Source organism: Lacerta agilis, chromosome 5 (genome assembly GCF_009819535.1).
Source record: "Lacerta agilis isolate rLacAgi1 chromosome 5, rLacAgi1.pri, whole genome shotgun sequence".
NCBI classification, from domain to species: domain Eukaryota; kingdom Metazoa; phylum Chordata; class Lepidosauria; order Squamata; family Lacertidae; genus Lacerta; species Lacerta agilis.
In genome coordinates, this window is record NC_046316.1 from 17,980,197 (window position 1) to 18,083,239 (window position 103,043).

A 103,043-nucleotide genomic window follows, 5' to 3' on the forward strand; every position below is an offset into this window, starting at 1 on the left:
ATTCTGCCAGCAACAGCAGCCAGCTATAAATGACCCCAGAAAGCTTGCAAAGACAGGCCAGTGAGAGGCCTCAAAATCCAATGGGGCCTCAAATTTAGACACTTGTTAATTTTTTGGCATTTGATAAGTCTCACAACTTCTTTTTATGATTATTCAGATTTAGGGCAGTGCGAATGACTCCCCCCCTCTGAGGTGCTGAGCTGAGGGGGAACAAAATAACAGCAGCAGCAACAACATTAATAATACAACACACACACACACACACACACACACACACACAAACATATATATATATATATACACACACATATACAGGTACCTTCTGATAAAAAAGCAACTGTACCAAAATGAATTACAGTATTCCAAAATAAGAAGTATTTGGGGTGCGGCACCAAAGGTTGTCCTCGCTCAGGGTGCCATACCGTATTACCCAAGTCCCCACCCGGGTTATCAGAGCAAAATGTGACACACTCTCAGTTTAGAGCACAAGTTAAAGCAAATGAGGAACTGATTTGGTAAAAGCAGCGCTCCCCCCCAAAAAAAAACCGTTTAGGGGTACTCTCATTTTGACTCAAGAAAAATCACCATTTTACAGTTCAAATCGGGGAAAATAAATACAGTAAATGGACAAAAGTACAAAGATTCACAAAATGTTTAGGGGTATGCGGACCCCTGCGTTCCCCCAGAAAAAAAGCACTGGGTAAAAGACGTGGTTTTTTGTTAACCAGTATAGATTTTGTCATATCAGACTTAAAAACTTTAATAATAACTGCCACCCCTGCTTGTGTCGCTCACGAATCCACCACTTGCCAACCCGCACCACTCCCCCCAACCCCTATCCACTCACAGCCCCTTCAAGCTCCCCATATTATCACAGCTGTTCTCTGCCCCCCCCCCCGTTTATTCAAACCCCTGCTCTTGTTTAAAAACCACCATTTTGAAACTTGCCTTCTCTTTTGCTTCTCTTGCCCATGCTGACCATGAAAATCCAAAATTGCGCTGAAGCAAACTTTCCAATGGAGGAATGCATGGTGACAGCCGTAACTTTTTATTGTATATAGGAGGAAATGTAGCTATTAGACCACGTTGAAGATAGGCTCTCAGATCAGCTGATTTTATCATAAACAAACCACTCGCTCTTTTTTCGGCAACTTATTTTGCTTCCGTGTGCTGTCATTTTTAAATTTAAATCATGGCTGGGCATGCAAAAGATGGAAGTGGCCTGGGCTCTTCTGGACCCTTGAGAAGGGCAAACAGGGAATTAATGCTCTCTCCCCTGTTCTCTGCCCTTAATACCAGGTATTCAGTGATATGCTGCCTCTGGGCTTGTGAGTTCCCACGGCTCATAGCTATGGATTGAGTTATTCTATGGGAATGTCTTTAATAGCATCCATATACAATACCCACTTGACATTCCCAGTCTCACCTAAAGTTGCTGGGGAATGAATCTGGGACCTCCTGCCTCGCTGGGTTGTTGTGAGGTTAAAAAGAAGGGGAGAATAATGAGTGGCATCCTGAGCTCTTTTGAGGATGGGGTAGAAATGCATTAAGGCAGAGTCCACCACCTTCAAAGGGAATCTGTTCCACTGCTGAACAGCTCTTACAGCCAGAAAGTTCTTCCTGAAGCTTAGTCAGAATCTCCTTTCTTGTAACTAGGATCCATTGGTTTGGGTGCTGCTCTCCAGAGCAGGAGAAAACAAGGCTGTGCCATCTTCCACGTGACAGGCCTTTAGATATTTGAAGATAGCTGTCATATCTTCCTCTCAGCCACTCTTTTACAGGTCAAACACACCCAGCTCCTTCAACCGTTCCTCATAAGGCTTTGTTTCCAGATCCTTGATAATCTTGGTCACTCTCCTCTGCACATATCCCAACTAGTCAATATCCTTATTATATTGTGCCACCAAGAACTGGACACAGAGAGGACTTAGAAATCTCTGACCCTGCCAGATGATGATACTCTTAGCTCAACCTTTGTCAACCACAACTCTCATCAACCCTAGCAAGCAGGGGAACCAGTGGTCAGGGATGAACGGAGTTGTAGTCTTACAAAACCTGCCCCCCAAGGTTGAGCTAATAATGCCTAGCCATGCATTTTTTTATACACCCCCGCCATAGGAACTAACTCCTAGGGGTCGAGGGGTCTTTGCCCTCCCCAATAAAATATTTAACGGGGTTCCCCCCTCCCCAGTTGACGAACATTGCCATTAAAATAGTGTGAGCACGCAGCATCATGTGATCGATTATGCTGGGCGGGGCTTACCTGCCCCCTCAATATTTTATTCAAATTGGCACCCCTGACCCCCTACCCTGCAGAACGAGGGACCCGCGACGCCTTGCTCTCCGCGCGCTTCTCCGCGCAAGGCTGCGACCAGGCTCCCCAAAACGCAGCGCGGCGCGGCTCGACGGATGTTATGCCGCGCGCAGGAAGGGAGAGGGAGCTCGCTGTCCCCAGCCTCGCACTTCCCTTTTACTAGGGAAGGGAGGGAAAGAGAGAGAAAGAAAGGAAAGAAACGCCGGTGGGGGAGGGCGCGCCGGGTTGTAAAGCAGGCGTGGCCAGGCGAGCTTTGCGCATGAGATTTCCTGTCCTGCCCAAGAACAGAGCCAGCGCGCAACGAGGGCAGCCCCGACGCCCACCTCGCTCCTCTCCAAGCTCGCTTTCCTTGGGTGGCGTTTAGGCGGACTCATGGAACGCTTAAAGCACGAAAGGAGCTGAATTTCTCTCTTCCTCGAAGGCACTTCGGGGTTCTCCCCCCACAACTTGGTGGAAACTTGCCAGGCTCCCTGCTACTTGGTAAGTTTGGTTTCCTGTGCGCTCCTCAGCTTCGCGCTCGCCTCTCTGCTGCCCGACCCGGTTGTTGTTGTTAGAACTTTAACTGCTGGTTTTCTCTCTCGATCCTGTTGTCTTTCGCTTTGTTGTTCTCCGCTCCAAGCCTCCTCTTGCGCGAGCCTTGCCCACTGGGATCGAGTTGCTCACAGAACATGGACAAATATATATCTATTTATTTACATATGTGTGTCCTCCCCACCTTTGGTGAACTGCAGGGCCTTTCAGGAAACGGGGAGGGCTTTCAGAAGGCCCATAGCAAGTTCAACTTGGGCAGAGAGTTTTCCGCTTTCGAGTTCCGAAAGCAACCAAAATCAGAATTTTGTGTCTTGTTGTGTTACCGGTTTTGGGAGCTGGGTCGTTTCTCTTCCCCACCTTTATTTCACTATCTAAGCATCTAAACACTATCTGCCCCTTAGTTTCACATGGCTGCTCCTGTTATTAAAAATAAGATTGAAACTCAAGGGTTGATGAACTTAAAGTGCTTTTCCTGTTGAACGTACACATCTTTTTCCTGACATTAGTAAACAATCCTATTTATCAGAGGTTTGTTTCTTTCATTTTCCATTGGGGAAGGCAGATGAGTGTGTGTGTGTTTTTAAAAGTTTCCCTCCTTTGAAATATTTAAATCTGCAGACTCAGGGAAGAGTAGCTTTAACTTGTACAGTATTGAGAGGTATTCCCCCCTCCTCCCATGAAAACTGAATTCAATTCTGCCAAACCTTTTCCTGAGAGCAATTTCCTGGCTCCCCATTGAGTGTTTGCGTAGCTCATTTGACAGGAAAATTATGACTTATTTGCCACACCCTGTCTCATCCCTTTGGCTTTATGAACTACTTAGTCGCTTGTTTTCAGGTGAAAAGTTTAGATAAGCGACACTCGACATTTTTTCTGATAAAACTACTAGTAAACTAACAGTATACTAGTGGTGAGACATTTTGCATCCCATAAATGGGGGTTCATAGAATCATATCATTGTAGACTTGGAAAGGGTCATTTAGTCTAACCCCCTGGAAAGCAGGAATCTCCAAATGTGATCCTCCACTCAATTTGAAACCATACTGCTTAGCTTTGCAAATGTGCTAACATTTTTTGTTGTTGTTCATAGGATGATGGCAACTTAGTAGGCTCAAAACTAAACCATCCAGCTGAATAACTCCTACTGCTGAATTTATTATCTGTCTGCAGCTAACTGCATGCCAGCCCTACTGTTAGGCAGAGTGGTGTACATTGGCAGGATGGGGGGAAATGGTGTGCGTTTCGTGTGGCCTACCCTCGTGTGCTGTAGAGGATGCTGCCCTGTTGTGTGTGGTGAAGGAAGAATTGGCTAGCTTCTTGAGCCCCGTCTGAACATTTAAAGCAGGATCATATCACTTTAACAGACATGTGTTCACCCAAAGAATGGGGGGGGGAGTGAAGTGTAGTTTGTTAAAGGTGCTGAGAGTTGCCCCATTCCCTTTGTTGTTGTTGTTCAGTCGTTCAGTCGTGTCCGACTCTTCGTGACCCCATGGACCAGAGCACGCCAGGCACGCCTATCCATTACTGCCTCTCGCAGTTTGGCCAAACTCATGTTAGTAGCTTCGAGAACACTGTCCAAGCATCTCATCCTCTGTCGTCCCCTTCTCCTTGTGCCCTCCATCTTTCCCAACATCAGGGTCTTTTCTAGGGAGTCTTCTCTTCTCATGAGGTGGCCAAAGTACTGGAGCCTCAACTTCAGGATCTGTCCTTCTAGTGAGCACTCAGGGCTGATTTCTTTGAGAATGGATAGGTTTGATCTTCTTGCAGTCCATGGGACTCTCAAGTGTCTCCTCCAGCACCATAATTCAAAAGCATCAATTCTTCGGCGATCAGCCTTCTTTATGGTCCAGCTCTCACTTCCGTACATTACTACTGGGAAAACCATAGCTTTAACTATACGGACCTTTGTCGGCAAGGTGATGTCTTTGCTTTTTAAGATGCTGTCTAGGTTTGTTTAAAGAGCTACAATTTGCAGAGTTCCCCCAGGAAGAGGGATTCAGTGTTAAACCACTCTTTGAGTTCTAACTCTTTTGAGGGGATTAGGGACTTATAAAGGAAAACTTGCAGACTTACAGAGAATAACTTCTTGCACATAGGAAGCTAGCTTCTTCCACATTGTGCTCACTGATGTTCTTCTATTCATGTGAATGCAGGCTCAGTTCGGTTGTTTATGGGGAAACGCTGAGCCCTTGGGCGGCGTATCCTTGGGAGGCCGGAAAATGGGGCTGTGGCTAACCTGAATTTCTTGGGTGCTCTGTGCAAAGTGAGAAAGGTGGCACTGCCCAGAAAAGTTTTGCCTGGACACAAAATGTTATAACCTCGAAACTCTTGGGAGTGGCCCTGCCTTTGGATTTGCTAGGCAAGGCAAAGTCTCATCTGGTACTGATATGCTGATGCTTCAGACAGGACCACTCCCTGCCTTGTACTTCCCATTGAGTCACCAAGCATTCCAGTTACTTCACAGTTAGCAGCTCTGATTTTAATGCCTCTTGTTAGTTGGCAGACTAAATTTATTTCTGAATAAAAACAGAGCCTGTTTCCTTGAACAGGGGTGAAACATTGTAGGTGTGGAGTGGTACTATCAGAGACATAGAATCACAGAGTTGGAAGGGAGCCTGAGGATCATCTAGTCCAACCTGAATATGCAGCTGTCCCGTACAGGGATCAAACCTGCAGTCTGTGGTGGCTTGGAAGGAGGACCTGTTGTAGTTCTAGACTAGAAGCTAGCCAAGGGCCAAATCCTGTGTTGCTGTAATGACAGGAGCACCACGGAAGATGGGTTCCCTGCAGCAATCCTCAGTTTCTTCACTCACACTGAATATTTACATCCATGCGCCAAGCTCCTAGCAGTCGATGTGGAGAGGACATTGAGACCTGAAGCCAAGCAAATGACTGCACATTTGTGGCGTCCCAGTGCCATAGGATGGTCACACAATGACCACTGCTTTTTGTGCAGTAACCACTTCCTCGCAGATAGTGCCATAGGCGAATGTTGGCTTTCAGTTGGGTGACAAAAGTTCAAGGCTGTGCCTCTTAGCTTTGTTTCCACAGTGCGATGGGATTGTGTGGATAGTATTTGTAAATTTTGCCCACATGCACATTTTTTAGTCTGCTGGCTATTATGTTTATGGTCTATACGGTCTGGAACCTGCATACTTTTGGGATTTTCTTCTCTCACGTAGGCCTTTCTGCTTTTAAGACAATCAGAGGAGGCCTTGTTGAGAGTGTGTCACATGGAGAACACGGGGGGGGGGGGCTATTGAGTTGCAACTAAATCTAGGAATTCTTTGATTAACCATTGTTTGTTGTTACATCCCAACCAGGTAACTGTGGTTACTAGGATCACAACAAGTCAGGATCTTAAACAAACTCCAAATAGTTCGAGGGTTAGTCAGCCAAAATATGCGCATCTGAACCAAGCCAATGAGTATTGACTTCCTCTCACCAAGAGTCTGCTTCTTGATGACTTTGGGATCAAAATGTGTGGGTCATTCAAATGTGTGAGACAGAGTGAGCATTTGATAGCGGTCTCATTGAAGGGTCAAGAATGTTTCTGCCCCCAGCTTTTGTTTTGTGTTTCTCAGCGCTGCAAAATGACTGCAGACAAGGGGCACAAAATCGGCTTAAAAATATGTCCATTGATTATTACCTTATAAGAAATGGTTTTAAATGGAGAGTGAATTGAATGGAGGGGGGGGGGTTGGAGGAGAGGCGGAAAGAATATCTAATTTGTCCATGGTTAGGGGGTGCAATCTGGATGGTTCTGCCAGGGGCACAAGATCACCTAGCTATGGTTCTGGCCTTGAGAATAGTAATAATAATAATAATAATAATAATAATAATAATAAAGAAGAAGAAGAAGAAGAAGAAGAAGAAGAAGAAGAAGAATTTATTATTTATACCCCGCCCATCTGGCTGGGCCTCCCCAGCCACTCTGGGTGGCTTCCAACACAATATTAAAATACAATAATTCATCAGACATTAAAAGCTTCCCTAAACAAGGCTGCCTTAGGATGTCTTCTAAAAGTCTTAAAATTCTAAAAATTCTGAAGAAGTGTGCATGCACACAAAAGCTCATACCAAGAACAAACTTAGTTGGTCTCTAAGGTGCTACTGGAAAGAATTTTTTAATTTTATTTTGTTTTGACTATGGCAGACCAACACGGCTACCTACCTCTAACTGTTTCTAAAAGTTTGGTAGTTGCTGTTCTCTGTTACCCTTTGGAGGGTATTCCAAAGGGTGGCTGCCACTACTGAGAAGGCCCTCTGTCTTGTTCCCTGTAGCTTGGCTTCTCGTAATGAGGGAACCGCCAGAAGGCCCTCGGCGCTGGACCTCAGTGTCCGGGATATTATTTGGATAGGCAGTGTGTAGTGGGGAAGGGTATGATCTAAAGGTCTGGTACAGAAGCTGCTACCTTGAAAGCGTATAATATTAAAATCATAATGATAATTCTTCAGAACTTTTAAATATGATCCCACTTAAGATCTCTTAGTGAACTGTTTGCTCATGATTCCTCTCCAAATTCTCACCTTCACCATCAGTGGCTTTTAAATGTGGCTTAGCATTGGATCTGCAATGACACTAACCATTGTTCATGCTAAGCTGGGTTTGCAAACCCAGATTTAACACCAAGAGTTTAAATGGGTTAAGAGGCTAATGCTAACTAAGATTCCCCCTGGTTAGTGCAGATGCAGAGTAACACTAAACAGTGGCTTAAAGTGGACAAAAAGAGAGAGATCTGTGCCTAGTTGAAGGGGTGTGTGCTCCTTATTTCATAACCAGTGTTAAGTGGTTGGTAGCATCAGTTCTTTTCCTGGCCAGAGAGATGGTAACCAGTTCTAGTAAGATGACAAAAAGTTGTCTAAATGGAAACAACCTTTACAAATTGTTTGTTTCTTCAGGTGATTGAGTGGTAGTGCAATATTTACATTTACATATATTTACATTTGCCCACTACCTAGCCTTTGAGGTTCAGTTTCAAACAAATATGGCGGGTTGGGTGGGAGAAGCCTTTTTTAAAACCACACCACCACCACAAAAGTTGTTGAAATGTCTGCAAGATGTGTTAACATCTTGATCTCCTGGTGGAGCTTTGCCATTGCTTCCAGAGGAAACAAAAAGGCTAACAGCTTCCTTAAAAGACTAGCACATTTATTAAAAGCACGAATTACTTCTGGAGATTGGACTGAAGATGGTGACCCAGAACTGCTCTGTCTTTGTCATGGCAACATTCTCGTGAAACAGCTTCCTGAAGGGAGTCTGCCAAACATTGTCTTTGGGGATGCTTATGAAAACAACCAGGGTGGGTTTGTTTTGTTTTGTTTTGTTTTGTTACAGTTCTGCATGCAAAACACTTCTTGAAATTCTCTAGCCTTTTTTTTTTTTGCGGCCAGAGAATTTGTACTGCTGTTACACTGAATTTCATCAGGGAGAAGTAGTTGAATCCAACAGTTCCTCAGCAGTATCAATATTGAAGCTCCTCCTTTTTTTCTTGGGGGGGGCAGCAGCAAGTTTGGGCAACAGAACCTCCATTTTGCATTCTTCAGCAGTAGCAATGCACAGCGTTGTAGATGTAAAATAGGCGCTGCCACCAAAAATGGTGAAGAATCTTCAGCAAAATTTTTTTGCAAAGTGGACTTTTTCTGGAGTGAGGGGGTGGGATCTCTCTTGTCTTCTGAGAAATTTTTGGTTTGGATCTAGTTCTTTGTAATGGGCTGACTCCCCCTACCCCACCCACTGTTTCATGGATATTTTATTTGATTATAGAATGGCTGTTTTTGAGAGTTCTTGTTTGAGCTATCTCCCATTTCTTTTTCTTCAGAGTTAAGGATCAATAATGAATTTGTAAGCTTAGTTTAAAGAAGGTGACCAGATGGTCACCTTATTTATTGGGAGACGCTAGCAAAGGAAGGGACAGAGGAAGCTGGATATACTTCTGCTGACTATAATGAAAAGATACAAGAATGAGGAAATAGGAGAATAGCTTCCACAAAGAATGCTCTCCTCTTTCCCTCAGCAACCTCAAAAAACTGTGTTTATACTTCATTTCTTTCTGCTATTTATAAGCTTTCCTTTTCTGTCGAGCCTTCAGAGCATCTGTCACATTTGTATCCTGTCCTTTGCGCTGGACAATAGAAAAAGTACTAAAAAGACACAAACAACTAAAATCCTCAAGTAAAATCCCACGCAAAGACACTGCTAAATAAAAATGTGGGTTTTCTAGAAAAATTTGGATCGTTTAATGAATCTGGAAGAATTCTCAGTGCCCTAAATCAGTGTTTTTCAACCACTGTTCCGCGGCACACTAGTGTGCCGCGAGATGTTGCCTGGTGTGCCGTGGGAAAAATTTGTTTATTTGATTCCTATTCAAGAGAATTACTTTATATATAGTCAATATAGGCACAGAGTTAAATTTTTTAACATTTTCTAATGGTGGTGTGCCTCGTGATTTTTTTTCATGAAACAAGTGTGCCTTTGCCCAAAAAAGGTTGAAAAACACTGCCCTAAATCACTAGAAATCTGATTTAGCGCATTTAAGTGACATCACATTTAATAAATAAAATGAATAATAATAATGTAGGTTTTTAAATTTAAAAAAATTGTATAAATTTCTGAAATGATTTTCAAGAAGGCAAAAGTAGCTGGAATGAATTATATGATTGCAGGGGAGGAAAGTCAATAAAGTGCATACAGGCAGTGTTAGAAATTAGCCAGGCACGTTTTGCAACTAACGCGGGTCCAATTGCGACCATGTGGAGATCTCTGGATGCCAGCTTAGTGCCTGAGGAAAACAAAATGAGAAGGATATGAAATATTTTCCTTGAAGCTTGCTTTATTCTGGATTGGCTGGCTTGATGTTTTGATATGTTGTAAACCACTTTGAGATTTGTTCTTTAAAACATAAAGCAGTATATAAATGAAAATGAGGATGATGATAAAAAAACTCACTTACAAAAAAAAGCCACACAAACGGCACCTAGACATCCCACTGTGGCGATCACAACATAGGTTTAAGGTGCCATTTGGCAATTAGATTATATATATCTGAGTTTCTAACTCTGGGTGCAGTCCTAAAGCTATCTTAAGGGCAGATGGGAAGCCATAGAATGCAGGTATAGGGACCACCAGGCAGGAAAGCCCATCAGTCAGAGAGCACTTACGCCACCAGAGGCCACCTGAAAACTTGGTTGGCATAGGTAGGCTGCCGCCACTACATTTTGCCAGTAGCATATGGGGTGGGAAAAGGGTGTGTCAGAGGCAGCCAAGGATCTACAGGATCTTAACTCGCCTCATTTCCCCCAGACGCCCCCAAAAGGAGTCCTCAAGCTACGCCACCCCCAGAGGTGATATAGTGGATCTCCTGTTTGCTGCAGTGGAAGGAGAAGGAAATGCGGCAGGCAGAAAGAAAGGAGCTTCCAACCTCCACTGTGGTTGCAGTAAGTGGGAAGGGCATTGATAGCTTTGCCATGGCTTTCACCTCCCCAACCACCCACCAAAACAACAAAAAAAGAATTGCTCTGGCTTTGATGTTTAAATCCTTAAAGATATTCAAACTTTACTTGAAAATATTTTCAAGTTAGACATTTGAAATTGAAATCAGAGGACATTTTAGGCGATAGTAATAAAATGTTAGGTGAAAATAGGATGTAAGAAGTTAGAATTGTGCTATGTTTATTTTGTTAGGAATAAGTTCATAGATATATGATAGTTAAGGATTGAGAATATTTGAAGAGGAATTTAAAAATGTTATAAAGTTACTACAGTATATTTGAAATGAACGCAGAAGAGAGGACGAGAGGAAGTCCCAAAATAAGGTTATAAATAAGATAAGTATAGTTCAATAAATGTTTGTTTGTTAGGTTAGGTTTTTTGTATTTTGGTTTTGTTGTGTATTGTGGTAGTGTTTTGTTTTGTATTTTGTATGTTTATTCTTTTTTGTACTTTTTAGAAAAAAAACTAATAAATTCTTATTAAAAAAGAAGGAAAATATTTTTATTGAAATACTTGTAAATATTTCAAATGACTAATAGTAGTAGTAGTAGTAGTAGTAGTAGTAATTTGTAGTAGTAGTAGTAGTAGTAATTTGTAGTAGTAGTAGTAGTATTACCCCACCCTTTTCTTTAACATGACTTTTTATATGACTTACATATAAAAATGAGAATTGCTGAAAACACACATTACATTGTTTAGATTTCAAGACAAAAGAAGAAGAAAAGCTCTTAAAGCTATCAGTGTGTTCATTTTCACACGCTTGAAGAACTGTACATGTAAATACATATCTGCTTCCTGGGGATAGGTTAAGTACAGCTTGGCTTTCAGCTTTGACTAGTCACCATTCCAGTTGCCCAGTTTATTTGTACTTTGTTCATCCACCATGTTACTAATTAATTTTACGAAACAACGCATTTCTAAAAGTGGAAAAATTAACACCAGCCGTCGGTTGCAAGCAGCACTTTCCAGATTTCTGGCAGAAGAAATGTGCTTTTACTGGTTTCTGTAACTATAGTGCCATTGTCCACCTCTCTTTAGCTTACAAAAGGACCACTTGTGCTCGTTGTTTTTTTTTGCATCAGGACAGACAAGAGACGGAGATGGTTGGTAGCAGACTTGAAGTCAGCTGCTGTTCAGGTTTCTGTGTCCGGCGCATGAGACTGGAATCTTCTCCCCTTCCTTGAGTAGACCCTGTTGCCTGACTCTGCTTTTCCGTAAAATCAGCCCTCCATCCTTCCTTTGCTCTCAGTTGATCGTGAGCAGAAAGGTTGCGCCTGTCAAGCCAGAACTAGAATGAGAAAATTTCTTCTGTTGTCGTCGTCGGCTGCAGCAGGGTTTAACCAAAGTGATGTCCTTTGGATCTAACTAACTGCTTGAGGTTGCTTCGTGGTGGAACTGGTCCTGTTTGAAAAACGCCTTAGCTTGGCAGTCGTAAATAATAAAGCATCTTGGTTTATGTGCTTGGTGCTAGGGGATCCTGAACTTTAGCCTTCTCTGTGGTAGCATCAGTGACTGATTGCCTTGCCGCAGCAATGCTCCTAGCTATAATCCCAAGCATTCTCGGGGCATTCTACTCAGTACAATAGAGTTCAGATAGGTCACGGCTGAGACATAGGCGAATGAAAGGAACGGGGGGGGGGGATGCACAATGGGGAGAAAAGGTTCCCAACTAGCCTGACTTTCAACTGCTGCTCCTGTTGGTCACATGATGGACGTGATGTAAGGGGTGGAGGGTTGGATTTGGAACAGGCAGACCTGGGTTCAAACCTTTGTTTTGACCTTGAAGCTCTCTGGGAGGTCCAGGGGCAATTCACTATTCCTCAGCCTAATCTCTCCCACAGGTAACTGTGATAATAAAATAGCACAGTCCCCAACCTTCTTGCAGAAAGTATGTAAAAGTGATGCATAATTTATAGTAGTAGTGTGTCTATCTGTTTTTGGTTTATCATTACTGGAAACTGGCCGCAGGGTACAGGTTTTTTTAAATAAAGAATTGTAGAATTGGAAGGGACTCTGAGGGTCATCTAGCCAACCCTCTGCAATGCAGGAATCTTGACACATGGTCTCCCATATTTAGAGGCACAACAACAACATCCATCCAATTTGAAACCATCCCAGACCCTGCTTAGTTTTGCAAATGTGACAGCAGCTTTTGATTGCTGTACACTAGAAGCCATTCAGGATTTAGAACAGAGGTCGGCAACCTCCGGCCCATGGTCCGGATGGGGCCCATGAAGACCGTTTTACCGGCCCACGAGCCACCCGGTCGGCAAGCCCCCCGTGCACGGTGCTGGAAATGGCATCTGCGCACGCACAGATACTAGAAACCGCATCTGCGCATGTCCAGACGCCGAAAATCACTTCTGTGCAGGTGCGATTTTCGGCGTCTGGGCATGTGCAGAAGCAATTTCCGGTGCTGCGGACATGTGCAGACGCGATTTCTGGCATCACACTGCGCCAGTCTGGCCCACGGATAATCTCCGTGGGATTGATCCGGCCCATGGCCGGTAGGCCTAAACCTTGCCGAAGCCTGATTTAGAAATACAGATGGTTTGTTGTAGTGGAATCTCTTATGGGATGCTTTTGCATGAGCATAGAATTGTAGAGTTGGAAGGGGACCCAAGGGTCATCTAGTCCAACCCCCTGTTGGGGAAGACTGGTTTAAGAGTCAAGACTGGGCTGACTGCAAAAAGCTGAACTGATTCACGCAGCAGATTTGGGGCATCTTTCAGAACTGGAAGATATTTTTTTTACTCGTACATAAGCCAAACGAAAGTGAGCTTGCTGATGCCCCACCACAGTATCGCTGCTGTTCTGCTTCGTTACTCTTCCTCTTCTTCCTTCTCTCCAATTCAAAACTAAATATGAGGTGTGGACTTCTCTGGGCTGCCTCTCCTTCCCCATCAGTTGGAGGGGAGCCAAGGTGTGCGCTTGTGGCTATTGGAAATGGAAGGGTGATGGGGCACGATGTCTTTTGGCCAGCTGTGTTTGCTCACCTGCAAGACTGTGCGGCTGATGAGGAGCAGCTGCCATAGCAACAGCACATGGAAGAGGTAGGCCTCAGGGGACCAATCCTGGTTTTGCCAGGTGAGGGTGGGAACGCAGGAAAAAAAGTGTGTGTTGTGGGGATATGTGGTGTGGTTATATGCAGGCCTACACAGGAAGTAAGTACCAGAGTTCAGCAGCACTTACTGGCAGGTAAGCATGCATAGGACTGTGGCTTTATGAAGTAGAAGGAAGGAAGGGTTAGATGAAGATGCAAATCTGTGTTTTGGTCTTTCAGTGTGTGTGTGTGGGGGGGTGCTTTTGAGCAGCAAAATGTCTTTCCACAGCATTAAACCCTATGATGAGATTTTTGCAGGTCTGCATAGTAACATCTAGGCCCTTAGCAAAGTGGGCAGTATTATTCTAGGCCACTGTAACTGGTCAGAATCAAACCTGCCTTTCCGCCACATCTGTTCTCCCAGGCTTAGTTTCTCTTCCTCTGTCAACAGGTGTGGGGCATCCCCTGGTTGAGCCAGAGGCTGCTTTATTTGTGCCTCAGAAGAGTGGCTGCGTCTTTGAATATTTGAAGGTTTTTTGTTTTGTTTTGTTCCGAGCACATTCTTGCCATGTCACTTCGGGGGTAACTTTTGTAAGGTCTTTCAAAGGGCTCCCAAGAACTGCCAAACAATTCATTATTATTTTTTAGATGAGGCCTGCGACACAAAAGCGTTTTGAGAGAAGTTGTCTACATTCTCAGTGAAGGAGTCACCTCACAATGGGTGAAACTTTCTCATGACCCCCATCCTAGTTGAGTGTGTATATGTGTGTTTGTGTGTGTGTGTGTTTGTTAGAAAGCCTTTTTTTCTAAATAACACAGTGAAGAACAGTAACTTTTCATACATCTTGAATTCTTTTCTGCATTTTTGGCCGAAAATTGCAGTATGCGTGTCGTCACTGTTCTTCAGTTCCGATGTAGGTTCCTATGCACACTATTGAAGTTTCTCTAAAGTGTGTCTCGTTTTCTGAGACTAGCTCAGATTTAAGTTGGAATAAAGGCATCTAGAAACCCTAAGCTGCCTCGCTGGCCAGTAAATTACTTCCAATCTTTGCCAGTCATATGCAAAGCAGGGTCTTTTCATAGGCATTTTTATTATTATTAATGAAGCTTTAGAGGTGGCTGCAAAGTGAATTCTTGAGAAACATAGTGTGATCCATCCAGAGGGGAAGGGAGAAACTGCCACACTGAGAAAATATGGGCTTGGTAAGAAGCACCCCCACTCCAGTAAGAAAGAAGTGTCCCTTTTATGAATGTCGCCCACGCACACAACTAGACCAGCGTGCGAGTTGGAATTGACATTTGGAATGTACATTAATGGAACAAATAGACGAAACAAACGGTTGCCTTTGAAACTCTACTAAACGCCACCAGCATGCATGGTAATATGCAAACAATAATGAGTTATGTGCATACGAAGAAAGTCTTTATTCGAAAGGACGCTGAATAGTCTGTTGGTTTCTGGAAATCTGGAATGTAGCTGGGGAAGCACGACACAAACAAGCTAAAGGTTGGAGGGTGATTACAGATCCCTCCCCTTTTTTCTTTTTTCTTTTTACCAAATTGCCAAACTTCAGTGTGCATTCCACCACATGGTAAATTGTTCACCCACATTACCCTGCCAAGTGGTGATGGTGGTTTTTTAAAAAAATACAGTGAGATGTCCTGACAATCGGGAAGAATTGCTCTTTTCCTGCCTAAATAAATTTGCTTCATCCACTCCCAGCCCCTAGCCAAAATGCTTAGAACAAATTTCCAACAACTTCTTTTCCTTGTTTTTGTAAACTCAAGCTCATGGGTAGGCAAACTAGGCGCCGGATCCGGCCCAATCGCCTTCTAAATCTGGCCCACGGACGGTCCGGGAATCAGTGTGTTTTTACATGAGTAGAATGTGTGCTTTTATTTAAAATGCATCTCTGGGTTTTTTGTGGGGCATAGGAATTCATTCATTCCCACCCCCAATATAGTCCGGGGCCCCCACAAGTTCTGAGGGACAGTGGATCGGTCCCCTGCTGAAAAAGTTTGCTGACCCCTGCTCAAGCTGCTTTCGAAAAGGGGTGAATGTGAACAGAGAAGTCGTTTAGAGGGGTTGCTTAACCATTTCCTGGCAAGCTTAGTTTTCAACTTCAAATGCTGCCCCACCCCTCCAACTTTTTGTCCTCCTCCCAGGATTTAAACTTGTACTCTCCCAAACATTTGTCTGGAGCCTCTCGGGTTGTGTTAGGAAAATTTGCGGAGGCCAAACAGCAACCAAGAAATGGATTTTAAGCACCCCCCCCCCATCACTTCTCCCCTCAGATCTGCCCTGTCCAAAGCTGCTTTTGTTTGCCAAAAGTTGTCGGTAGTGCTTTGTAAGTTGGCACATGTGTGTGCAATTTTTTGTGCATAGAAATGTATCTTTTAGTTCAGGAAGGCAGGAGTGGGGGATGGTGAGAAACAACACTGATTTCCCAAGTCCTCCTGTAGGAATACAGATTCACTCTAGCATAAGCATTTTAACTGTTTGGGATCCAACAAGGAAGTTTGGGTCGGTTCAGGATATGAAAAGCCCTAAGGGGAGTTGTCAGGAAAAAGGCCATACTGTACCAGGCAAGCAAGACAAAGCTTGTTGAAAGGGTCCGATTGTAGGAAGAAGGCATATCAAGTAGAATAAGAAAGTTAACAGGCAATGCTAAGCTAGAGTGGCCTGGAAGTTGGCTGCTATAACCTACTAAGCAGCCTGTTCCATATACCGGGGCCTCACAAGAATACTCTAATAATCACAGCTCCATTTGCTTTTCAATGCATTGAAACTGGGCAAAGGAGCCTAACTGGTTCACTAACTACCAGAAAAGCTTATCTTAACTCAGTAATCCTTTGGAGAAGCTTTCACGGCATCCATGAAAGCTTCACAGCAAGGCCGATGGGCAGATGCCCCAGACTCTGAGATTTCAGCGTTTGTTTGTTTAAGTAAGTTTCTGGCCTTCCTAGGGGAAAAGAGACATTATGGGGCAAAATGTGCTGGTACCTTCTAATCTAAACAAATTCTGTGAAATGAGGGTGGTGTGGCTGCCTTGTACATTTTTATTGGTAATAAGAAATGCTCTTTGTTACTAGACAGTAACAACACCAGTGTCTGTCTGTGTGAAATCTCCACAACTAGGACCAGCAAGACCCAACTGATTTCCCATGGTAATCATAAGGTCGTCGGGGGTGGTTGTCTCTCAGATGTTGTGTTCTGTCACTCTCCCCATGGCAGCCATTTTGATTACGCCACACACCCTGAACTCGGCCATCTTGTGACTGGCGCTCCCGGAACTCTGTAAAAAGTAAAATTTGCCCACTAGTCCAAAAAAAGGTTGGCAACCCCTGCTTTGGAGTGTGCTTTCCACACTTGGCATCTGATTCCTTCTGACGCTGTGCTTTTCTAAAGCAGTTCCTCAGTAGGGGAGGTACTGGAGTGTCCAAGTTACAGGAAGACCATATTCTTCAACGGCGTCCTGCAAATCTCTCGGGAAAAGGAGCTGCCTTGGGACAAGAAGAGTTGCACTTTACATTTTATACAAGCCTACGTAGGGTATACATTTAGATTCTTTTTAAAGCAGGGTTTAGAGCCCATAATTATTGTTGTTATTGTTTTGGCTGACATGCAGCTTGCCCAAAGTTTGCCTGTTTTTAATGTTAGCTTTTCTACCCTTGTGGGTCGGGTGCTGGGTGGAGAAAGTTGGAACACGGCATAGGTCCTGTTTGAAATACGGATTTGGTAAACATAGTGTACGTGTCGGGTACAGCGGACAAGTCATGCGTCACATTTTCTTTGATTTTGCTAAAGTGAGCATTTTTTGTTCTTCAGAATAAATCCGCTAAACCGTTCAAGATTACCAAAAAAGATATTATTGGGGGGGGGGGATAAATTATGTCCTTGTAAAGCCCTAGCAGCTGAATATCATTATGTGATGCTCCTCACATCTACCGTGTTTCTCCTAAAATAAGACATAGCCATAAAATAAGCCATAGCAGGATTTCTATGCAGTTGCGAAATATAAGCCGTTCCCCGAAAATAAGCCATACCCCGAAAATAAGCCATACTGTGTTTTGTTGAGGGAAAAAAATATAAGACGGTGTCTTATTTTAGGAGAAACACGGGGTAGTTCTTGTCCCACCTTCTCCAAAAAAATTCCTCCTTGCACACACCCACATCTTACCTTCCAAGGGTCTGCCAACCCATCTCCTACCTTAAAGATTGTGACAAAGTGGCCCATTCAGGGCCAAATAGTAAATCTGCTAGAAAAACCCTTAACTGTTTTTATTCAATAACTTTTGAACTCCCTTCTATAGCATGGGAATTAAGGCGAAAAGGATTTGTCTGAGGCTAGATATTAAGTCTATGGCTGACCGGAAGGACTCTCGTGCCATAAATAGTTGCGCAGAAGGGAGCGTTTTGGCAAGAGCCAAACAACATGGTAGACAGTATTGCTTAAGGGCTCTGCTTTTTAAATATGAATACAACAAAGTATTTGTCTCGGTATGTGTACCACGCAGATCCTTCACGACTAAGTAACCACAATTGACATCTGTTCAACTGAGATCTGAGAGATTTATCATCCAGTCTGATATGTATGCTTTCCAATTTCCTAAGAGTAGAATCTGAGGGCTAAATGGGGGGTCCTAGGCAATAGGTGGCAAGGACTCCGTGTTCGAAATTAGCCACATGCCAGGCGCATTTTACACCTGGCTTTCAACCACTTGCGACCAAGTGAAGATGCCTTGGTGCCAGGCTGGCGCCTGACATCTCCATCATCTGGAGGTGCATGCCAGGGTATCACTGGATCTGGACTGTTTTCACACAATATTACCACACCCTATAGAATTCTATCAGTTAATATTTTATCTGTACAAATGGAATGAATTTCAGGAACCAAAATGCTTTTTCTGTGCTACCTGAGCAGGAGCAGTGAGCAATGTTATAGTTAATTGTTGTAGCTTGTCTTCACTTACCCCACCTGCACTGTCCTGCTCACAGTCCTGAAAAATATCACTATGTTATGAATGGTCCGTGTCACCATTAAGAAAAAGAGATACGAATAGGCCAATTTCTATGTGGACTGTCCCTGGATCAAGTAACTTTTCTTCTTTAAGTTCTCAAAGTTCTGAACCCAGCTCAAGGTTGTCATCTGAACTAGCCAGATGTTTAACTGATAATCAGTCACAGTCCATCATTTGAAAAATAAGACTTTGGAGCCCTCTCTCTCCCAACTGGCAACTAGACATTCTGTTTTGGCGACTGCAACCTTGGTTTCAGGAGCCATTTGGCACCTAGCTTATATATCTGAGTTTCTAAGGAGTCATTTAGAGATGGTGGAGGAGGAGGAGAGTGGAAGAGTAGAAGTACTGCTGGGGTCAGGGAGTTTCAGAATGGGGAGGACCACGACTGCCTTGCTGGCTATTCTCCAGTCAGCGGTAGCCAAGCAAATGTGCCCTCTGCAGATAAGGTCAGATGTCTCGTTGCCCTTCTGTGAGACTGAAGGGAGAATAAAGGGCTACAGGGAACAATTCCCTTCTCCATGAACCACAACTCTGTTGTCCTCTGTGCTCTCTGATCATGTGTCAGTTTCTATCAAGCACAAAAATGGCCTACTCCCTTTCTGGAAATCAATTTCCACTTGGTTTGGAAACAGAACATTGCTGCATGTGTGGCTTTTACAGATACACAAAATGAAGAAGGGTGGGGTGGTTGTGGTAGAAGTTTCCTTCTTTTTTTATGGTCCTGGGGTTCAATGAACCCATGTGAACTGTGATGGGAAGCTCTACTGCCTGGATTAATAGTGCTCACAACAGGCTGACCCCCCCCCCGAGCTTTCTAGATGCAGTTGTATAAAACCTACGCGAAACCTTAATTAACAAAATTGGACATTTGAGGCGAGTGGCTGATAGCACAGATGCCTTCAGAGAACATAGCATTCCATCACTTGAGCGTTGTTTCCACTTGGCGGCCAAGGGCATTTCTAGAATATGTAAAAGGTTTATTCTGATTATGGCCTGGCTTTTGTTGCTTCAGCAGTTGAGAAACTAAGGGCAGGGGATAATTTCTGTTCATTAACTCCGGTGCAGAAATTCTCGGTCACCTAATGAGCTAGGATTTATTCTATTTACGTTTAAACTAGGCTTGTGGAGAAAACTTTGTTTACAGTCCTCCAGTGTCCATCACTGGACACAAGAAACTGGAAAAGAATACAATAGCAGGAGAAATTGCAGTTGTTTGAAATTCTTTGCAGAAACCAAATTTCTTGCAGAAACCTTTGTTGATGGAACGGTTGCTGACAATGTTTCAAGGGAAACTTGGTAGCACCTGATGGATAAGTAGAAAGGGGCAGTGTGTGTCTCCCCGTGTGTCCCCCCTCTGAATGGAAGATGGATTCTAGAAGGAATGGGAGGAATTAATTGATGTGGATCTGTTAAAAAGAAAGCACATAGAGCCTGAATTTTTAAAGGTGACAGCTAGTGTGATGGTTTCAGAGAGTCGGACAAGGACTAGGGAGCTCTAGGTTTGAAGCCCCACTCAGACGAAAAGCTCACTGGGTGAAGGGACAATTCATTGTCTCTTGGCCCAGCCTACCTTGCTGTGAGGATAAAATGCAGGAGCGGAGGAACCACATATGCCCCCTTTTGGTGGTAACTTTTGAAATGGTGGTAGAATACCAGGTTCCACACCAAGGATGTTGATCAATTCAGGGCTGTTCAAATGATTAGTTTCGTGCTGATGTTCAGAGAATCTGTAATGAGCAGAGAATATCAGAACACATTTTTGCACTGTCTTAATACTGTTCCTCTTGTCTTTTGCCATTATCCTTCTCTGCTGTTGCTGAAAGTGTCAACTCTTGCCTACCTCATTCAGTGCAGAGGAAAGGAAGACTTCTGTCTCTGGTTTTGAGGCTCTCACTGCTGATCTGTTCAATGTTAGACAGTTGCAGTAGTGTAAACAAATCTGAGTCTGGAGGAGGTTGGAGAGGATGTGCTAGCTGTTTGTCTTTTTATATGATGAAAGTACTTTGAAGCAATTGGTTGACTAATCTGCAAACTTTGAAGAGAATTGAAAGTCTGTTCCTTGACTATTTACAGCCTGGAAGCTACGGCGTTTTGAGTTCAGTGAAGAAAGTAAGTTAAGCCGTGTTATTTGGGACAGAGCCAAGGCCATGCAAGATAGTTCTTTGCAGGCGTGGGAAGGAGAACACGATTCTCAGGGCTGGTTCACAAATGCATGCTCATCATTTGTCGCATACAGTATTGGGTTGTTTTTGCATGTCTTCGTCTACAGGTGTATTGTGATACTTGTTTATACCTGGATGAAACCTTTTGGGGATCATTGGGCTGAAGTCAAGGTTCATTGTAGTATTTTTATTTATTTATTTATTTATTTGCAGAGGTGGGAAATAAGCAGTGAGACAGAAAGCCAGAGCTGAAAGCAGTAGTGGAGGAATATCTGATCTATGGGCTTACTTAGCCCCACTCCCAACTAGGGCTGGGCGATATATTGATATATTGTCCAAAAGTGGTTTGAAGTCCATATTGCGATATTGGTTTCATAATTTTTGACCTGGCAATATATCATGAATCATGATGTGTGTGTGTGTGTGTGTGTGTGTGTGTGTGTGCCATGCAAAAATCACGATGTGGGGAAAACTGTGAAGCCAGCTAATGCTCTCTTGATTCTTGCTATCCCTGTTAATTCTGCTGGCTCGGCTCTCCCCTGTTTCATGCAGGGGGCAGTGAATCACAAGAGCAGACGCCGATAGAAACCACGCAGGAAAAATCATGAAGCCAGCCAATCGCTCTACATCGTTCCATCCTTATTCCACACATTGTGATATATCAGCATATCACAGTGTTGAGCTGGTGATATATCACAATGTTGAAAACCAGATATCACCCAGCATGGGAGGTTGATAGGTGCTAGGCAGACTTGCAGAGAACTGAGTCAGTGGTTGTGGTGCATGTTGGCGCCAGTGATAAGGGGAAATGTAGTTGTGAGGCCCTGGAAGCCAAATTTTGGTTGCTAGGCAGGATGCTGAAAGCCAGGAACTCAAAGCTAGCTTTCTCTAAAATATTACCAGTTGCACTTTCAGGGGTGGCTAGGCAGGCTCATCTTTGTGTTCTCTGTGCATGGAGGAGATGCTGGTTTGGATTTGTTGAAAAGAAACAACGTACTAAAATGTTGCTACAGTCAATTTCTTTTGGGCTTTACAACTTACCACATGGACTTCCTGCTGAACTGAAATTTGTGAATGCACAGTAAAGTGTTGTTGTTGTTCAGTCGTTCTGTCGTGTCCGACCCTTCGTCACCCCATGGACCAGAGCACGCCAGGCACTCCTGTCTTCCACTGCCTCCCGCAGTTTGGTCAGACTCATGTTGGTAGCCTCAAGAACACCATCCAACCATCTCATCTTCTGTCGTCCCCTTCTCCTTGTGCCCTCCATCTTTCCCAACACCAGGGTCTTTTCCAGGGAGTCTTCTCTTCTCATGAGGTGGCCAAAGTATTGGAGCCTCAGCTTCAGGATCGGTCCTTCCAGTGAGCACTCAGGGCTGATTTCCTTCAGAATGGATAGGTTTGATCTTCTTGCAGTCCATGGGACTCTCAAGAGTCTCCTCCAGCAGCATAAACATAATTGTTGCTTTGGAAGCATTTATTTGTGTATGCCAATGAATCGCTATGTTGCTCACACATACATACTTTGCAGAAAACCTTCCCCAGTTTCTAATAAACGTTAGCAGAAGTTTGGCACTTGCCCGTAAAACATTAGCTGCTTATGTGTATTATTACAGATGGGGGAGTAGAATTGTCCAAGTTGCAGATAAATTCTTGTGGTTGACAAACTGTTATGTTGGCCACACCTTTTAAAACACAATTAAAAGGAAGCATATGAACTATCTGTGGCCTACTTCTTGATCATTTGTGTAGGGAAGATCAATGTAGGTAACACCCAAATAGCTTGATGTTAATTGGCGTTCAAATAATATTAGCTAACACAAAAAGATTACATGCCCAAATGCCATGTTAGTCAATATGGAATTACGCTACTTAACCAATGATTATCGACTATTGGAGTGGCTTGGGTAAGCTGAATACCACTGCATTTCTCCTTCTTAATGATCTTTTTTTCTGGTTCTATATAGCCACAGCTGTATAAAAGATGCACTATTACCGGTATTCTTCTGCTGAAGTCAGCTGTTGGTACAAATACCTGCTTTTCAGCTACAACATAATCTTCTGGGTAAGTATCCAGTCTTCTTTCTTTTCTGTTTTCGTAGAGAAGGGTCATCTTGCCAAATATGCCATGTTTCCATTGCTCAGGTGCTATGTACCTTAGATTGGACAGATTTTATGTTGACATCAAATGCGTTGACCATGGGATGGAGCAAGATATGACAAACTGAGAAATAGCATGTGGGTGACTTCCACTGTCTTCTCCCTACAAGCCTTAGTTTTTTGGATTTTTAGAACCTGATAGCTGGTGTTGCGACTTTCTTGATATATTTTTGAGAGTAGCCAGCTAACACATCCAGAGGTAGCCATGGAGGTTTTCCCCACCATTTAATCTCCAGATTTGGAAACATTTCACTTGCTTGGTTTTTATATTGAGCTGTTGTTTTAAAAACACATGGGAAGAGACAGAACAGCAGCAAAATAGCAACCTGGAGTAACCAGAGAGAGAGACACCTCTTGTTCACACATGCTGTATAGAGCAGCACTTTGATGCCATTTGAATAGTGGCTCTCTTAAAAAGGTAAAGGTAAAGGACCCCTGAGAGTTAAAGTCCAGTCACAAACGTCTCTGGGGTTGCAGTGCTCTTCTCGCTTTACTGGCCAAGGGAGCCGACGTTTGTCCGCAGACAGATTTTCTGGGTCATGTGGCCAGCATGTCTAAGCTGCTTCTGGTGAGACCAGAGCAGCGCACGGAAATGGCGTTTACCTTCCCACCGGAGTGGTACCTATTTATCTACTTGCACTTTGACGTACTTTCGAACTGCTAGGTGGCAGGAGCTGGGACCGAGCAATGGGAGCTCACTCTATTGCGGGGATTCAAACCGCTGACCTTCTGATTGGCAAGCCCTAGGCTCAGTGGTTTAGACTACAGCGCCACCCGCATCCCTAGTGGCTCTCTTAACAATGTATAAATGTTGGTAACTTGGAATCTTTCAGTTTCTTGGTTCCTCCTTCGAAAAAGGTCACCTCGTAAACCTTCGTTCATTATGAACATCTTGCTGTCTGCCAGGAACACCATCTTGTCTGCATTGATATATTTCTGTTCCTGTGAAGCTTGAACCCAAACAGGGTTTGGTTGGGAGCTTCTAACCCACTTGGTGGAAGGTGACCAGCTACTAACACATTCCGTAGACAGATCATGGCATGTTGATCCTAAAGAAATGAGGGCTGGAAGCTCACATCCAGTCTCTGGGCGCAAGGAAATGTTGTTTGAAAGCTTCTTCATGCAGTTAAGGAGATTCTACCACACCAACATAACCACTGTCTTCCTAGGGGTTGGCATGATGTGGTTAAATTGGCCTCCAAACTTACCTTTTTGGAGTGGCACTGTCTTCTTTTTCTCCCTCCCTCCACCACCAAAGGGATTTGATTTAATTTTTTATTTCATTTCACTTATGAATTGCTCCCCAATGAAAGTGGTTAATGATAAAAGCACCAGCAATACAAACACAGTTTTTAGCCATGTATGGGGCTTGCCACGTGCTTGAAAACCTCCCTGATTTTGCAGAACCAAGCAGACAGCAAAGCCAGGGAATTCTATCAACTAATGGCCGGTCACAAGCTGCACAGATCTGACTTAAGAAGTCCAGCTTTCTGCTCTCTGCAAATAACACTTTGAGCAAGGCCCAGCCATGTACAACTTTGTGAACGTCCCCCCCCCCCCCCATTTCATTTTCTCAGCACAGCAAGACTTGGTCCTGTGGGCATTAACTTGACTCCCATAACAGTTCAATTCTTTATGGCATTGTAATCAGTTCTTTGATCCATTAAAGGATATTGTTTCTGTTGCTCTTTAACTGCTCAATAATGGAATCCGGAAGCCCAGCTTCCTAGTAACTACCTTTTGTTTACCAACAGAAACAAGTAACACTGTGACAAATCTTCCGAACAAAGGTTGTTTAAGCCTCTGCAAGTATGTGTGTGTAATATAAATGTAGAAAAAGTCCATTGCTGAGAATAGAGTTTTTCCTCTGTTTGAAGGATTTGGGGTGAGGTGGGTTGGAGGTGGGGGGAGAGATTCCAGTTTTGGGGGAAAGTTGCACCGTTCTGCCCCCACCCTCTTTCAGTTTCAGAGCGAACAATGCACCTGTTCATATGACACTTCAAGGGCCCAATCCTGCTCTTCAAATGAAGTCTGATGCTGCTTCCACCATCCACGCAGTTGTACCTATGCCTGTACAACCCCTATATGTAGCCAAAATCACATGGTTGATTCCAAGATTTTATATGGGGAATTAACCCCATAATGTCGTCCTCCATGATATGGTTCCATGTAAGTAGGCCACATTTGGACATATCCATTTGCCTGGATGGTGGAGGTGAGGCTGGCACACCATCTCCACATTTGGATGATGATGATGATGATGATGATGATGATGATACCCCACCCATCTGGCTGGGTTTCCCCAGCCACTCTGGGCGGCTTCCAACAAAATATTAAAAACACAATAAAACACATCAAACATCAAAAACTTCAAACCTCTGGAGTATTGTCCAAACCAGTGCTGTAACTTACGATTTATAGTTCGCTGATGCCACAGTTTGTAAGCCTTCTAACAGCCAGGATAGCTCAGTTGGTTAGAACATGGTGTCGATAATGCCAGGGTATTTCAAATTTGATCCCCATATGGGAAAGCTGCATATTCCTGCATTGCAGGGGGTTGGACGAGATAATCCTCAGGAACTCTCCCAACTCTATGATTCTTTGAACATGGGTTGTGGAGAAGTGGTTTGGCACAACAAAAGTGCCTGTGCCCATGTAAGGCTGCCTGTAGTTAAAACTCTGAATGGAATCCCTCCCTCAAAGGGAAATCCTTATGGTAGGAGAAGTAGGAGAGGCTGCAAGATTTCTCTTGACAGCGGTTATATAATGAGGTGACAGCTTTGGATAAGTTCTGCTCCCTCCTTTGTAATGCTATCCGATGTAGTTAATTGGCAGCTCCTTCAGGGCAGCCTAGAGGAAGCAGTTGAGCCCATAATGTTGAATTTCTCACAAATCCATTGCCACCTGCTCAAATGGCTTTTCAGAAGATCAGATAAATTCCTGGAGCATAGGTCTGTTGATGGCTAGTTGAGATATCAAAATGGAACCTTCCCTTTCAGAGCAGTATTTGGGGGTGGTAGCCAATGTGATGCTATCCAGAGGTTGTTGGAGTCCAACTCCTATCATCAGCACCAGCCAGCCAAACATTTTTTTTTGGGGGGAGAACCACATGGTTACCCCTGCTTTGTATCTTGAGTACTAGCTGATGGCTGTTGCCTTTGTGAGCTGCTTGTGAGCTTCCTCAGGCACTTCCCCGGCTGCAGTTGGGAAGAGAATGCTGGACCAGGTGATCTTATTTTTTTTTTTAAACATATTTATTGATTTTCCAACATATATTTCCAATTACCAAACAAATTACAATGCCAAATTAATTATACAATTCCAATTATAACAATTCCAATTATGCCAAATTTTTAACTTGTGAATTCCCCATGTCTCGGACTCCTGAGCGCTTTCTTATGATCTTTTCCAGTTGCTTCATAAAGTCAATATTTTCACAGCCTCTGATAAATGCCAGCAAGCAGACACTCTTATAGTAAATAATGTCTCTGTGTGGAAAAAGCCATCCTCTCCCAATATCGCATTTCGGCTGACGCCATCTTGAAAGTCTCTCATAAATCAAACTTGTAAATCAAACTGCGACACACCAATTTCTTCCCCTGTGAGCCGTCCCCACTCCTTTCCGGGAGGGCCAGACCCTCGTAAATTCCACTATCAATCGTCCATCAAATCCGGCTTCTCCCTTTGAAGTGGTGTACAGCTCCACAGGCTATCATCAGCACTCGGCAGTTAATTCTAGCTGCGTCACAGCCAGCCGAGGATCCTCCATTTCTGTTGAGTCAAGTCCAGATCAAGTTTCACCTCCACACAGTTTATTTTTGTAATTTCCATTCTAATTTCCATTCTGTCTTTAAAGTCCACTTGCCATTTGCCTGTGAAAGTGGATTTTCTAGGGGGAGGTTTCGCCCGTGTTAAGTAGATATTGAGGCAAAACAAACGGAGATTCCAGAGCTTACCCCCCCTTCTTTTCCCTCCTTCACATACCAATGTAAAGTCCACGTCTTCTTCCAATCTTCATTCTTAATCACTCAGGGCTGCAGTTAGCAACATTCTTCCCACTCCTTTGTCCGAGACATGCCCAAAATCTTTAAACAAATTTATATATCCAATTAAAGGGAGCGTGCACGAACGGGGCCGGCTCCAGGAGCTGCATCTGAAAACGAGCCCTATGTGCCCAGACTCCCCCACCGGTCCCGAAGGACCCAAAGCGGGTTAAGGAGTACCGCGGGCAAAGGCAGCCCTCCCCGTCGTCCCGGGGAGGTGGGAGGCTGCTTACTCCCATCGCAGCCGCCAAATTAACTCGTGATAGATAGCAAAGATGTTAAAGTCCGCCATCCTCCCGCTGTGCACGCCGGGAACTCTGGACCAGGTGATCTTAGTCTGATCTTCCAGGTCAACTCTTGCAAGCTGAAGATGGGGAAGCCTTGTGTCTATCAGCTAAAGGGAAAGTTGATGGGTTACAGGGGTTGTCTTCGCTGCAGGGGGGAAGCAACAAGCTTTAAGGAAATATTGTAAGGGGCGCTCCTTTTGCCGCTTGTCTTTTCTTGTATATTGTTTACTACAAAGGTTGATGACTAAGCTCTTCTTCAACGAAACGTCTGATTGCCAAAACAACATCCGAGCACTGAACCACTAGTATATCACAAGTGGACTGGTATATCACAAGTATTTACTGTGTTTTCAGTTGTTCAAGATAAACATCTATTTTGGAAAGAAAAGAAATGAGCACTGAACCACTGATTTATTACAAGCGAACTCTTTTTTTTTTTTTTTACTGCATTTTCAATTGTTTAAGATTCAACCTATTTGGTTTTTTTTTTTAATAAAGAATTTATTGGTATTTTTCATAACAAAGAATACCCTCACTCACCCACATTTATACAAAACAAAAACACACATAACCACGATTCTTCTTCTTGTTTACACATATAGGAAAAAAAAATCTAGTTTCGAATCTTTACAGTTGACTTCCCCTGCCTCCTCTCCTTCGGTTCCAAATCCAAATTCTACTTTAATAACTTCATCTCTCTAAAAAATTGAATTCATTTAAAGAAAATTCAAATCTAAACAATCATCTTGATCCATAATAGTTAATAACATAACTTTATATCTTAACGAATTATTTTTATATCAAATCTAAGCTAACTTCTTCTATCCCTTATACTGCTGCTAATAACAAAAAAATTCAAAATATCCCTTTTCTTGTTAGAAAATAAAATAAAACCTAATGTCTTAACCCTCCGATTTCAGATTACCATAACAAACCATTTATATTCTGCACTTAATACACTTCACCCTATCCCCCCTCTATCCATTGTCCTTCTCCATCTTGCACCGGAACCACTCCTCAAATTGTCCTCTTTTCTTGTGCGTCCACAGAGCCAGACACAGTCCCCAACAGTCCTTGCATCGAACATCAGGGTACGCTGTTCATCTTCTTTCGGCTTCTCCCATTCAATGCTGCATTCTTCTTCTATTTGTAGATATCTTAATTTCTTGCCCTTCGCTCCCGAGCTCTCACCTCGGGGGCTGGATATAACATTCTTCACCGTCCCAGGGCTGCCACCACCGAAGGACGTTTCTTTTTCCGGGAGTCGCCAAGCCGTCTCTCTCAGTTCTTCAATCATCCCCTTCAGCTCTTTGCCAAGGCTCTCTTCCATAGTGTCGAATACCTGAAAGGTCTCCTCTGTGGGAAGTAAATTTTTCTTCATATCCCCACTCAAAACCTTCAATTTCTGATTAAGCAGTTCCAGTTTCAAAATAATAATCCTTTGTTCATCAGTTAGTCCAGAGTTCAAAACAAGTTCAAAAACAAAGCCCAACATGGTGAGAACGGGCATAGGTGTCAAATTTCAGTTTCTATTTCCATGTTTTCCATCTTATACCAGTAGTTTTCCACTTCGGCTCAGACCAACCTATAGATTCAACCTATTTGGGAAAGAAACTACTTTTGCCATGTTTAAGGATGTAAATGATTTTCAGAAGAACCTGTTCAGAAAATTAGCTTCCAGTCATTAAGAGAAGAGAAATTTTTGAGAATTCATGAATGTGTAAACCAGCCTATATAACAGGAGTGGCAAATTATTATTATTATTATTATTAGTGCTTTTTTTTAAAGTTCCATTTTATAGTTCAAATCAGGAAAAATAAATACAGTAAATGGACAAAAGTACGAAGATTCACAAAATGTTTAGGAGAATGTGTCCCCCCAGAAAAACACTGATTTTTTATTATTATTATTATTATTATTATTATTATTATTATTAACCTGAGAACTGTAGTCACCTGTGGCCACCTCCCTGGGGTATATATGCTAGAAGTGAGTGTTGCCACCCACAGTCTCTCTCTCTCTCTCTCACACACACACACACACATAACACGTGTGTATACACAAATATCCCTCACTGCCCAGCTCTGTGTCTATGGTCCCCTCCCATTTTTCTGCAACCATCAAAATTGGAGATTTACAGAGGGATGGGGGGGTGGCAGAAGAATGGCTTGATGGGCTGGATCAGGCCCCTGGACTGGGGGTTAGCCACTGCTCTTTGAGAAATAAGAATGAGAACAAAAAGCTTCTGTGAATTGCACACCCACCCACACCGAAAGCTCAGTCCTCTGGCTAGTCTTTTAATATCAGATTTGAAAATCTGTGAGCTGAGCTGTTTGAGCGAGTTAAAAGAGTTTCCTCTCTGTGTGAGTTCCCCTCACCTCCCTTTGCTACTTACTTATCAGCCTTTGTGAAGTTCTAACACATGCATTCACCAGGAGATGGGGTCTCCTGGTTTAATGCAAACAGATGTGTTTTGTGTTTACTTTTCCCCTTTTCCTTTCATCCTTATCAGAGATGCCACACTTGTCAGCCATTTCCTGCTGTGCTTCTGGTTTTTAGGTTGTGATCACAGAGACCATGGATAGTTCTGGCTTTCAGAAAGGTTTAGGACACAGTTGTATCAATTGTCCTTGGTAAAAATAATAATAATAATCAAAGATCTGGAAATGAAAATAAGAAATCCTAAAGCAGGCTAGGAAATTTAGCTTTTGCTTTAAAAAGTTCATGTCACAATACCTGTGGTGTTTTTTGAGGTGTTACGTAGGGTGTGTTGAATTTTCCATTTTTCAGATTCCCAAAATGAGGAGTGCTAAAAAGGGTTGTAACATAACTTGGGAATTCAATATATATTTGGGTTAAATCAATATAATTTAGTTTTGCCTGGTAAGTAAAATGTGTGTAAAATTGTGTAGAAAAAAATGATTGTCAAGTACTTGTGTTTAGTATTCTTAATTTTATTTAGCATTTTCAGAAGGTAAAAATAAAAATTCTCCGAAAGCAGTTTATGTGCTTCTTCATCAAATACAGACTTAGCAAGCTAAGTGTTGTCCAGTCACAAAAGTAATGGCAGATTTGAATTACATCCCAAAATTTAAGACCCTCCCTCACTGAAGAAATTGCAATAATAATAATAATAATAATAATAATAATAATAATAATAATAATAATAATAATAATAAATTGAGTCCAGGGGTCAGCAAAATTTTTCCAATTCTCCCTAAGACCTTGTGTGTGGGGGCGGGGGGGGGAACTATATTTTGAAAAAAATAAATGAACAAATTCCTATGCCCCACAAATAACCCAGAGATGCATTTTAAATAAAAGCACACATTCTACTCATGTAAAAACACGCTGATTCCTGGACCATCTGTGGGCCGGATTTAGAAAGTGATTGGGCCAGATCTGGCTCCCGGGCCTTAGTTTGCCTACCCATGGTTTAACCCCTAAAATGACACGCCCCACAGGATAGTTGGCTGGTTTAATCTAAAGATTAAACTGACAGAATACCCCTGGAAAATGTAACTGGGTTGGATACAGAGGCTTGCATAATGCATATGCTTTTTGTCAGGCTTGGGAAGTTGAAGGGGTTGGTGTTCAGCTGAACTCTCACAAAAGGCCTGTTGGTTATCTGTGGACAGAGGAGATCTGAAGATGCTGCATTGCTGGGGTTTGGGGGCTGCACTCCTTTTTGTGTGTGTGTGTTTTGGGTGTGCACATTGTGCTTGGTGCAGGATCCATATCAGCGAGGGCCAGGCAGTGCTAGAAAATTTGGCGGGGGGAGGGGGAGAGCGGAGATGGGACACAACATTTTATCTCATTGCAGCAAAATTCAAGAGTGCAGCACTTCACTTTCTCCAAGAGAAGTGGATGGCTGCTGTTCATTCTGATGCGGCAAAGTGGGTGGGAACTGTCCACGTGGACAGTATAGATAATGGGACCAAGTTCTCAGGACCTCCGTCATTGCTGATCAAGCTTGCTCCTGTCTGGTTAGTCTCTTAGGTTTGTGTGTTTGCCACAAAGTTATAGAAAAGTAAGCAGCTTTTAGAAGTTTAGGGTAGCTGTTTGGGCTTCCTCCTTGGCAACGCCAAGCTGTTGGATTCCAACATACACATGGAACCAACCCCAGGCGATGTTCTAAGAAGGTGGAGGGTGCAGAGAGAATTCTCAAGAATTCAGAAGCTGCAACAGGAATCCCCGAGAATTCTCTCTGCTTGTCAGTGCTCACCTTGGCTCCCAGGGTCAGTTTTAAGATCCAGCAGCGGTTCTGTATTCCCATAGAGAGCGGAAGTTGAAACAGCTGTCTAAATCTTGGTAAGCTTCCATCTGTTTTTACAGGTGCTTTTAAAGCTACATTGTAGATGCACATTCTGCTATGTAAATGGAGATGACTGTTGTGCTTCTGCCCATGATACTGTGTACTGGGATGAGGTTAATGCCAGCAATCTCCATGTGGTGATGGTTTATGGTGGCAGAGAAAACAATGTGTTCATGGATTGTAGTTCTAATGCAATAGTTCTCTCTTTTTTTCCTCCAGGCCACACTTTCAGAATAAAAATCTGCTCAGGTCACACCAATTTCTTTTATTAATAAGAAATACATTGGAAAACAAAAAGAAACAACTCCTAACTGTGCTTGATTTATAAAATGGAACACAACTACTTGATATTATGATCATGGGACACCCGGAAAGTATAAAACAATGGAGCTGCAAAGGAATGTGAATCATTCCCAAAATAGAATTATAAACTAGCCCAGGGGTCAGCAACCTTCGGCTCTCCAGATGTTTCGGACTACAATTCCCATCATCCCTGACCACTGGTCCTGTTAGCTAGGGATCATGGGAGTTGTAGGCCAAAACATCTGGAGAGCCGAAGGTTGCCTATGCCTGAACTAGCCTCTTACATATGTACTGATATAAGTAAAAAAAACTGCTCCTTTTCCCTTATGAGGTACCCAAGAGCCCATATAGAGTCCTTTTGTAGGTTCTCTATCGGTAGGAGAAAATAACAGCGGCCAACCAGAGAATATTGAGAAACAAAGCAACTAGTAAGCCTGATCTTTATTAACTGTTGGAGGAGGACCCAGAGCCATGCGTGCAAGCCCTTATATAGACATTTTAAATTGCTCGCCCTGGAGTCACCGCCAGAAACATCATACATACATCACAGCAGGGGTGCAGCCCAAGACCACCCCCCAGATACATCATACCTACATCACAGAAAGGGGGTCTACAACAGAAATCTGAGTGTGTTGTTTTTACCCTGTCTGCCAGGTTACCTGTTAATGGTCACTTGTCTGGATTACCTGGGGAGCCTGGCCATTCTTTTGTAATGATAATACTTAACCAGGTCACATGCTCACCCTATTCACACCTTAAATGTGCCCTTAAGGCAGGATTTGGGAGGACAGAGACAAGGGGGGGGGAGGTTTCTGCATTTCCTTCGACCTTGTAGAGAAATATTTGAGGTGACTGAAAGAATCAAAATGGCTTTAGGACTTTTCTGGTGGGTTTTGGACATGTGGTTTATATATTTATATATGTGTTTGCTTGGTACATTTATGAACATTTATTATATATATATATGTAAGACCTAAAAATTATTATAACAGTACCTTACGTATGTATACAAGCTCAATGAGAGGCGTGAGCTTGCTTTGGCCGGGTAATCTTATTTACGGTATATGGTGAGTTTGTCCTCAGTATCTAATTTTGAAAAGGCATCTATTCATATTCAGCAAACAAAAAAAATTGGACTTGTTACTATAGTATACACTATAGTATACTGTATAATACGACAGTGAAATGTTCAAATGCTCAGTTGCCCTTCAATCTTCCCACCATCCTTGCCATCCACTCCTGCCACACAAGTGTGGTGTGCCACAACCTTTGAGAACCACTGCTCTAATGGGTGAGCTCCATGCATGGGTTTCTTTTGGGGGGTGGCATCTTCTGTGGCCTGAATAATGTTACAGTGGACCCTCCGGATATGAACTTAATTCGTTCCAGGGGTCCGCGCGCATTCCAAAAAGTCCACAACAAGAGGTGCCGCTTCTTACACTTCTGGGTTTGCCGCATTTGCAACCCAAAAGTTACGTTACCCGCAGGTAGCGTAACCCAAGGTACCACTGTACTTCAGAATGAAAGGAGAGCCCTGCAGGATCAGACCAAAGGCCCATCTAGCCTGGCGTCCTGTTTCCCACCAGATTGTCTATTAATGGGAAGACCACAAGCAGGACATAAAGACAATAGCCCTCTCCACTTGTTATTCCCCAGAGGCTGGTGTCCAGAGACATGCAGTCTGTGATCCTGGAGGTAGCTTTTAACTCTCCTGACTAGTAGCCATTCACAGCCTTGTTTTCGTATGGCCCAGTCACACATTACAGTTCCACAATGAAACTTCAGTTGCACTGGAATATTGCACCTTGGTTTCCCACCTCGAGCTTTTGAGATCACTAGAGCATTTTTCCCTCTGAAAAAAAATGGCGCTCACTTCGGCCTCATGCTGTGCTGCAGTAAATAAGCTGAACGGGCACCCAGCTGTTTTGCTTGTTGGGAGCTCAAAAATAAACAACCTTTGCTTGGGGCAGCGGGGTAAAACGCATACTTGCGTGGCGGAAATTGCGATGAAATCTATAGCTGCTTTTGCTAGAGGGGAAACAAAACTGATCAGACCTAGCACACTGTGTAAACAAGTTCGGAAATTCATCACGATGATAACAGTTGCCTCTCGCTCGCTCACTCATGACTTCCTTCCTGTTTCATCACCTTCTCAGCTTCATCTCTGTAGAAACGCTCCTGTTTAGGCTGTCGACGGGTTCGGCATATCTGTTCCAGAGAGCGCTTTCTTGTGTGTTGCGGTTTTAATATCATTACAGATGGGTGATTGATTTACCCCCCCCCCCCACCCTCTGACTGAGAAGTGGGGCAGGGCAGTTAGCACAATTCCATCTTTGTGCACCTGGGGATTCAGTGTATCATATATGTGTAGGGGGGGGGGAACTGGGCTCAGAGGATGCTAATTTCCTCCTGTTTGGGGGTGTTTCTGTTCAGGCTTACAGCCTCTGCTATGTTGTCAGCTGGCATACAGAGCCCTGTTCCACATGGATTTTGAGTTTGTTTGGTGGTGGTAGTTTTTAAAACCATAGTCCCGTCCCCCCCACATAATTTTGGCTCCACCTGGCTACCTCATTTTTCCATCCCCAGGCAGGGGACTCATTTTGAAAAGAGGGAGACTGCTAACATCAATACTCGTCAGATATGAAGGTGCTGTAGCCCCTCTGATAATTTTCATTGTTTTTCTCTCTTTTCGGCACCTTCTATTTGGGGGGAGACTCAATGCGAAACATATGCCACATTCAGCCGTACCATAGATTTATATGAACTGTCTACCTCAGCATGTCTTCCCCAGATAGTCGCAGCCAATTCAGACCTCGTCATGTGGTATGGGTTCCTTGGGCAATATCCCAGACTCTATGCTTGCCTTGAGGCTTTCGACACCTGAAAAACAGCAGCAGTTGTAAAACTGTCACCCGACGCAGAATTTCAACACACCTGTGTGACAGATGTCCTGTACCTGGTGTTCATGATGTTGTCCCTTACTCCATCCCATGGGGGGGGGGAATTTGATGTACATATTGCCTCATAATGATTGTGTCTGGGTGAGGTGTGTGACCAAACAATGCTTTCCAGCAAATAATAAGCATGTTACTTTTTCCTCCCTAGCTAGCCGGAGTTGCCTTTCTTGGGGCTGGTCTTTGGGCCTGGAGCGAAAAGGTAAGAAAAGTGTGATTCTTTGCTATGGAGAATTGAGCCGCTTCTCATTGAGGAGGTGCAAGAGGTCCCACACAGCACATGCGCTCATCCTCAACTCATTGGCCTTTCATATTGAAGGACAAAAATCCCAACTAGCACCGCTTTTCTGCCTCCAGGCTTATTTTCATGAGTGTGCTTCAAAATCAGCTACTTATCTTGGGGGATGCAAAGAGCCTTGCAGCATAATCCTGCATATATCTACTCAGAAAGTCCAACAGGGTTCCCTGGGGCTTGGTTCTAGGGAAGAAGCCTTAGGTTGGAACCCTCTATACCAGGGGTGGCCAACTTCCAAGAGACTGAGATCTACCTGCAGAGTTAAAAACTGGCAGTGATCTACCCCCCCCCCCTTTTGGGGGGTTCAGGTCAAAGTTGATAAGCTTATTTTTAGGAAGGAAAGCCCCATTTTTTAGGGGTGCAGGGCAGGACAAAGTTGTTGAGCATTGTTGGGGGGAGTCAGTGATCTACCACAGACGTCCGGAGATCTACCAGTAGCTCGCGATCTACCTGTTGGCCATGCCTGCTCTATACAATTCCTGGGAGCAAGTTCCTTTTGGCTTACGTCTGAGTACGCTGTCAGGCCCCAGCTAGGCATTTAAGTGGGGGAAGCCATGCCATTTCGTCACCTCCACACCCAACCTGGGCTGCTGATTTTGGTGGAGGTAATATCTATATCAGGGGTCAGCAACCTTTTTCAGCCATGGGCCGGTCCACCGTCCCTCAGAGCATGTGGTGGGCCGGACTATATTTTGAAAAGAAAAATGAACTAATTCCTATGCCCCACAAATAACCCAGAGATGCATTTTAAATAAAAGCACACATTCTACTCATGTAAAAACACACTGATTCCTGGACCGTCCGCGGACCGAATTGAGAAGGCTATTGGGCTGCATCCGGCCCACAGGCCTTAGGTTGCCTACCCCTGATCTATATCCTGCCTCCCTCTTGGGTGACTTTGGCTATATGGCTGTTACTGGGGTAGATCTCCCATGTTGCTTTGAATCAAAGCTTGGGTGGGTAGATACCTAGCTTCCTAAATTTATTGTTAGCTTGCATGTCTTGCCTAATTCTGCACCTGGTTTGTCCCCCACCCCACCCTTATGCGATGAGGTGCTGCAGAAGAGATTTTGACACCAGGAAGTCTGATACAGCAAAATCAAGCCAGCAGGGTTGGAAACGTAATCTTGTCTCTGAATACCAGCTGAACACCTTCAGCTTCTAGGGCAGTGGTTCTCAAACACCCCCCTCCTCCCCCCAAGCCACACTTTCAGAATAAACATTTGCTGACATTACACCAAATTTTTTATTGGTAAGAAATTGGGAAACAAAATGAACAACTAGCAGTGCTTGATTTATAAAATGGAACACAACTGCTTTATAATATGATCATGGGACCCCCAGAAAGTATAAAACAATGTATAAACATAGGAACATGAGTCATTAAAAAAAAAACCTAATTATAAACAAGCTTCTTACATATGTACCTTAAGTATGTATGAGAGGTGTGAGCTTACTTTTGCCAGGTAATCTTATTTATATTAGGCCTAATTTGAAGCAAACACACAGAAGCATTTCACTTTTCTGCTCTTTCATATTTGTCAGGGTTGAAAATCCCTGCTCACAATAGCATGTCGTGGACAACTGTATAAGAATAGCCCATGCTCTTGAAGAGAGGCGTGGATACTGTTTCTGGTTGTATATCCGAGAAAAATTATTTGGATACTACATTGTCCACTGTCCTATACTACATTGTTATGTTTCTTTGTTTGTCCTTGAATTTTCCCGCCACACTTTCCATCCTTGCCTGCCGCACCCTTTGAGCACCACTGCTTTAGTCTATATGAAAATTTAAGTTTCAGCAAGGGAAAACCACAAGTTCTGTGTTAGAATGAAAAAGCACGAGATTCCTGCTCCCCCCTCTGCCCTCCTGCTGCCTCTGTGAGGCTTGGTTTGAAGATGATTAAAACACAGCCCTTTTGCTCAACATCCTTTCTGCATTCTGAATTCCTTGTGGGCCCCTTTTTTTACATGATTGTAGGTTCTGAATTTGTTAGACATGCTGGCTGTTCTGCAGTTAACCCTAGGGTGGTGGTGAGATTTGCAGGTCAGGACTGGAAAAGAGGAGGCAAGGGGATATTTGGCGCATTTACATTTAACTTCTAAATGATAGGCTATTTCTGAAGCCTCACGCAAAATGGGCAGAATTCCAGGAAAAAAATAGTTGCTATGGTACCCTTTCTCCTCCGAGGACTGACTTATCACACACACAAGTTCTGTAGGAGGGAAGCATCATATGGCTAGTACCCACACCAAAAATCAGCAGCCCAGATTTGGCCATTTTAATTGGGCAGGCTGTTGATCTTCAGCACCCTGGAACCTGAAATTGTTTTCTTCTGCTTAGTAGTGATGATGTTTTATTGCATTTAATGGGAGTGTTAATCATTTGGGCTTTGGGTTTTCTGGTTTTGCTATTTGTATTCAGCTGCTAAGTTTCATTAGTCAGACTTAGCCCGCTTTATGTTACCCCTCCCAATCCCTCACCCACAAACTGTTCCCAGGTAAATAGTCTCATAGATAAAATACAACTCTGTGAACTGCTGCTCTTGGGATACTTTGCTGCGATTTGTTGCCACTCCAAAGGCACCTTGTGAACCATTGCAACCATAGAAATTGCAGTGGAGTATATTCAGGCAGTGGGTTTATCAATGTATGATTTATTAGGAGAGTGGGGCAGGGATAAAGACAGGAAGAGAAGCAATTCTGAATGAGAAAACGGGGGTGTTCCAAATAGAAACTATGGGCATACTCCTATTTTTACCTGCGATATTGTGACAGGTAGTATGCAAGGATTCTTCAACATCAACTTTGTTGGTCTGGTCGTGTTGTGCGGATGCCTGGTTATTGTCTTCAAAGCAACTACTCTATTTATTCCGAACTTAAAAATGGAAAGCGTAATGCTGGTGGTTAACGAAAGAGGTTTAAAGACTGTCTCAAGGCAAATCTTAAAAAATGTAATTTAAGCACCGACAACTGGGAAACACTTGCCTGCGAGCGCTCCAATTGGAGAACAGCCTTTACCAAAGGTGGGCTTTGAAGACACTCGAACTCAGGACACAAAGGAGAAACGTGCTAAGGGGAAGGCACGCTTGGCAAATCCACACTGTGATCAACTCCCGCCTGGAAACGAATGTCCCCATTGTGGAAGGACGTGTGGATCCAGAATTGGCCTCCACAGGCCATTGTTAAAACCGTGTTTATGGAAGACAATCTTATTTGGTTACGAGTGATCGCCAAAGAAGAAGAAGACTTGAGAACAGACGTGGGCAGGAGGTAGATTGGGACATGCTGTCAGCCCCCTGATCCATCAGGGCTCTTATTCCAAAGAACTCTGGATCAAAAAGTGCCTTTCTGCTTGGGGAAGGTCCCTTTTGCTCACCGAAGGACTCCTGGATGTTGCAAAGAGTTTTGCGTGGTAAAGGCGAACCCCAACCCAAAGTTGCTTTTCCACTTGTGCAAAGAGAATCACAAAAACCGCTATGGAGCAGCCACCCTGGTATTAAAGGTTGCGCAAGGCTTTCCAGGGTGTTTCTTTTTCATTGCCACTTCCTGTTATTTGGATCTGTGTGTGTGTGTGTTTTAAAAAAAACCAAAGCTCTTCGTGTCGGACAAATGAAACACCTGTCCTGTCTCTGCCCACCAAATCTATTCGATGGTACCAGCTTCATTGTGTAACTGCCCCCCTTCTAATGTTTTGTTAGCGGGTGACGTTGGTTTCAGAAGGAAACGCAGTGCTAATTCCAACGGGAATTCCCGTGAAGCAGCTCATATTTGAAGGATGCTACGAATCACTGTTTGAGAGAACTATCTGCTCACATTTCATCTTAAATTCTTTCTGAAACTCCTAGTCATTGTGATGTGTTCCCCACCCCACCCCACCCTGAAGTTTCCAAAAACTTTACTGAGGGCATATACCTGATGGGAGCACCTCAAACACCTATAAATAAAGGCTTATTTGAAATGTAAAGATCCAGATGTCAGAAAGATAATAATAATATACCCCAGAGTTGCAGCAAACAGTTATTACGTTGATAGTTATTTAATCCACCCAGAAATGATGCAGTTTTGTCTCGGGTGCAGGGAAATGACTGCATGGGGGTCTTAGGCTGACAGCGGTGTCCAAATCAGAAAAAAAATCATTTTGTGACTCGTCATTCTGTTAGTGCCACCTAGCGGAAGCCTGTTTGGCTGCAAGGTCCTTAGATTGGTTGGCAGAACCTGATATTTAGGGACATTTCCTGGTGACAAATTCAGGAGTGTGTACCTGACAAAAGAGCTGAGGCCAGCCCAGGCTCCCTTCATGCATGTAGCCATTTGATGCTATTTAAAATATAGTAATTAAAATTATCGTAAGTGAATTATAGTAGGTAATTAGAAATATAGTAAGTGAACAACCTTTAGTCTTACAGTGGTACCTCAGGTTACATACGCTTCAGGTTACAAACTCCACTAACCCAGAAATAACTCTTCAGATTAAGAAATTTACTTCAGGATGAGAACAGAAATCGTGCTCTGGCGGCGCAGCGGTAGCAGGAGGCCCATTAGCTAAAGTGGTGCTTCAGGTTAAGAACAGTTTCAGGTTAAGAACGGACCTCCAGAACAAATTAAGTTCTTAACCTGAGGTACCACTGTATTCAAATATCTTTCCTCGCGGTATGCGGGGTTATTGTAATTAAATACCCTGTGAAGTGACTGACGTAACCCCCACCCCTATTTAATGGAAATTCAATTGCACCGAGCCTTTTATGCATGCAATGCATATCCTTCAATGGTGCAGGCCTGCTTTTGAATTCTCTTTTGAGGTGTATGGTATCCTTGCAGTAGAATGCTAGGAAGCTTTAATTCATTAACGTCATAACTGATGAGTACAAGGAGCAGGTTCTCACTCACTCTCTATCGTTTTTGCTTCGTTTTAGGGGGTGCTCTCTGACATATCCCAAATGACCCGCCTCCACGGCTTTGACCCTGTGATCCTTATCTTGTTTGTTGGCGGGATAATGTTCATTCTGGGATTTGCTGGCTGTGTAGGAGCCCTGCGGGAGAACATCTGCCTCCTGAAATTCGTAAGTAATTGGATTGTTGGGGGGGTGTTTTGCTAGCCAGGAAGTGTCCCCATCAGTCAGGATTTGGGGTTTATTTCTTTGTGTAATTCTTGTAGAACTAGGCTAAGTGAAAGCATCCCAATTACAGCCAGTAGGTTAATCAACACATTTTAGAGAATTTGTCAGTGAAGGACAGCATGACTTGGTGGGTAGTGAATATTAATGTTTTGTTTTGTTTTGTTTGCTTCTGGGGTCTTAGTTTAGCGTAGTGAAAAACATTTCCTAACAGTGAGTATTAGAAGTCTTTAAACAGCTGTTTCCCATAATCTCAAGGATTGTATAAAATTAGATACAACCATATATTTTTTTTAAAAACAACAACAACAACATTTTGAATCACCATTTATTTATTTATTTGTTTTATTTATACCCCACCCTTGCTCCTGGATGATCCCAGGGTGCCAGACACAGCAGTCATAAAACATTTGAAAAGAACCTTAAAAACAGTATAGAAACATTGTCAGCAGGTGATCTCAGGGTTGCCAGGAACACTGTCTTTTAGCCATCAAATGCCTGGGCAAACAGGATTGTTTCTAAATTTCTCTTGAAAGTTAGCAACGAGGGAGACTGACTCCAATTTTGAGAACCACAGCCTGTCAGACTTACCAGTAATTGTTACTGGGGTGTTAGCAAAAAAAGGAGAACTTTTGGGTGTATTTGCTGGGATACATTAACACTACATGACCTCAAACCTAGAGGAGAGCACTAGCATCTCTTAGCTTCCGTGAATGAGCATTCCATTTTCAAAATTATGTAAGTTCCACTTTGAAAGCAGCATCATTTTTATCAGAGCAACTTAAGAAGCCAGAAAGTTTTTGCTGTAAGTATTTAAAATTTCTGCTTTGATAACCACTATTACCTATATTCAGATTCTCTCCTAGCTCAAATAAACCCGATATGTGGGTTATCAAAAAGGGTTACCTCTGTTTTCAAATGCACCTATTTTGGACAGTCTAGTTTCCCCTGCCTTGTTTTTTCCTTGTTTCTTTGTCAAGTATTGTGAATTGCAGCGCATTGTTTTAGTACTTTTCACAGATTGCTACAAGCAAACAGTGTGCAGTTATTTCGTGGGAAGTTTGTGTGTCTGCTCTAGTTGAGTTTTATCGGGCGTAATATTTGGTGAGCTCTAAATGAAAAGCTTTGTTGGCCTCCTTCAGTGATTTTTCAACCTTCAGGAGCCCTTTCTATTTTGCATTACAGAGGGTTAAGGGGTGTATTCTAGGATATACATGGTGAACTTTCCAAATTTATATGATGATATATGATTTAGAGTGTGTATGTGTACACACACACACACACACACACACACAATCATATATATGTTTGTTTCTGTGTGATTATATAAATTTATATGATTTAGATTATTATTACTATTATTATTTCTAAACCACTTTATATTTTTAAGGGGGGAAATCCCAAAGCAGTTTACAATACGTTAAAACATCAAATAAAACAATCCAGAGCAAAACATTATTGAAGAAAATCAAATATAAAGTAATGCATTCAAAGCCACATAATAACCAGGAAACCAAAATATTATCTTAAAAGATTTCAAAATAAAAGAAGTTGTAGATAAACTGTCATTTTAAAACAGCACAATTAACAAAAGAATAAAATATTGCCATAAGCATATAATATGTCTGCGGCTGTTGCAGCCCCTGGCAGTTCATGACAGATGATGACTGTGGAAGCTCAGGCTCAATGACCTGAGTCTGCACTAAGAGACAGCCAAGATGGTTTCTGGCCATAGCTGTCAACTTTTCCCTTTTCTTGCAAGGAATCCTATTCGGAATAAGGGGGAAAGTTGACAGCTATGTTTCTGGCCTCTTCAGCAGCCTTGGTTTTTGTAGCTGGAGTCAGTAAGAGCCCCGCCCTCTGAGGCCAGGTGGGAAATGGCCTGCAGGGTAGGGAGCAGGTCTTCCAGGACTCACAGCCAATATGGTTAATTAAGATAATTTTACAAAATCTGAGCTATAGGATAGCTCAGAACTAAGGTCTTGCGAGCAGATTTTTCAATACATTAGATTAAGGCTATCTAAATGTTGAAACCAACCCCACCCCAACTCCTGTGTAATAGAGAGGAAGATCAGTAGTGGTCTTTTGGTCATGATCACCAATTGTCTTCTTGAGGGATTTCAAGGTCCCCTGGAACATTGTTGGAGAACTACTGGCTTCTGTTTTGAGCAGAATCTTATTCTCTCCCCCCCCCCTCTGTTTTGCAGTTCTGTGGCACAATTGTGCTAATTTTTATCCTGGAGTTGGCAGCAGCTGTCCTGGCTTTCTTGTTCCAAGACTGGGTGAGGGACCGGGTGGAGACGTTTTTCAAGAACAACATTAAGTCTTACCGAGATGACATTGACCTGCAGAACCTCATTGATTCGTTGCAGAAAATGGTAAGCTGCTTTGAGAAATCTGCTTGGCCTTTTAATTGGGAAACAGCAGCGAGTTAGGGTCTTTAAAAAGTTCTTGGGGAAGAAAATGAACTGCTTGTTAACCTGAACCATGTATTGGATTCCCTGAAGAATTTTACTATGAAGGATGAATGGAAGTTGTGATCTTCTAGAACAGGCTTCCTCAACCTTGGCCCTCCAGATTTTTTTTGGCCTACAACTCCCATGATCCCTAGCTAGCAGGACCAGTGGTCAAGGATGATGGGAATTGTAGTCTCAAAACATATGGAGGGCCGAGGTTGAGGAAGCCTGTTCTAGAAGCTTTGCCCTGACATGTGTCGAATATGCTGGAACCAGTTTACATGGAATGGGTATTCAGATATTTGACCACTTCTGTCTGCAGTCTTGAATTCAGCAACACATATGTCACATGTACATACTGATTGTACACTTTATTTCTTGACAAAGGATCTCTCTGTCCAGCAGCTGTGCCATCCCAGTCAAATAAACAGAAACATAGAATGTTTAGTGACAATGGTAATGCTACATAATTCCCCCCCCCAAAAAAACACGCTTCTGTGTATGTTGTTCATAAAACAGGTGTGATAGTTGGGTTTACCACCCCAGGGAGTGGCTATACTAAATAACCCCAAAACAGTCTTTTTGATTTCCTGTATATAAATGATCACCATGATCACTGCAGATGGTGACAGCAGTAATGAAATTAGAAGATGCCTAACTCTTGGGAGAAAGGCAATGACAAACCTAGACAGCATCTTAAAAAGCAGAGACATCACTTCGCTGACAAAGGTCCATATAGTTAAAGCCATGGTTTTCCCAGTAGTGATGTATGTAAGTGAGACCTGGACCATAAAGAAGGCTGATTGCCGAAGAATTGATGCTTTTGAATTATGGTGCTGGAGGAGACTCTTGTGAGTCCCATGGACTGCAAGAAGATCAAACCTATCCATTCTGAAGGAAATTAGCCCCGAGTGCTCACTGGAAGGACAGATCCTGAAGCTGAGGCTCCAATACTTTGGCCACCTCATGAGAAGAGAAGACTCCCTGGAAAAGACCCTGATGTTGGGAAAGATGGAGGGCACAAGGAGAAGGGGACGACAGAGGATGAGATGGTTGGACAGTGTTCTTGAAGCTACCAACATGAGTCTGACCAAACTGTGGGAGGCAGGAGTGGCTGGCGTGCTCTGGTCCATGGGGTTACGAAGAGTCAGACATGACTAAGTGACTGCACAACAACATATAAAAATTACAAGAGAGAGAGAGAGAGAAAAGAATACCAACACAAAATCCCAACCTGCTGCACTCCAGGACAGATTGATCTAGTTAAGTTTGCCAAAGTCCAATCTGTGATTTTGGTAGTTGCCATTCTTCATGATTATCAGTAAATTATTTTATAACAGGATGCCCTATTTCAACAAAACCATCTACATCATCCGTATGATTCAATGCATGTAATCTCTTGGTTGATTTTTCTGATACAGGTACTGAATCCTTTGGTACATCCCTAGCCTAACAGGGTGATTTATCTATTGCAGAATAACTGTTGTGGTGCTCAGGAGCCAAACGACTGGAACCTTAACATATACTTCAACTGCAGTAGCACAAGCAAGAGCCGTGAGAGATGTGGCGTTCCTTTTTCCTGCTGCATCCAAGATCCTGCTGTGAGATATTTCCTGTCGTCTTAGTTCTGTATTAATACTAGCGCTCAGAAAAAGGAAGTGTTTCCTGAACTGAGCACGTAAAATGTCCTCTAAAGTCTCGATTGCGCGCTGCTTCGCAAAGGATCCTTCATACTGATTTAAAATAAGAAATGCATCCAAATCTCGGCATGGTTGATAAGCTATATTGACACCCCTGTTTTTCCTCTCTCTTCAGCAAAAGGTTGTCAACACGCAGTGTGGCTATGATGTAAGAAATCTGGTGAGTATTTTTGATGTTACTGTTTGTCTCATATATCACTGCCCTTCCTCTCACCCCCAGTTTTGCTTTCCCACAAGGGATTAGGAGCTAGAGTCACTGTGAAAGGAAGCATCAGGCAATTAAACTTGGTAAATTCTTGATGCAAGAAACTAGAATAGCAGGCAAGAAGTATCATGCCGTATCAGTAGCCTTTCCAAAACTATGTTGGAAACCATAGTTGGCCAAGGGCTAGTGTCTTCCCAATACAGTCGTACCTTGGTTCTCAAATGGAATCTGTTCCGGAAGTCCCTTCAACTTCTGAAAACCAAGTCACAGCTTTTGATTGGCTGCAGGAGCTTCCTGCACTCAGTTGGAAGCCGTGGAAACAGTGTTGGACGTTCGGCTTTCAAAAAACGTTTGCAAACCGGAAAACTCGCTTCTGGGTTTGCGGCGTTTGGGAGCCAAAACGTTCGAGTCGCATGGCGTTTGAGAACCAAGGTACGACTGTACTTCTTTGTTATATGCGCTTGGCGTTTACTTGCAATCTGGAGGAGTTTCTGGTCTCCCAAGTCTCCACCCCAGTGTGCTGTTATCAAACTGGAAATGACAATAAAATAACAGGACACAGGTTTTTTCTTGGTGCGCTAAGATGTTCAGTTCTTTCTTGCAACTTATGAGAGAGCAGGGGCTGCCTGCTTCTCCAAATTCCTTTCACTCCTATTAGGACTGGGCGATAGATCAATATGTCATCCAAAACCGGTTTAAAGTCCATATCGTGATATTGGTTTCATAGTTCTTGACCTAGCAATATTTCGTGAATCATGGTGTGTGTGTGTGTGTGTGTGTGTGTGTGTGTGTGCATGCGCTATGTAGAAACTGCAATGTGGGAAAAACTGAAGTCGGCTTATGCCTCTACATAGCTCCATCCTTATTTCAGACATTGTGATATATCAGTATATCACAGTGTTTGGGAGCTATGCAAAGTAGTCTTGGACAAATTACCCACCCTTACCTGTAAGATATCAGGTCAAATCAGCCTGGTGAGTCAAGATTGGCCCACAGGCCAGAGGTTGCTCACCCCTGGTCTAGAGATGAAGGTCTCTTCTTTTGCCCCAGCGAACAGCACGACCCTGTCAAAGGTTGAAGGGGGCCTGAAAGTGTAAATGGATTTTTAGCATAATTTACAATGGACACTACAAACACAGGGAATAATTTCCCAGTGGAAAATGTGGTTATCCTGTAAAAAAATAAGAAGTGCAGAAGCGGAAACAACTATTGAAGTACTGGTGTCTGTTGGAAACTTTGTTATGGTTGAGTTTGAATAGCAAATTGGTTGGCCAGACAATGCAATATGATATTCATTAGTATGAAACCCTTTTCTTTAAAAGTGGGGGGGGGGGGAGGGACTTCTTTGATGTTTGTCTTCCCTGCGAATGATGATAAATGTTGTGCTGAAAAGAAACAATTAGGATGTTGCCACAGCTAAGTGTAAATTTCTGTGGGCATTACAACTTTCCTCACAGACTTGAAGTGGGCTGCAACTCATGAATGCATAGTCAACTGTCATATGCACAAGGTCTTGTTTGGAGGCATTTATTTGTGGGTGTCTAGCAATTAATTTTCACATGTTACATTGGTCACGTTACATTAGTCACAGGTCATATGTCAGAAAACATTTTTTTGCACAGTTCCCAATAAACATTACCAAAATTTTGATACCTCCCCATATTAGCTCTTTATGAATATTGTAGCAGGTGGATTATATTCACTGATACTTTTAGAGAAACCAATTGTCCAAGTTACTGATAAATTCCTGAGGTTACATTGGTCATATCTTTTAAAACACAATCAAAAGAAAGCATTTTTAAACTACCTGTGACATACTTCTTTATTCTTTCTGTAGCCACAAAGCTAAAGAGGTGGCTGAATAAGATTTTCATTGGTTATCTTTCACTGCTATAGTGAAGACAGCAAGAGAGCAAAAATAGCAGAATAGATTATGCAAAGTAAGAGATTTTGTCATTTGATACCAGTTGTAGAACGTAGCTTTTCTAGGTGCAGAATTTTAATTTGTTTTAGTTCAGCCCTGCCCATAGCAGGGAGATTCCAGTTTTGTTCTTTTCTTAAAAATAGAGGTAGTAACAAAAAGAAAATACATGTGAAATTCTCTCTTCCCCCCCTCCCCCCAACTCCTCTATTTCCTCTTTCTAGCCTGTATCCGCTTGGGGAGAACGAATTTACACCAGGGGCTGCATCCCTGCTCTGGAAGCTTGGTTGCCCCGGAATATTTACATCGTGGCAGGAATTTTTGTAGCAATTTCGTTATTGCAGGTGAGTTCCTGTTGGCCTGTTGAAGTAGGACATATTATTTCTTACCCAATGATTAGATCTGTCTACTATTACAGGGTTTGGGTGATGAAGAATTGTTAGAGACAAATATTTGCGTAAAAGATACCATTTGGTGATCCCATGAATAGAGTTGCTAGCTTCAGATTTCAAAAATAGCAGCACTGGGAGTGGAACCTGAGTAGAATTTGGCAAGTCGGGGACCAGACCATAGCAGCGCCTGGATTTTCATTGGCTTTCCAGATGCCTGATAATTGCCCCCCTAACAGAAAAAAGTTTTACTGGTTGGACCAGTAAAATCCAGGCTGGTTAATAGCCTGAGCGTGTTGTTCTGTTCCTCTCCCCCACCTGCCTGCCCACTTAGATCAAGAAAACTGTCGTATGTTTCAGTTTGAGTGTCATTCTTTTCCTTGCCCCACATCCTTGTGCAGCTGTTAATGGTCTTCTAAAGGAAAATAGAGGAATGAATGTGTTGTGTTGACTGAGCAGTTATGCTCACCAATCTCAGTCTTGCAAAGCGATTGTAATAGTTTTCCAACTTGAAATGTGGGCAGTGCTTTTCAATGGAAGAAGGCAGCACGAACCTCATTGGTTCCAAACCAGTTAAAGGCCTAACCTATTTTTCCAGGGCTAAATAGTTCTGCAATATTCCAGCACTGTTGACGAGGACTTCAGTTATTTCCAGGCTAGTTTGAAACAGGCTAGCAAAGGAGCCAGAATTTGCACTGTTTTGTTATTTTCATAAAGAACACCAGACTGTTAAAGCATTTCCTTTCTTATAATAGTGCTTGTTTTGTCTGTCTTTTCTTCTTTGTTAGATATTTGGGATTTTCCTGGCCAGGACACTGATTTGTGACATTGAAGCTGTGAAGGCAGGTTACCATTTCTGAAGACAAGAGAAGAGATCATCTGTAAAGACAAATCAGTCCCGTTCCCCCCCACTGCTCTTGCTGTGAGAGCAAGGAGAAAAGAAACAAAACCGGAGATCTTGAAAAGTCTTGATACAACTAGAGCATAAAGCCATACTATATCACTTAAAAACAAAACAAAAAAAACATAATTGGATGCTATCCCACTTCAAGCTGGAGCTGAAGAACCTGCTCATCTTGTCACCTGGCTAATGAATAGTTTTGCGATGCTGATCTCTCGGAAAGAAGACTTATTTATCTTCATCCTTCTGTACACAGATTTGAAATTGCGGCAGGCACCAATAGACTAGATGCTCCTACCCGCAAGCTACTACTGTCTAAGGACTGTTGCCTTAGTTTTCCTTTTACAGTAGTTCCTTAGAGGTTAGAATCGTTACATTCCAAAAGTTGGTCAGTGCCTAGAATAAAGCCCCACGATGCCAAATGATCACATCTTGGGTGGGGTTGGGGAAGATACATGAAATGCCTTTAAATATGGAAAACTTGTTCAGGGAATGTTGTGCCTGTTGAGAGAGATTGAAGCCTGCACTGCGTGAGCGTTTTAAATGAGAGCCATGTTTGTACAGTGTAGCCTGAGCGTTGTTGTTTTTTTAAAAGGGGGTGGGGTGGGGCGTGTCGCATGCCGGGATCAACTGTACAGAAGGGAGGGATTTCCTCTTATTCAGGCCAGATCTAATGTGTCCATTTTTGATGCTAGAGATCTGAAGAGAACACTGGAGATATTTCAAAAGGACTTGCCTTACCTACCAGGATTTGTAAAGTAAAAGTCCATTGTACGTTCAGCGCCATCACAGGCCTCCTTTGGAAAGGTCAAGGCTGACTTCTTGCGCCATGTCTCCTTTCTAATATGGCGTTATTTATAGACATTTGAACAAGGAAATGTGTCCCTCTTACAGTTTTGCTAATGTTACTTCATATAGTAGTAGTTTGTAAAGCCATTTATCTGTTGGACTGAAGTTTCTCGTTTTGCTAGATACCTGGAGGCATACCTCTTTGGAACCGACCACATTTCTATCTTTTTTTTTTTGTGGCAGTGAAAAATGCATATGCTAAAGTCTCCAAGGTATGTGTAAATAATTGGATGTATTGGATGTTCAGGGGTATTTGAATGATGCAAAGCTCTTTAAAAGTGTGCATTGGTCATTTCCACTTCATGGACGGCAAATAGATGTTCTTACACTTGTCAGGTTGCGGACCGTATCAGGGCAAGGTCCCGTGGCCAGCCTGCACACAGCTTGTGACTCACCAAGCTGAAAAGGGCCCATCGGCCAGATAGGGATGCTGATCTGATAACACAGTGCTTTGATTAAAACAGGTGAGTTGCTAGAGAAGCTACTGTAGTATACAGTTGGGCTGCATTCTGCTTGGCGGAGCATAAGCCAGCTAGACCTACTCCAGAGCCTGCCATAAAGAGGTGGTTTGTCACTGGGAATGAAAAAGTGTTAAGTTCTCTTTTCAGGATTTTGGCCTCATGGGCTTTCTTTTATGCAAGCTGTTTTAATATGACCCTCGTTGAAATGGATGGCATGTGCCTTTAGAGTTTTCAACCATCCTTCACAGCCATTCCACATAAACGCCTGTGTAGAACACAGTTCCGAACAGTGAAGTCAGCGATGTGTTTTTTTGGGGAGGCCCTGGAAAACTGTTGTTTGGATTCTTCCTGGCAAAGGACTGAACTTTGGTTGAACTGCTTCTGAGGTTGCCTGATTTTTTTTCCCCCTTCAGGGACTGCAAACTTGTCTACACTGCCTAACACACTTTTATAAAGTCTGTATTTGTGTAATTTTTGTAAGAAGTATTTTTTTTTTTTACTGCATGTAGAATAAGCAGCAGCAACAAAAAGCAAACTCTATGTGTTGTGTGTGTGACTCCTTCATTTAAAGTGGAACATTCCTCTGGCAGAAACATCAGGCAACGCCCGGTTTGTGCAGGGGGCTGGGTTCTGGATCATCTTGCACGACGGTGGAGCACATATACCCCATTTGCACTCCTTTGTACCTGCTTTTCCTGCTACTTCTGGGTTTACAGCGATGCTCATGTGCATGATCGCACACAAAGTGGTTTGCCTGTATTATTATTATTATTTTTAAAAAAACAACCCTGAATTTTAAACAACCATTCTCTTGAAAATGTATGAGCCCATTTTCATGGACTAACCAAGCTAATGCGCAGAGATCTAAAACTGCCCTTAGTACAGTGGTACTTGGTTCTCAAACTTAATCCATTCTGGCAGTCCGTTCCAAAACCAAAGCGTTCCAAAACCAATGTGCTCTTTCCCATAGAAAGTAATGCAAAACGGATTAATCTGTTCCAGACTTTTAAAAACAACCCCTGAAACAGCAATTTAACATGAATTTTACTATCTAACGAGACCACTGATCCGTAAAATGAAAGCAATAATACATGTACTGTACTATAAAATAAGACAGTATTGTAGATGATAAAAAAATTTTTTAAAAAAATTCTTAGCTGCACTAATGATATTCACTGTTTGGATGGAGGCTTTTATCCATTTCCGCAGTCAAACAATCAGTCAGTCAGTAGCTGAACTGGGTTCCACACAATCACAAAAACAAATTAACTGAAAAAGCCTCAAAAACAAAAATGCAAAATAAATAGCAAAAACAAAAGCACTAAACTTAATCCATTCCAGAAGCCTGTTTGACTTCCAAAATGTTTGAAAACCAAGGTCCGGCTTCTGATTGGTGCAGGTGCCCCGGCAATAACAGCCAACAGCCGCATCGGACATTCGGCTTCCGAAAATCGTTTGAAAACCGGAACACAGGTTTTCGGCGTTTGAGAACCAAAGTACCACTGTAATTTGCTAACACGGAGAAAAGCTGTTTTTACAAGATGATGGGATGCAAAACCATCTTACAAGTTGTATTTTTGGTTCTCCCAAAGAGAGATGGTGACTGGTGTTTCTACCTTTGTGATCCAGTAGTAGGACCTCCCCAGGCATGGGTAAAGGCTTTTCTGTGATAGCTCAGATTACAAACTCTTTCCAGAGAGTGCCGATAAGCCTCTCTGCTTTATGGTTACTATACTCTCTTCCTGCAGTTGGGAAAAATGACTACGTGCTGATTTTGTTTTTAGGAAACAGTAGGATTCCTCCTTACTGATTTATGTTCTTATGCTGGACTCTTTTTCAGTTTGCCCCAGGTAATAAACTCATACCAGTGAACTCTGCATAACTTAAACCCCCACAGCAATCCATTTGGTGGCATGAAGTTTGAACAAAGGATGCAGGAGACTTGCAAATGATAATGCTTATAAGTCGTATAGAGGAAAACTTCCATGTCTCCAGCTAGCAAAGAAGAAGCCATAATAGCCTGTGAGAGTTAAAAGAGCCAGCAGGCAAATTCCTTGACTGATGAATACCAAGTAGCACTGTGGATTTAGCAGCCAAAAAGACCTCCCCCTGGCACGTTTTTTGCTTGCTGGAAGGCATATCGGGACACAATCCCTAGGAAGCTTTTCCTGAACAAATTGCACTGTGCTGAATGAGAGTTGCGCAGGAAAGATTTTTAATGGGTTGTGCATGTGCACACAAATGGCCTGCTTTCTCTCTTTTCAAGCTTGTCATCTCAAAGGTGCAATAGTAGTGATTGTACAAAAAGTATCCTGCAGTTAATATGTGCTCAGAGAAGCCAAGTACAGTGGTACCTTGGTTCTCAAATTTAATCCATTCGACTGCCGAAACGGTTCGAAAACCAAGGCGTGGCTTCTGGTTGGTCGCAGGAGCTTCCTGCACTCAATCGGAAGCCATGGCGAACGTTCAGCTTCCGAAAAACATTCGCAAACCTAAACACTGCCGGCGTTCGGGAACCAAGCTGTTTGACTGCCAATGTACCACTGTACTCTTCCAGAATCATACCCCCTGGTGGGAAGACGATGGGGTGGCCATATGCCCTACTTTACGAAGGACCCTTCTCTAGCTGAAGTCTAGTTTAAAGTTGAAGAATCACGAGATGGGAGATTGGGGCATTGATGTTGCCCATCAGCATTATGTAGAATAAGCAGCAGCAACAAAAAGCAAACACTGTGTCTGTGTGTGACTCATTCATTTAATGTGGAATATTCCTCTGGCAGAAACATCAGGCAACCCCTGACATGTGTAAGGGTTGCATTCTGGGTCATCTTGCACGACGGCGGAGCGCATATACGCCTGCCTGCCCTTCCCCCTTTGAACCCCGTTATTTCCTGCGACACTTGGGTTTACAGCAATGCTCATGTGCATGTGATTACGCACAAAGTGGCTCTTCCTAGGTCTTATCAAACATAGTTCTGCCCTTGCCCATAAGGCTATTAGTTTTGAAATAAAGTTAGCAACCCTAGACAGCTTACAGGAAGAAAAAGAGAGAATCTGATCAAATGCTGTAGGGAGATGATAGGGCTGATACATTATGATAGCTAACTGTTTGTTATCATATTTTTTGGCTTTATTTTACTGATGAAGGCATGGTTTGCATGTTTCCTTGAGTAGATACGCACAAAACCAGAATGGCTTATACGTTACAAACCAGCATGTCTGGGGAAAGAGTAGGCAGGAACCGAACTTACAAAAGATGCAGTTCCTCCATTACTATATTCTGAAGTTCTATAATGTTTGCCAGGGGCCTGTACGTGTGCTTCCCCCATGGATGAATGGATATTGTATTCGCACATGATGAGAGGGTGATCTGTGATAACCATTCCACAGTTAAACAAGTGAGTTTAATGGAGTCATTTCTGCTGGAATGCAAGGAAGAACAGGATTTAATCAGGATTTAGTGTTCTGGGGTGGTGATGTTGTGGACTTGGAAAGAGGCTTGTGTGAATATCATTTGCCTTAACATCCTATTCAAAAAAACTCCTCACCCAAGGCCCTTCAATATATATATATATTTTGAAAAAAACAATAACACCAGCTCCAGCAATATTTTGCTTGGATGCTTGGACACAACAGATCAAACCTGATGCACTGCTTGTTAGCCAAGGCAGTACTTAAACCGCAGTAGCGTTTTGTGCACTAAGTAGATATCCTCATTTATGGTTCAAAGAGGCCGTGCTCCTCATTCAGTATCTGAACAGCCATTAGTGCCTGCTTGGCTACATTACCATTGATGTGGCCACAGAGCTTCTCAAGGGTTTCTTTCATCTTGTCCTCTTCGGCCTCTTTCCGAAGGTCACCTGAAGGAGATCAAATGTATTTTAGCGGAATAGCCTGCAAAAGTAAAGGCTGAGCAAGCAAGCAGTGTAGTATATAATAGCTTCACCTTGCAATTTGGCTTCCTAGACTATGAAACAACAGCGACTCCAATGCACTGGATGCAATCCTGACAGTGGCCCAGCCCCCCTTGTGTTTCTTTGTGTGGGGTGAGGCAATATTTGAAGTAATATTTTGAGAGAATGCAGGTAACTGCTTCTGGCGGGGAACAGCAATTTTTTGCCAGTTCTCCTCCCCCCCCCTTTATTTTGGGAGAGTGTTTCAGACATACCTACATTATTACATGGCTACTGTAAAGCTTTCACCTAACTAAGACTTTGTCTCAGTTGTCTGTTGTTTTTAAACGGAGGTGAGGAGAATTACTCTGTCTTTCCAACATAGTCACACTTGCGCTCCCCCCCTCCTTTCTTCATTTCAGATCACACACAGTTTCCATTTTTGCTTGTTAATATCAATGTTACTCCAACGTCCTTTCCTCATTTGTAAATATATTTTTATCTAATATTCCGGAAAGCGTTGCCGAATCAAAGATATAAACGAAGCTTAGATTAAACAAACCCTGGGCTTCTCTCTCCCCAACCGACTCTCAGAATGAAGAAAATCTTACCTCAATTCAAAACTTTGATCCATGTAGCTGGTATATTCCACAGTATGTTGTTGCAACCCTTTTCCGCCACACGCCAGTACTTTAAAGCCAATTAAAGATCCAATTAAATGGACAACCTCTGCTTCTTAATGGCGTAGGAGGGTTTTTGGCAGGCAAAGTGCTGTTGCACTCAGCGCCTCCCTGCCTCCCATATTCCATGCTGGAGCGAGAGCCAGGTACCAAGACGAACTGCGAATGAAGCCCATTGCCCCTGTCCCTGGGGGGAATTTGCAAGGATGATTTACCCTCTGTCATCTTTGTTTCCCGATGATTCCCCGCTGTCGGGGCTGCCTCCATTAAGGCAGGAGGGACCGGAAGCCATATTTAACTGAATTGCTACACATTTTATGATCTCAATTTACTTTCTGTTGATTTTGAGCATTTTGAAAACCAACTGGGGGCAGAGAGATTATTGTTACCCCACACATCCATGCTGTGCTGCGGCTGCAAATTTCCCAATATAAAATGTTCTCGCGTCATGCAGTGACAAATTCTGATTCATACTTATTGGGATGAAATTACCTGAATTCAGGAGGCTGCACAACAGACCTATTGAATTATATTTCACCTCCGGGCCTGTGCTTTCATCTTGGAGAAGTTTATGTATGTTCTGAACAAGCTTGGCCTCTTTAAATGTCTCTTTGATGATTTCTGCAAAGGAGATAAATGTTTAACTTAATAATTGAAATTATTTCCCCCCCTCAAACAATTTCTACAAATAAAGATCCCTTGCAGCTTGTAGACATGATTCCCTCACACACACCCCACACAAAACCCTCAATATACAAATAGGCTAGTCTTGAATTTTCAGTATTCGTTAAAACAGACTGCTTTTTTTCAAAGTTTACACATCAGAAACGTCCATGGGTGTTTATGACTAATGCTTGTTGGTGGAGCTTTGTTCCTTGAGCCCTGGGAAATCAAGAATCACTTGAGCTTCACAGGGACCAGCCCTCTTTTCTATAGAATTTATTTCTGCGTTTCTCTTTTCTCATATAAATTTCCTCTTCCTCCCATTACACCTTGATGATGAAGCTAAGCACGTCCTGTAAACAGCTCAGGCACAGTAAGTAGCTCACTCACTAACTTGAATTTTGCTCAACCTTTCTCTGATCTTTGGCCAGATCAGCTTCCTAGTATCCTCTGCTTCCTCAGATTTCCACCCAGGAATTCTGGGTGGCACCAGCTCCTCCGAGAAGTGTCAAAGGGAAGTGGATAAAGTATCTGACAGCTTTATCTATAAAAGCCTGGGTAAGTGAATCGGGCTCTTTTGAATGGCCCACGTTTCGTTCAGTGAATGCCGACTTAAAGAACAACATCTAGGAAATAAATGCTTGAATACCTAAATTGACCGCAGAAGCTATCGCCAAGGCAATCAGTGCTTCATTCTGCATTATGACATGTTCGCTGGTTGCCATAGAAACCAGGTGCTTCATTGCCTGGGCCTCTTGAATGGCTTTGACAACTTCCTGCTTACAAAACAACAAGAGATTGCTGAGGTCTGTGGTGATCCAGGATTTTGTTTTGGGGGAGGGGGGTAATTAGGAACAGAAGTGGTTATGGATAACACTTGGATAATAGACTCCATGGCAGCTTGCAAATTGATGAGAATGTTGTCTTTGTACATGAAAGAAGCTCAGAGTTTTCCCTCCCCACCAAATGTTTGGAGATGAAAGTCTCTTCTGAAGTAGCTATATATATTCAACTGAACATCATGTAAGTTCACTCGCAGTGACTGGAGAGCACTGTTCTGATTTCTTCTTAATACTGCTATGATTCCTGTGTACAATATATAAATCCATTTCATTGCCTGAGAACACTGGGCATGAAAATAGCATTGGCCAGTGGTTCCCCAATTAGCTTATTACTGAGGACCCCCTATTTTTCAAAAGCCAAGCTATGTGCCCCCTACTTGTTGAAAATTTTGATAACTCTATGGTAGTGTGTGTGTGTCAAAAGCAGTTGTTTCAGATGGGTTTCTGGGGGCCACTGCCAGTCGTTGAGAATATGTTGTGCAAACATGCTCCCAGAACCTGTTTCATCGAAGGCAGCATAGAAACTGTGCCGCAACTCTCACTTTCAAAGTGGAATACAAAACACAAATTGATGAGACTTGAAAATGGATCAAGCCCAATGCCTTTCGTACCTGAGAACAACTGTGACGCAAAAGTGATGCAAGCAGTCGGTTTGCTTCTCCGCAGACTCCAGCGTGGTCGTTTGAATCACACCATTGCACCAGTCTGTTGAGCAGCACCGGATCCTGGCCCAGTTCCTCGGCTGCATCAGCTGAAAGGCAAAGATTGGAGCAATATTTTGTGAAGCCTACAGTGAAGCCGCCGGCAATTCTCCCCTCTGTCCCTTTAATTGCCAACTGCAGGTGGAGTACGCCTGGGTGAATAAAGCCTTTATTCATTTATACGTATTTACCACTTGGTGCCAGCATCATCAAATGTGATGGTTTGAGTTTGTGGGTGGGCCATCACAGTACAAGCACAACAGGCAGAACTTGCATATAATCTCAAACAAAACATTTTTAATGGGGAAAATGTGCATTCAGGAAAGGAAGATGTGGCAGGTGGCATATCATTTTTTTTTGTTAGGACTCTAATAAGCCACTCACAGTAATATAACAGAGGTTAATTTGATCACTTGAATTGTCTCTTTGTCTTAAGGTATTGTGTTGGAGAAGTGCTAGAGTTTGACAAAGATCTATCTCTGGACTGTGATATTCACAAATGTAAATAAATTGTTTGACATTGCAGTCATTAAGGAATAAACGTACATGCGTGACCCAAACCCTGAAGACTCAGCTGAACGCAAGAACAATAATACCCTATTAGATAGTATTCTGTGTGAGACAAAATGCAACTTCTGTCTGTGGAATTGTATCTAGCCCATTCACATCCCCGCAGTTGCCATTCAAAAGTTCCAGTCATCACCTAATAAATCTCCATGCGTAAATGGGCACTAGTTTTAGGAGATATATATGGTGACAATTGTCTCAAAAGAATTTTCATGGCTCTGCACATGTAATGGGTGGCTCAGTTGTGGAGAGGTGCAGATAAGAGAACTGCTGTTGGTAAACAACTCCTTTTCTGTGTTGGTGCTGCTGAGAAACGATTAACACCGAGGGTTCAGATATCTATAATTAAAAATGGGAACCTGCCGTTCTAAATTCTGCAGGCATCAACACACCCGGTGATTGTCACGGTAATGAATTTACACTAGATAATGCAATCAACTAATTTAGCAGGGACTGGTTAGAAGACACATGTTCACGGCAGTGTATTGTGCTGAGTTAATTAAGGTCAATGTTGGCTCATGGGTAAATAGAACAGACGGCAATTAAGGTGGGAAGCTTCTGAGCTCACTGCCATGGAAGGGTAAATCTTAGCAGGAAGTTGGGGTTTTCTTGTATTTGCTAGGTACAGTAACATATTACGAGCTTGAGGGTCTTGTGCCAAAATTCCCTCATCCCAGGAGCCAGCAAGTGTTAAAAGCTAATCAAGCCTTCTAATTCCAAGAAATAGCCAAGATAGCTTCCTGGTGAGGTGAAGGGGGATGAAGGGGCTCAGTGAAGGCAGCAAATGGGTGGGGGCCCTCCCTCAACAGAAAGACAGAGAGCAAAGTTTGGCAGTGATGTGACTTGGAAGTAAAGCAGCAAGTCGGAGAGTCAGAGCAATGTTTGAGTTCCGTTTGAATCCAAGGAAGAAACAAGACCCTTTTGGGGTGTTAATGCTGTGAACCCCTCCTTCATAGGCTCAGTTTGTTTTGCAATGGGACAGCACAGTCAGCAGAGCATGAGACTCTTAATCTCAGGGTTGTGGGTTCAAGCTCCATGTTGGGCAAAAGATTTCTGGTTTTATTATTATTATTATTATTATTATTATTATTATTATTATTATTAAGAATTTATTAGATTTTACAAAATAACAAAAACAAAGAATAACAAAAACATGCAATAACAAACAAATACAAAATACAAAATGGGAAAAAAGAAAAGAAAAAGAGAAAAGAGCAACAATTATCTTATAACTTAATCTTATTCTAATTCTTCTTTAGGGGGGACTTCCCCCGTCCTCTCTCCAGCGTTCAGTTCTAATTTACTTTAGTCACTTTGTAACTATTTATTAATCATTCACCTTAACTATTCAAATTCAATATATCATCTTATCTTATCTCTATAACCTTAATTATATATTCCAAACATTGATTACTTTAATTGCAAACAACCTTATCTTACTTTCTTGTTTACTATTTTACTCTAACATTGACTAGCTGTCACCTATTATCTTTCTCTGATTTCACTTCAAAAAACCAATTTTTCACGATGTTTCAAATAATCCTTAAATTTCTTCCAATCTTCTTCCACCTTCTCCTCCCTCTGGTCTCGGAGTTTCGCGGTCAATGGGCAAAAGATTTCTGCATTGGTTTGTCTATCCTTTCTGTTTCCAGTATAGCACTATCCTATCAGGAATCCCATTGGTTCTACCTGGCCTGAGCACACCAATACTTCTGGGTGAGAGTGAACCTCTGCCTGGACAAGAGCCAAATACTGCCACTTTTGGTTGTTCTAAATGCCTTCAAAGCACTTCCATTACCCAGCATTCTTGCTTGTCCTTGGCCACAATTTTGATGGAGGTTGAAGGCAGCTCTTCATGGGAGTTAAGCAATAGCTGTGGGTGGGCTATTTGTGGGATCTGGGGAGAACACGCTCTTGGGTTCTCCTGTGTGAGGTGTAGGATGGCATCTGCTTAAGAGAAATTGCCTGCTCATAATGGAACACACAGACACAATGTAGATTTGAGCCTTTATGGAGCCACTCCCTTGCAGCCTACTTCCAAACACTTGTCCTTGGAATGTAGCCCTCAAACTGCACTCTCCTTTGAATTGAATTGGTTGTGTATCATACAGCTTAGTACCTTGACAGATATCACATCCATTGACTATTTTTAAATCTGCATTCAAAAAGGCCCTTCTGTCATTGGTCTGAAGCTCTGAACTCCATCTAACCACACCGATAAGAACACTTTCCTGATTATCCCATAACAATGGTTCCCTTGTCGGTTATGCAGTTTGCAAACAAACCCTAAAGAGGGACTAGCTTGAAAGCCCTTGATATTCTCCTACCTTGACCGTCCATCAACATTCGTAGTGTCCCAAGAAGCTTAAACTGAACAGGAGGCATCTCCGACCTCAAAAGCATCTGGATACGTTGGCCAACCCCTTCGTCCAGCATCTGAACTTTGTTAGCCACTGGGAAATGGGTCAAAATGATCAGAATTACGATTGATGATCTGGATCTCAATATCTGAATGACAAGTTGCTGCTAAGCTACTAAAGGCCACAGAATGTACAGTCAGTGCATTAACAAAAATCAAGGTGTACGGCAGCTCTTTGTACAAAATATTTTGGATTGCCTGCTAAAAAAAATCCTATTTAGATCTAGAGTTCATTAACACCAATATTTTAAAATATTTGTATTGACAAGGTAGTATGGACTTCATTTAGAAAACACATGACTTCAAAAACAGAAAACATTCTAAACAGTTGTTCAGCAACCCATTGTGTTTCATTTGATCCACACACGGACTTTTTACTAGCCCAAATTAAAGGGGAATAGGCTACAGCAGTTGTCTGAATTCAGTATCCTAATACCAAATGAACGAATCCAGCATGAATCCAGCATTTAAGATGAGCTGCAGTGACAGCTCTGCCATTATGGACAAGTTCAGAGACCTCCCTAATCAAGAGGGGGCGAGGACAGAAAAATACAATTAATTACAATTAAACTGATTAATTCTCCGAATAAAGCTCCAACTGATGGACCTGCGCCACAAATTACAGCTTCAAGTGGGCCCAATTCAGATCAAGACCATGGCACAGAAGGAGCGGAGGACGACTATTTTTCCAATGTCATTTTCCTGATGAAAGCCCTCTGCCCAGCAGTTATTTGTCTCTTTTGGAAAATCAGATATATCTGCTGACATATATTTCCGTTTTAGGAGGAAACTTGTTTTTGGTTTTGGATAGATTACGTGACTTTGAATTAAAAAACCCCCCACAACAAATGCTCCCCCATGCAACCTGAAGCAAAAAAACCAACCCAATATTTTAAACTTTTGCATTCATTATTTTGGTTTGCATGTGTTTCCCAACACTTGTGCAAGAGTGCCATGCGCATGTTGATATGTTTAGGGAAGGGAGCAAAAAGTCACCAGCTGCCACTGCAGACATGGAGACGATGATGTCTAGTCAAAAGTTTAACTTCTGCTCTTAATGATACATAAGCTATAGGTGGTTTGACAACTTGTACCTAAAGACTGGGATGCAGGTGGCACTGTGGGTTAAACCACAGAGCCTAGGGCTTGCCTATCAGAAGGTCGGCAGTTCGAATCCCCGCGACAGGATGAGCTCCCGTTGCTCGGTCCCAGCTCCTGCCCACCTAGCAGTTCGAAAGCACGTCAAAGTGCAAGTAGATAAATAGGTACCGCTCCGGTGGGAAGGTAAATGGTGTTTCCGTGCGCTGCTCTGGTTCGCCAGAAGCGGCTTAGTCATGCTGGCCACATGATCCGGAAGCTGTCTGCAGACAAACACCAGCTCCCTCGGCCTATAGAGCGAGATGAGCGCCGCAACCCCAGAGTCGGACACGATGAGCTAATGGTCAGGGGTCCCTTTACCTTTACCTTTACCTAAAGACTACTGAGAAAGGTAAAAGGTAAAGGGACCCCTGACCATTAGGTCCACTCATGGCCGAATCTGGGGTTGCGGCGCTCATAATATCCCAGTGGTCATAATCTTTCCTTCAAGATCAAAATACACTTCACCTGATAGGATATTTACCTATCCCTCCGTTTTTGAACATGTCCCCCCCCCCCCGCACCAGGCTCCTTGAGTGAAGCAATTCCAGGTAATCATTAAGAGCAAACCTCCCTGGGAAGAAAAGTATGCAACCTACCAAGCAATTTCCGGACACTCTGCGTGCTTTCTTTCCTCCTAGCCTAGGGCAAGTGCAGTGGGCAGACATCCCTTGCTGGCAACTTTAGAGTGCTGGGAATCTGACGGCTAATTAACTTGTTTGTAATTTCCTTGGGCTTCGCTAGCAGAAAGTTCAGACTGTAGGCCCTCGAGTGTGGAATGATTTTCAAAGAGAGCTTCCCTGGGCAGGACTCTGGGGGTTTAATCAATTAATGAGGCCCCTTGCGCCTGCCCATACATTTTTAAAAATACTGTTTCTAATTGATTTCATTTCATGTTCAACTTGACTTTTTCATCTGGGGCTGTGTTTATGCATATTTCTTTTCTTTATTTTTTTTAAAAAATATTTTAGCAAATCAACCTCGAATACAGTTTCAGCAAAAGACCCAGATGATGTGCATTGTATTAACAGAGACTTCTTGGCTACTGGAATGGCTCAGATGCTTAATCTCAGGGTCATGGGTTCAAGCCCCACATTGGGCAAAAGATTCCTGCATTGCAAGGGCTTGGACTTGATGACCCGTGTGGTCCCTTCCAACTCTACAATTCTATGATTTTAAGGAAGGATGGGGTTGAAACCAACTGGGTGGGGGGAAAGGTAGCTTTTTCTTACATGTTTTTCTCATCAAAGCAAACCACTTCTGGTATGTTGGGCTTTCTTCTCAGCTGTCACTATTTTGTGGGAAGGATTCAATTGTATACTAGCAAATTTGGGTTTGCACAACTAAAGTGGATAAAAGCGCTCTGCTGCAACAAACCATTTTTTTAAATATATAAAAGGATGTTGCAGTAAGGAAACTGGTGGGAAAATGGACTGAAAGTTGTGGGGGTAACGATCGATTGATGGGAAGCTGTATAACCTCTGTACAAAAAAAATGGAACGAATTCTTAACAAACAATGGAGAGCATAGAAACGCTGTGCAAACTCAGGATGAACGCTCAATAAACAGGTTGTTTAGAAGTGACCACCTCCACCCCCAGACAGTGATGAAAACCAAATGTAACTAAAGAAAAATGGATGGGTACTGTGCCAAATAGGTTTGTCACCACAAAAAGCCTATTTTGAGTCCAATATTTTCTTGAGAAAAATATCACACCCTCCAACATTTTAAAGGTAAAAGGGGACATTTGTATGTATTCTAGCGATCACCACCTTTGTTGCTATTGAATATTGCTGAGGATTCTTCTCTGCCTAATTGTCTTCATTACAGGAATCACATCCCATTGAAAAGTAAAGGATCCTCAGGTTCTCACTGTATATATTACAGAATAGCTGCAATTCATGCACCCTATCTAAGCTAAAGAAGCACAGGAAGCTGCCCATTCATCCATCTAACCTATGGTTACCACATTTTTTTCAATGAATCTGGGGACACTTTTTTGGAAGTTGAGTAGCAACAGGGAGCCAGTAGTGGGGATGGTGAGGCAAAAGACCCTGGGCCCAAGCACACATGCGTACTGTATAAAGGTACAAAGCCCTTCTTTCGCACCCTGTGAAACATAAATGCGCAGTTTTGTGTGTTTTTTTTTAAAACTAGGCAATGGCTGCCCACCCGCAGCTCCCAAGCCTCCCCTGATTTGTCAAAACAAAGGGGGAAGGGGCGGGAGTCATGGGCGAGTGGCGTGCCATTGCCCAGTTTTTTTAAAAAACTGTGCATTTATGTTTCACAGGCTGCGAAAGAAGGGCTTTGCAACTTGTCCAGCAGAGAAACCGTGTGCCTTGCACCCCTCCTGGGCAATGGCCGCCCACCTGCAACTCCCGAGCCTCCCCCATCAGTCAAAACAGGCGGAAGGGGACAGGAGATCTGTACCGCCGGACGTCCCTGGTTTCCCTTTGGCAGTGGCAGCGGCAGGAAGCAGCCTGGAGCCAGACAGAGCCAACTACACTACCAGGCTGGCTCCGGGCTGCTGAGGCTGCCGCTGCCATGTTTCCCATGGACAGATTTGCAAATCTGGGGACATTCCGGGGACTGAATTTGTCCGGGGACAGATTTGCAGATCCGGGGACTGTCCCCGGAAACCGGGGACGTCTGGTAACCCTAATCTAACCTGGTATTGTCTATTCTCAGTTGGCCATGTTTCTTTAGGGTTCTAGGGAAACATTTCCCCCCACCACCACCTGATACCTGATCCTTTTATCTGGGGATGCCCATATTATTATTGGGGACTTTCTGCATTCAGAGTATGTGATAGACTATGGGGCTACAGTCTTCCTCCTTTGCAGATTATGAGTTCTCAAATTTTGCATTTGTGTCCATTGATGTGCATTTACATGTACAGTATGTGTGCTGATGTCAATGTGCCACCGCACCCACCCCTGAGATTTATCACCTACATGCCAATGAGGTGGTGGTGGGTGGCTGAATCTGAAGAACTCCAGTGCATATATGTTTACAGAGAAAACTCTCTTCAAGGCATTCTCAACACCTTTCGCCAAAGATAACAGATGGACAGAGTTTTACAAGGAACAGGGTCCAGGAAATAGAGTCCCACTCTCACACATTCCACTTCTGCCCTACCGCAAAACTTTAATTTTAATTTTGTAGTTGTTCAGTTAGATAATTTGTGGTGCGGCTTTTTGTTGTACCTGGTATAGCAAGGTTTCGGAGAGCACTCAGGGCAGCATGTTGAACAGAGACATCTCCACTTTCCACATGTTGCTCCAAAAGGTCCAGAAGTTGATGTACGATTCCCAGCTGAACCATCCGCACACAGTTGCTGTCTTGAAGAAGCAGAGAGGAAAAAAGCTGATAATATAAACTTCCGACTCAATTCTTATGATTCTTATTAAGTTTGTATACCACCCTATACCCTTGGATCTTAGGGCGGTTCACAACATGAAATTACTACATATATAGTAAGTAAATAAACTTTATTCGCATTAGCCAAAGGCCATAGCAACAATAAAACGTTACAATGCATACAGAAAAGAAAATTTTGATATAAAAGCACATATTAGAATCCTGAATTATCAATCAGTTAATTGCCCTTATTCTAATTGCCCCAGCTATGAAGCTAGCAACGTTAGCTGTTATCTGGTCATTTTGGTCTGATAGAAGGAAGGGCATTATGGCCTATATATAAACACAAAATGCATAATAAAAACAAAAACATCAGAATAAGATTTTTAATGACAATACTTCATATAGGACAACAGTAAATCTGTAGATCAGTTCTGGTAACCCTTTCTCCTTTTTAAACCTTCCACAGGTACCTGGAACTTTTGCCAAAAGCATGATTATTATTATTGCGCCCTCTCTCTCTCTCTCTCTCTCTCTCTCTCTCTCTCTCTCTCTCTCTCTGTGTGTGTGTGTGTGTGTTTTAAACCTGCATTTTGACCAATAGGTTTTTAATTCAGTAATGTTCATGCAAGAAGCTGGAGACCTGATGTGGTTGCGGAAGTGGTAGGTAGCTTAAATGTCGACAGCATATAACAGGCACGTCCAACAGGTAGATCTGTGGTAGATCACTGGCGGATCACTGGCTCCCCCCAAAGAAGCTCAACAACTTTGGCTCCCCTAAAAAATGCTCAACATTTTAGCCCTTCACCCCCCAAAACAGGGCTTTCCTACCACCTCAGAAAAGCTCAACAACTCTGACCTGAACCCCTAAAAAATGGGCATTCCTCCTTCCTAAAAAAAAATCTCAACAACTTTGACTTGAACCCCTAAAAATGGGGCTTTTCTCCTCCCTAAAAAAAAGCTTAATAACTTTGACCTGAACCCCCCAAAAGGGGGTAGATCACTGCCAGTTTTTAACTCTGTGAGTAGATCGCAGTCTCTTTAGAGTTGGCCTCCCCTGGCATATAATAATAGAAGTTGCATGCTGTCCTGTGTGCAAGCACAAGACACCCAATGGATTTGCCTCTTGCGCTATGCTAAAACTGGAAGCTTCTGCTAGCAGAATGTTGTGTGAGGAGGCTGTCACGAGTGGATATCGCCGAATGAATTATTGCTTTTATTGATCTTAAGAAAAGCATCCTGGGAACTTTTTTGGGCTGAGCAGCAGGATAAAGTGTTTCCAATAAATAAAGTATATAGGTGTGTTTACCATTCCTGGCAAAGTTAGCAATGGCCAGAGCCCCCGTCAGCTGTAACTGGGTGTGCTTGGATGCAAGCCATGTTCCAACACTCTGGTAGATAACACCATTCCCTTCTGCAAACAGCTGCTGCATGGATTCATCTGTAGTACAACAAGCAGAGAGTTACTGGTTGGATCATTATAGCTTTGTTTACTGCTCTGAAGAGAAGCACCTCTCTTTGGGCTTTTCTGTATAGCTTGGTAGCTGATGTCTCTTGTGAATAGCTACTGGAAGTCAGGTGACATTAGGGTGGTGGCTAACACATCACCACAAACAAGGAAATGCATAATGATAAAAAGAGAACAAATATTTGAGTATGTTGATTTCTACGTATGGATTCAAATAATGATAAACATAATTTAAATAGAAAGACAATGCTTCTCAGCATAGCAGGGAAGACAGCAGGGGTGGGAAAGTTGACACCAAAGAGTTGCAGGTGGCAGTTGCCCTAATTTCATGTGTAGTGGGGAGCCCAGAGGGAGAGAAGGGGTGCTGAGAAATGAGGAGAAATGAAACAGATGGAAGGAGGACAAGGAAAGCCCTCTGCAAGTGATCCCTTCACTGTCCTTTCTTTGGCAGACGACTGGGGGAAGAGGAAGAGGAGGGAAGAAAAAGGAGAGACTGCCCACTTTGGTCTCTGGCCATGCTCACTGCTGACTCCACTACCACCCAACCCCTGAGAGATTATTCTCAAGAAAACACAGACCTCAACAGAAAAACAGGTCCACCACCCCTTACGTGGGAGGAGGTATCTTCATGCTACCACCAAAATATTCAGCTTGATATCTGACACTTTCCTTCATCACATGGAAATGTGTTTGTTAGCACTAGTTGCTGCCAGCAAGGATAGTCCGTAAGCTCTCCAGGTGGACGAGTAACACGACGTTGCGCATGTTACAACAGTGGACTGTGGCTCTTCCAGTTTTGGTCTGAGCTGTGGCAGAGGTTCAGGTTTAAGTCATGGCCAAGACACCACATGCAACCAGTCTTGCAAGTGGCACAGAACTGGCATTAAGAAACCCAGAACAGAGAAAGATGAATCTCTGAAGAAGGTTGATCCCAAGTTCCTGTGGAGTATGCCTTTTGCAAAGCAACACAAGGGCTGAAGAAAATGCAGGCCAATAATGCTAAGAATGCCAAGTCACCAGCTTGCCTCCAGATGGCAAAAGGGACTGGCTCACAGTTGTTTTCTTCTCTTTTCACTAAAGGCATTTTGTAGAAATAAAACTGAGTGCAACATGTGTGTGTGTGTCGGGACACACACACAACAACAACCACAGTGGACTGTAGAGAAGCCAGAATTGGTTTCAACATGCTTCATATGTTGAAGGTAAGACAAAGCTCACCCCCAAGTCAATGCGAGTGACCAAAAATCAACAATAGGAAAAACAAAAACAACCCCAACCTGCCTAATTCATTAACATAAGTGACTTGTTGTCCTTACTATCCCCACCAGTAAATATTAAGTGAACAACTGGATAATTAATTGGATGCTTATTTTACACAGATTGCTTTCTGTCTGTAGTAATTACTACAATTTTGTAACCATAAAAAGAATTAACTGTAATTCCCAAGTGTTTATATTTGGAACAGATGCCAAGACTCCTCTCTTTATCTAGTTAGACGAAACAATAAGAAGCAGAAATGAAATTCTTCTACTGATAAAATTACCCTTGTCAGATTAGCTAAGTTTAACCTACTGCAGATAAGCTAAAAGCAACCTTACAGTATGTAGACTTGAGGTCAGGTATTACAAAAGGCTCCAGTAATTTCATCTCACTCCCCTGGAGGGATGGGAAACCTGCAGCTTCCAAAATATTACTGTACTCTGACTCCCATTAGCACTAGCCAGCACAGCCAATGGTCGAGGTTGATGGGAGTTGTGGTCCAACAGCATCTTGAGGGCCACAGGTTCTACACCCACCCACAGAGAATGTCGGAGATGCTGTGTCAATCATCCTCCTGCAACCTCTGGCCAACAGTAGCTGGGTAGCCCTTAAATGCCCAAGGCAAACTTGTATATATGCAGGGGCTAACACTAGCATTACAATCATACTACAAGGGTATGATTGCTTTTTGTTTTCGTTTTTTAAAAAGCCATCTGTGGTGGAAAATCCCCCCCCCCCCGGAATCTGGAAATGGCAGACCGCAGCTGCGTCTGTAGCAAGGAAAAGGAAGCACTGAAGCAGATGGCCCTCCTGCAGCTGTTCTTGTTTTGTGCATCTGGACTCGCTCTCCCTGGGCTCGCTCATTCTTACCTCCAAGTAGCAATGACACAATCAGATCCGACGCAGCCTTCAAGCTGCACACATCTTCTGGCTTGGAACTGTCTTGCAGCCTCAGCAGGATCTCAACTATGGCTTCCTGAATACCAGCTTCAACCAACTGAGATTTTAGGGCATCTGCAGAAGTCATCATAAACAAACATGTTTAAAGCTTCTTGCCGAGTGTTGGTAACCACAGACAAATGAGGGCTCATTCTCACACTATGATTTACATCCCATCCTAATAACATGCTGTTGCAGGAGCTTACCCAGGGTTTGTGTTTCCTTTTGGAAATAAGGCACAGTGGAGACTGTGGTGTCTTTATGGCATATGGCTTATTTACAAATGTATACAACCTGAACAATGGAGGGGTTTGTAGCATTAACACCCCAAAAACGTTTTGTTTCTCCCAAATTGAATTCAATCAGAAATCAAACACTGTGTCCCAACTTTTAGTTTGCTGCTTTACTTCTAGGTCACTTCCCTGCAAACTCTGCTCTAAACCCTGGCTTTTGTCCTTCTCACTAACCACAGGCCAGAAGAATCATAGAATCATAAAATTGCAGAAGGGCCCCCACACACTTGCTGTCTCACACAGAGCTCCTTTCCTTTCTTTCCCTTAATGGCTTACCCCCCGCTCTCCAGGTGATCACCTCATGAGGAAGCTAGCCTGGTTTATATTTTAACACTTTCAAAATCCAGGGGTTCTGGAAGCTGGCCTGGCTTGATTAGCTTTTAACATTTGTTGGATCCAGGGATTAGCAGGGCCTGGCACCCACAAACTCATAACAATATGAAGTAAGATTGTGTGAGAAGGACAAGGTCATGCTATGTGGAGGAGACCCCAATACAGGAACTTCCCATGTGATCTCTTATAGCATACCTACATGTATCAATTTTATAGAATGCCACAAATGTCCTCAAGTTTGGTAAAGATGCCGAACGCTCTCTATCAGAGATGCCTACTGATGTCTGCCCCAAACTACAATACCCAGGGTTCCCTGGCAAGATGGAATGACTATTAAACTAATATAATTCTGCAGCATAGATATATTCTTTAACTGGTATAGTAAGGAAAAAAGTCATAGAGAAGTTGCACCCATGCTGCTGGGATAACTTTTGTAGTGTGTCTGTGACTCAACCAAAAAAAGATTCGTAGGTTGGAAGGGTCAATATAACACATCTTAAAAAACCTGTCTCCACACTAATTTTGCCTCTCTGGCCTCTACTTTGCTGACCAAGGTCTATTAAGAAAGGAGTACATTTGCAGTTCCCAGGAACACCTACTGAAATGGAAAAGAGAGCATCTGAGTCATTTGCAAACTGGTCTAGAAGCTCTTGGGGTGCTTGAAAACCAAATTCTCTCTGCTAATTCAATCAAGACTTCACATCGCTTATCACTTGTTTGCTGAAGAGAGCCCAGGACTCTTATGCCATCTTTCCAATTAGCATCAAAATGCTGCCATCTTGAGTCAAGCACCCCTTATTCAGAAAAGCTTGGCTTAATTTGGATTCCCTCATGTTGTAAGCTCTTGCGCCCCCTCTCTTTGAAGAGTTCTCAGAGATCATAAGGAAGTGCAGGCATACAATTACAGTCCCCTTGATTTCTTCTCTCTCCGGCTCCAGCTTATCAGCGTCTGCCACTTCAACACCCCTCCTTTTCCTTCTGAACACTGAAACATCAGGATGCAGTTGCTCTTGGCTCAATGCCCACCTCTTCTTTCCCTCCCTCCCTCCTTCCCTCCTCCATATCTCTCATCCTCCCCCTTCCTTCTGGGACAAGCCTCCAGTAATTTACCTTGAAATTGCCTTTTGTTTTACTTTCTCAGTACAAACACATTTTCCTGGAAAAGCCCAGACCTCATCTCTCTTCCTCCCACCCTTAGGCAGTCACTGTTTAATGCTGTGCTCTGGTGAATTTTGGTAGAAAATGATGTTTTGGGGTCAGCTGTACTCTAGTGACAGCAGCCTGTCCTCCAATGTAACAGAGCCAGAGCCACGGAGGGAAGAGATCCCACTAACAGTGCATCTGAATTCCCCGTAGCATTCATGTTCCAGGAAGGCTTATTCCCTGAATGTGACTTTCAGAAGACCAGAGACGCATGTGCCAAGCAAATGTGGAAACAAGGGAGAGGGAACCCTAGGAGAGAAGTAGGTGGTCTGACTCAAAGGCCTGTTCAGACAAGTGTGATTTGAATCTCTGTGTTCTCTTGCCAAATAACATTGGGTAGACACTGTGCAATAAAGCAGGCAGATAAGCATTGTGAAATCGCCCACCTCTGGCTGCAGATTTTTCATTGCACTTAGCCCATAGGTAGTCAATATGGTGCTCTCCTGATGTTGGAATTCCATCACCCCTGACCACTGGCAAATGAGAGTTGAAGTTCAACAATATATGGAGGACACCATGTTGTCTACCCCTGGTTTAGACATGGTTATATTGATTTTTATTGCGCGGACTGTTGTCACTCTGCCATCAAACAACTTACCGGTATAAGGGCAGATCCATACCATACATTTAAAGCACATTCAACACGCTTTTAAAGCACTTAAATGACTCCCCCCAAAGAATGCTGGGAAGTTTAGTTCCCTCCTCACAGAACTACACTTCCCAGCACTCTTAACAAGCCATGACCCCCCAGGATCCTTTGTGGGGAATGCATTGGATGCATTTTAAATGTACGACATTAAGGACATTGAGGTCCAGCTCCGAGGGCCTTCTGGCGGTTCCCTTCCTGTGAGAAGTTAGGTTGCAGGGAACCAGGCAGAGGGCCTTCTCGGTAGTGGTGCCCGCCCTATGGAACGCCCTCCCATCACATGTCAAGGAAATAAACAACTATCTGATTTTTAGAAGACATCTGAAGGCAGCCCTGTTTAGGGAGGTTTTTAATGTTTGATATTTTATTGTGCTTTTAATTCTGTTGGGAGCCACCCAGAGTGGCTGGGAAACCCAGCCAGATGGGCAGGGTACAAATTATTATTATTATTATTATTATTATTATTATTATTATTATTATTATTATCAGAGCCGTCTTAAGGGGATCTGCCGCCCTGGCGCGGCTATCCCTCCGGCGCCCCCGCCATGCCGCCTCTCCGCCGCCTCCCTCCCGCGCTTGCCGCCCCTTGGGAGGGGGGTGGGCGAGCGGGGGGTGAGGGGCGTGGCGCTGGAGCGGCGCGGGGCTCTGCGCGCCCTTCCAGCGCTTCCGGGATGGGAGGCGAGGGCGGCCGGCTCGCGCTCCGCGCGCAGCTGGACGGCGCGGCGCTGCTGGGCAGCTCGCGCTGCAGCGGGCGGGCGGCCGGCTGCGCGCGGGAGCGCGAGCCGGCCGCCCTCGCCTCCCAGAGCCCCAGCTGGAGTGCTGGAAGGTCGCGCAAAGACCCGCGCCGCTCCAGCGCTCCAGCTGGGGCTCTGGGAGGCGAGGGCGGGCGGCTTACAGCCCGCCTGCCGGCGCGCGAGTGCCCGCCTGCCCGTGGGGGCGGGGGCGGGTTGGGGAGGAGGAGCCCGGTATGCTGGCGGGCTCGCGGGGGCGCCCCTGGGGCGCCCAGCGCCCTGGCGCACCGCGCCACCGGCTTCTATGGATGAGACGGCTCTGATTATTATTATTATTATTATTATTATTATTATTATTATTATTATTTTATGATGCATGGATTTCCCACAGTTCAATATCCTTCAGATCTATCTACATGGGCAGGACCAATTACACGAGTCTTTTCCAGCCATTCCTTCCACTGGGTGACAATTAAAAGACGAGTTTGTAACTGACTCTGCCCACATGGTTTTGGTACTGCCTGGCCCTGTTCCTACTCAATTGGAGGTGAAGCGAAGGTAGCTGAAGACAAGCAAAGGCGATCTGTCACCAGCAGTAGCAGATTCTCTTAGCTGCTCAGACCAATAAGCAATCTTGACCCAAAAGCTTCAGGGAGTATCACCTGGGTCACTATGACCTATTTGGAAAGCTTCCTTGCTGGTGCAGCTGGTCTCCTTGTAGTTCCCTCCTTTGGCCAGAAGCTTGGTGGATCAAGGATGCCAGTTCTTGTGGGATCAACATCCAGACAGGTATATAGAATCACAGAATTGTAGAGTGGGAAGGGACCACGGGGATCGTCTAGTCCAACCCCCTGCAGGAATATTTTGCCCAACATGGGGCTCAAACCCACAACCCTGAGATTTGAGACTACAACAAAGGGCAACAGTGCCCCTTTGGTCCTCTGCATATTTGTCTTGTGTGAGAGTAAAGGGGATGACTATGTTGACAACTATCAGCCTTATTACTGTAGCTGGGTTTTTGTTGTTGTTGTTGTTGTTTAAAAAACAACCCTAAAATATCTTGATTGTCTTGAATACTGAGACACACTTAAAAGCAGACTGTTGGTTGAAATCAGGACAGATTTTCCATTTAATTATGAATGAAGAAACGGAGGTAGTCGGTGGGCAGGCTAACGTTTGGAATTACGGATATGAATAACTGTGACATTTCCCTTATTTCATTAATCTAAATTTGGTTAATTGAAGTTGACCATGCTGCATTAATCAATGGCTAATGTCTACTGTGATCTCATCAAAACAAAGGCTTTGGGAGCTTTTAAAATATAATGCGAGTAACTGAGGACCTGCACTGGGTTAGGCATCCAAAGATACAGGAACGCTGCGGTTTGGGTACCTGTTTCTTTTGCATCCCTCCATTACCTTCACTGTCATTGCTGCTTCACCTCACATTACGTTTTTAGTATGGCATCACAGTGTCCATGACAAATACGTAACACATGTGTTAAGGCATGTATGCAACACAGATAAATGTCACAGGGAAAATCCATCTTGGCAGTCGTTCCTTACAATCATTTTATTTATTATCTGTACCTATATCCTGCTCCCAGATCAGGTTACAAAAATATCACAAAACAAATACCATGTACATTAAAATCATAAAATAAAATCGATGTTTTAGAACCAACATATCATGTTTTCCAGATATAACGTGTGAACCAGCCCTAAAAATACGTAGTTAAACATACATTTTAGGCTGTCTGGTGGTTGGTTTTCAAGTTTTTGCACTCAGACCCAGTCCCCAGATTTCTAGGATGAGAATGTCAGAAGCTGGCTTTCCTACTTAAAATGCCCTTAGGGGTTATTAAGTTTCTGGATAGTGGGTCAAATGCTTATATCAACAGCTGAATTAAAAAGAAAGGAAATACAGTAAAAAATAATTTTGTTCTCATACAAATTGACAGGGTTCTGAACATGCCTTTGAATCAAAGTGATTTCCCGCTCTCTCTGATTCAATAAACAATATCTCATCAAGATAGCTTACCATTCTCTGCTAGTGTCTGAAGAACCTCAAGGATGATCTCCACCTTCTCGTGGTGGTTTGCTGCCCGCAGCTGATGTACCAAATGTTCTGCAACTCTGGTCTTGCTAAGGGCCTGTTTAGCAGTGTCTGCATAAAAGATGAAATGTCTGTGAATCACTTCATCTCTGTATGAAACATAAAGTTCTATCTGATTAGAAATGAGAAATCACTGTGTTGATTCTGCAAGGTGCCTTCTTGAAATGTTACCTGTTGTGTGGACTCCAGGTAAACAAGAGAAAAAAGGCCAACCCCTCATTTAAAGCTTTAGAGATGAAGGGGAGAAGGGTTATTTTACGGAGGCTATAGCTACTGTTAAAACATTTTGTATAAAGTGCCGTGGGTGACAGACTACACCACATTTTTTTTTCTATTAAGGATTTTCTTGTTTTAAAAAGGTATATGCAATGACTCTCTTGCATTTTTCCATGCGGCATTTTTACACATCAGTTTCGTTTGTTGAGACATTAGGAAGAAAGGGGTGAGAGAGTGGGATGGGGGAAATGGGTGGTGTGGTGTGGCGATGTTTCTTCTTTACTTAATATATGTAGGGTTTGGTGTCAGTGTAGTTTGTGCAGGTTCTCTGTTGTTAGCTTGTGCTCCTTTGATGGTGAGAGAGTTCGGGGTTGGCGTAAGGTGTGATTGTTCATTAGTGGTTGGCTGCGGTGGTCTTTGGTTTCTTGTGTGAGTGGGGTGGGTGAGTGTTTTTGATCAGGCCAGCCATATTGATTTGTATGCTGTCGGTAGATTTTTGTCATTGTCTTTTTGGGCTGCGTGTGTGATGAAGGGGAACCATACTGGGGTGAGGTCGTCTTCTTCTGTTTGTCCCCGTGTCTGTTTCAGCTTACCAGTTAGTTTTTCTAGTAGGGCTGTTTCCCATACCACTTGGTACCATTGGTCTATGCTTACTCCTGACAGGTCTCTCCAGTGTCTGGTTATGATGTTTCTGGCTGCCGAGAGTAGGTGGGTTATTAGTTCTTTGTGGTGTAAGTGGGCAAGGTTGTCTTGGAAGATGTTTAGTAAGACCAATTCTGGGGTGATTATTTCTAACACTTGCTTGGTTATCTTACATATTTCTTGTATGGATGTTGTCCAGAACAGTTGGATTTTGGGGCACTCCCACCACATGTGGAGGTATGTGCCTGTGGAGGTGCACCCTCTCCGGCAGTTAGGTGAGGTTGTTGGGCGTATTAGCGCTAATTTTCTGGGCGTTAGGTACCACCTGTGGGTTAGTTTCAGGGAGAGTTCTTTTCTTTTCATTGATATGAATTTAAAGGGGAGTTTAGACCACATTCTAGTCCATTGGGTGGGGTTGATTTCATATCCTATGTCCTCCTCCCATTGTTTTTTGATTGCGTCTAGGGGGACTACATCACATTGTGTGCTGCAATGTTGACAACAGACTCCTTTCTTTGGCTCCAGAAATGTTTTTGTTTGTTATGTCCTTGTGTTTCTGAGTACATATGCAATAGAGCTGGGTGAGACTTAAAGACAAGACCCTTTCAGGTGAGACAAAAACATAATACAACCATAAGCAAATTGCAGTGCAAGATTCACCTATATCTGCAAGGTTGGATAAGGCCAGCAGGTTGACACGGACAAGAGGTTCATTATCGGGATAGTCTGACATTATCCTGACCAGTGACGTGATCACCTCTGCCCCCACCAGCTGCTCCTGAAGGTCATCTGGAAAAGACAAGTGCAAAAATTAGGAACTAGGAGCGACCTCTTTGAGGGGCTTAATACCTTCTGAGCACTCCCTTTATGACCTTTTCTCGTTATCATTGAGTGTACATTATGCTGTTTGAACTGATGTTGTGAGCTGCCTCGAGGGCCTTTGGACTAAAAGGTAAGAGGCAGGTATTTTAAAATAAATAAATCAAGGGACAAAACAGGCAACGCTTAAGGGGGGGAAATATTTCCACTGAATGCAGCTAGTTTGAAAGACACAGTCAGGAACATAGGTGGCTCCAACAGGTAGAGTTGCTGGGCTATGTGTCATGCTCTGGTTGGATGCAAAGGAGTGGTGGGAGGCACCAGCAGAGGAAGCCCCAAGCAAACGGCCATGGGGAAAAAGGCTCAGAGCCAGGGAACTCGTGATGGTATGACGATGACTGGTCAGATGGAGAAGAGGAGGTGTTGGAAGTTGAAGAGGCAACAGGGTTGAGTGAGCAGGAAGAGGCTGGGGCAGAGAGCAGTCCAGACTCGGAGGCAGAAGACGAGGCTGGAGAGGAGGTCCAAGAGGCAGAGATGAGTCAGGCTGCTGAAGAAGCCTGAGGGTTTCCCCCTCCTGCTGTGACCAGCTCCTCTCCGAACATGGGAGAGGAATGAAGAGGGCAGAGCAAAGAGAAACAAGACAAAGTAGCTCAGATTTCTGGGGAAGGAACTGGTGGAGGAGCCTTAGAAAGCAGTGGGGAGGCAGGGACCTTCAGTCCTCACAGCTGCCTCGTTGGGAAGAGTTGCTGTGATCACTAGGCCTGAGCTACTTTGGTTTCTTTGAATAAAGAGCTTAAATCTCACAGCACTCCCCCCCTCAATCTTTTCTATTGGTAAACGTCTTCAACACCTTTTTACTTACTGTTATCGTAGCAGATACGACCAATGGCCCTGCCAACATGAAGCAACATCTCTTGGTCTGTGCTGTCCAATAATGGGATCAGGATTGGCACCAAGCCAGCATCTATACAGTGGGTCTTCATCTCCTCTGCACAAACAGAAGACAGAGGCTATGTTCACCTATCATTCCAATATTGTAAGCAAGCATTGAAAAATTGAAAGAAGTGAGGTTTCAGTTAGGACTATGATGACAGTAAAGCCATTAAAACTGGGGCAAATGTTCTAATTTTGGTCTCATTCACATGGCAATTCTGGAGAACGATAAAAGCAAATCCACTAACACATCAGCATATTATGTTTTAAGGGGGGAAGCAGTCCATACTTGTGAATTTGATTAATTTTGTGAAACTCGTGTTATGCTCATTAATATATGCAAAGAAGTGACAAGTGTCCTTCTGAATGCAATTTTTAATTAATCTGAGAGAATTGGATTACCGGTAACTACCCAGACATTTCTTGGACATTTTAACATTAATCTCCATTTTCTTGTCTCACTTAAAAAGCAGACAGGGCCCTAAGCATACTCAGTTACTACTAAAAGAGGCATAAACGTACATGTGCTCCTGATGTAAAACTGGGTTGTTGTTGTTGTTTCTTTAAACTGCCCCTGCCCCCCTCTTCAAATAGTGTGAACTGAGAAGGTGGTTGAGAGAATCCAATGCATTGGTCGGATGGGACACAGAGTGTCCAGAAGACTCTATGACGCTTTGCGTGTCCACTGATGTTCTTAAGCTTGTGAAGAGAGCGGAACTATTTCCTGTCTTTGGGGGCTCTTTCCTGGGATTGGCTGTTTTGCCTGCAATTCAAAATGGGTTCCTCTCCTCCTCTCAAAAAAATAATCATCATCCTCCAAATCCAGCAACCTAATAATTGCGGGATGTAGTCCACTCTCTGATGTAACCTACATCATGCAGGAAATGTGGCTTGAGTCTGATCCTGCAACTCGGTCTTTTCAGGAAATCTCTAAGAAGAAACCAACATGGTTGCAACTTTTTAACGTGACACAGTTTAGAGCCATATAGGGGCCCCATATTAGCAGGCACTATTCACAGGCAGGATCCGGCATTATAGTGCCTTGGTAGGGCATTCCACACTGACACCTGCCCACCCATGTGCCTCTTCTGGAGAGGACTGAGGTCCAAGGCTAGTGTAGGGTTACCAGATGTCTCCATTACCTGGGGATAGTCCCCGGATTTGCGAATAAGTCCCCGGACAAATTCCATCCCTGGAATGTCCCCGGGAAATGCAGCAGCGGCAGTCTCAGCAGCCCGGAGCAGTTGGCTCTGGCTGGCTTCAGGAGCCGCTCAGAAGTCCCCATATGATGGTGGTGCAGGGGCTCTAAGATGCAGCTTCTGTAATGTTTTCATGTTTAATGAAGCGGTATGTGGTGGGTCAGGCATGGAAGGCGGAGGAGGGCCAAGAGTGGTGGCAGTGGCGAGGCTCGGGCAGCGCTATGCCTCCTTTCCCATCAGAGCAGCCCCAATCCCATTCCTACTTACATGCAAGCAGGAGTGGGTGGGGATCCCTCAGCTGTGAAGGGAGGCTTCACGCTGCCTATCAGAGCTTGCGTGCAAGCAGGAGGGGCAGGGATCTCTCAGTTAGGCAACAGGAAGCCTCCCTTCCCAGCTGAGGGATCCCCACCCCCTCCTGCTTGCATGCAAGTAGGAATGGGATTGGGGCTGCCCTGATGGGAAGGGAGGCATTGTGCTGCCCGAGCCTCGCCACTGCTGCCAATCTTGGCCCTCCTTCTCTGCCTTCCATGCCTGACCCACCACACACCGCTTCCCACCACCACCACCGAAGAACCAACTCAGGGGCTCATGGAGAAAGGAGATAGAAGCCTCGGAGGAAGGGGGAAAGTGGCAGTTGAGGTCAAGGCGGCGGCGGCCTCTCTGCCACTGCCATCGTTGCAATATCATCCCGAACGTGTATCAATTAATTAATTAATTAATTAATGTGTCCCCAGATTCATTGAAAAAAAATCTGGTAACCTTAGGCTAGTGGTTAGTGGCCTCCAATTTGATTTCCCACAATGCTGCAGCTGCTGTGTCAGTTCAGAGTATTGTGCAGGTGCAATAGTGCCTGCCGCGTTTTTGTACACAGACACCCGTGTCTCAGGTTGACACAACATCTAGGGCACTTTGGGGGAAAGTAGTTTCTTCTTCTTCTTCTTCTTCTTCTGCTGCTTCCAGTTGAAGAGAAAGCAGAGAACAGCCTGTTCTTCTTCCATGCTACAGAATAAGCCCCTTCCCGGCAGTGAACTCTGGAGAGGGTCATGCACATAGCAGGGGTCCCACTGGAAGGCACTTTGTCAGGGGCGTGCTCAAATTGGGAGCTGCTTTTGGCCAGAAGCAAATGGCAAATAAATAGCTATACTTCTAAAGGAAAAACAACAATGCCAGGAGCAGTTTGATTCCCTTTAATGGCAGCCTGTCATCTATGAGGGAGTGCAAGCAGTTCTGAAAGGCATCTGTAAGTTTCACTGTTGTGGTGCTAATGAACAGACTGTGACATTGTAGGTGTCCAGGAACCCCGAGCAGATAAATCTATCTGAAATATCATGCAATGTACCGTTTTTAGCTATCTCTGCCAGCACCTCAGCTGCCTTTACTGCACAAAGTGGGTTGCTCTGCAGAAGTCTGGCGAAAGCTGGCAAAACATCACTTTCAGCAATCAGGCTGGAGGTCCTGTGCTCTGTTGTGATAAGGAAAAAAAAAACATGACCGGGTTAAAGGGCAGGGGAAATGGGATTCTCGACGATATGAAACTCGGGCTGCCAGGTCGTAACCTGGAGGAACGATGACCACCTTATGATCCAACAAGTCTAATTATAGATTATGGATTGAAACAAGTTGGCTAAGGGAGGTCTGTGCTAATGAACTCTTTCTCCCTGCCTTGGTCCTGGTCATTTAGTCTTGCCACCTGGGTCCGTTCAGATTAAGCTGTAGCTGCTGTTGCTCCCACCACCCACTGAAAATGCTTCCTGACTTGGATTATAAGGAAAGAATTTTGCACAACCAGTGCAGTAAGTAAGGGGTGTGTGTGGATCTGTTGCTAATACTGTTGGTTTTGTGGCATCTTCATCTCCTGTGGATAGATCAACAATGGCTTTGGAAAGCCTGGGTTCAAAAGCCCAACTCAGCTAGGAAGCTCTCCAGGTGATCTTGGGCCTACCTCACAGGTTTGTTGAGAGGATAAAAATGGAGGAAGGAACCACACACACTTCCTTAATTTTCTTACAGGAAAAGTTTGCATCCCATTTACAAGCTTTGTGAGCTTATCAGGTTTCATGTCAGTGTTAGCAGTATTTAGCGGTCCAAATTTCTTAGGCATTAAAAAATAGCAGACTGACCGGCAACTTATCAAACCAGACCATTATTACCGAGCAGCCCATTTCAATGTCAGATATGTTGTGTTGCTGAAATGCGTATTTCCTTGAACGTATCTTGAATTGAGGTGATGACAATAGCCAATAATATTAATTGTTTTGTTTGTACTCCTGACTCCTACGATTGTGTGGATGATGATATGTTGGTAAGGTAATAGTGCTTAATGGTACTAATGGGTGAATTTGGGGAAATTTTGTAACAATGCAGTTGTATATGTGTTGACTCTATCCAGACCCTCAAATGAATAAATTTGGGTTAGGAATCTTCAAATTAATGCATGACAATCAGGGAGCCAGCTGTTGCAATTATACTTTCTTCCCCACCATCATCTGAAAAGCTCTATAATTTTTCTGTAATAGATTATCGATCATCCCAACTGCAGCTCTGTTGCTGAAACATGTCAAATGACAAGCAGTGCACAACATTTGTTCATGTGTGTACATTTACATGCATAAGCACTAGAGACTAGATACCAGTATGCCTTCCTCCATCAAGGGATGCAAACTTAAAGAACAGCAACCCACCTTAGCAGAATATTTTAAAGGCATTTCAAAATAGGGACAGTGATTCACCATGGACAAGAAAACAGGGTTTGTCCTTGGTAAACAGGGACAGCTGGAGTGTATGCTGTTAGCAGCAAGAGTTTGTAATATACCGAATTAGGACTTGGTTCCTGCTGCGTCATCAAATCTAATTAGCATTCAGTTATGGTGGAAACCTCCAGAGAATTCAGACACAAACCTGGATAGGCCGACTCAGAAGGGTGGCTTGTCTTGTTTTCCCTTAAAAACAAAGCAAAACTCCCCTCTCCTTTGTCTCTTAGGAAGGGCTACTCTCATCATCTGCTTCCTTCAATCAGTTTCAGCTGGTTAAGCAGTAAACAGCTTCTACCAAATATGGGCTTGCTCAGCTAGAAATGAGGACTCAATCGGATTATATGTAAGTTAAGCATGTGTGTACTTAGTCGATTAACTGGGTGGCAACCGCAGCCACTGTATCCCACAGAAAAATCCATCCCCAGAAATGCCACCTGAAATGGTAACTGCTCTGTAACCATCACCTCATGATTGAGTGAGGCCATCAACATGATAGATACTGGTTGTCTTTTCTTTCCATTTCACTGCAGCTCTGTGCCTCAAAAGAAACTAAACTGAGGTGACTAGGGCACTGGTGGTGTTCAACTAAAGCCAAAACACTGTGACACACAGTACATGTCTCAGTCCTTCTGATAGTGAAGTCAGCTGTTAGGCTTGTAGTCAAAGTGGAGCTGAGAAATAAGAGGTGGACATCAGCAGCCTTGGTGGGGGAACCCAAAGGTTTGCAGACATAGAAATAAAATTTGGAAAACCCCTCCCCCCAAACAGCCCAAGGAGGACTGAGTATGATCGGTGGCCACAGAATGTTGTGGTCATTTCAGACAACTTGTTTATTAGATTGAATGCTCAATTCACACAAAAACTGAGGGGAGGTTAATAATTAACAACAACAACAACAGTAATAATACCCTGCCCATTTGCTTGGGTTTCCCTAGCTACTCTGTGCGGCTTACAGCATATCCAGAAACATAATACGGTAATAGGTTATATAATGCTATGTAGTGAGTATTAATTCTGATTCGTTTACTGGGTGGTTAATACAAGATAATGTCAAGCAGTTATTGCTTCACACTTTTCAGTGTATTTTCCCGTCACTTTGCATGCTTTGTTTGTGTGTCTGTGGGGGAAGCAGATTTGTTGAAAAAGGGCACCAAATCCACTTTAACTGGGAAATCTTAATTTGTTGGTATGCTTTTGAGACTCCTGCAAAACAGTCCAGAAGCACCCTGAGTGTCTGTTGTCGAGGTGGAATGTGTGACGAATGGAAAACCAAGGGGAGGTGGAATGGAATGGAGTATCCTTGTGGTAATATTCCAATGCAAGTGCCATTTGTATGAATACATTAGAAATACCTTATAAAAAGGTAAAGGGACCCCTGACCATTAAGTCCAGTCGCGGATGACTCTGGGGTTTGCGGCGCTCATCTCACTTTACTGGCTGAGGGAGCTAGCATTTGTCCGCAAACAGCTTCCGGGTCATGTGGCCAGCATGACTAAGCCGCTTCTGGCGAACCAGAGCAGCGCATGGAAACGCCGTTTACCTTCCCGCCGGAGCGGTACCTACTTATCTACTTGCACTTTGAGGTGCTTTCGAACTGCTAGGTTGACAGGAGCAGAGACCAAGCAACGGGAGCTCACCGTGTCACGGGGATTCGAACCGCCAACATTCTGATCAGCAAGCCCTAGGCTCTGTGGTTTAACCCACAGCGCCACCCATGTCCCATAGAAATACCTTATAGTGACAATTATATTCTTCAACCATTACATCATAGTTCATTTCTGGCCACTGTTGGGCACTGGATTTAGGTAAGCTTTTGAACTTGAGGCCATAAGCATAACATAATCTGGAGCAGGCTTCCTCAACCTCGGCCCTCCAGATGTTTTTGACCTACAACTCCCATGATCCCTAGATAGCAGGAGCAGTGGTCAGGGATGATGGGAATTGTAGTCTCAAAACATCTGGAGGGCCGAGGCTGAGGAAGCCTGATCTGGAGTGATGATGTCACCACTTTGTGCTAACTTTGAACTGTCCTAAATGCCCTAAATCCAGCACTGTCAGCAGCCTCCAGCTGGTAGTACGGGTGCATACTAATGACATCATCAACATGTGCCAACCACATGAGGGGCTGGAAAATATTAATGAATTTTTAGACATTAGGAAGAGGCAGTGTCCCCTGCTTTGGCTCCACTGCAAAAAGGAATGGCGTGTCCACCACATTTGCAATGGCAGCGATACAGCTAACGCTGCGGCCTGCCATGAGTGGCACTTTCTTACATGAAAGTTGTCAAATGGTTGCTCTCGTGCTGCACACACTTTGTCACCCTTAAGTCCAGGTTATGTCGTTATGGCAACCACACAAAACACTTCCCTCCTCTGATGAGCAGGTGACAGCTGCTTAGTGAAGGGTGACAAGTAAAATAAGCTGCTGCCACCTCAGTGAAGCATAAGTTAAGAAGCAGTTAACAATAAGTAATTGAACTGCCTCAGCTTAGCCTCCCTAACTACCAATAAGTATTCAATACAATACAATAGTATTCTATTTTCCAGGGAACAAATACAAAATACCAAAAGATAGCTGAAATTCTCAGTTATTGTGTCTTTCAGATTAGTTGACATGATTAAGGGCTTTATTTGGGGCTAATGTGCACTGAAAGTAGAGTTGAGAGCCTGTGTATCACCTCTTTTTCTTCTTGAGTTAAGTAACTGAGCTAAGGCCCAACACTTCTACAAGCCAGTGCTTTTCAAACTTTTTTTTTACTTTCAGGAGATTTTCCTCACATCTGTTTGTCTGCAGAATTTCTGCATTTCAGAAAAGGTTCTGGATGAGATGTTCAAAGCCTTTCCCAATCTGGTACCTTCCAGGTATTGTTGGACTACAATGCCCATCATCCCTGACCATTGGCCATGCTGCCTGGGGCTGATGAGAGTTGGAGTCCAATGCATCTGGAAGCGGGGGGCAGGACGGAGAAGATTGTTCTAGGAATATAAAAATGATAATGTTTTTATTTTTAATTTAATTTTAGTTTCCCATTGCTCTCAGTGGTAAACGTTGCAACTTTCCCCAAGTCGGTTCTCTAATGCTTTCTCATCCTACAATGAGGACTGCTAGCTCTTTAGTGATTCCCACTCATAGATATGCCTGGTAGGCAGAAAAGTGATACGGATAACAGTCATCACAATGTCACAATGGCCAGTTCCTCTCCTGCAGCCAGGTGACATCAGCTCAATGTCACAATGACCAGTCTCTCTCTCACTGTCTCAAGCAGGCAACAGCATTTGGACACTTCTTTCACCAAGGCAAGCAGGAACCCGCTGGCACAGCCTTTATTTCTCTTACTTGTGGTGGGTAGCAGCCATATGTGGTCACGGTGGCCACCAGGATCTCTCCTATTCAATAAGAGAAGCGGCAGGCATGGGAAGCAGGCAGGTAGGCATCCTAGGTTATTATTCCACGACTTCTACACAAAGGAAATACCCCAGAGTGGCTTGGCACAACAACTTAAAGATTGGTACAGGAATGGGGGTGAGTGGCTGAATGCCGGCAGCAACCCAGATACAATAGCAAGACAACTTGCAGAGTCAGTCAGAGTTTGGCATAGTTTGATGGAGATGATGGTAGGCTGCGTGGCCAGAAGCATAGCAGGCCCTGGCCTTAAACCCATATATGATGGAAGAGCTCGCATTTTCAGCATGTGCTCAACAGAGGGAAAATTGGAAGGAGACGGACAACAGTGCACATGGAAGCAGGTTCAGCCAACAGTAGCGAACAGAGGCAGACATTGTCTGACACATCCGATACTCCAGGACTCCAGCTTTCAGCATGTGTCTCAAGGGGCAAATAGCAGGTGGGGGAGAATGGTAGCTGGCAGGCACAGATGCAACAGAATATGAGACGGAGAGAAATGAGAGAGAACACTGGCAGAGAGGAGATGGTATGGAGCAGAAATGCCAATGATTATCCTAAACTTGGCAGTGTGCCGCCGACATCAAATTACAGGGCAGCTCAGGAAACCCCAGCAATATCTACTTGGCCTTCAGGAACACTAGTTGCTCCCACCCAACCAACCGCCATCTATGAATGGTGTGAGCTCATAGGTTTTTTTTAATTAAACATGCTTTCTAAACCTACATTAGAAGAGTCCAATGATAAATTTGAATATAGTACACTTTATGTTAGTGCCTTCATGGAAAAGAACCAAAGGGGATTGTGCTAACAAACAGATTTGAAAAGAAAAAGCATATATTAATAATGCTGTCATTAAATATTACTGTGTTGAGCCCAATTTGAGGGGCACTAAATCTTGGGCTCAACCAGCATAAAACATATTTCAATTATACTTAACTATCTTCAGCCAGAGCTTGAAGAACTCCATCTAGACTTTTGAAAATCTGTTCTTCACCTTTGGAGTCCCCTCCATCAAATCTGAGTTGTTCCAGGTGTAGATTCAGGGACTCTGTTCAGAAGGTAAAAATAAATGATGACTGTTTATGATGTTACCCATATATTAAAGAAGCATGGGAGGTTACTATGTGTAAGGTTTTTTTTGGGGGGGTCATTTAAAGACCAATCACAAATTTTACTCATATGTTTGCTCTCCTTCCCAGAAACATCTAATTCATCATAAACAAAATAATGTAAAGATGTATGGAATATATGAGTATACACATATGTAGAGATTTTTTTTTTAAAAAAAAGTCTAAATTTTCTGCTAAACTAAATCCAGATTCTCTGCAAATGATAACTTTATACAAATATAGCAAACATGCATAATTTTTGCTCCTTCTGTGAACCAAACACCATTTCTTCTTTATGAAAATACAAGACAAGCATCCTCTTGATTCAAATGTTGTAGTTTTACAAATAGCAAGAACCTTGGGTTAATCATTCAGTTTATACACCGTTTACTTAAGAAAAAAATTCCAGGTGTTGTTATTTCCCTAGTGATTGGTTCAGTGGAATAACACCATATGCACAATGACTTTCAAAGTCCCTGAAAGACATTGGCCAGATGTAACATCATCTTGTTATGATTTAAAACCAAGATACAGGAGAGGAAAGAATAATTGTTGGTGGGAAGGCTGATTGATGGAGGATGTCTCCAAATGTAAAGATTTTAAACTGTTCTCCTTCAGAGCTCACATTTATGAGTAAGAAATTGGAAGTAGGATTTCCAATAATAAAATAGGAAACTATTTGCCCCCTACATGAGATGTAGGGTTTATTATTTCATTTCAAGCCAATGCTATATAGATGCATCTTCAAAACATTGTTAAGAATCCTATATTTAGCAGGATGCTCAATCATCCTGCATGCTGAGAGAAGTTAAGAATACCCTCATTTGCCGAGCATCCATGGGTTAACTTCAAACAATCTATGCTGCTTGTTCACCTATATCAGAGTTCTCAACTTGATGGTCCAATACATATGTTGAGTGCTTTCAGATGCTTTAGAGGGGAGGCTACCCAGTCAGATGGGCCTGGCTGAAGAGAAGGGCAATCATATGCATCTTGTAGAATGCAAAAGTAATGCTTTCAGACTAGCACAGGTGGGTTTTGGTCCAGTAGGTATCCACTTGGAGGCAAGAGAGTGGGTGAAGGAGGATGCGCATTAACCTTAAATGAGGATTAAGAGAAGCACTGGGGCAAGCGTTGGGAGCCGAGGAATGCCCTTCAATAGTCATGTCTTCAGAGCAATGCAAACCAAACAGCTCACGAGACAACTGGAATGTGGATTCTCCTAGGATGATCACACTGCAGACCCTCCTTTACAACTATGGCTGAACAGGGAGAATATAATGAGAAGATGTCACCTATGGGACTTTGAAGTAGTTTGCAGTACTGTGAAAGCGGAAGGCTGTAGATAGGCAGACAGAGGAATAGGGGAGAAAAGATAGTCTCTCGTATCTGGTATAATGAGGCTAAAAATACATTTCTATAGCAATAATGACTTTGCAGCGACCCTTGTAAAAGGGAATCCTGTTTAAGCAGTTCTTACAAATACAGTATCATTAAGCAGTGCAAGGCCAGCTTCATATGAAAATTGCATCCTTTTCAACTCTTTCAGATCTTCAACAGGAATCAATAGCTATTCAGAGGTAGCTATTATTAGTACATCTGTGGAGTTTATTTTGCTACTGTTCATTGATAGTTAAGGCCTGGATCTTCACAACCTTATGAGGTACTCTAAGCTGGGAAATAGTGCACCCAATGAGCTTCATGACTGCCTGTGGATTTGAAGCCTGCAGTGTCAGATTTAGGTTCAGCACTTGAACCAGTGCACCATATTGTCTCTCTGCATCTCCACTACATGCCATACCGATCTGTCATTCAGCAGCATAGCACCACACCTCTCATCTGATAGAAGTGGATGAAGCATTTTGGAATGTGCAAAAATAGTAGCTTGAAAATATGCACCATATATGGCATTAGCTTGGAGATTCTTCAGAAGAAAGCCTTGTGAAGTTTTGAGGTAAATCCTTCACAGGGTATTTTAAGTCAAGGGTAGGTAACCATCCTCACCCCCGGGCCACCAACCCCAAACATATTCCTCTTACATACTTACCCAGCATATTGAAAACTCCTACACACTTGCAGGAAATGTACAATAAATACCCATGTGTAACTCTTGGGTTGGCAACCAAGGCTGGGGTTCAGTGTCCAGGGGATATTCCTTCATCACAGGGGACTAGATGACCCTCAGGGTGGCTTCCAACTCTACAATTCTCTGTTTCTTTTTACCATAACTGACTTAAAAAGCAGAGTAAAACTTGTAATTGCTGGAAATGAATGTTTTCACATATTTTTCAGCGGCACAGTTGGATTTTGAAATAGGGAGCCAATTTTAAGACTTGGCGATGGAGAGCATTCTGTTATGTAAATGAAACAGTGCTGAAGACAGAACAAAAAAATAAATAAAGTTACTTTCCATGCTAAAGCAATGAGTATTGGGGCACGCTCTCTCTCTTTGTGTGTGTGTTTTGCATCTAGTGTCCTAGGGTTGGCTTTCGTTAGGTTTTCCAAGTCTGGAATATTGTGATCATCTGCATTTAAATATCTTGCAACAGGTCAGTCAAGCTTTTTCATTGTGATTGTTGATGTGACCCTCCTCCAAATGGATATAAAAGGCTGTAGCTCAGTGACAGAGTATCTGCTTTGGGCGCAGAAGGTTCCATATTTGATTCCTGGCATCTCCAGGCAGGTATAAGAGAAACCCACTGTCTGAAATCCTGGAGACCTGTTGCCATTGTAGCCAACATGGCGCTTGCTCTCTATATGTCTGACTCCAACTCCCATTAGCCACAGCCAGCATGGTGAAAGGTGAAGGACGATGATGAAATTTGTAGTCCAACAACATCTGGGAGACTAGATGTTTGTTACCCATGGAATAGACAATAACTGAGCTAGACGAACCAGTAGTTTGGCTCAGTATAAGACAGCTTCCTATGTTTAGTTTTCCCAACATACTGCATGTAACATCTAGGTTGCTTGCCTTCTATAAATAGCACAATCTATTACATTTGCCGGACTTGCAGGCAATTTTCTGTAAAATGCAATGGGTTTTACCAGGCATTCTGCTTTTTGAAGGTGACAGTTTCTCGGAGATAAGTACAGGTGCAAGCTTTAATCAGTAGATTAATCGGCTACAGCTTTAATTGATTCATTGGTGGGGCTGAAAGTTAAGGACATACGTGCTTGAAACTATTTTGGTTCCACTGTGCTACTATAGATAGAAATGAACAAGAAAATGTTACAGATTGCATTTCCTTCCAGCAACATAAAGTGGTTGAAAGGTATCTTGCATTTTGTTCAATTTCTCAAAAAGAAAACTGCATAGCAGATTCAGCAAAAGCTAACTTTTAAAAGTTAAAGCAATTATAAGATGGATGATTAATCACCTAAGCAACAATTTAATATGTGGCAGCCCTTGTATATAATAGGAGGGTATGTATAAGAAATGGTTCTCTTCAAAATACATGCACACACTTAATAATCATTTGTTGCAGTTCCTACATTACATCTATATATATATATATATGTCTCCCATATATGAAATACGAATTTGCCTTCTCAATTTAGCATGAGTTTTACTTACCCATGGATGCTGCAGTTTTCCAGACTGAAGATAATAAAGAGCACACGGTCTGTGAAGCTCTCCCTTTAACAGCTACCAAGCTGTGAGCAAGGAGAATATTTTATAACTCTCCAGCAGACATGCAGTCCACAGCTTCCCTCTTCACTCACCCTTCCCTCTCCCTTATGACCCTATACTTCAAATGCTTCTAATACGTCTTAATTACTTAATCTCCAGCACTGCCTGTTTCCTCTTTAGATGTCATTAAGAGAAAGGGAAACACCGTAGTAATTATCATACAAAAAGCCACCCCTAAAACACATTGTGTGGCTTCATGGCAATTTTGATTACATTTTGTCAAATTCTCATCTCTGGGATTGTCAAGGTTTTCTAGGCATCTAAGAGTGTCGCTACAGATTCAATTCTGTGTGGCTCAAGTTCGGCTCAGAATCACCTTGGCTTCAACTTAATACATGGCTTAGCACAGGGGAGCCATTTGGAGTGGAGCAGCCTGAGTCGAGCTTGGCCATTAAAAACACCACACTGCTGGAAGTCCTTCAGAATTGTTCTCTAGCATTTGGCATGTCAGGTAGGAATCCACATCAGCTGAACTCAGTCATGACAAAATGATTGCATAAGGGAATGATGTAACTGTTGAATTCAGTAAACCTCCTTCATTGCAAAATACTGGAATAGGAATTTCTGGGGGGTACACATACCCCTAAACATTTAGTGAATCTAACGGAAGAAGAAACTAAAATTGAAACATTTTTTTTTTAGTTTTTTTCTCTAGCATGGTAAATCGTCAGTTCTGTTGCTACCCCTGATGGCGGCCTCATTTCCTGTCAGGGTGTTTCCTGAGACTCAGACGGAAGCGAGCGTTTAATGTGTGAAGTAGGAGTTGGAATCTAGGACGGTGTTTGGTCATTTTCGTTGTTACCACCTCCGATGGCAGCTTCATTTCCTTTCCTGGTGTAATGCATGTTCTTTGTACTTTTGTACATTTACTGCATTTATTTTTCCCGATTTGAACTATAAAATGGTGATTTTCTTGAGTCAAAATGAGAGTACCCCTAAACATTTTTAAAGAAAAAAAGCACTGGGTACAGGTCAGTGGGACTGGAAAATACGAGCCCCTTACAGACTTTTGACACCCAGTAATGATTAGCATTTATGATGATCTGCCTGGTTTGATTGTGTCTTGAGCTGAGGACTTTAGCAGTGACTTTGGCCATTTTGCCCCTTGTGCTACTGTGATGGCTTGCAGGTGAACTACTGACTCAATGCTCTACCATGTGGCAGCAGGGCACTGCAGATAGCCAGAAGGTGGTACTGCTACTACCAGTACAACACAATTCAGATGAAACAAGGAAACAGAAGGATCCCATATGATCTTAAAAGCTGCTGGTTCTGACTGGGCTGCTCAGTCTGAGCAGCTCATCACTGAGATGCTGTCCACCTGCTGAATGAAGCACTAATTTCCAGGCCATTACTCATTATGTTACTCAAATAATGTTTTTCAGACAGTGTTGGAGACGTGATTTATCATGATATGGGAGATCTGCTTGATCATCTCTCTTCTGCAGACAATCCCAAGGGCCATTCTTGGCATCTCTAGGTTAGAAAAAGGAGGTGGGAGATCTCTCTCTGCTTGAAAGCCTTGGGTGGTGCTGGTTACTTGGACAAATAATCTGACCTGGTATAATGTGACTTACTGTTTATTAGGGCTGTCCACCAGATTTGGCCAAATCCCAAATGGAATCAGGCTGATTTGGGCCAAATTGGGCCCTGTCCAGATCAGATGGGAACCGCTACAAAGAACTAGAGAAGAGATTAGATTGTCCTAAATTGATTTGTAGGTAATTGTCCTGATCTGTAGCTCAAAACAGAAAGCCAGCCAGACAAGTCTTCAAACTATTGAAATTATTAATCACAACACCATATAAAGAAAACAGGAGGGGTGATTGGTTGAAAAAAATATTTTCAAAAAGGTGGCTAGTGTAAAAACCCCATGGAGCTGCCCATTCTTCTGAGTGGTGTCTTTACATCCACCTAAGGTCCTGCACTAATGACATCAATAACCAAATGTCTATCTAATGTAGTATTTTGTTTCCAATAGATGCCAGCCTGATGGTTCTTGGAAAGCTTATCATAATGACATGAAACTACCATGATTACTAGCTCTTGGGGGAGGGGAATCTACATGTTAGTTTGCTGATTTCTCTGCCCCTCAAAACTTTGCCCAGATCAAAATAATCCATCACTATGCCCTGCCCTAGAAAAACCTTCCCAAATGAAAGCACTTCTAGGCACAATAAAGTGTAAACACCAACAGGCATAATAAAACTATATGATCAGTTTATAAGATTATAAGAAAACAACATAAAGAAGTACTCATAAAGAAGTTATAGTTGTGTAAGTTACTAAGTACTCATAAAACAAGTAATAGTTGGTGTTAAGAGGCACACCACTTACATATGGGGAGGGGGCAATATAACACAGCAGTCCCTAGACTATGGTGAATTGACAACACAGAGGACTGGGTTAGGTACAAAGCAATCTGTATAAACGGAACAATTTGCTCTTTGCAAAAGACTGCAGAAGCAACAGGATGAAATACAGAGTTTATGAGTAAAGACAGAGTAAAGTGCACGCGATAAACTCATCCTCTGTACCATACATCATTGTGCAAGTGCTGTGAATACCAAGGGGAAACTCAAGATGCTTTGCGAAGCAGTGGTAGGCAAACAATCTCCATAAAAATATTACACACTGTCAAAAATCAGTTGCAAAGATCATTGCCACAGCTGCTCAGAGACTAGCAGCCCTCCTACAAGGGCTGGTTTATACACGCAGGTACTGGGCAATGGCTGTGGCATCAGATGATGAGCCACATGAACAAGTGGTTCACTTCTGGTAGAATTTTTATATGGACTCATATCACATCAAATGCAATGCATTTTAGGGGGCGTGTGTCCATACCTTCATTTGACAGTCCTATTAATGTCTTGCTCATATCTAAGCTGAGGAGGAGGGCTGCATTCTTTATCCCATCCCCGAGTCTTTTCCTTTCAGTAGCGGCCTGTTGAGCTTTCTTCTCGCACAACTATTTGTGACGTGTCACTGAAAGGAAAAGACATCACGTCGGGTGTGGGGCTAAAACCGAATCCCCATTCCTCACGGTACACCATCGCATTTTATGGCACAACAGCACCACAAAATCCTAGCACCATGTTCTGGGTCAAGTTGCAAAATTGTGCCCAACACTGGAGTAGGAAGGGTGGGGCATAGGGGGCGGGGCACCCCGGGCAGCGCGATCCCAGTAGGGTTCCACCTCGGCTGCCCACCCCACCCGTGCTGCGCGCCCCGCCCCCAGAACGCACACCCCGCCCCCAGAATGTGCACCAGCCCCGTCCCCGCCTGCTTCCCGCCCCTGGAGTATGAAGTTCTGCCACTGGTGCCCAATCTTATTTCTTAGAGCAGTGGTGCATAGGACTGGACTATGTCCTGCCCACCTACCCCAAGTTTCACAGAAAATTGTTATCCAGAAGAATGGAAAGGGACATACCGTCATCCTGGAAGGAAACTGGGGAAGGGAAAATGAGACAGGGAGATGTCACCATTAACAGCTTGGACAACCAGCTTTCCCCCCAATGACTTCTGGGCTAGTTCACACTTGCATTTTCACCACATGGTGGCAGTAACATGCTGCAAATCACCTGTATCAATAGGTCTTCACAGATAAAGCATCCCATGTAGACCTTTCATACCATCTCACGTCCTCTCCAACATGTTTTTTTTTTGTGAGAAACAATTCACTCTGTTTTTTAGATTTTTAAAGGGAAAGGGGTCACTGCTTCTTTATCTCAGCATGCTTTGACAAAGCTTGAGATCTTTTCCTTTCTGAATCTTTAGACGGTGCTTGTATCATGTCCTTTACCTATACCCAGCCTGAGAAAGAGTTCTGTGAAACTCAAAAACTAGCTCAACACATTGTGACTTTTAGAGAGTTCTTATCAATGTATTGTGGGGGTAAGGGAGCTTGGATCCCCCCCCCATGGACCAGCACTGCTGCCTGTACTTTTGTTTGTGCACATGTATCTTTCATACCTACGGCACATGGGTGGTGCTGTGGGTTAAACCACAGAGCCTAGGGTTTGCCGATCAGAAGGTTGGCAGTTCGAATCCCCACGACGGGGTGAGCTCCCATTGCTTGGTCCCTGCTCCTGCCAACTTAGCAGTTCGAAAGCATGTCAAAGTGCAAGTAGATAAATAGGTACCGCTCCAGCAGGAAGGTAAACGGCATTAACGTGCGCTGCTCTGGTTCGCCGGAAGTGGCTTAGTCATGCTGGCCACATGATCTGGAAGCTGTACACTGGCTTCCTTGGCCAATAAAGCGAGATGAGCGCCACAACCCCAGAGTCGTCTGCAACTGGACCTAATGGTCAGGGGTCTCTTTACCCTTTACCTTCCATACCTTCTGCTGCTGTTCATGAACGTTAGAGAAAACAAGTGATCTATTGTCCTGAACCCCTGGCCTACCTGGCAGCAAGTCAGTATGTCAAGTCCCCAGTCCAGGGTCAAAGTCCAAACCGTAGCACAGTCCCACAGAGATCCTGGTGCAGCCAAACTGAGGTCCATCAACATGGGTAGCTGTGCAGACACAACACCTCAACTCTGCTTCCCTTTTATACTTTGCATGCTGATTTCAGCATCTGGGATCGATGGGGCATGTGATCCTCACCTGTTCCAAGCCTACTCCAGCAGAGAAATCACACACTTCCTCCCAGAGCTAGCCCTTGCCTGCCTCAGAGTTCTGGAGCATCCTGCCTGCTGTTCCCTATGCCTCGGAACCCACCGTGTTCATGGGTCCTGCTGCTCTGGTTCCCCATCCCCTCATCACCCTGTGAGTACTTCTGACACCAACCTTTCCTTCCCCATCCCCAGCTTGCCCCGGTATGTCCCAGTCCCGGCTACACACCTCGCCTGGATCCTCTTCCTCCTCCCTGTTGTCCTGCCAGTTCACGACATCTTTTGTGTTGCGAGGGGTCAGGAGCAATAAAACCCCTGCGTTCAGAAGCCACAAATCACCAAAATGGGTCCGGCAGGCTTCCCGATCGCGCAGTTCCAAAACACTTTCACCTTCATAGCAGAGTTCAAATGCACAGCGTTCTTGAAGCGAAACCCCCTGCAATATCGTCTTTGTTAATCAGCAGTCTTTAACAAACGTACACTGACTCCTCCACTGTCAGCAAAGCAGATTTATTGCAGCGTAGCATAACTCAAAAGCCCGGAGATGAGGCGTTCATGGCTCCTCTCCGGTACAGGCAAAAACGAAAGCAACCTTCTCACACAGACTTCAGACTCGGTCTGAGAATTATAGAAGTCTCATATTACAAAGCATAACATCACATGTCAGTTCCTGTGTGACGGCGTAGCTAGATCTGTGTGTAACCCTTTCAGATCCTCACACCCCCTCTCGCCGGACACACAGGGCATGGTGCAGGTTGTGGCCTACACCAGATACAAACCATTGCAGAATTCCCAATGCAGTTGGAACCCTAAAGGTTTGGTGAACCCATCCGCTAGGTTCTCTTGGCTTGGACAATACTTCAGCTTCACCAAGCCTGTCTGAATACTCTGACAAACATTCCTAAACCGGATGTCCAAGTGTTTGGTTCTGGACTTGAACTGTCCAGTCTCTGCCAGCTTCATACAGGGCTGGTTGTCCTCCCAAACTGTGATGGGTAAACAACACTCCCCGTTGACTTCCTGGACCAAGCACTTGTAGAACTCCATCTCCCTACAGGCTTCAGATAACGCACTGAATTCAGCCTCTGTAGAGGAGAGAGCTAGAAGACTCTGCTTTCTGGATCTCCACCCGACCAGAGCCTCCCCGTACTTGACAACGAGTCCAGACACTGATTTCCTGTCGTCCAGATTGGCCCAGCTGCTGTCAGACCAGCAAGAGAGCTGTGATCCACCTTCTGATGACAGCTTGAGGCGCCAATCTCTGGAACCTTGTAGGTACCTCAGTACCCTCTTGATGCCATTCCAGGCATGCACACTGGGTTGTGCTGCCTCCCGGCTGAGCAGATTTACAGCAAAGGCTATATCCGGTCTGCTCCACTGGGAGAGATATAACAGACTTCCAAGTGCTGACTGGAACACCTCGGGGCTCTGGAACGCAGAGTGTTCCCCGGACTGACTGTCCTTTACGTAACAAGCCTCCATTGGTGTTCTGACACTGGCACAGTCAGACATCCTGAACTTCTCTAGTAGCTGTTCGATCTTGCTCTCCTGACTTAGCAAGAAACTGCCATCCTCAGTCCTTTCAACCTTGACTCCTAGGTAAACACTCACTGGACCTAGTTCTTTGAGCTTGAAGTGCTTACTAAGCTCCTGTGCAAACTCCTGCACCTGACTCTCTGACTTGGCAAGGCAAATGATGTCATCGACATAACAGAGCACCAGAGTTTGCTCCTGGCCGGAACCTGCCAGGTAAAGACAACTGTCAGCAAGACTCCGCTGGAAACCCATGCTTTCCAGCGCTTGATGGAGACACAAATTCCAGTTCCTGGCGGACTGCCGTAAGCCATAAATGGATTTGTGTAGCTTCCACACGACATTTGGATTATTGCCCTCGAACCCTGGTGGAGATAGCATGTACAGAACCTCCTCCAAAGACGAGTTCAGATAAGCGACGTCCACATCAAAGTGGTGCACTACAAAGCCTCTCTGAGCAGCTACAGCTAACAAAAACCGGAGAGTTTCACTCCTAGAAGTCGGCGCATACACCTCCGTGTAATGCAAGCCCTTCTTCTGCGTGAAGCCTCTGGCTACTAGCCTAGCTTTATACTGAGGTTCTCCAGTTGCTGTGGGTTTAAGCCTAAACACCCAGCGACTGCTCACAGCACGCTCGCCCTTGGGCAGCGTCACTGTGGAGAACACCTTCAGTGCCTTCATGGAGTCCATCTCCTTCTGCATTGCCTAGTGCCACTTCTTGGCTTCCGGCTCAGGCAACTTCTGCACTTCTTCAAAGCTCTCTGGCTCACACAGAGCCATACAAGCCCACACGCTAGTGGCTGTGTATCTTTCAGGAGGAATTCCTTTCGTGGTCCTCTGGGACCTCCTCAGTGTGTCATCGGAGTCCCCCTCTGACCCAGACGAGCTGGACTCTGCCTGTGAGTCCCTGGCGTCTGGTGACTCTCCTACTGACCTGCTCCTCTTGGACTGTTCCCCTGAACCAGCCTCTGGAGACGTTCGACTGCGCTTGAACTGTCTTCCAGATCTAGCCTTTGGAGAAACTGGTGCACTCCGCGGCTCTTGCTTCGGAGTAGCTACTGGACGTGGTGCAACCTGGCCTTGGTTGGGTGCTCGGCCCGAACCACCAGAAGTGCCAGGAGTGGCAGCACCACCACCTCTCGGAGCTGGACCAATGGCCGGGGCTGGTCCGCCAGCTGGACCTGGTCCACCAGCCGGACCACCACCCGGACCACCACCACCAGCCGGTGGTGCACCTGCTTGTCCCACATCTTCAGGACCTTCCAGAATGTCAGTGAGAACTTCTGGATTGCCGTGAACGCGCTTCCACCCCTCCTGCTCGCAGAACTCAGCACTACAGCTGAGCACTACCCGAGACTGATCCTTCCCCTCAGGGTAGACGAACCTCCAGGCCTTGGAGGCTGGCTCATACCCGACGAAGATCATCTTTTGGGATCTAGGTCCACCTTTGCGGCGCTTGGCTTTAGGCAGCAGCACATAAGCCTGGCAGCCGAACACTCTCATGAAGTGAACCTTTGGCTTTTTGCCATACAACAGAGCATAGGGCGTGTCACCTACCACCGAATTGTAGGTGCGGTTCAAGCAGAAAGAAGCACACTTCCATGCTTCAGCCCAGAACTTCTGAGGCAACTTAGCATCGAAAAGCATGGCTGACACCGCCTCTTGCAGCGTCCTGTTCCTCCTCTCGGCAACTCCGTTCTGGGGAGGAGCATATGGAGCTGACAACCTGTGCTTGATACCTTTCTGGCGGAAAAACCCTTGCAGTGTGGACCCTAAGAATTCCATTCCTCGGTCCGACTGAAAGCTGCGAACTTTGCAGGAAAACTCAAGTTCAACCGCAACGACCCACTCCTTGATCATGCTGGCCGCCTCCCCCTTGTGTTTGAGCGGAATCGACCATCCTGCTCTCGAGTGGTCGTCCGTGAGAGTTAGAATGAATTTGGCTCCGCCCATGCTGGGCGTCGGGAACGGACCACAGAGATCTGCATGAACTAGGGCAAAACACTCCGTGGTGACTCTATCTGATCTAGGAAAATGGCACGTTTTTACCTTGGCCTGTTTGCATGCAGCACAGTCAAGAAACCGTGAGCATGGTGAAAACTCGCACCCTTGCGTGTTACCTGGGGCCTTCTTTACGTACTGCCAATTCCTATGAGAAAAGCGTCGATGCCATAAGTGTAAACAATCACGATGCATCGGCGTATTCGCGCACAGCGCCTGTGCTGTGTCAGAGGTACTGTTACCTGTTTCCAAAACAAAAACTCCATCATCATTACAAGGCACACTGACCAACAGTTTACCCCCTTTAGAGATGGTACAGACATCATTCTCCAAATGAACCACATACCCATCCCTTAAAAGAGAAGACACAGACAATAAACAGCGCTTCATGCCTGGAAGAACAAAGCATTGAAGATCAGCCTGTAAAAAATCAACAAAGACAGTAGCTTCAGTCTGTAGCTTTTTCTTTGAACCATCAGCAAGGGAAACTTGTTTGCCTCCAACAATGTCCTTGCAGTCCCGAGCATGGTCACCAGATGGCACAAAATGGTGAGATGCTGCTGTGTCAATCATGAACTGTAACTTAGCAACAGGAACGTCCTTGACGGTAGCCATAGCAGCAGCAAGATGACGTGGGTTTCCTCCAGACGATGAGCCCCCACCTGTGCCTCTCCTACGTGCGTTTCCAGGCTTGCCGAAACCTCTTATCTGTGTGTTTACATTAGCAGCGCCTCTGGCCTTGCAGTCTCGTTGCAGGTGGCTACTCGAATTACAGAGATAACAGCGACGTGTAGCAGCATAGGCCTGCACAGTAGATTTATCATGGCTTTTGTTTCTAGCTGCCCCCCCTCTCCTGCTGGGAACAGGGCAGCCTCCAGCATATCCATTGCCGGAGTCACTGTGCCTCCTACTCTCCTCCTCCTGTAAGCGTCCCGCAATCAACCGGAGATTAAGATCTGCAGCAGGCATGGCTTCCAGAGTGAGACAAAGGCTCTCATACTCATCAAAAACAGAAGTGAGCAAGATATACGACTTCTGCTCCTCCGTATACGTGATGCCCAAAAGCCTCAGCTTTTCCAACGTGGCTATCACTTTTTGCACATGTTCTTGGACGCTCTGTCCATGAGCCAGTTTTAAGCCATACAGCTGCCTGGTCAAATGGATTTTTGCACCAGCTGTAGGTCTCATATAAATTCCTTCCAGCCCGGCCCAGATAGCGTGGGCACTCTCAAGTCCAGCTATCAGGGGCAATTGGGAACCTTCCAGGGCCATTATGAGCATTCCCCTGGCTCTCTCATCCCTGCGTTGCTCAGCTTGTGCAGCTGCGACCGCTGCAGCTCCAGCGCCAGCAGCAGCTTGGACAGGGGGGTTTCTCAGGCATTCACTAAGCCCTCTGGCAAGAATCCAAGCTTGGGCTTTCACTCTCCATTCCAAATAATTTTCTCCATTCAGTGGAGGAAAGGGGCAGGAAAAGGATTCATTTCCTTCAGCAGCGGCAGCCATTCTCTCCCCCCGGGGCTTTTCTACTTACTGCTGTAGAACTCAAACTCCCGGCTCCGGATTAATGGCGTCGTCCCACCAGCGAATGCTTGCCAGCCCTGGCTGCACTCCAGCTGGGTTTCACTGCCGTGGCACGCTGTCCATTCCTCCCTTTGAAGACGATAGCAGGCAGGCAATTAGCAAAGCCATAACCTTTTGCCCATAACCTTTTGTGTTGCGAGGGGTCAGGAGCAATAAAACCCCTGCGTTCAGAAGCCACAAATCACCAAAATGGGTCCGGCAGGCTTCCCGATCGCGCAGTTCCAAAACACATTCACCTTCATAGCAGAGTTCAAATGCACAGCGTTCTTGAAGCGAAACCCCCTGCAATATCGTCTTTGTTAATCAGCAGTCTTTAACAAACGTACACTGACTCCTCCACTGTCAGCAAAGCAGATTTATTGCAGCGTAGCATAACTCAAAAGCCCGGAGATGAGGCGTTCATGGCTCCTCTCCGGTACAGGCAAAAACGAAAGCAACCTTCTCACACAGACTTCAGACTCGGTCTGAGAATTATAGAAGTCTCATATTACAAAGCATAACATCACATGTCAGTTCCTGTGTGACGGCGTAGCTAGATCTGTGTGTAACCCTTTCAGATCCTCACAACATCCATATGCATGTATGAACCAGGCCTTTGACTTGACCAAGTTGCTCCCACACTGCTTTGCCAATGTTTGAATGAAGTAAGTCATGTAGGCCAGCTTTCACCCATCTTGAATTGCTGTAGAAACTGGAGTTCTTGGTTATACCCAGAAGTCAAAAATTAAAGAATCCAAGCTTCCAGCTTTCACCCATCTGGCATAATCCATATGTTTTGGACTACAACTCCCATCTGGATGGGAGCCGTGGACTACAACTGCAAAGGTTGGTGAAGGCTGAGGTAGGTAGTGCATTCCCCATTGCCGTTCATTTGTTTTCCCTGTCTTTCTCTGAATTAGCAAGAAGTCATTAAAGATCTAAAATGCTCTCCTAGTTATAAGGCTTCTAATAAAAGCCAAGCAACAATGATTAAGTTCTTACTGTTTTGTTTTGTTTTTTACAGAGAGGGATGTAATGTAATTATATGCTGCTATGAAAACTAAATTTAGGAGCAGAAAAGTAGACACTGTTGCATAATCACTCATTTGAATGCTGTCTGATTTTACTCACTCTCCTCAATTACTTATGCAAAAAGGTGTTTTGGCTGGGTCTCTCCGCTCAAAAGAAAGGAGGATAGAGAACAGATCAGGGCTGAACTAGAAGTTTCACAGCAGACTGAAATCTGGGACTGCAATTGCTACCAAACATCTAAATGGTGGTGTGGTGGAACTTTGCTCATGAGAAGTGTCATGTGTGGGGTGTAGCATTTCAGTCTCCTTCACCCACTGCTTTCCTCCCTGGAAACTCTCCCTCAGGCTCTCTACCCTCCAGAGTGGCTAATGTATCCGGATGGGAATATTAGATAAAACTGGGTCAGGCTCAATACATTTTGCTGCCTGAGGGAAAGCCAAAAATGGCTCCCTGCCCACCCACCATGTCAAGTTGCATAACCCCGAGCAAAGTTATTTCAGTACCTGAGGGAAAAAAGAAAATCCCACAAACACTTCTCCTGGCTGTAAAAATACAATTACAACAAATTAAATAACTAACCATTTGCATCTCTCTCGTGACACCCCCAAATCTGGCTGAGGCATCTGCCTCATGCTGTCCAGTGGTGAGTCTGGCCCTGTAGGTGGGTGGGAGGTGGCAACAGAAGGCTAAAAAGCCCCCTCACTTTTTCTCCTCTGCAAATCATGTCCTCTCCTAATAGGTTTTGCAGCAGTTCAGTGACTGGGGTTCATAGACCTGAACCTGCTGTTGTATCTGCTAGTTCAGCCCTTAGGCAACATGGCACACACAAAAATACAGTTTGAGTACTTGCTCAGGGCGCTGTGGAAAATCACATGTCCTCGAAATGCCCAGGGCTACCATTAATAGTTTTACAATACTTGTTGAGGTCTGCCACTGTGTTTGTTTCCATATTTTGGGTGCTACATTTCTATGTCTATGCTCTGAGAGTACATCTACACTCCAAGTGTAAATTCGTTTTATACCAGTTCAGCTGTTGTGGCTTTCCTCAAGGAATTGTAGAAACTGTAATTTGGTGATGGAATAGAAACTGCTATTATATTCCTACCCTCTCATGCAAAACTATTTCCCCCATTGTTCCCTGAAGAGGCAGAATGACTGTTTGAAACCCTCTTATCTCTAGTGGAATGTTCCCTCCCTAAGCATATTATTTCACTAGGTGCGAGAGGCAAGAACACCTTTGAAAAACAGGAAACCTGAGCTGAACTGCATAGATTTGGCTGTTTGAAAGTCACTGAAATTTGCAATTTCACAGTTCAGATTTTTTCAACATAAAGTTTCAGATGAAAATTTGTCTTGTGAATGTGAAGCTGAATGTGAAATTTTACCTCAGAAGCTAAAAGGCACATAAATCAGACTTGTTGGCACCTCTTGAAGAAGGGGTAGGCTCTGCCAGTAGGCAAAGTGAGGCAGCTGCCTCAGGTGATGGAGACTGAGAGACAGAAGTGTCGAAGGACCAAAGGTGTGTGCTTAATGGTCCGCCCTGCACTTCTTAAGCCTGCTGCCTTTGGATGTGGTGAAGAAATCTGTCCCGTCACCAATGCTGAAGGAAGATACAATTGCTGCTCAGGTTGGCTTCTGCGTAGATTTCCCCCCCTTCATCCCAAGGAGCAAAATGTCTTGGGTCAACCCTGGCTTGGTTGTTTGGTAAACATCTCATAATGAGCTGTCACCCATCAAGTACTATATGCTGTGACACTTCAGCAATTGTCACCATATTGTCAAATATTGGAAGCAGCCGCTGTAGGATACCAGATAGCAAACAGTCAGAAAATACCTGGGCATTCAGAAAATCTGGGTTTAAAAAGTCAAATTATGGAGGGTAGGTGAACCAATGACTAATAGCCTTCATAGCTAAATGAAACTTACAGCTTCAAAAGCAGATACCTCTGTTTACCACTACTGGGGAGTAAAAAACAGAAAGGGGTGACTTTATTTCCTGTTCATGGGCTTTGTGGCACATCTCGCTGATTATTCTTGGAAATAGGATGATGGGGTAGTTGGATCTTTTGCCAGATACCATTTTTTTTAAATGAAGAACATTCAGCATCTAAATTCACCAAACGAAGCTTTGAGAAGATAGTTTTGGGAGCAATTGCATTTCAGCTCTAAGGAAAATGGAGGGTTCTGCGTAAGCCCATTTGCTGAGCACGATGTTTCTGCAGCACAATAGCAAACAGGAGGCTAAGTGTAGGAGTGGGAGCAGAGGGTAACTATTATAGAGGATGAAACCAGAGCTCATGATCACACTTCCAACACAAGCATTAAGCACTAAGGATGATTATTTTGTGAGACTTTTCTTCTTTTTCTTCGGCTGTCATATCACAGGGGAGGACAAGCAGGCAGAATGCACAACTATTACCATATAAGCAGCTGAAAGTAACCGAGAATAGCACCTTGAACAGGTTTGCTGCCTAGAAATTGTGTGTCTTGAGGCTGAGGATGCTTCAGTAGCTGAGACCATCTTCTCCAATTAAACAGGGTGAAACAATTCTTCTGGAATATCAGCAGTAAAAAAAAAGCAAAATGTCTGCTTATGTGCGTGTGGTCTCAAGTCTCCCTGCATTCTGAACAACCCCAAGTGTGATGGCACCATTATTTTATAGAATGTAATTTAAGGTTATTGCTGTCCCATCTCAAAAAGGGACAGAGCTGCGAAAGATGCAGAAAGGGCTCGCCGTCATCTGGAGTTTAAGCGCCTTTCCCAAGGAAAGGCTAGAGATCAAATATTTTAAGTGTAGAGTGGGGAAAGTAAAAGGGACATTATAGATACTGATTGAGGCTGGGCTTTATTATTGCATTTTTATTATAGTGTACATATTGCTCAGTGCATTGGTAGCCCTTCCAGACCAAAAATAATTAAACAACTTACAAAATTATAATGTGCAGAGAATTAACAAAAAAGAGATTTCTCTCTTCATCTCAGGATCATAGGACCTTATCACCTTTCCCATTTGGGGTAAGGAAGGAAATGCTGGCTCCCTTGGCCTAAAAGCAAGATGAGCGCTGCAACCCCACAGTCACCTTTGATTGGACTTAACCGTCTAGGGGTCCTTTCCGTTTCCCTTTTATGAATTTAGCAAAGATGACAGCAGCAATTAGAAATGTCCCAAAACAAAAAATCAAAAGTGAGTGGAAATATGTGGAGGATTACTTGATTAAAGAAGGTATAAAAACAGAATTGGTGATTTGTCTAGAATGAGACACATAAGGGAATATATAGATGGATAGTATATTATATGACAGATTGATGCATTTGCTAGATGGTGGTATTGTATTGTATGGTGAGGAAAAGTAAGAAATGTTAAAACGTAGAGGGGAACCGTTTCCCTTTTTAGCTTGGTCCCTGTTTGGGGGTTGTGCTTGTAGAATGGGGAAGTTGAATCCAGCCCATTAAAATTAATAGACACAATAATATTGGGTTCATTAACTTCAATGGGTCTACTCTGAGCAGGGCTAATGGTGGATACAACACAGAGTTTTAAAGCATATATCTTATTGTCCTTTGCCTTCTCTTCACACTGAATTTATGAGCAGCCTTGGAATACTTACAAGTGGTTATCTAGAGCAGGGGTCCCCAAACTAAGGCCCGGGGGCCGGATGCAACCCAATTGCCTTCTAAATGCAGCCTGTGGACGGTCCGGGAATCAGCGTGTTTTTACGTGAGTAGAATGTGTGCTTTTATTTAAAATGCATCTCTGGGTTATTTGTGGGGCCTGCCTGGTGTTTTTACATGAGTAGAATGTGTGCTTTTATTTAAAATGCATCTCTGGGTTATTTGTGGGGCATAGGAATTCGTTCATATTTTTTTCCGAAATATAGTCCGGCCCCCCACAAGGTCTGAGGGACAGTGGACCGGCCCCCTGCTGAAAAAGTTTGCTGACCTCTCATCTAGAGGCATGGCAACACGGCAGTTGGGAAGCTAAAGAGAACCAATGCTTGTTGATTGCTGGGACGAACAACAACTTCAGTTGGAGAGGTGAGAATCATTCCTGTTGCAGGGGAATTGTAATTTCCGATGATGAAGATGACAAGTGTTTCAAGAGCAAAGAAATGACTAAGAGAAATCTGTGCAGGGAGCAGTTTTGATCTGACTTGAATTTAGCTCTTGTCGGGAAGGGTGCACACGATGGTTCAAGGTGCTGGAAGCTGTGAAATGCTCAGCCTGTGCCGATTTCCCCCTCTAAGTGGTGAATCATTCCTTTACAAGGCCCTCATGTTGCCTTTTTCTCAGACTTGTCGCAACATTATTCTTAGCCTGACTTGTTGATGTGTTGAGAATGTTACTGAAGCAGCTCAGAGCATCTTTATCAAAGGCGTAAGCATCCTTTGCAACAGCATGTTGGCCAAACTCCCATTCTGAAGACATTTTCCCTAGTGCATTTACTTTTGCAGGCCCCCTTTCCTCTCTTTAAAGCTACTCAGAGCAGGTTTTTCTAGGGCAGCCTAGCAGCTGCGATTTCTTCTTGCATCTGGCTGTATTTTTTTTATTTTTGTTCCCCAGAACTACCCATGGCAATACCAATAGGAACCTTGCAATATTCTCAAATCACTTTTGTGTGAAATTGTCGTTGTTGTGATGTCCTGAGATGCATCTCCTAAGGGTCAGAGTTGACATTGCAAGAATATTTGCTTCCACTTGTTGCACTGTTGAGTTCAATAAATTTGGTATCACATCTCACCTGTAACCAGCTCCTGCTCCTCCCAGTGATGTTATGTGAGGACTGTATCCTGTTCCTGTGCATAGTTTGATATTATGAGGCAACTGCCCTGTCTTTTGGGATCCCTAGCCATGGTCTTTCAGCTCTATGTCATTCCTATATTATTCACCCCTTGGTGGTGGTGACTTTACCTGCTCCTGTACTCTGTTCCTCAGATTCCTAGGGATGAGTTTATGCAACTGTGTACAGCATGACTGGTGAGGAAGAAGAAATCCACACATAAAAGGGGCATAACCCTGCAGAAGTTAAGTCATCATAACCAAGGCTCAGTCCACATGAAGCCATGTGGTAAAACCATTTCTGAATCGTTGCCTGCAAGTCTCGATGACTATCTGTTCCCACTAGGACCAGAGATGGCATGCTTCTGAATATCTCTTGCTGGGGAAGAACAGTGGGAGAGAGTTATTTTGTTCCACCATTGTCTGCTTGTGGAGTTCCCAGGGACATCTGAGCAGAGGCATAGCATGGGTGGGGCTTCGAGGGTGATTTTCCGAGTGCATTTTTTGGGGGGGATGTGCTGCTCATGCTGCCCTCCCCGAGCCAGTCCTGTGCCGCTTTGTGAGGCTGGGATCATTCCAGCCTCACA

At 43.8% G+C, this 103,043-nt stretch overlaps 2 protein-coding genes and 1 long non-coding RNA gene across 3 annotated transcripts; 1 reads left to right on the forward strand and 2 right to left on the reverse strand.

Annotated features, from left to right (window-relative positions):
- Window positions 1-2,391: 2,391 nt before the first annotated feature.
- TSPAN14 (tetraspanin 14) lies at window positions 2,392-47,567 on the forward strand. Its single transcript, XM_033148771.1, has 9 exons — window positions 2,392-2,794; window positions 22,529-22,626; window positions 34,775-34,825; window positions 39,835-39,981; window positions 42,243-42,413; window positions 43,967-44,092; window positions 44,307-44,351; window positions 46,542-46,661; window positions 47,495-47,567. The coding sequence occupies exons 2-9, from the start codon at window positions 22,546-22,548 to the stop codon at window positions 47,564-47,566; spliced, it is 813 nt and encodes a 270-aa protein (XP_033004662.1). The 5' UTR covers window positions 2,392-2,794; window positions 22,529-22,545; the 3' UTR covers window position 47,567.
- On the reverse strand, window positions 14,001-34,482 carry LOC117046635. Its single transcript, XR_004426599.1, has 2 exons — window positions 34,442-34,482; window positions 14,001-14,126 (listed from the first exon to the last, which is right to left on the reverse strand). It is a non-coding gene; the product is annotated as an uncharacterized LOC117046635 (long non-coding RNA).
- A 4,952-nt stretch (window positions 47,568-52,519) lies between the features above and the next one.
- Window positions 52,520-86,990, reverse strand: LOC117046636 (rap1 GTPase-GDP dissociation stimulator 1-like). Its single transcript, XM_033148772.1, has 14 exons — window positions 86,823-86,990; window positions 83,074-83,184; window positions 77,317-77,439; window positions 74,708-74,833; window positions 73,687-73,815; window positions 72,094-72,219; window positions 66,778-66,921; window positions 64,489-64,620; window positions 63,026-63,160; window positions 58,591-58,716; window positions 55,607-55,746; window positions 54,803-54,929; window positions 53,983-54,111; window positions 52,520-52,777 (listed from the first exon to the last, which is right to left on the reverse strand). Exons 1-14 carry the CDS (start codon window positions 86,824-86,826, stop codon window positions 52,635-52,637), a joined length of 1,695 nt encoding a protein of 564 aa, XP_033004663.1. The 5' UTR covers window positions 86,827-86,990; the 3' UTR covers window positions 52,520-52,634.
- Between the last annotated feature and the right edge of the window lie 16,053 nt (window positions 86,991-103,043).

What these genes read in the sequence shown, in the direction of transcription:
- TSPAN14 (XM_033148771.1), top strand. Translation starts at nt 22,546, where the DNA reads ATGCACTATTACCGGTATTCTTCTGCTGAAGTCAGCTGTTGGTACAAA. An exon ending in GCTGCATCCAAGATCCTGCT is followed by an intron (nt 44,093 to 44,306) that starts GTGAGATATTTC and finishes CTCTCTCTTCAG; the next exon opens with CAAAAGGTTGTCAACACGCA. An exon ending in GCTATGATGTAAGAAATCTG is followed by an intron (nt 44,352 to 46,541) that starts GTGAGTATTTTT and finishes TCCTCTTTCTAG; the next exon opens with CCTGTATCCGCTTGGGGAGA.
- LOC117046636 (XM_033148772.1), bottom strand. An exon ending in TCAGACACTAGCAGAGAATG is followed by an intron (nt 66,922 to 72,093) that starts GTAAGCTATCTT and finishes TGACTTCTGCAG; the next exon opens with ATGCCCTAAAATCTCAGTTG. An exon ending in AATGTTGATGGACGGTCAAG is followed by an intron (nt 55,747 to 58,590) that starts GTAGGAGAATAT and finishes TTTGCCTTTCAG; the next exon opens with CTGATGCAGCCGAGGAACTG.